The 142081-nt window shown below is 48.4% G+C and overlaps 3 protein-coding genes across 10 annotated transcripts; 1 reads left to right on the top strand and 2 right to left on the bottom strand.

Annotated features, from left to right (window-relative positions):
• Positions 1-2273: 2273 nt before the first annotated feature.
• On the bottom strand, positions 2274-49121 carry PKNOX1 (PBX/knotted 1 homeobox 1). 3 transcript variants are annotated; one of them, XM_025292338.2, is made up of 12 exons: positions 48967-49121; positions 28214-28282; positions 27188-27294; positions 24882-25009; positions 22709-22880; positions 20855-21025; positions 17219-17318; positions 16145-16242; positions 12470-12598; positions 8350-8426; positions 6122-6294; positions 2274-5396 (listed from the first exon to the last, which is right to left on the bottom strand). In XM_025292338.2, the coding sequence occupies exons 3-12, from the start codon at positions 27236-27238 to the stop codon at positions 5185-5187; spliced, it is 1311 nt and encodes a 436-aa protein (XP_025148123.1). In that variant the 5' UTR covers positions 27239-27294; positions 28214-28282; positions 48967-49121; the 3' UTR covers positions 2274-5184. The 3 variants fall into 3 exon arrangements, with proteins under 3 accessions (XP_025148123.1, XP_025148127.1, XP_044803391.1); XM_025292342.2 differs by having other exon boundaries at positions 17219-17315; XM_044947456.1 differs by lacking the exon at positions 20855-21025.
• A 31558-nt stretch (positions 49122-80679) lies between these two features.
• NDUFV3 (NADH:ubiquinone oxidoreductase subunit V3) lies at positions 80680-92148 on the bottom strand. Of its 2 annotated transcripts, XM_006063837.4 has the most exons (4): positions 91987-92148; positions 90032-90152; positions 83462-84559; positions 80680-81263 (listed from the first exon to the last, which is right to left on the bottom strand). In XM_006063837.4, the coding sequence occupies exons 1-4, from the start codon at positions 92032-92034 to the stop codon at positions 81103-81105; spliced, it is 1428 nt and encodes a 475-aa protein (XP_006063899.3). In that variant the 5' UTR covers positions 92035-92148; the 3' UTR covers positions 80680-81102. The 2 variants fall into 2 exon arrangements, with proteins under 2 accessions (XP_006063899.3, XP_006063900.1); XM_006063838.4 differs by lacking the exon at positions 83462-84559 and having other exon boundaries at positions 91987-92145.
• Positions 92149-112757: 20609 nt separating this feature from the next.
• On the top strand, positions 112758-131917 carry WDR4 (WD repeat domain 4). 5 transcript variants are annotated; one of them, XM_006063839.3, is made up of 11 exons: positions 112761-113393; positions 114941-115006; positions 116284-116427; positions 120073-120229; positions 120754-120866; positions 123387-123447; positions 127731-127829; positions 128536-128600; positions 129360-129543; positions 130295-130364; positions 130970-131917. In XM_006063839.3, the coding sequence occupies exons 1-11, from the start codon at positions 113140-113142 to the stop codon at positions 131164-131166; spliced, it is 1410 nt and encodes a 469-aa protein (XP_006063901.1). In that variant the 5' UTR covers positions 112761-113139; the 3' UTR covers positions 131167-131917. The 5 variants fall into 5 exon arrangements, with proteins under 5 accessions (XP_044803366.1, XP_044803369.1, XP_006063901.1 ...); XM_025292310.2 differs by lacking the exons at positions 112761-113393; positions 114941-115006; positions 116284-116427 and adding exons at positions 117215-117316; positions 118328-118410; positions 118692-118777; XM_044947431.1 differs by lacking the exon at positions 130295-130364 and having other exon boundaries at positions 112758-113393; positions 130970-131165.
• The last annotated feature ends 10164 nt before the right edge of the window (positions 131918-142081 follow it).

Raw genomic sequence — 142081 nt, 5'->3', positions numbered from 1 at the left:
ACACGACTGAAGTGACTTAGCAGCAGCAGCTATGATCAGCTCCCATGTTACCTTCTGCTGGCTTCACACCCCTACTCCAGGACCCCTGCATCTGGCTTGGCCCTGGCCCTGATACCGTGAGGCTGCTCTGATCAAAGCCGCCCTGGTTCCCATCCAGTATCCTCCACACTCAGCTCCTCCTCTAAACTCTCCCCTCTGGCTTCACTTTCTGCAACATTTCCTCCAGCTCTATGGCTGTCCTCCTGCCAACAGAACTCTCTGGCTAGAAAACTCAGGTCCACACTCACAGAGCATACGCTACTGAGGGCTTCACCTCTTATCTCTGACACGGACTGATCGTGGTGTTAATATCGGAAGGAAACTGAGTTAACGTGAAGCAAAATATGTTTAAAATATACCCGATTTTTTTCTACCAACCATTTTCTAAAAATGTATAAGCAACTAAAGCCACTAATTTCATTAAAATGTTCCTTTTCAGAGATACTGCAATCAAAGAATTCCTGCTTTATCCCTGTATATTAAACCCATCATTGGCTTTTACAGATTGCATTTTTTTAAAAGTGTCTCTTTTCTCCTCCATTTATTTAATTTTTTGGCTTCACCTGGTGTGGCTTGTGCGATTTCGGTTCCCTGACGGGGGACAGAATCTGGACCCTGGGCAGTGAAAGCACTGAATCCTAATCACCGGACCCCCAGGGATTCCCCCCAGGGCCCAGTTCTGGGTTGGTTCAACAGTGATATAAAAAGTGGGAGCACTTGTATGAGACAATGCCTCAATATCATTTGTATGTAAATTATTCACCAAATCATTTAGTTAAGAAACACTAACTAGTTATTTTTAGACCAATTAGAGATGAGACATACCGGGGCCCTGCTTTGCTGAGGCCGGCCCTGGGCCTGGGGGTCAGTGTGATGAGCAGAGTCGTCACTGGAAACTGGCCGTAGGTTGAGACGCCTGTCCCCTAAGCCGGCATTCATTGTCATTAAGCGATAGCTCTACTGTTTAACGAATTTTAGGTTAAAAATGGTACGGAGATCTTAGGTCTTAGTGAAAATAAGAGGGTCTGTCTGTAAAATGGCAAAAATAATTTGTGCAAAGAATTTCTTCTTAGAGGGTATAGAGCACAGCTCGTGGGCTAAACATAATGTACATTATTTAGGACATCTGCATAATACAACAGAATGCAAAACACTGAATATTTGGCCCAAGTACAGTTATTTTCAGGATTTGCCAGGTCACTGCTTTTTAAAAATGTTGTTTATTTTTGGCCATGCTGGGTCTTTGTTGCTGTGCTCGGGCTTTCTCTATTAACAGCTGTGGTGTGCAGGTTTCTCATTATAGTGGGTCCTGTCGCAGCATGGGCCCTGGGCACACGGGCTTAGCTGCTCCTCTCTACGCGCAATCTTCCTGAACCAGGGATCCATCCCAGGTCCCCTGCATTGGCAGGCGGATCCTTAACCACTGGACCACTGGGGCAACCCCCAGATTGTTATTTACTCATTTCTCTTTTCAGAGAATATTATTAGTCAAGTATTACTTTGAGCTACACTAAATCTTATAAACCAACTTCTTGATATGAAGGAAGCACTTAGGGGCTGAAGGCTGGGCCAAGGTCTCACTGGGTAAAATTTCACACCCACCCTCTCACCTCTGACCTGAAGGAGTTTGAGACAGAACAGAGGGACTGTCTTCTGTCAAATCCATGAGAAGCATGTCTTAAAACAACACACTTCACCACGGTCATTCCTCACTCCAGCCAAGTCCACAATTTTACATGCACTTAAAAAAAATACTTTAGCCTGCAGACTTAAGCCTCTACATACAAACATTAGCCTCTACGTATAAACAGTTTGGCAGTTAAAACTCTCTGACAGTGGTTTAATGGACTCTTTAGCGCAACCGGGAATTTACTGGCAGGAAATTTCACATTATGAACTACAAAAGGTAATACCTTACTGATGAATTGTTTTCTTCTCATTACTATCAGAATAATTAGATTTAGGGTGAACTACAATAAAAAACAAACTGAAGCTTTCCATTTTTTTTTTTTCATGGAAAACCAGTGACTACCTCAAGAAACTTAGAAAACATTTTTGAAGATGCAAATGGGCCTAAGTGCTCCAGAGTGGAGCAATCCTGATTTTTTAGAATCTGTGGGGGTCACAACAAACCCCAAGTGTCACCAGCAAACATGTCAACATCTGAATGTTGTCCTTAAAATGGAAAAGCATCTGTGGTGACATGAGTTTTAGAAAATAAAACGTCCATGAAGCATGTTTCTGTTTTTAATTTTTTTGCTTTGATAAATCAGTTGCTTCACAAAAATCCCTTTCAAAGACAACAATCCAAGAAAACATTGTTACAGCATTCACATTTAAAGATTGTCAGTTCACAGACCAGACAGAACTCAATTAGGGGAGGGTGGCGGGTTTTTTTTTCTGTCCCTAACTACCAGAGGCGGGCCGTTCTCACTTTCCCGGGATGTCTGAGCTTGTCTGAAAGAAAAGGTACTCCCCCACTTTCTCATCCCGGTCAGAGTCAGGTCAGGTCGTGGCCAGGTTATGTGGAGAAGACTCTGGGACTCGGGCCACGGCGGCTCCAGCATCAGGGCCCTGTGGTCTTTGAGCGAGCTGGGGCTGTGGCCCACCGTACGTTGCACGCTGGACAAACACTTACACTGTTTTATTTCTGGAATCAGAACACAAAAGCTGCATTACTGCGGCAGCTGGAGTGTGGCTGGACATGGCCCAGCCATCTGCTACCCGCTCAAGAGCTGAACAGCAGGTAACTCGACACGTTCAACCTGGGTTGCAAGACACAGTCAAAACCATCCTTCAGGGAAAAGAATTTAACAAGAGCAAATTCCTTTAAGATGAGAGCTCAGCAGGGTTGTGCTCTCACAGATGCTCTTAAAACCCCAGGGGCTGGAAAATGGGTCTTTATTAGGTGCCAGCTAACTACCAATGCCCCAGACAGTGCCTTATGAACCAAAACAGTCTGGCTGTTGGGTTAAGATTCCATTAGTTACTCATGGGAAGAGCTTGAAATGCCCCCTCTCGAATGATCTTTATCCTAGTCCTCTGAATGTAGCGACCAGGATGCAGACTGCAGCTGCAGGGAGCAGGGACTGCGACCCCAGGCACTGACTGCCGGACCCCAACATGGCCCTGATGTGGCCCCATGTCCACGCTGCTGCAGCCTGTGCAGCCCGAGCCCAGCACCCCGGCTCCAGGGAACAGGATTTCTGCTTGGGGAAACTGACCAGGAGTGACCACCAACCTGAACCTGAGGTCAGAGGGACAGAGGGAGGCGAGGGAGGGAGGAGGTGGCTGGCCAGCTTCCACAGGGTCTTGTCTTAAATCCTAACTTTGTTGGACTTAAAACAATCTTTCAAACTGGTATAGTTTAAAAGATGTGACTTAAAATATATAAAATTGTTTAAAAGGAACACAATAGCTGCTTAAAAATGTTATTCTCTCCCCCAAAAGAGAGTCAAGTTTTTCTTTTAAATCTCCTGAAATATTTTAAAAGAAATTCCTCTGTATTTCTTGCTTCCTTCTAAGTTATCCAGGAAGTACTCTCCTATGACTAATTTTAATTATTAATAATTTGGGAAGAAAAAGTCAGTTCCAGAAAAAAAATCTGTACTTGCTCAGAACACTCGTGGGTAGCCTTGGTCCACAACCAATTACTGTCGCTGCCTTTCAGGAACTGACGACCATTAGACTGTCCTTCAGGGCTTCCGGTGTCCCACCGATGGTGACGCAGAGACATCTTCTGTGAAACCAGGTCCTGTTTCCTCTCTGAGAAAAAGCCTCACTTGAAAGTAAACTGGCAGATGCAAATCCAAACCCAGGGAAACAAACCCAGTCTGCTCTGTGGTCCATCTGGTCACCAGGAGCCGAAGTCCCACCATTATCCAGATGTGATGTGATCAAGTCAGAGGATGAACCACCGACCGAGTGATGACGAGCCGCCGGCACCCCACCCCCAGGCCCTGCCGGTTCCTGTCCATCCTGCAGTGGACACGCACTAATCGTGTAACAAAGCCGAGGGTCTGCTCTTTGCCTGCTCTGAGCCAACAGGATGGACACTTGATAGAAGTTTATGACATACGTTCTATGCATAACATACGCTGACCGAAAGCTCCTAAGACAACACCCAGCTAACACGGCACATCCCCACTCAACCATGGTCAGACTTAAATCAGACGGAAACAGTCAGCAAAAGCTTTTAACTGACCACTGGCTACCACTTCTTAACTTAGCTAAGCCCTACTTAGCAAATACCTTGAGACGTACATTTAGATAAAGTGTAAATTGCAATCTGAGCAACATATTGACTAAAATTTGAAGATATCAAAATTTCATTAAATAGATGTTTCTTTTATAGTAGAAAATGTGAATTAATACCCTGGGAGAGCAGAGAACCAGAATACTAGCTAACTGGGGGCAGGTTCATCAAATTTGGCCAATTCAGAACATTCCAAATTGAGACAGTCAATAAGTGTGTACTGTTTCTCCTCTAGAATTTACCCTTGACATAGTCATAATCCAATTCATACGGAATTTATAAAAATAGCTTTTTATCCAATAATTCCAGCAAGGTAAAAATAGGAGTTTCTTTTCATATATAGCAAATGACACAGGCTCACGGAACATGAGAACGGAACCACATCTGAGTCGCCACACATCCACCACAGGTCACACGCGGTTTATTGTGCTGTCACCCGCCTCGCACGGGCGGTCTCCAGGTGCAGGGGCTTCTTCCTAATCCCAGGGCTGACAGGTGAGCCAGCCCCCTGAGACCTGCCTTAACCACAGGACGAAATTAAACTGTGTAATTGTTCAGAAAATGGCAGCGCTAGGCCTTCATCTAATTAGGGCTCATGGGGTGGGGGAAGGCGTTTGTCATTCATCACATTTTTAGCGTTAAACCTTTAAAGAATCCCCTTAAAAACTCACGCACACACGCACACACACACACGTGCACACACACACACGTGCACACACACACGCACACACACCTTGAAAGAAGTTGCTGCACCGGCAAAGACGCCCTGGAAGCTTACTATGAAATACAAAAGTGCACTCTTCTATGCCTACATATAAAACATATTAGAAATAAAACTGTGTAAAATGTTTGCTGTGCAAACTATAAAAAGGGGTGCCGGCGGCCAGGCCCTACTGCAGGGAGTCGCTGTTCTCCAGGACCAGCCCGCCCAGGTGGCCGGGCGCCAGCGCCGCCCCGCCGTCCCCCGTGCTGTCCACGGAGTCGTCCTCGCTCTGCTCGGCCATCATCACCTGCTGCACCGCCAGCGTGGCCCCGTCCGATGACAGGGACTGCAGGCTGTCCACGTTCATGCTCACGGGTGCGGTGATGGTCACGACGGCCCCTGTGGCACAAAGCGGCGTCACCATGCCATCGGGGTTCAGCCCGCTGGGCTGCGCATCCTGTCTTCCCCTGGCTGTGTTTCTGGGACCATCCACAGGGATTTAAGGAATGTCTCTACTAGGATCGTCCCAGACCCTGCAAAGCTAAGCTCTCTGTTTAGAGAGGGTCTGAGGGTCAGGATGGTAAAGGGGACAGATGCCTGGGGTGGAAAGCAAGCGTTACACAGAGGACAAGGGACCCAGGACACAGGGGAGAGGCCTCAGAGGACAGGCAGGGGTGGAGGGACTGAGGTCAGAGGACGGCAGGCCAGTCTGCGAGGGAAAGTGGACACCCGAGACACATGCTCCTGTGCTCCAGCCCAACATCGGGGAGTGGGAACCACCAGGTACCCTCGAGTGGGACGCGGACTAGAAATGCTGGGCCGTGAAGGCTCTGTGCCAGGAAACCACACAGCTGGATGAAGCCTGAGGGGACACAGGGTGAAATACCAGGCAGTGGGCGCATGACACACACACACACCCTGCACTGAAGCAGGAGGGGCAGAGAGAGACAGGAGCGGCCTTGGGCGTCTGGCCGTGCACTCCCCTCTCCTGGGCACACCTGTACTGCTGACGGGCGCCTGGACCAGCACTGTCCCCACGATCAGACGCAGTAAGACTGCTGCCTGCCCCTGGTTTACCGCCTCACCCGCACCCGCAAGACAGGGTCGCCCAGCCCGGTGCCCACCTTCAGACACAGTCAGCTCACTGGCGGCTGGCTGTGCTGCTCCCGAGGCAATGGAGTCAGGCCAAAACCTCTGGACGGGTCTGTTCTGAGCAGTTTTTTTCTTTGTTTTTGGAGTTTCTGAGCAACTAGAATCCAACATCGGCTGTAGGATTCGTCTTCTTGCGTTGATGAACCTGCGTGAAGGAAATACTCATGTCAAAATGGCCTTTCCAAGGCCCTGTGGCCTCAATGACAGGCCAGATGCTTCACAAACCACATGAATGTGACCACGTATTCCCTGCTGTAAGAAGTGCTTAAGAGTAACGCCAAGCATCTCATCTAAACTTCCAGAGAGTAGGGCTGTTTTTAGAGTAATTCACTTGAATAAAGACAGACTGTCCCACAGCGTCTTTTCTCCACTCTGATTTATCCACGTCTGTGAATTGGGTATTCACGATGACACAGAGGATGCTGTTCAAACTGTGGATGTGACATGCCCTTCTCTAAGGAAGTGGCAGGGTAGAGCAGCAGAACCAGGCACCCTGCAGCCTCCGACCCGAGGCCCGCAGGCGGTGCGTCTCTGAGCGCCCACCCGGTTAGGCCCTGAGTGTGGACAGATGTCCGGCTCTGAGGCTGCCTAATTGTGAAATACTAAGATTCAAAAAATCTCCAATTGCCCAAGGACATATTCTAATAATAGATATGAACAGGCTGACACTACAGAGCTTTGTTCAGAGACTGTCGCTGGTCCCTGCGGCTGAGTGTGAGCCGGACTGAAGGGTCACAACAGCCCCTCGGCACGCCACAGACCCCAGCATGACCTGGGAGGGAAGCCCGCTGCCATCTCTACGTCTGTCTGTCCTCCGTCAAAGCTTCTACAAGGCACAGGCGTGAGCTAATGATGGGTGTGTCCAAATTCACTCCAAAATACAATTTTTGCAAATATAAAAGGAAAGTCATAAAAGGTAAAAAATAGCCACTAGAAGACTTTAGAAATTTTAGAATTTATAAAAGACATGTATTAAATTGTTATTAATTTTAAAATGAAAAGCTGAGGTCAAACCTTCTAGAAAAGACAATTCTGTGAATAGCACAGAGGAGCAAGTTAGGAACAGCAGGGGCCCACAGGTGAAGAGGCTGACAAGCCGCCAACCATCAGCACATCCAGAGACATCGCTCTGTCCTCTGTCCGTGACCCATCTGTCAGTCACTGAACCAAAACACAGTTTCTGAATGGGATGCCATGAAGACAGTGGAGACTATGACAGAGAAAGACTCAAAACTCACAGCAACGAAACACTCAACGCCTTTCAACTCTTGTTAACGCTCTGTTTAAAAGATCCAACAGGAAATAATCCAGCACCATGGCTTATAGTTGCCACTTAAGTCAAAAATAATAGCTCAAAGGCAAGATAGGAGAAACACTTCATGCAGTGCCAAAGCATACCTCCCGCATGTATAACTGCACAAAATGGAAAATTTTTATTGTTTACACTGGAATCTACCTGATCTTCAAATTTAAATTTTAACAGTTAAAATGAAAATACAGCAATGTTTACAAGTGGTAGAAACTGTGTCTTCTTTTACACATGCCAATGCTATTAAGCTGAAATCATTTCCTACGTCTGAATGATGAGTAAAATAGTAAAAAAAGAGGCCAACGACTAAAAGCGGGATGCAAGTGCACGCTCAGAGGCCACCACCACTTTGTGACATCAGCGCCTCTAATTTAAGGGGAACACGTGGTCAGGGTCCAAGTGTCCACAGTGACACGTGACGCCAGAGCCACGACAGGTGCTCCCTGTATAAAGCACACGTTTCCTTCTCAGGACCCCTTAGGCCTGCTGGGGCAGGGCCACTGTGGCCGGCCAGCTCGGGGGCTGCCTCCCCACATCACCGTTGAACAAAGGATACAGGGTCTCAAAAGGGCGGGGTGGGGGCCACCAGTGATCAGGTGAACTCACCTCGGCTGTCCACAGCCCAGGGAAACTCGTCCACAAAACATCACGGTTTAAGGGGGGTGGGGGGAGGCCCTGGAGAAACGCGTTTCTGATTGAGCAAATACATCATAGTGAAAAGTCCTTGGGCATCGGTCACAAAACTTAGGTGAGTGTGTGCGATTTATGCTTAAGTGTCCTGCCGCCAATCCCAGACTCTGATAACAGAGGAATGCTCGTGTAATTCACCCAGACTGTACTATCACTGGTGTGCGGCTGACAGCAGAGTCTCAGAAAGTGGGCGCGTCTTACCAGTTGTTAACTTGGAGTAGTGTCAAGTTTGTCTGAGCAGCAATCTGTTTTTTTTCATCTTCTGTTGGGTATGGATGCTGAAAATAAAAAGGAGTGTCACCGTGAACTTTAGTGTTTAAAAAGGAATTCAAGCCCACCCGGGTGAAACAGAAGCACACAAATAATCGTTAGTAAAAACTGGTATGAACAGTGCTTTTAGCTAAAACTTTAGTCTTATATTTGTTTCCAGAAATGCCTAAAACATAATGAAGCCTTTCTCCCAGCTGCCCAAGAACACAGGTGTTGCAGCAGCTGGTGGAAGCCCAGGCAGAGGTGTTGTCCAGACGGGAGTCTGGCTCAAAGGCCACAGGGAAGGTAAGAGATGCAGGTAAGAGCACTGGAAGTGGAGGGACTCCGGGGGCTCTGCCAGGCGCTGTTCTAAGCACCCGATAAGAGCACTGGAAGTGGAGGGACTCTGGGGGCTCTGCCAGGCGCTGTTCTAAGCACCCGATAAGAGCACTGGAAGTGGAGGGACTCCGGGGGCTCTGCCAGGCGCTGTTCTAAGCACCCGATACAGCCCACGGTTCTTCTATCAGCTTCACAGCTGTCATTTCAGAACCATAAACTGAATCCATTTAAAGCAGATAAATGGCTGTGTTTTGACCCACAACACAACAAATAATGTGATCACCTGTGTACATCCTACATAGGAATCCACTGATTCTGCACACTCACAGACGAGGAACCCAAGCAGGGCAGGGCACACCCTCCCCATCCAGGGCTGGTGGAACAGGAGGCAGCAGGAAGAGGCCCGGACAGACTGCCCCAGGCCATCACGTCCAGGTGACACATTCTGTCACGGGAACTGTGAGCATGAAGTGGACCGGGATGCACTGCGGTCACCTCTGCTAGGCTAACGAGTGCTCTCGGCAGAGAGCTCAGCTCGGGGCTGGGGAAGGGGTGTCTGCTATTTCCTCTTTATTTCATGGATGACTGAGATATGTCGCTTAGAAAAAACAGAATTAAACCAGAAGTAAATACAGACACACCTAGGAAATACTGCAGGTTCAGTTCCACACTACCTCATTAAATCGAACATTGCAATAAAGTGGGCCACAAATTGTTCTGCTTCCAAAAATGTATATAAGTTGTGTTTACACTATACTGTAGTCCAGTAAGTGTGTAATAAGCATTTTTGTCCAAAAAAAAGTACACACCTTAATTAGAAGAAACTTTATTGATAAAAATCACTAACCATCATCTGATTCGTCAGCGAGTCATGATCTTTTCACAACTGCTAAGTCACTTCAGTCATGTCCGACTCTGTGTGACCCCATAGACATCAGCCCACCAGGCTCTCCAGCCCCTGGGATTCTCCAGGCAAGAACACTGGAGTGGGTTGCCATTTCCTTCTCCAGTGCATGAAAGTGAAAAAGTGAAAGTGAAGTCGCTCAGTCGTGTCCGACTCTTAGCGATCCCATGGACTGCAGCCTACCAGGCTCCTCCATCCATGGGATTTTCCAGGCAAGAGTACTGGAGTGGGGTGCCATTACCTTTTCACAACAGTCACATTAAAAATGACTGAGCACAGACCATCACAACAAATAAAATAATGATGAAAGAGTTTGAAGTAAATATTGCGAGAATTACCAAAACATGATCCAGAGACACAGAGTGACCACATGCTGTCAGGAACAGCACCAACAGATCTGATTCACGCTGAGCTGCCACAAACCTTCAATTCTCAGAAATCATGACATCTGAGAAGTGTGATATGCTTGTATCAAAATTCACAGAAGCACCAAAGGAAGGTAATTTCTATCTACAGGAATAACATGTCCAGAGGTGACTATCGTCTGCATGGGGGACCAGAGAGACACCTACTGTAAAACCTACATGCGCTCAAGTCCCTCATTTTGCACCGACCAGGACCTCAGAGAGTGGACAGTGCCAACAAAGAAGGAGGTGGGAGTGTGTTTCAGTTCTTAAGTGAGCATCCTGTGTTGGAAAAGTCACTGTGTATCCTGGGGACAACGGAACAGCAGCAGATTCATCTCAGCAGCACTCCATGCCTCACACTGAGTGACAGTAACTCACTTTCATTCCACAGGAGCACACATGGAGCCAACTGAGAGCTTCTGGGAACAGAAATATTGTTCTTGTCCTCTAAAAAGCTCATAAAATAAAAACGTGACAGGAAGCAAGTACACAAACCAGGAAAAAAAAAAAGTAACAACTTCTGCCTAGAGTGTGAGGAAAAACCACAAAGGGAGGATAATATTTACAGGAAACGAGGGAAATAAGACATAGAAAATGTTTACACGGGAAAAAAATTGGCATTTTAAAATGAACCTATGAGCAAGGTCTATTTTAGAAATGATTAATACATTAAAGGAAACAATAGGAAAAAACCCAATTCCATTATGTGTGTAATAGTCCAATCACTACATTACAGACATACTCACTAGCTCTAATAATCACAGTGTATTAGAAACATGTACGATCTGCTTTCTCACCAGGTACCTAAGCTTCTGGTGCTTTGGGCCCTCATTCACCGTGTTAACTAGCTGCACAACCTTCCATCAAATCCACGGGTCCTGATTCACATACCACCTCATTCCCCATTATTATAATGAACATCACTGTGACCCTCTAGCCATGAAATCTCCATTTCCTTCTGACTCTTTCTAAGACCAACTTCCCCATGAGGCTGTACTGCAGCAAACAGCAGTGTTCTCCTTCCACACGTGTGCGTGAGCTGTGCCCTCCCACTGGGGCCCAGCGCGCAGAGCCTGACCCAGGCAGAGGAAAGAGGCTTAGCAGGGAGCAGGGCCAAGCCCCAGGGGGACACAAGGCGACATCTGGGCGCTGGCCTTGGGGCTCCTGGTCGAGGGAGGACAAAGAAGATGCCAAGGAACAACCTTGGCCTTAGCCCAGGCGGCGGGCACCTCTGGGGGGTGAGGGGGACTATAGAGACCTGAGGGCACCAAGGTGCACTGGGCAGAGGCAAGGAGGCGGGGGCAGTAAGGATGCGGCTGCAGGGGGTAATGACTGTCGTGATGCCGAGGGGCAGGTCTGGGCCCACCGGCTCAGCTCAGGAGCAGCCCTGGGCAGGACCGTGGAAGGAAAACCTTGTGGACGGAAATGCCTGGTGGAGAGGGGCTTCCTGCCAGCCTTCCTGGCCTCCCGCCCCTCTGGATGCCAGAGGCAGCCTCCGCATCTGCCCACAAGCCCCCCTGCCCCACTCCTCCACCTGGACAGGCTGTAACTCAGTGAGTGAGCACTTTCCTACCCCAACCCCCTTCCACCTCCCCCGACCCCCTAAAGGTCAGCCTGTCCTTCCCGACCCAGCAGCTAGACCACTGTCATCCCTGAAAACTACTCGGGGTTACCCCCTCTCCTGAGTCAGGGGCGTGAGGACTGCAGCTTGGGTGGGTCATGAGCGAGTCTTCCTGTGAAATCAACAGACCAAGCTCCGCTTCACAGTCAATAGCCCATCTGCCAATCACTCTGCCCACAAGCTCAACTCCTCACCTCCCTTTCAAATCCAACATACATAAAGTGTTGAAAGTGTTAGTTGCTCAGTCGTGTCTGACTCTTTGTGACCCCCATGGACTGTAATTCTGCCCATGGAATTCTCCAGGCAGGAATACTGGAGTGGGTTGCCATTTTCTTCTCCAGCGGATCTTCCTAACCCAGGGATCAAACCTGGGTTTCCCACATTGCAGGCATTCTTTACAGTCTGAGCCACCAGGGAAGCCCATAACATACATAAAACATAACTATTTTGCAAGGTTTTGCCTAAGAGCACCATTTCTCTGCCTGCTTCTCTAATCAGTCTCACCTCCCCCAGGTATGTTCCCCAGGCAGTTCTCTCAGGCTCAGGCACTGTTAATGTCGGCTGAACTCAGGGATTCCCTCTCACTAGTGGTATCCCTGGTTGATTTCCATTTCCTGAAGCCTTTCCTCCAATTCTGGGTAGCTCCCCTTCTGTCTCATGGTCTATGCACTATGGGCAGTCAATAAAACACCGACTCTTAAAACCTGGCCTACCAGCCCACATAAGTCAATGTTTCCTGGACAATAAGCAGAAAGAAAGCATCTGAAGCCGTGCTCACGGGGCAGTCGCGTCTGTTCTCACCCCGATGTGCTGAAAGAGCCAGGACCGCATCACATTGGTGGCGTGCTTCGGCAGGACCCCCCTCTTGTTCTTAGATGAGCCGTCATCTTGATGCAAGATGCTGAGATCTTGGTTTAACTGTAACTGAAGCTTTTAAACAATTGAAAATAACGTTAGACAGCACAGAACGTGATGGCAAATCCAACTGGCTTATGACTATAGGTGGTGAGAACAGCCAAGGCTCTTCTGGGTAAACAACTTATTTATAGTACAGGCACAAACACTTGGGCTCCATATGGGTTAATTTTCTGAGGATTTGGTCCCCACATTGTAACTATTTATGCTCGTGTCTCAGCTATAGCGAGTGAGGCAGGTGGGACGGGCACTGAGAAGTCAACCGAGTCATCCGCTCTGAAGAGTCTCCCCCTCTGCAGACAGGTTAGCCTCTTCTTGTGCATACCTGTCCTCATCTCTCTGCCTCTAGCAACAGCCCATTTCCTAGCCTAAAAGCAACCAATGAGAAAGGACAGGGAAGCCAGAAGTGCCACTAACTAGAGGAGCCAGGCCAGGAGAACAGAAAGGAAGTGTGGACAGAGGGGCTGGAGGGCCCGGCAACCTCGGCCCAGACGGCTCCACAGCCATCTGAGACACGGCCTCCCTTACCCTGAGCTGAGTACGAGATGCCTGTTCATTCCATCTCGGAAGGAAGAGGATGCATGTGTAACACCCCTCAGATGGGGGTCCTGCCACATAAACACAGGGGGAGAGCTTGGGTCCCCGCGCCCGCGCCGGGTGGGACCTCACTCCCAGCTGCTGCAGAGACATGGGGCCATGGTGTTCACCATCCAGACCAGGGCCAAAACCATGGCCCATGTGGCGGCCTCCACACTGGCGCAGCAGGGCCTTGCCGCTGGGATCTGTGCTTTAACTTGGAACTTATGGATGAGGCAACCTTTATATGTAAAAAATATGCAGTAGCTTCTGCAGGTCAGTTTCAGTTCATATAGTCATTAACATAGTGTATAGGATTTGGAAGTTCATTTTGGAGAGTGAAATATATTTTCACTATATTACTTGTACTTCCTCCGGATTTATATTATTTTGGGTAAATGAAAGCCAACATTTAAACAGAAATTATGACTTAAAGGAGACATTACAACCATTAACTGTATCTAAAATTTCTGAAAACTCAAGATTACTACCGTGAGCATAACTATCTTCTGGGATGCATGTGTGCTTTTACTGAAGGACTGGGTAGTATGAAGCATTGCCTGTACACTCACGTGCGTGCGCACACGGAAAATGGACTTTTAAAACTAGTTCCACTGGGGCTGGAATGGAGCCTGAGATGTGTCTGCCTCATTTACGGCCTTCTTCATGAAATCTGACACGGGCTCCAGTTCGGTGTCGCTTTTCTTGTGCAGGGTAAAAGCATATGTGGCTTCATGAACAGGGAAAGTGACAGCTGGCTATGTCTCGACTTCACGGGCACCACCAAGAGGGTCTGGGGAGGCAACTAGGCTGAGGGCCTGCGAGGGGACCAGCACGCCCAGCCCGCTGCCCTCCAGCACTGCCTGGGCCTGCACGTGGCAGGGGGATTTATAAGCCTAGGAACCTGGGTGAAAACTTAAGCAGGAGTGAGACCCCGACCACCCGCATCAGTCTCAGTGGATGACCAATCGGCCCCAGCCCTTCAGGGACTTGGGGCATCTCCCCAAAGAAACAGAACAGAGGCTGCAGCCTGGGCACAGATGGAGGGCAGGAGTTGGGGGGGGCAAGGCTAGAAAGAGGGTGAGGAAGGTTTGCACGGAAGTGCAAGACCCCCACACAGTCCTGCCCCTCCCCCAAGCAAGAAATCTAAGTCTGCTCCAGCAAAACTGCAGAAGAAGGAGGGCAGAATTTGGAGGTCAGGCCACAGAAGAGCCAGCTGCCACGGCCCCCAACCTGGCAAGCAGCAGACAGCATTCACGTTTATACTGAGAAGAACACTCAACTCTCCCCAGACACCCAAAAGCCTCTATCACAAACCGCAAACACCAATGCAACGAACCAGGTGTGATGCAGAGGAAATGGACAGGGGAGCTTCACGGATGTGATTTCAAAAAAAAAACAAACCACAGAGGGCTATGAAAAGTCTTAGAAATTAAAGCTACACTTAGTATTTTAAACTTAATAGATGGGTGGGAAGATAAAAGGAAATTTCTCAGAATGTAGACAAAAAGTGGACAGTGGGAACACAAAGACAACAATACAGAAAAATCAGTAGACTCAGCTTAGCAGGTCGCGTGTCCAGTTAGTAAGGGCTCTGGAAGGAGAGGATGTGCATGGGGGTGGAGGTGTCAGAGAGTCCAGGGAAATGCCCCAGACTGAAGGATGCAAGGTCCCCGGCAGTGCCCGGCACAGAGCAGCCCAAATAGTTCTGATAGAACCATAAACGCAAATCTACAGGTTTTATTAATCCCAGCACACCCCACCAGGGCCCCCGTCAAATCTATTTACTCTTCTGTGAGAAAGCCCATGGGGCTTGTTTCTCTGCTCCTAGCCCTGATGCCCTGGCAGTGACAGACACCCGGGACATGGCAGGGAGGGGACAAGGGTGGGGGAGGGCCTGTGGGGCTGGCCAGGACTAGGGCAGAGGGGGCTCGCTCGTCAGCCATGCTGCATGTTAGAAGGGGCTCCACTGACCCCACCCACACTCTGCACGTCTGCTCTGTAAACCAGAGGAAAATTCATATTCTCCCTTAATTGACAGCACGAATGAACCTCTACAAAACAAATAAGCACGTGATTTAAGAGTGCTCTTCCTCTAATTCTTCGCTATGATGCTAGGAAATGCTCTGCAAGCCAGCTCTATGTTCAGAGCCGTTGTAAATGGAAAACTTCAGGGAAAGCAGGCTCGCGGCGGGGCAGTGGAGGAAGGGTGCCAGGGGGCCTAGGCCCACTCTCCCCACTGCTGGGCCTGGGCAGCCACCTCGTGTCGTGGGCCCATGGGCCCAGCAGGCCCCTTGCCCAGGCCTTCTCATACCTGCTTCTGAGTTAGGAAAACATTGACATGCCTAGGGCTGGGCCTCAAAGTGGCCAATAAGGATGTAGAAGACATCCGTGCAGGCCAAAGAGAACTAATGTAAACAATGGTCTGAAATAAGTACTGATAACAGAAACACTGCTTCTGATGTAAACCCAGCGAAGTGGGGGAAAAAAAAAACAACAACTGCGTGTGTGTCTAAAATAGAAAGGAGACTGGCCTTATTTCATCACAAAGGCACAGAGAGGGCAGGAGGACTTCAAGGTGGGCACACCACAGCATCTTAGCACCGCCACTACCGCAAGCCCAACCCCACGTCCTCAGCTAGAAGCCTGCAGTCTGCCATGAGCCTCCAGGGGTCTGGGAAGGATGCGTCTACACAGCCTCCACTCTCCAGCAGTGGAGACAGCTGCACAGCCCCACGTGGTGGGGAGGGGTCCTGAGCGACCTTTTCCTCCTTCCTTAGGCTTCTCTGAACTTTGCAACGCTAAGGCAGATGAAAAGTGAAAAAGACAGGCAACATGGACATTCAGATTAACTGGGAAGTACCTGAGGAAGCAGGTCTGGGACAATGACCTTCATGCAGAGGGCAGAGCTTGAGCCCAGCTCCACCTGTGCCCCCACACTGGAACACGCACTCACCCACAGCCCGCGCAGCCCCTTGCACGCACCTGGGAGTTCTGGATCCGGATGGTGCCAGGCGACAATGCCTGTGTCACCACTTGGCCTTGGGGAGTGACAACTGTGACAGGCTGATAGACTGCGCCCCCTGGAAAGGACAAGAGCAGTTAAATCGCCCCAAGCCTCAGCAGTGCGCACCGTGCTCAGCGTACCCATGGAAGAATGAAGTCGTAGCTTACGGGCTTTGAAAATCATTTCAGACGGTCACCAGCACCTTGCTAGTTGACCTGTCACTCCCAGGGTGGGGCGGAGCGCAGCCAGGGCTCCTCGTGACACAGTGTGGGGGGCGGCTGGGGGAGGTGGGGAGTCCGTGAGCCCCTTCCTTGGCGCGTCTCTATTTCCTGGCACGTCTTAAAGGACTCAGGCAAAGGTCTGAGATCACAGTTCTTTTTACTCTAGTTGTTTCTTTCATCCAATGTGCTTTCATCTTCCTGGGGAGGTTTCCTTTTGTGCAATTATGTGGGGGGTTCAGCATCAATTTCACTCCCTCCTTCAGCGTGCTTGCCCTTTTCATGATGGTTCTGATGTGCAATGTCTACTAAAAACCATCACAGGAAGGAGGACAGAGTCTACAGTTCCTTGGTGCATCAAGAACAGGTAATCCCAACATTAAGACTGCATTTTCACTCCTTGTCATCAATTAACAATACGACTTACAGAATTCCAGCTGAGATATTCCAAATCCTAAAAGATGATGCCATGAAAGTGTTGCACTCAATATGCCAGCAAATTTGGAAAACTCAACTTAAGATTTTCCAGGTGCTGCTAGGAGGACAATTAAAAACTGTGCTATTTAAAACTTTCAGGTGGTTTTGCTATATATTTTCAACTTCTACATAAAACCTTTCCTTCCCATATTTTTTGACAGGGAAACAGAGTTTGCATAATATATTTGTTACTGAGAATTAACAAGAACCAGACATTCAAAGAGATCTAGATGCTGGTGGTCCTGTACTGGGAATTGGCATTAATTAGAAACCTTGGTTATGTGCTGCTTCATTCTAATATGAAGGACTTGTTTCTGCAAAAGCTGAAGGAAAGTGTCTCTTTCTCTATCACCGTACCTGCCACTGTTGCCATGGTGACATTCCCCTGCTGCAAAGCGGATGCTGGCACCACGATTCCTTGGGGGCTAAGAGTGCCTGTGATGGCACTTTGAATCTGCTGCAAGTCAGAAACACACAGCGAAGAGGTTATCAGAAATCAGAAAACCCATGGTTAACACTTCACAGCAAGTGGCATAAAGGCATCATTAATAGAGGAAAGATGCTTGAGCAAAGAGCATCATCAGATGACAAGTCTTCACAAGGTAAGTGCTACATCCGTATCTGGAAACCAACAGATGCAAACCTGACTGTTAAATATGATGATCAATACTGAGACAGGACTTTCAATTTAGCTTCCAAAGATTATCTTTCACCTCATCAGCATACTACACACATCCTATGGCCCTGGAGATATAATTAGGAAGACAAAAATTACCTGATCTCATGACACACCTTTTCCATTCAACTTAGCTCAGAGTTTTCCAAGAACCAAAGCCTTCTGGACAAGATAAACTATTCAGAAGACGATGCCACAGGCTGGGGCTGTGGCGGGGGGTGGAGGGTGGGGGCGCACCCTGGGGCAGCAGAGTCTGTGCCTGCCCTTCCCACTGCGCAGAGCACATCAGAGCCCCCGGGGTTCAGGTGTGTGGGGCGCTGGGTCTGCACCTGGCCCACTGCAAGAGCCATGCAAATGTCTCTAACACCACACTGGAGGATCTACTCCTCTGAGGTCAGATCCAAATGGGCTAATTTATCCGTTTTCTGTGATGGCTTCCCTGGGAGTTGACAGAGGACAGGCTCTCTGCACCTGGCTTCCAGCGCTGGCTTGGCACAGAGCAGGCACCCAGACGTTTGCGGGGCTGAGCAGCCTCTGTGGGTGTCCTTCAGAGGCAATTCCTCTGTGCGCCATCGCATCGGCTTGAACATAAAAGCTCTGGTCAGTCCACATCAAGTTTTGCTACATAAATATAAAGCCATCTAAGTCAGTCATCTAAGCTCCCACATCAGGAACATAGAAAAAGAGGAGCCAAATGAGACCAAAGCAAGCAGAAGGAAGGAAACAATAAAGATGAAAACAGAAACAATGAAATTGAAAATAGAAAAACAGACAAAGCAGAGATAAGAGCTGGTTCTTTGCAAAGATCAATACACTGACAAATCCCTAGTAAGACTGACAGAAAAAAAAAAGAGAGAGAGAGAGAAAACAAATTACCAATATTGGGAATGAAACAGGGCCTAAAAAGACCCTAAAGACATCAAAAGATGAAAAAGGAATACTACTGTAAACAACTCAACACACATAAATTTGACATCTGCAAAGTGCAGCATGAAACAGATAATCTGAATAGCCCTATAACTAATGAAACTGAATTAGTAATTTTAAAGCTCCGCAAAAAGAAATCTCCAGGTCTAGGTAGTGTCACTGGAGAATTCTGTCAAGCATTTAAAGAAGAATTAACACCAGTTCTATATCTCTTCCAGAAAACAGAAGAGGAGGAAATACTCTCCAATTCATTTGATACCAAAGTTAGCCAAAGACTGTACCAAAAAAGATAACTAAAACTAAGATCATGGCTTCCTGTCCCATCACTTAATGACAAATAGAAGGGGGAAAAATGGAAGCAGTGACAGACTTTTCCTGGGCTCCAAAATCACTGCAGATGGTGACCGCAGCCACAAAATTAAAAGACACTTGCTCTGTCTAGTCAAAGCTACGGTTTTTCCAGTAGTTATGTATGGATGTGAGAGTTGGACCATAAAGAAACCTGAGCACTGAAGAATTGGTGCTTTTGAACTGTGGTGTTAGAGAGGACTCTTGAGAGTCCCTTGGATGGCAAGGAGATCAAACCAGCCAATCTTATAGGAAATCAACCCTGAATATTCACTGGAAGGTCTGACACTAAAGCTGAAGTTCCAACACTTTGGCCACCTGATGGGAAGAGTCAACTAACTAGAAAAGACCCTGATGTTGGGAAATACTGAGGGTAGGAGGAGAAGGGGGCAACAGAGGCTGGGGTGGCTGAATGGCATCATCGATTCAATGGACGAGTTTGAGCAAACCCCAGGAGATAGTGAAGAACAGGGAAGCCTCGAATACTGCAGTCCATAGGGTCGAAAAGAGTCAGACACGACTTAGCAATTGAACAACAATAATTATAAAGTTTATAAGGAAAGGCAAAGGAACTAGAATACCAAAAATAATTTTGAGAAAGAATAAACTAGGAGAAATCGACCTACCCAGTTTTGAGACACATATAGCAGCAGGAATCAAGACTAGACAGTCTAGATACATGTAACAGAGAACACAGAAATGGGCCCTACTAATATACCCTACTAATTTTTGACAATAGTGCACAGGTAATTCCATGGAGTAAGTATAGCCTTTTCAACAAATGGCGCTGGAGTGAATGGACAAACATCGGCATAAAAACAAACCTCAAAATGGGTCACAGGTTTAAATGTAAAATATAAAATTTTTAGTAAAAAAATGTAAGAGAAAAAAAATCTTTGGAATCTAGGGTTAGACAAAGAGTTTTTAGACTGGGCACTGAAAGTGTGACTCATAAAAGGAGATTTGATAAATAGGACTTTATCAAAATTTAAAAGGCTTGCTCTGCAAAAGACCCTATTAAAAGGATGCAAGATAAGCTACAGACTTGGAGAAAATATTGGCAAACAATATATCTAATGAAGGACTTGGATCTAGAACGTTCAAAGGTCAACAATTTTTAAAAAATCCAGTTGGAAAATAGGCAAAAGACGTGAGTAGACATTCTACCAAAGAGGATACACAGATGGAAATCAGCATATGAAAAGATGGCTAATGCGAAAGACAACCACAATGAAATGTTAGCACACCCTTTCAGCGGCTAAATACAACAGTGCCTCAACGTGGATGAACTCGAGGACATTATGGTAAGTAAAATACACAGAAGGAAACACGCGGCATGACTGCCCCCACACAAGGCACCTAGATCAGTCAAGTTCCTGGAGACATAAAGCTGGATGGAGGGGCCAGGGGCTGCGGGTGGGGAGGGCGAGGAGTCAGCTTCATGGGGATGGGGCTTCAGGCTGGGCGGGGACGGCGAGGGGTCAGTTTCACGGGGATGGGGCTTCAGGCTGGGAGGGGAGGGCGAGGGGTCAGTTTCATGGGGACGGGGCTTCAGGCTGGGAGGGGAGGGCGAGGGGTCTGTTTCACGGGGACAGGGCTTCAAGCTGGGAAGATGGCATGTTCTGGAGATGATGGTGAGGATGGCTGCAGAACCCTGTGAGGCTGCTTAACGCCCGAGCTGTGCACTCTAAAATGGTCAAGGCGGTCAATTCTGTGTTGTGTGCTTTACCACAATTTAATACATTCATTTACAAAAAGAGAAACAAAGAAATGACTGGTGCTCCACCTTGGGCTCTGGGGTAGGATGCAGTCAGGCCCACTTGGTTCACGGCGTGGAGCCCAGGCAGGAGGTCTCTCCGGCCTGAGGGGCCATGTGTGTTCCCAGCACAGGCCATGTTCAGAGACCTGCGGGCTCCTCAGAGCAGGACAGCCGAGTACAGCCCCCGCCCACCCCGATCTTGACAGGGCTGGTGGCCTTGGATATGCTTCACCCCTGCCGACACTGCAGTGACCCAACAGGCGTGCAGCCCTGACGTAAATACCTGGGACTGGACGGGGGAGTATGGGCTGCCGGGTTCCCCACTCAGGAGAGTCTCGCTGTTCATCTTCGTTTTTAGACAAGCAATATAGCGACTGCAGAAATCTTTGCAGAGTTCATTAACCTTTTCCAGCTCAAGAAGATGAATACGCAGAACCTGGATGGCTTTTACCATCTAGAGGCAAGAAAATCGAAACTTTCAGACAAGAACCAGGGAGCACGAGGGTAAGCGGCCATCATCACCACACAAGTCTCCTGTACAGACACGGCCGCCTGGGCTGCCAGGACCAGGGGGAGGAAGACATCAGAGCTGCCCCGCGGCTTGGTGTCGGGCTCAGCGTAGTGGGGGAGACGGCAGGCGCAGGCTGGGAGCTGCCGGGCTCAAACTCGGTCCCCTTGGTGACTCACCCTCAGTCTGCTCCTGTTCCTTCATCTGTAAACGAGGATGAACCTGTGCCCACCTCCCAGGCGCTTCTTAATTTTGAAGAAGTTCAACTTACCAACTCTGCTTGCAATGGATTCTGCTTTTGGTGTCAAGTCTAAGAACTCTCTGCCTGGCCCTAGATTAGCCCCAGATCCTAAAGATTCTCTCTTACAGTTTTCCTAAAAAATTCTTCAGTTTTATACAAAGGCACTAAATTTGGGAGTAATTTACCTCCCAGTAGTACATAACATGGACACTAGTGATGAACCAGTACCACAAACACCACTTCCTGTGAACCGACAACCTAAAACTCAGCTACATCCCCGTGACCTTGGTAGCAGCCGTTCAGGCATCTCCGAGGAATGAGCCAGCCAGCCAGCTGATGCCAAGAATGACCATGCGCCAGCCCCACTGGCCCTGTGTGGGGCATCTGGCAGGAGGGCCCCGGTCCCTGCCAGCCTGGCCCACACTGGCACTCCTGCTCCCTCCTCACTGATGGCAGCACATGGAGGGCCAGAGGCAGGGAGCGCACATGGCCTTTATCCCCAGAGGGCGGGTGCTGTTGGTTCCAAGATGAGGACTCAGACTCAAAGTCAGATACCTCATCTAGAAAATCTATCTAGCTGTAAGGGTGAATACATACTGAGAAGTTAAAAACAACACCTAAGACCAGGGCAGTTTATCCAGCGAAGTTTTCCAAAAGCCCTTCCCTGCTGATGAGGGCCCTCGGGCTGTGGTCTGAGAGCTGGCCGACTCCAGGGAGGATCTAGTGGAGGAACGCGTCCCAGACACAGGCTGCCAGAGCTGCCAGCGCTGGAGGGCACCGCTCCCCTGGGGCACCGCAGAGACGTCACCCCAAGGAACTCTCCGCGGCCTTCAGAAAGCACAGAGAACCCAGAGCTTGGGAGCACTGCACCTGGGAGGACGGCGCCCTCATGAGCCGGGCTGGCTCAGACAGAAAGGCCAAGGAGGCCGTGAGGGGCGCCAGAGGCTCTGTTAAGCCGGTCCCTGCTCTGTGCTCATGCCCCGGCCCACTGCGCCCCAGGTCTTCACACAGTCTGTCACCCACCACCAGTGCTGGCCTCCAGAGCAAAGCCAGGGTCCACGATGAGGGAAGAGCTGAGAGCTGAAGCTGGGCTCAGACACACTGCCTGGGAAGCAAGGCAGGGGGCATGACAATCCCAGAGGACCTTCCCAAACACTCGGGAGGGACTGAACTCCTGGCCCACTCAAGTCACAGGCTTAAGCCATCTGGCTGCATTACTACAGAAGGGGTCACCGGAGAATGCTCGAGACCTGGCTGATCTCAAGAAATAGAAAATTCCCCTCTTCAGCAAAACCAAAAACAATCCAAAGTTCTAATTAGAAATGTACATTTTATTGAACAGGTTAAATTTAGAAGAAATAAAAATGGAAACCACGAATTTCACTTACTAAATTGTCAGTTTCTGGATCTTCACAGAAGAAGGGCTTTCCCTCCTTCTCCTGCTTCCTCACGAAGTTCTCAATGTCCACATCGAAACTGGCAGAAGTCGTGCCTTCTGAGCCCTGTGTAGACTGTTCACATTTTTCAAACAACAAAGCTAATAATGGAAATAGTGGATGCCTGGGGGGGACAAATGTTAACATATGTGTTCTACATTTTCATGAAAACACTTTAGTATGTATATACGCACTGTTTTATATAAGAGCTCTGCTGAGATATAATTCACATGCCACACAATTCACCCACTTACAGTTTATAATTCAGTGGATTTTCATATATTCACAGAGCTGTGCAGCCACCACCATAGGCAATTTTATAATATGTTCACGCCCCAAGGAAACCCTGTAGCTGCTCATAGTCACTCTCCATTCTCCACAAAACCCCAGCCCCAGGTCAGCACTAATCTGCTGTCTTACAGATTTGCCAGTTCTAGACACTTTATACAAATGGAGTCATATATTATGTGACCTTCAGTGTCTGACTTCTTTCACTTAGCATGATGTTCTCAAGGCTTGTCAGTGTTGGAACATGTATCGGTCAGTACCTCGTTGTTTTTTCTGGCCACGTAATATTCCATTGTATGTTTAACACCAGTTAGCTAACTCCGGAGTTTACATTAGATCCATACTCCACTTTGAGTAGATTTTTTGTGTCAGATGTGAGCTTAGGGCAAGGGTCATCTCTCTGCTCATCGCTGTCCAGCTGCTCCAGCGCCATTTGTTGGAGAGTCTACCTCTCCTCCACTGAGAAAATCAAGTAGGCAAATTCTTCCAACTTCATTCTTCTTTCTCAAAATTGTTTCAGCAGGTCTAGTTCTTTGACTTCCATATAAAATTTACAATCAACTTGTCTATATGTATAGATACATCCTGCTAAGATTTTCATTGGAACTGCTGCAGAGCTAAAGATCAATTTTAGGACATCTTTACTATGTTGACTCTTCCAATCCATGACCACGGCATGCCCTTTTATTAAGGATTTCTCTGATTGCTTGCATGGGCGTTTTACAGTTTTCAGCATAAAGTTTCTATGTGTTTATCAGATTCACACCAAAAATTTTTCGGAGCTCTGGTAACGGTATTATCTTTTTGACTAGTTTCCAATTGTACACTATTGGTACAAAAATAGGACTGGTTTCTATGTGTTGCTGTTGCAACCTGTGACCTTATTAAACTCAATTGTTTCATTCTGGAAGTTCTTTGGTAAACTTTGGGATTTTCTATACATAGACAATCACGCCATTCTGTGCATAAAGCCAATTTAATTTCTGCCTTTCTAACTGGATATGTCTTTTCCTTGTCTTGCCTCACTGAACTGGCTAAACTTCTGTCACAGAGATGAACAGGAGGAGTCAGGGTGGACACCCCTGCCTTGTCCCCAGACTTGGGGAAAACATTCCATCGTCCACCATTATGTATGATGTGAGCTATAGGTTTTTTTGTAGTTTCCCTACATCAGGTTAAGAAGGCTCCCCTCTATGAGTGCTGCACTGATGGGTTTTAGTTATAACTGGCTGTTGACGTCCGTCAAATGCTTCTTGGCATCACTTGATACGATCATGTCATATGGCTCACTGGTTGATCTCTGAATGATGAACCAGTCTCGCTTCCTGGGATAAACTCCACCTGGTCACTAATATTCTTCTCTTTCCATGCTGCTCGATTTTGTTAATATTTTACTAATGATTTTTATGCCAAAGTTCATGAAGCATACTGACTGGTCTTCACTTTTCTTTTTCTGTATTGTCTGTGTCTGGCTTTGGTAGCAGAGTTGATTCTCCATTCATAAGGTGAGCTCAGAAGCACCCTGTCTTCTGTTTACTGGGAGAAACTGGGTAGACTTGCTGTTTTTCCTTCTTTGTGGCAGAAATCTCTAGCACAACCAGCTGGGCTTATAGACTGCTTTTTGTAAGGTTGACTAAAATGTAGACTTATATTCCAAAACTTTTTTTTTTAAAAGATATTAGCAATAATATGGTAACCTGAGAAAACTTTCACCCCAGCATTATCACATTCCAGCCCACTACTCTGCCCAGCCAACAGCTCACTTTCGGTTTAACCAGGCCTCCATCCTCATCACTCCTCTGAACGAACACCCACACACTTCACATCTCACCGCTACCTATAAATGGCCTGCTTGTCTGCATCCATCGGCGTCTGGGACCCCACTGGGGGAGGGCTCACTCCTTCCACATCTGGTTCAGAGCAGTTGGGGTCTTGCTCCGTTTTTAACTCTGTGACTACCTGCATCTGTGAGAGGAGGAAGAGTGTTTTTGTTACTAAAACAAAGGAAGTTGCAAGTATTCTCTCCTCAAAGCAGTGGGATGGCAAGCTGCCAGATGGTTATATAACAGCAGCAGTACCCAAGGAATACCACCAGCAAAGCCCCTTCGGATGCACTAATAATATGCTTTTAAATGGCTAAAAAAAAATAAAAGGGCAGATTTCCAAACCATTTAAAAATTGAGAGGACTGATGTGTGAAACACTTATTATTTTCAAAACCTCTGAAGGGAACTGGTGCACATGAGATCTGACCCGTCCGCCTCTGCTTGCTGTAAGATCTTCACGGTGGGTAATGCTGTGGTTGGAGAAGGACAAACAGTCCACGCTCTCTTATCTTGTCACAAAAACAACTCAAGCCCAAGACACTCCATATGTGTGATAGGGCTGGAATTCTCCCTTACCAGTCCTTAAACTCAGGAATACACAAGGTAAAAAACTTTCAGGAAAGTCACTACATCTAAAAAGCAAAGACCAGCTGTGTTTAAAGAAATAGTTTTAAACTGAAGAGGAAGTCTTCAAGCTATTATCATTGAAATTGCTTTGGCTGGCTGTGCTATTTGGAACTTAGGGGAAGAATATTTAAATCCCTAAACATAAAAGAAATCAATTTACAAATAAAACAAAACCACTCCATTAACTTCTCTTATCCCTGAGCAGATCAGTGCCCTGGCTTCTTCAGGGCTGGGGTGTCTGGGATGTACCTGCCCCGCCCCTAGCTGCTACCCCTTGCCCCTCAAGGAGGTAGACTCTTGGGGGAGCCTGGGTGGGGGGCTCATCCTCAGTCGATAGAAGAACCTGTGTCCTCCCAGGAGGGCAGCCTGGTGCTCGGGACCGCAGCCCTGCAGCCTGGCTCGGGCTTTGTTCTTGTCTCTCCGACAGAACAGAGCCAGCAGGTCACTCCATGATGCCTCTGGATCAAACAGCATACTTGGGAATAGCTTCTCTCTTAAAAAAAATAAACCAAAACCAAAAGCAACTGACTAAAAAAGCCCAATAAAACACAGTATTTCTGGAGAGAAGTCTGACAGGATTATTTTTAAAAAAGCTTAAGATTTATTTCAGGATTTTAAAAAATGATTGTGAAAAAAGAGCAATCTAACTGTTCGCCCTCAGAGGGCTGTCTAAGTAGACGTGGTCGGTCTATATTGTAGAAAATCAAATGCTCACTGGAAGGAACACTCACAACGGTTTTCCACATCCTGGGAGGAGCGGAGCTATGACAAGCACAGGCCCAGCCCTCCCTGGACTCACTGCCTCAGGGCGGGGGTCAGCTGCAGGGCAGCGGAGGTGAGAACACGTGAGGGTCCAGGGTCCCCAGGGCACAGAGCCCCAAGAAGCCGCCACAGGGACGCCACTAGATGTGCCTCTGAGAAGCAAGATCACTTGCAAACAGCAGAGGACTTCTGATGAAGAGAGCAGCCTGAAACAGAATTCCCTATCTCTGAGAAGTAAAAACACTTAATTTGAAAAGTCAACAAAAAACAAAATTGCTGCAATGGGAAATATCCCAGAAATGGCACAAAACTGTCCATCAAGGAAAGACCTAACTTGGAAAGGGAGGGGCACAGCCTCCAAATCTCACCACATGGGGAGTGACAGGTGGGTGAGGTGCCCCAGGCTTGGGCGCTCCCTAAACCCTCAAGCAGGGAGCCGGGTATCGTGACCGCCTCCTGCAGGGATAGGAAAAGTACAGACAGAACCCACGTGTCATCAGACGAGTCCCCTCCACCGCCCACATCCGGGGACAGAAACCAAGCAGATGGTCCAGCTCCACTCGGACCAGCAAGCGGGCAACACGGGAGTCTGCAATCATCACCACAACCAGCTTTTCTGTAAAACCGACATTTACTAACATTAAAAAGGTAAATTCCCAAGAAACTCTGATTTAGGGGGCTCAAAATTACTGAATCTTGGTGTTATTTAGGAAACAACTTGAACAATTCTACAGCTAATCCTTCGGGGCACCAAGATGAATAAATGCATCGAGCGTTTAACATTGAACCTGCCCGCAGGGAGGCGTGTGTGAACACACAGGCACTGCTGGTGCTCCACCAGGGAGGCGTGTGTGAACACACAGGCAGTGCTGATGCCCCAGCGCCGCTCGGTGGGCTGCTTAGGGTGCGGGGCAGGGTGCAGCACTCACTTGTTGCCCATCTGGATAGCTGTCTATGCTCAGTGTCTGTGTCGCCATCATGGTGAATGAATTCCTTATAAAACATCAGATCGTCTTGAGTCAAACGCAAATGGTGTCTGGGAAAACAAAAGCAGAGAAGCATCAGTCAGTAAGTCAGAGCGTTGCTGTCCCCTTACTCCACAGCGCCCATATACCTTTTAAAATACATTATTTCCACACGGAAAGTAAAAACCACCCTTCACTACGGTCCAAGACAAACACTACGCAGCGCTCCGCCCCTGCCTGGTAATCACACGTTAGTACCTGCCCGGCCAGATGCGTCAGCTCGTTTGCAGGCATTTGGGTCTCTTCCTCACTCACTGAGCAACACCTAGTAAAGTCTACATGTGCAGGACACTGTCCTGGGCCCTGGGGCTTTCCCAGGACCACAAACAGGAGGGACACCAGGCAGCACACGGGAGACTTGGGCAGGGTAACACGACAGAGGGCGAGCGTGCAGCTGGTGGGTCCCCGGGCCGTGTGACACAGCCTGCCAGGAGGCCAGTCTTAGGCAGGAAGGACACAGAAGGGCTTGGAGAGGCTGCGCCAGGCCTCGGCTCACATCTGCATGCAGTGCAGAGGTGGACACTGTCATCCACCTGTCAGTGTGCACTCAGGTAAACGAGATGAGGGACCCAGGTGGGGACGGGGGCAGGGGCAGCTGCCCATGCCACCCACAGGCAGTAGGACAGTGGTGCTGTGTGCAGAGGGACAGCGGGGCGGAGGGGGTGGGGCACCGTGGGGCACAGAGCAGGTCACACCGGCTCACGGTCCAGGTGAACATGGTGGTCTTCTTGGGGGGCAGGAAGTCCTGGGAAGGTGAGCAGGAGGGCAGAGGCTTCAGCTCAGGACAGGCCTTCTGATGGTGTGCAGGGCAGACTGAATGACTGTGGTGCCAAGGAGGGCAGGGGCGTGTGGGCAACAGCCTCGGGAGCACAGGGTGTGCAGAGGGTCTGGCTGGGCTTGGGAAGGGTCGGGAGAGTTGACGGTTCTCACCTGAGCAACCGGCCGAGCAGAGCCGCATGTCCTGAGGTGGAGCCGACTGTGGGGAGCAGGTTCTATGACCTGGGGGGAGAGAGCAAGAGACAGGACATTGCAAGCTTGAGACGCTTCTCAACATCCACAGGGGAACCTGAACAAGTAAGGCTGGGCCACAGGGACAAGCCCGGTAGCCATCATGGCATGGCCAGCACATGCAGAGGTCGGACGTGTCCTCCAGGAGGGCCCAGGTCCTACCCTGGGCCTGCACACGGGGCCTTATTTAGACACAGGGTCCTCACAGATGTCATCATGTTAGGGGTCTCGAGAGGGGTGTCCTGAAAAGGGGGCGGGGAGTGGAGAGGCTCTAAGGGGCAGCCAGGTGAACCCCTGTGAACTGGAGGCAGAGACTGGAGTGGCACTGTGACAAGCCAAGGACTCCTGGAGCCAGCCGGTCCTGAGGGGACCGAGCCGGGAGGGGCCTGAGCCGCTCACTGACTGGTGTCCCCCTGACACAGCTTCTGGGCAGGTCTGCCACGCTCCCTACAGCAGACCCGGACGAACACAGCAGAGGCCCTAGAGAGTTCCAGGCAGACGACCAAGGCCACAGCCACGTCGGTCTCGGCAGGAAGCCAATTCTCCAAGGTCTCTTTCGAGGACCCACCAGCGGGGTGGAACACACTGCAGCCAAGCCCACTGCTGCCTGATCCAGGTCGTGGGGGTCACGCTTCCACTCTTTCAACTTCAGGGGCTTTCAGAATGCCCGCAGTGAATACCGGGGACAAGTCAAAATTTTATCAACAAAATATATAGATGTATAGTCCTTCTCACTACCAAATCTGGTTAAACCTTCAATATGGGACCTAACTGGGTACAACTGTTCTAAAAGAGAATTTTGAAATTTGTGTCAAAAGTTTTGAAAATACGTGCACTGTCTACAATGGAAGAAACTGGAAGAAGTGGGGGGGGGGGGTGCGAAGCAACTCCATGTGACCAACATTTCATTGAGTAAAGATGGGGGAAAGACACAAATGTATAGAACAGTCTTTTGGACTCTGTGGGAGAAGGCGAGGGTGGGATGATCTGAGAGAATAGCATTGAAACATGTATATTACCATATGTGAAACAGATCGCCAGTCCAGGTTCGATGCATGAGCCAGGGTGCTAAGGGTTAGTGCACTGGGATGTCCCAGAGGGATGGGATGCGGGTTCAGGATGGAGAACACATGTACACCCATGGCTGATTCATGTCAATGTATGGCAAAAACCACCATAATATTGTAAAGTAATTAGCCTCCAATTAAAAAAAAAAAAAAAGGGGTAAAGAGTGCCAAGGGGACCGACACTGCCACAGGACACCCAGAAAGCCAGGAAGACCAGCCAGCAGATGGCGCTGTCCGCGCGAAAGGGCAGTCCAGGTCCAGGCCAGCCCGTGGCGGCACTGAGGCAGCAGCAGCAGAAGGATCCTCCACCTCGGCAGTAACACTGACGGGCACCTGCGGGCGGGCAGCGGAATTCACGGGGTTCACCCCAGCAGAGCTGCTTGGGCATGGGAGGAAGGGTCTGCTCTGGTCAAGGCCTCTGCCAAGCTGCTCAGCTACAGGCCCTCCCAGATCACAGATAGGCCCTCCCCTATTGCACAGAAAAGTAAGTTTCTATTATGTTCAAACTCAAACAACAGTGTCTTCACTTCTTTTTGGAAAATATCATACTCCATTTATAGTTACTTAAAAATATTGGCTATATTCCCTGTGCTGTGCAAGATATCCTTGAATCTTACTTTATTTTAAAAAAATATTCATCTATTGCTTATTTGGCTGTGCCAGGCCTCAGTTGCAGGATTCGGGATCTTTAGTAGTGGCACGCAAACTCTTAGTTGCAGCATGTGGGATCTTGTTCCCAGGCCAGGGATCAAACTTGGGCTCCCTGCAATGGGAAAGCAGAGTCTTAACGAAGACAGGGAAGTCCCTATCTTGCCCATTTTACACCTAGCAGTTTGTGTCTCTTAATCCCCTACCTCTGTTTGCCTTTCCCCTCTCCTTGCTGGTAACTACTAGTTTGATCTCTGTATCTGTGAATCTGCTTCTCTTTTGTTATATTCACTAGTTTATTTCTTAAATTCCACATATAAGGGAACCATGCAGAATTTGCCTCTTATTTCAGTAAGCATAATATCCCCCATGTCCACCCATATTGTCTCAAAAGGCAAGTTTTCAATTCTTATGGCTGAGTAATATTCCATTGTATACATGTACCACTTCTTTACCTACTCATCTGCTTACGGACGCTTAGCCTGCTTCCACATCTTTGCTACTGGAAATAGTGCTGCTATGAACATCTGAATCAGTGTTTTCGTTTTCTTCAGATACATGCCCAGGAGTGGGATTGCTGGATCACACGGTAGCTCTATTTTCTGTTTTCTAAGGAACCTCCATACTGTTCTCCACTGTGGCTGCACCAATCTATATTCCTACCAATACTTCCCACAGGTCCCCTTTCTTCCGAGGGTCCTCACTACTTACTGTCATGTGAGGCTCCAACTCATTTGAAAAGACCCTGATGCTGGGAAAGATTGAGGGCAGGAGGAGAAGGGGATGACAGAGGATGAGATGGTTGGATGGCATCACTGACTCAATGGACATGAGTCTGAGTGAACTCCGGGAGTTGGGAGTTGGTGATGGACAGGGAGGCCTGGCGTGCTGCGATTCATGGGGTTGCAAAGAGTCAGACACGACTGAGCGACTGAACTGAACTGAACTGAGGCTCCAACATACAAGTTGGAGAACCACCAGCCCAACAGACATACAACACCCTGGTGTTCAAGGGCAATATGACATGGGCTTTGTTTATTTTATTCTACAAGTTCCATCCAGTTAAAAAAGGACACATTAATGAAAACTGTCACTTTGATACCCTTTCAAGAGTCCAGCCAGACTAATACAACTGAAGAAAATGCAACTTTCCAAACTTCACGTACAGAAATCTTAAAACTAATTTAAAAAATACAAAATTTAAAACAATGCATCCTTTTTCAGCTGGCAATTATTAAATCTAAAAGAGTGGTGCGTTACTTTGCTAGCAAAGATGAAGTGAAACCTGCTGCTCTGAAGGAGTCCCAGGTCCCACTAGCAGCAATTTGTCAGAAAGCAATTTGACCATATGTATTTAAAGGGCACACTCAATCACTAATTCATGACCGACTCTTTGTGACCCAATGGACTGTAGCCCACTAGGCTCTTCTGCCCATGAAATTTCTCAGTAAGAATACTGGATGGGCTGGATGGGTTGCCATTTCCTTCTCCAGGGGATCTTCCTGAACCAGGGACTGAATCCATGTCTCCTGTATTGGCAGGCAGATTCTTTACCACTGAGCCACCAGAGAAGCCCCGACCACATGTATGCATACTAAATCACTTTAGTCATGTCCAACTCTTTGCAACACTATAGACTGTACCCCGCTATGGTCACCTATCAAAAAAAAGTTACAATCTTCTCAATGTCAGCTAAGAAGACAGCATTAGTGTTGTGACCTTGAAGGCTGACAAAAATATGAACTGTGAGCCAAATCTGACAGGCATTTTAACATTTCTGAGCATTCTAGTCCAGGACAACTGACAAATTAGGGAAGAACCAGAGGTAGACAGACTGGCCGAGTCCCACCAGGTGGACAAGACCTTCCTGCTCAGAGCAGATGGGAAGGTCTGAGCTGGCTCAGTCCACAGGGACCAGAAGAAGAGGTGCGGCATGTGGGTCAAAGGAGGCCCCGGCTTGGCAGCACCCCAGCTCCCCACATCCCAGCCCACATGATACCCCCCAGATGACAACCTCGACACGCCTGAGATGACTCCCCTATGGCCTCAGTGGTGTCTCTAAGCCCTCAGGGAGATTTAGATTTTGATATTATTGTGTTTAGCTTCACAGAATAATCTGTGTATTTGGCACTTAAGTTGTTGGCAGTATTTAAGAAAACTTGGCAACTTTATCTTAGACATCAGCTTTGGTTCCAATTTAAAAGGTGCAACTGAGTTCCTGAGTTTACACATTTCTTTTTTAGGGAAAAGGTATGAGAAATTTACTAAGATTGCAAACATTTCTTCCCTTATGCAAGTTTACTGACTGCCAGGGACGACTCTAGGTCCCAAGGGTACAGCAGTAAGCAAAATCAAGTTCCGCATCCCATGGAAGCCACTTCCTGGCAGAAGGCTTGGCAAGTGTGGTAACTTGAGACTTGCCACATGTGTGATTTTGAGTGACTACATCTACTTGAGAAAGTTTGATTTAGTCAAATAATTAAGATGCTTAAAATGAAAAAGGTCTCTACTAAAAACTAGGTTTTCAAGCTGCATAAGGAGATTAAAGTTGTATATGGGTGCACAGTACCTGTGAAAATGGCACATGCAGTCTGATCACCTTGAACTGACCAAAGGCTGTCTTATAGGTGAAAGATCAAAACTGACTCAACTGACAAGAGAATAATAAAAATTGTACATAAAAGCATAGAGAAAAAAACAGGCCTGTAGCCTCAGTAAACACTGATTTTATTTTTTTATTTTTAAAAACAATTTTCTTTGTTTGTTGGCTGTGATGTGCAGGCTGTGCAGGCTTTTCCCTAGTTGGAGCGAGTGGGGGCTCTCTCCAGCTGCGGTGTGCAGGCTTCGTGTTGCGGTGGCTCCTCCTGTTGTGGAGCACGGGCTCTGCGGCACTTGGGCTTCGGCAGCTGCCATCCTAGAGCACAGGCCCAGCAGCTGCGGCACACGGCTTAGCTGCTCCAAGGTATGTGGGTATCTTCCTGGATCAGGCACTGAATCTGTGTCTCCTGCACTGGCAGGTGGATTCTTTACCACTGAACCCCCGGGGAAGTCCATAAATGTTGATTTTTAAATACTGTCAAATAAACTCTTCTACGCTCTAAACTTCATTTTAAAGGGCATTAAAAACTCATGGAAATGTATCCCATTATTCATTGCAGCACTGTTTACAATAGCTAGAACATGGAAGCAACCTAGATATCCATTGACAGAGGAATGGATAAAGAAGTTGTGGTACATATACACAATGGAATATTACTCAGCCATAAAAAGGAACACAAATGTCAGTTCTAATGAGGTGGATGAACCTAGAGCCTATTATACAGAGTGAAGTAAGTCAGAAAGAGAAAGAGAAATACTGTATTCTAACACAGGCATACGGAATCTAGAAAAATGGTACTGAAGAATTTATTTACAGGGCAGCAGTGGAGAAACAGACATAGAGAATAGACTTATGGACATGGGGAGAGGGGAGGAGAGGGTGAGATGTATGGAAAGCGGAACATGGAAACTTACATTACCATATGCAAAATAGATAGCCAATGGGAATTTGCTGTATGGCTCAGGAAATTCAAACAGGGGCTCTGTATCAATCTAGAGGGGAGGGAGATGGGAGGGAGGTTAAAGAGGAAGGGATCATATGTATACCTATGGTTCATTCATGTTGAGGTTTGACAGGAAACAACAAAATTCTGTAAAAGCAATTACCCTTCAATTTAAAAAAAAAAAAAAAAAAAAACTCATGGCAAAAAAGCCAGATGGAAATGATGTGTTTTATCCACATTAATAAAAAATGGAAACAGAACCTACACACCAGCCACAGGACAGTGGGAGAATCCACAGTGGTCCCAACCATCAATCATGGACACGAAGGTTAATCATGGCAATAGGCTCATGGTGCTGTCAGGAGGAAAGGCAGGGCACCGAGTCTACTGGGCACATGGCTGGGCCTGATGCAGCCCACAAACACCTACTGAAAGTCTTCTCTGAGCCAAGCTCTGTTCTCAATGCTGGGGATGGGGCAGCAAACCAGACACAGTCCCTGCTGTCAAGAGACAACTTCACAACCATGTTGAAAAAGTGACCAGGATTAATTTGCGAAGAAGAGACATCTGTGAGCACCATGAGCATGTGGTTCTCTCCCACATCCTTTTATTAACTGATGTTCTTCTCTGTGGAGGTCTTCTGTACTCCTGGTTAATTAATCCTGAAACATTTTACCGTTTTTCTTGCTACTATCAAAAGTATCTCGTTGTCACTATACTTTCTGGTGGACTGCTGGGTAAGAAATGCCCCCAGTCCGCAGGCTAACCTCATGCCTACCAACATTTCTAATGGTTTACGAAAAATCTACTGGTTTTTCTCAGCACATGCAGATAAAATCCCAATCAACATTTCTGTTTTTTTCTTCTGTAGAGAAACTAAAAAAATGTCAAGCTATCCTGCAAGGCCACAGTAACAACAAAGAAGAGGTCATGGCCCAAGAGCAGGTAAACAGGCCGGTGGGGCAGCAGGAATGAGACATCAGACCTGCCAGGGCCGGAAGGAGAAGTACCAAAGATGCAAAGAGCTTTGGAATCTTGATGCGTTTACGAAAATCTCTCTGAACTCGATCACTGCCTGCAAAGTGCGAGTGAACCCGGGGTTCTGGTGCTGCTCCCCACAGGCACTGTGGTGGTCAACCACGTGCTCCCACTCAGCCTCGGGCATGTGGACTCTAGGGGACCTGGGCTGGCAGAGCAGAAGCCCCTCAAGGTCAGAGCTCCGTGTTGCCCTCCTGTTTATGTAACCCACACAACACAGAGACTCACGGAGCACTGGCCCCAGGAGGGAGCGTCTCCATTGTACCGCCAGAGCCACAATGGGGCCTGGTGAGGGTGGGAGCGAAGACAAGGCAGGCAGCCCCTACCCAGGGTCTACTTGTGTCCAGACCCATACAAGCTTTAGAACACATCCCCAAACTCTGACATGCCTTCCTCCCTAGAAGAGGGTCTTTGTCCCCGCCTCTTAAACCTGACCCTAGTGACTCACTGGGAACCACGCATGAGACAGCATCCAAAGTGAGGCTGCATGAGTCCAGGCCTGCGGCAGCTCTCACCATTCTCCCTGGGTCACTCAATCCTAGAGCCCTGAGTGTCCCCTCAACCCCTGCCAAGTAAGAAGTCTGACTAACCAGAACCCCACCTCCCGCCATGAGGAAGCCCAGGCCACAGGGAATGTCCACGCAGAGGTCCACAGCCCAGCTCATGCCCCTACTGACAGCCAGCACCAACTTTCCGATTTGAGAAAATCCCTCCCCAAGACTCCAGCCCTCAGACACCAAGCCACTCCCAGGCCTCCTGGTCCTCCCAGCTGAGGACCCCAACCTGTAGGGCAGAAACAGGTCATTCCCACCACACCCTTTCCAAACTCCTGGCCACAGACCCAGGAGCAGAATGAACGGGTCATCCTGTGCCCGCACCAGTAGGGACCAGGACGCTGTCCAGTCTCTGCAGCCCTGCCTGGCCTCCTGCTGCTCATGAGGCTGAGTGCCTCGGAAAGAGTCTGGCTGCCAGGCCCGGCCTTTCCCTCTACATGCTATTTCTGAGAACACAATAGACTTTGTTTTGTGAAAATGAGTAAACAGAAACCTCAATGAAACAGAGTCAGGAGGCCAGCAGTGGTAGTCTCATGTCCTGACAGTAGGGACAGCCAGACAAGAAATGGACAGACTCTTCTCCCCACTTCCCAGAGTGCAGCCAATGAGGCAGTGTCCCAACCCAGCAATGTGAAGCCACTAGAGGAACCCTGGATTCCTCCAGCGGACTCTGTTAACTCCAGCTCTCCCAACCTCCCCTTCTCCTTTTAAAGAGAGTTCTCCTCTCCTGGCCAGCCAGGGACTTGCCCGGGCTCCATGTGGTTGCAGACCTGAAATTGCAATTCTTTGTTGATCTAGAATAAACCCAGTTTTGCTGGCAAGGTAACTGGCAGTCTATCTGTGTTAGAGCAACTGTTTCTAAGATAACTATAGAACTCCCAAGGAAATCAAGAGAGTATTTGACAATCTGACAACTTTGATGCCTACAAATATCAATTTTCATCAATTCAATCTATGAATTACTGTGTCATTCAAAATGGGAAACGCTAAGAGAATGGATGAAGAAGGTACACAGCACGACCTTCAGTCATGTGATGCTCAATACTGCACAAATGTAACTCTGCACACACTAGTGAGTCTAAAGAAAGCGCCGACCTGGTTCCAAGTGGCATCTCCCAGCAGCAGTCAAGGTGTGCAGTCATACATTTCCAGAATAACCCACCACACATTCCTGAAAACGAAAGAGACTCTTCCTGCTCATCAACACCTATAGGAAATACATACTGGAGCCATGTTAACAGCACATGAAGGACTCTGGACACTACCTGTGAGCATCTAAGTTAAAACACTGGGCCACAAAGACCCTGGGGCTTCCCAGATGGCTCCTAGGCAGTAAAGAATTTGCTTGCCAACGCCAGAGATGTGGGTTCGATCCCTGAGTTGGGAGGACCCCCTGGAGGAGGAAATGGCAACCCACTCCAGTATTCTTGCTTGGGAAATCCCATGAACAGAGGAGCCTTGTGGGCTGTAGTCCAGGGGATCACAAAGAGTCAGACATGACTGAGCGACAAAACAACATGCCCCACTGCCATCACAATGTCTGGTACACAGCAGGTGCACAATAAGTTTGTGTAGTGAATGGTTGCTCCATTTAACACAGGAATTATCTGTTTCATGAAAGTTTGCTGTAATTCACCCCAGTGTCTCTTTAAAAAAAAAATCTTTTTTATTTAAATTTTATTTATGAACTGGCTGGCTCTTTGTTGCTATGCATGCACTTTCTCTGGCTGTGGCGAGCAGGGGCTACTTTCCAGTTATGGTGTGCAGGCTTCTTCTTGTAGTGGCGTCTCTTGTTGTGGAGCACAGGCTCTAGGGTGCAGACTTAGTAGCTACGGCGCACGGGCTTAGTTGTTTTGCCACATGTGGGACCTTCCCAGACCAGGGACGATCCTGAGTCCCCTGCACTGGCAGGCAGATTCTTAACCACTGGACCACCAGAGAAGTCCAAAAAGATAAACCTTGACTTCCCTCTCCATCTCATCTAAAGTTGCTGGTATGTGCAAGTTTTCTACCTCCAAGGTCAATTCTGGTCATTTATGCCTTCTTTACGGAGAAGGCAATGGTACCCCACTCCAGTACTCTTGCCTGGCAAATCCCATGGACCGAGGAGCCTGGTAGGCTGCAGTCCATTGGTCGATAAGAGTTGGACACGACTGAGCGACTTCACTTTCACTTTTCACTTTCATGCATTGGAGAGGGAAATGGCAACCCACTCCAGTGTTCTTGCCTGGAGAATCCCAGGGACAGCGGAGCCTGGTGGGCTGCCGTCTATGGGGTTGCACAGAGTCGGACACGACTGAAGCGACTTAGCATGCCTTCTTTATAATCCACTCACATCAGCTACTTGGTCTTTTTATCACGCTCTGGAGAAGGAAATGGCACCCCACTCCAGTACTCTTGCCTGGAAAATCCCATGGACAGAGGAACCTGGTAGGCTACAGTCCATGGGGTCCCAAAGAGTTGGACACGACTGAGTGACTTCACTTCAAATTTACCACCATCAAATTGTACATGCATGTTATTATTTGTAAAATTTTCATATCCATAGCCACATCTCTTTTAAAATACTGTGTTCTCATTTCCTCATAATCAGATTTGCAAAAAGCAAAAATAGATTTGCCTTAACTTTATTTTCCTGGTTTCTTGAGTTAAAAGCTGAATTCATCTCTTTTTCTTGTTCTCTAATAAATGGGTAAGTCTACGCACTTTGTCCCTCCTGAGAGCTGGTTTCACCTCATCCCGTGGGTAGTGTTCGGCAGTCTTCTTTCATTCACAGAATGAATGCTGATCTCCTCTTCAACCAGCGTTATGAAGAACAGGGCCCTAGCGTTTTCTGGTGGATATTTTTAGCTGTCTTTTCACTCTTAGGTTCTGTCCAGGTTGCACTGTGATCTGAGAATCTGGTCTATAGAATTAACTTTTCGAAACTTGGGATTTTTCTTTGTGGCCTAATACGTGGCCAGTTTTTGTTCAATGTTCTGTGTAATTGAGAATCAATACTTTAGGTTTGTTGGGCACAAATTTCTGTACATCCATCAGTTCTAGCGTTTAAGTCCTTTCTATCAGCGGTTCTCTACTGGGGGCAATTCTGGCCCCCAAGGGACGTTTGGCAACTTCAATTAACATTCTGCTTGCCACAGTGGGTAGCGGCTGGGGGCGCTGCTCACCCTGCCACAGTGCACAGGACAGCGCCCACGAACAACCACGCGGCACCAGGTGCCAGTGGCGCTGAGTGAAGAAGCCCTCCACACTTCTTCTCTCTGGGCTAACCTGCTTTGTGGCTTGCTGAGGGCCCCTCTGTCAACTCCCACTTGGATCAACCTTCCTATTTTTCTACATTTTGATACATTGTTGATACATTGCTACATTTCTGATACATGAGCTTATGATAGAAAGAACTGCTCTTATGCTTTTGCCATGAGTTCAGTTGACACTGGTATTGCTAAACCCTTCTTTCTGTAGGACTGACAACTTTTCTATCCCTTGTTTCCCACCTTCTTGTTTTAGCTTTAGATAAAACAAGGTCTCTTGTTTAGGTTGCTTACATACCGCATCAGCTAGATTTCATTTTCTACTAAATCTGGGGTTTTTAATCACTTGGGAGAGCTAACCCTTATACATTATTTGGTGTCTCTGGGCTTGTTCATGCCATCTTACATCGTTTGCTTTTTAACATACCAAGCAAACCTCATTCTCCTCTTTTTTCTGAATTCCTTTTTGTTGAGATGACGAAACTCTTCTTTGCTCCACTCTCCCCTCGGGTACCTGGGAGTCACATATTCTACCTTCAGTCTCCTACTGGTTACCTTACACCACCTCAACACTAACACCTACATCCCAATCTGCTTCTAGAACAAGCCTTGTTCCATCGACAAAACATCAACCTGCATTATCATTCCACACTTGAATCTGTGCTCCTTAGCAGCAGGGACTCAGCGCTGGCAGTGAGCACACAGCAATCTGCGAAGGCAAATGTGTCTAGGACCATCTCAGGATTTTTTTTTAAACCTTTAAAATGAATTTCAGGGCATTTAAAGGTTACACTTATATTCTGGGGTTTACCTGACTATAATGCTAGTAAAGTAATGCTCAAAATTCTCCAAGCCAGGCTTCAGCAATACGTGAACTGTGAACTTCCAGATGTTCAAGCTGGTTTTAGAAAAGGCAGAGGAACCGCAGACCAAATGGCCAACATCCGCTGGATCATGGAAAAAGCAAGAGAGTTCCAGAAAAACATCTATTTCTGCTTTATTGACTATGCCAAAGCCTTTGACTGTGTGGATCACAATAAACTGTGGAAAATTCTGAAAGAGATGGGAATACCAGACCACCTGACCCGCCTCTTGAGAAACCTATATGCAGGTCAGGAAGCAACAGTTAGAACTGGACATGGAACAACAGACTGGTTCCAAATAGGAAAAGGAGTATGTCAAGGCTGTATATTGTCACCCTGTTTATTTAACTTCTATGCAGAGTACATCATGAGAAATGCTGGACTGGAAGAAACACAAGCTGGAATCAAGATTGCCGGGAGAAATATCAATAACCTCAGATATGCAGATGACACCACTCTTATGGCAGAAAGTGAAGAGGAACTAAAAAGCCTCTTGAAAGTGGAGAGTGAAAAAGTTGGCTTAAAGCTCAACATTCAGAAGACAAAGATCATGGCATCTGGTCCCATCACTTCATGGGAAATAGATGGGGAAACAGTGTCAGGCTTTATTTTGGGGGGGCTCCAAAATCACTGCAGATGGTGACTGCAGCCATGAAATTAAAAGACGCTTACTCCTTGGAAGGAAAGTTATGACCAACCTAGACAGCATATTGAAAAGCAGAGACATTACTTTGCCAACAAAAGTCTGTGTAGTCAAAGCTATGGTTTTTCCAGTGGTCATGTATGGATGTGAGAGTTGGACTGTGAAGAAAGCTGAGCGCTGAAGAATTGATGCTTTTGAACTGTGGTGTTGGAGAAGACTCTTGAGAGTCCCTTGGACTGCAAGGAGATCCAACCAGTCCATTCTGAAGGAGATCAGCCCTGGGATTTCTTTGGAAGGACTGATGTTGAAGCTGAAACTCCAGTACTTTGGCCACCTCATGCGAAGAGTTAACTCATTGGAAAAGACTCTGATGCTGGGAGGGATTGGGGGCAGGAGGAGAAGGGGATGACAGAGGATGAGATGGCTGGATGGCATCACCAACTCGATGGACGTGAGTCTGAGTGAACTCTGGGAGTTGGTGATGGACAGGGAGGCCTGGCGTGCTACAATTCATGGACTGAACTAAACTGAATGCTTCATTCTCATGAATGACATGTATGTAACCTAATATCATTTATACCCATGCACATGTATATTTGACATTCTATTTGTTCAGCAACACAGAGCTAACAACATTGCCTCCTTCTAATGGGGGACCAAGTCAAACTTAGCAAAGCATCTTACAGTAACTAGTTTTGAACAGTGGGTTATTCTGACTTGTCTAGACAAGAATTCAGATTATTTTAATGACATTCTAGCTAAAAGGAGAAAATATTTAAATGTTTTGTCTGCATTATAATCACCACCTTCAATATTATTTATTTTATGAGAAAATTACATTAGAAAAGCATTCCTTTAAGTTTTGATGGCAGAAATACTGGGAATATTCCATAATATGTATTTCACTCCATGTATCAAATTGAACAGTTGAATTCTCCACTTGATATTCACACAGAAAATCTTAAAAAAAAAAAAATAGGAAAAATAACATACATAAAGATGGAGAGATTTTTAAAGTTTAAAACAGTTACAGGTTATAGTCTTGGGATATACTGGAAAGTGAAAGTGTTAGTTGCTCAGCTGTCTGACTCTTTGCGACCCCATGGACTGTAGCCCGGCAGGCTCCTCTGTACACAGAATTCTCCAAGCAAGAATACTGGAGTGGGTAGCCATTCCCTTCTCCAGGGATGTCCCCAACCCAGAGATCCAACCTGGATCTCCTGCACTGCAGGCAGATTCTTTACCAGATTCTTTACCATCTGAGCCACCAAGAAAGTCCCAGGATATACTGGACTAACATTAAAATTGAAACTGAGAAATAGGGACTTCCCAGGTGGTCCAGGGGTTAAGAATCTGCCTTGCAATGCAGGGGATGCAGGTCCAACCCGTCTGGGAACTAATAACCCACATGCCCTGGAGCAACTTAAGCCCAGTTCCTCAACTAGAGAGTCCGTGCAACAAAGATTCCCCCATGCTACAACAAAGACCCAATGCAACTAAATAAGCTTAAAACAAAAAGGAAAAAGAGAAATAAACATCTAAATAAACAATAGGTAAAGTATGTCCTCAGGCAAGTTAACTAAACATTAAGTCCCCACGAGGGGACCTCCCTGGCGGTCCAGTGGTTAAGACTTCGAACTTTCACTGCAGGGGCGTGGGGTTTCATCTCTGGTCTGGGAACTAAGATCCCAAATGCCACGCAGCATGGCCAAAAAATAAAAAAATAAACATTATCAAGTCAAAAGGGTCCATAAGAAAGCAAATCTCAGAAAAGTACTCAAAAAGAGTTGAGAATTACTCCATCTCCTGTTTTCATTCCTTTCACATAAGAATCACCCAAAGAGATATGAAGATCAAGGAAAAAAAAAAAAAAAAGATTCTAGAAAGAAAAAAAGAGGCCATGAATGAGGCTCCGGTCCTTTCCCCAGCCTGGGTTCCAGGCACTCAGGGGCTTGGCTGGCCTGCTCTCCAGCCAGGAGCTCCAGAGCTGGTGATGTAGAGCCCTCTGGCATCTGGGGTCTCAGAACAGGGGGTTCTGGGCAAGGCAGGGGCACCCATGAGAGAGAATTCGACACTCTACACTGACTCCATTGGACAGCATGGATTTTTGGAGTTCAGATGACAGAAAAATCAAAGAGCAAGGAGGCATTGGGAACTACCCACTGGAACAGAAGTTTCTAGATTTAGGCTTCCAGCATTTATTCCCATGGATCCCTTTAGATTCTAAAAGAGCTATTTACATAGGCTGTGTTGATACCCATCACACTACATACTGGTCATCACAACTGGACATGGAACAACAGACTGGTTCCAAATAGGAAAAGGAGTACGTCAAGGCTGTATATTGTCACCCTGTTCATTTAACTTATATGCAGAGTACATCATGAGAAATGCTGGACTGGAAGAAACACAAGCTGGAATCAAGATTGCCGGGAGAAATATCAATAACCTCCGATATGCAGATGACACCACCTTTACGGTAGAAAGTGAAGAGGAACTAAAAAGCCTCTTGATGAAAGTGAAAGTGGAGAGTGAAAAAGTTGGCTTAAAGCTCAACATTCAGAAAACGAAGATCATGGCATCTGGTCCCATCACTTCATGGGAAATAGATGGGGAAACAGTGGAAACAGTGTCAGACTTTATTTTTTGGGGCTCCAAAATCACTGCAGATGGTGACTGCAGCCATGAAATTAAAAGACGCTTACTCCTTGGAAGGAAAGTTATGACCAATCTAGATAGCATATTCAAAAGCAGAGACATTACTTTGCCAACAAAGGTCCGTCTAGTCAAGGCTATGGTTTTTTCAGTGGTCATGTATGGATGTGAGAGTTGGACTGTGAAGAAGGCTGAGCACCAAAGAATTGATACTTTTGAACTGTGGTGTTGGAGAAGACTCTTGAGAGTCCCTTGGACTGCAAGGAGATCCAACCAGTCCATTCTGAAGATCAGCCCTGGGATTTCTTTGGAAGGACTGATGCTAAAGCTGAAACTCCAGTACTTAGGCCACCTCATGCGAAGAGTTGACTCACTGGAAAAGTCTCTGATGCTGGGAGGGATTGGGGGCAGGAGAAGGGGATGACAGAGGATGAGATGGCTGGATGGCATCACCGACTCGATGGACGTGAGTCTGAGTGAACTCTGGGGGTTGGTGATGGACAGGGAGGCCTGGCGTGCTGTGATTCATGGGGTCACAGAGTCAGACACAACTGAGCAACTGAATTGAGAGAAAATACCCTCCCGTTCCCCTTTTATTAGTCATATTTCCCCAGCAGTTACACTGTTTGATCAATCTGGATCCAGACCTACTGGTTTCCAGGGAGCGCCGAGTCGGCCAGCACTCCTCCTGAAGAGGGCCCTCTGGTCACCGTGTGCAGCTTTGTGGCCACACACAGCGTCTATCACGTCTTCTTTTCCTCTGCAGTATACCAAGGATGGTTCCAGGACTGTACAAAAAGGGCCACAGTGGGACGCGGCACACAGGCCTGTCGCTTACCAGCCCCTGGCCTAGAGTTTAGCTGTCCCAAGAGACACATTATACTATAACCCCAGCTACAACGTGCTCTAACTCAGCCTCAGTGACGCAGTCTCTTGCATTTTTCATTTAATCCACACACATGCTGAGGTGTCCGGCAGCTCCCTCCCTTCCCAGTTGCCAGGCCCACCCAGCAGGGGCTCAGGTTTCCCAGCAGGGAGGGTCCTCAGCCACTCTCAGAAGCTGCTCTATGAGCAGGATCAATTCCATCCATACAGAAATGCAGGAAATTCTGGGGTAATTTCAGTTTTAGTGGCTGTGAGAGCTGGTAATGAAGCCAGAAGAGGATGGAGAGACAGTACAAACTACACCTTTAGACTGGCGGTGGGGGGATGTGGAATTGATGATCCTCCTCTAAACCAAACCGGTGCCTTAATAAAGCTGAGAGAGCTGTTAAGGACCCCAAGAAAACTGTCAAAATTCTATATTCAAAACAAGAGACCTTTTCCAATGCCCTTGGAGGATAGCAGCTGTACGTCACTACAGCGCCATCAGTCTTCATTCCTGTATGGAAAGGGCTGTGACTGTGGCCAGAGAACCAGCCACCTGCCCCCATCCCACCCCACCGGGCGCCCCCTCCTCCCTCGCCTTCCATCCGCCTTTACGTCCCTCTCCAGAGAGATGGTCAGTCAAGAACTCATTCTGAGGAGAAATATTTGTCAAGAGATCACTTTATTTTTCAAGCAAGGTTTTGAGAGGCACCACTTGAAGTTTAACATAATACTCAAATAAAATCACAGATGTTAAATCCTGTCAAAACAAAATCTAGCCCCCAAAAGCCAACCACGTATGTTCAAGAGAGACACAGCAAAATTCCAACAACAAAGGTGTTTAATAGTTTCAGAATCCGTTTCAGTAAATTCTGAGCTGAAAGGCCTATCACAGCTGGTAGAATTTAAACTCAAATCACAGCTTTGTTTTTAAAATCATGACTACCACTCCCATAATTAAAAACTGACATTCGAAACTTTCATGATATACTTGTTATTAATGGTCAATGCGTATGTTTTAGGTTCAATAGGAACCCCAACCCTTCAAGGCAAGGGTTATGTCATGGTACCATCTTTCTCCCGAGGGCACCGTCTGAGCTCAGGGACAGAGCACTGTGGACATGGGCCTGGCAGCCTCGTCCCTGCCCTGATCCGGCTGGCACTCAGCTTGGCCGGCCAGAGGATGATCAAATAAACACAGGAAACAACAAGACCCACGTGCTTGAAAGGCTCCATCTACACCAGCAGGGACAGCCACACACATGCGAAACCAGAATCACAGAACTGTATTAAGACCGTAGATAAACGCTGAAAATGTGAAACATGTCAATTACGTAAAACATGAAACTACACATAACACTGACTAAAAATACAAATCAAAATAGCTGCACTGATGAATATGTAAAAACTTACGCCTATCCCATTAAACCTGGGTTCCACACAAGGTGGTTTAGAAAATGCTGTTCCAGGGCATTACTTCTCAACCAGGGGGAATTTTTGTCCCCCAGCAAACGCTTGGCACTATCTGAAGACATTTTTGGTTGTTACACTTGTTGGTGGGGGTCCCGCTGGCATCTGCTAAAATCCCACAATGCACAAGACAAGAAGTACCCAGCCCCAAAAGTCAACAGGGGCCCAGCTTTGAACCCCTGCCCCAGAGGGTCACAGGGGTGTTTCATTTATACAGCAATAAACTGTTATCTTGTTTTTAAAAAGATACTTTGCATAAACACATTACTGAATTTATAATAACACAAAATTAAATTCCTGATTTTTTAAAGCAAAAAAAAAAATAAAAATAAAAACCTTGATAAACTGTCTCAGCTATAGTATGGCATATATTGAGGGCTTTACCAAGCTCTCATGAAGGTACTTTCTGCAAATCCAACAAGACTGGTCAGGAAACTGCAATCACAATTCCTACCACCTACAGTCCCTTCCAAGTGACCCACCCCACTGCAGGCCCTGTGGAAAGGGAGTGGCTGTGAGCTGGCAAAAGCACACCCCTCCTTGGGGAGAGCTTGGGGACCAGGTGGGCACCTGGGGGACATGGTGGAGGGCGAGACAATTGTCACCCTGTCTCTGTGGTGGGCAGGGTGTGTGAGGAGAACAGAAGAGGATAAGGCAGGCAGAGCTGAGGAGCCGAGTGTGCAGGAGCAGCAGACGGTCAAGATCAACAAGGGAAGAGCAAGCCAGGAAGGTCAAGGCCGGGGTGGCAGCAAGATCCCGCCAGGCCCCAAGCTGCAACTCCACCCACCCCCAGGCCCAGCACTACCTGGGTCATTGGACTCCACTAGGTTCCTTTCTCCCTTATTCCTGTGTGACCTGCCGGTGAAGTCAGCCTGCTGCCTGCCACCCCGGGGCCTGAGTACTGCAGCCGGGCGTTAAAGACGCAAACACCAGAGGCATTTAAATGACAGACACCTGTGGGGTGGCAGGGTCGCCCTGAGTAGAATAATCCCCAGACAGGAGTGCATGACCCCACACTGGGCAGGCCACCCTGAGGGGAAGGGACGGCTGGGGGGCTGCTGGCTGGACCTGTCCTGACGAGTGCATCCTAATACTGAAGGGAAGGCTCAAGACAATGGGAACTGAAAACGTTCACCAATGCACAGGCCCTCAGTCTCAAAGCCTGACTGATCAGCGCTTTTCAAGATTCTAGAAGAGCTGGAGGACTTTCCCCCAAAGAAGCTGAGATGGAATGAAGCAGCCACTCTGTCCCCTCCGCAGGTCCCCAGAAGTGACCTCAGAGCCATAGAGCTTCCACATCCAGAGTCTGAAACCACCTCGTCACAAAAAAAGTTGGCTGGGCCAGCATCCAGCACAGTCTGCAAACCTCCCAGAAACAGTGAGTAGACCAGTGAGGCTGACACATCAAGACGAGGACAGCTGCCGGCCAAGGGCACCCAGCAGCCAGGTACCCTGACCATTCGCTGGCCAGGTGTGCAATACAGCCAGAGGGGCCCTATTTGACAGTCTCTACAGCCAGGTCTTTCCAACCAAATGCCTCTGCCTTCCAGTCCCTGAATGTTGATTTCAACAATTTCTCAACTGAACCCTTTCAACACTATACTCCACTTTCCTAAACAACTTGTACAAGACAGAACTGTAAGCCATCCCACGTGTGAGTCATCACTACTGGTGTCAGACAGTTACTCCAGTGGCTCACCCTGCTATGACCCCAGACAGTTCAGCTCTGGGTTCCCTGAGCTGTGCTGTTTCTACTTCCTCATCGCCCTTGCCCTCAGCACAAGCATTATGAAAGAAAAAGGAGGGCACATACATATTCCTAGTAAGGGATGCACTGGGAGTAAATCGACTGCTAGTGCAGAGGCTCTTAGTCTCTGTGAACCTGAATGAGAAAAAAATCGTATCTTTATAAAGTGTGGCTGAAATTTAGCACTCATTCAATTCCACAGGTAGTCACAAAATCCTGGAATTTGCACAGCACCTGTGACTTCTTCACCAACAGAAACCACAGACATTTTCACAAAACATGAGCACTGTACAAAAATCCCAAACTGACGCTTATACTCATCAATACTCAAAAAGAATTAGATCTGGTGTTCCATCTGTTACTACATGAGCTAATAAAAAGCAGGTCAGGAAATTCATCACAAGTTTAGTTCAATATTTTTGATAACTGTATTTCAGTATAACAGGTTCTCTTCCTGATCCTATTTTATTTTTTTAACACGTTTGTGCCAGGAGGAGGAGGAAACCAGAGATCTGGGGAGGGCAGGAAAGGCCCCCTGGGGCGCATGATGAGCGACTGAACTGAACTGAGAGGTTTCAAAGTGTTCTTCTGAACAGTTTCAATTAGTTTGCAACAAAAGTGGAAGAGTTACGCTAGAATGTTACTATTTGCCCAGTACCTTTCATTGATCCTAAGTGGTACTTTCCTAAAGTTACAACACACTGAAACAGACACGTAAATATGTGTGCCCTAGAGGACAGCGTTAGCACCCAGCATCATTAGTGTCCGCACTTAGACTGCCAGCACGGGCTGTTCGCCTTTCCAGTCCTACCTCATACGATATTTCACCAACTCTAATCCCCACTTGTAAATCTCTGAAGTAGGAAGGGTCCTTCGGAAAGCCCTATATCCTACAACTCTATTCCACAACCGTGCTGAACGAAACGCACGACTCTGTCCACGCTGGGTAAGTGAGGGGAAAAACCGATGAAAGGCAAATTGGAGTCAGTGGGCCACCTTCCAAATCCACGTACACCTAGATTTGAGAGCATCACCAGCAACTGTACTGGCAGAATTTTCACATTTCACTTCGATCTTTCCACACAGTATTCAGAAAACACTGCATAAAACATTATGCAAGTACATAAGCCCTTTCTTAATATGTCAGGAGAAATCATACAAGTATATCCAACGAAAGCTGAGGGTTCCATTTAGCATAAAGCGGGAAGTATCCCTACCAGTAGCTTCTACTGAAAACTAAGTCTTAGGATCAAAATTGTTAATCACAACCTCCTTACAAACGGCAAATCTACCCTGGATGGTGCAGGTCTGCGATCAAAGTTACCGAATGCACATTCGCGTCAGTACAGGTTCTCCCCTCCCCCTCCCCAGCATCCGCCTTCCGCCCTCACCCCGGGACTCCGACCCGGGCAGCACGCACTAAGACGGATTCAGGAGTCATGCATGACAAAGGAAAGCCTAACGGGCCCAGCCTCTGAACCACTAACGACGCCGCGTCCCAGCAGCCTCTGCGCTGAAATAAAGCAGACTCCTCTTTCCCTGCCTCTCCTGAGGTGACTCACGACCTCTCCCTCAAGGAATGTGGGAGCCAGCGGGCGGCCGGGCCGGGCCCCACACCGCCGTCCTCTAGTTCTAGTCGGCCGTTTACCACCCGCGACGCCTGTATCACTCGTTCCAGACACCGCGCACCCCAGGCTCCCTAACAACCCGGGACCCGCCGGCCACCGCCCGGCCTCTGGCACCCCGGAAGCCCGGGGAGCGCGACACCCCCGCCTCACGGCCGCCGAGCACCCGCGCCTCCGCCTCGCGAACGTCCGCCCCGCGCGCCCCCGCGCGGCCCCGCCCCCGCGCCCCGGACGCCGGCCCCGCCCCCCCACCCCGCCCCCGCGCGCCCCCTTAGCCCGGCCCCCGCCCCCGCCGCGCGCCCCCGCGCCCCCCGCCCCGCCCGCGCAGGGGCGCGCGCCGCGCTCCGAGAGGGACGGTTAGGAGCGCGCGCTTCGCCGCGGGCCCCGCGCGGCGGCGGCGGCGGAGCCTTCCAGAAATTTCCGCGTCCCTAAGCCCACACCGAAAAACAAGCAGGGCGCGCCCCCGCGCCGGCCCGGCCCTCAGCGCCCCTCCCCGCGGCCGCTGCTCCCCTCCCCCACCCGCGCCCCCTCCCCGCCCCCTGCCCCGGGCGGCAGGTCCGGCGCGGCCCTCCCGGGCGGCGGCGGCCCGCGGAGACCCGGCTGGCGGCGGCGGGGCGGCGGCCGCGGCGCCGGCGGGCCGGCGTGATTGATAGGGACGGGGCGGCGGAGCGGCGGCGGCGGCGGAGCGGTTGAGTGACAGCTTACCTGGGTGCCAATCTTCATCACACTGACAAGCGGCTGCAGCAATCGGGACCCGCAGTGCCGCGCCCGCGTCCAACCGTCACGCCGACGCTGGGCCACGCGACACAGTCTCGCTCAATGGGAGGAGGGCGACGCCGACGCGCGCTGCATCAATATTCACAGTGAGGGCGGGGCCTGAGGGTCCCGGGCCCCGCCCCGTCCTTGCGCTGCGGCGGCTGGAGGCGGGGCCTGGGCGCCGGGGGCGGAGAGTGAGCCGGGGGCGGGCGGCGGCCAGCCCCGCCCCCGCCTAGCAGTCGGGACCCGCCCCCAGCCGCTGCGCCGCGGCGCGAAGAGCGTCCCGCCCCGCAGGCCGCGAGCCCCGCCTCACTAGTATGCAGCTGAGGGCGTGGCCTACTAGCGTCACGCCCCCTCCGCTCTTTCCTCAGAGACCGGGGGAAGTGTGTGGAGCGGGCTTGGGTGGGCGAAACCACCCGCGACGGTGAGGCGGGGAGGGCGGGCTGTACCATCCGCGGGAGGAGTCCTGAATGCGCGCCCGGGAGATGCAGGGCAGGCCAGCCCCGAGCTGTCCTCGGAGGCCGGGCCGTGCGGGCGTCTGGCGCCCAGGCCCCTACTCTGCGCGGCGCCCCCTTGGTGTGCAGGTCCGAGGCAGTCCCCTGCTTTCTTCCCGGAGGTTGCACACGTGCGCCCCGAGAGCGGCGGCAGTGGCCAGCCACCAACCTGACCCCCGGCGCTCTCAGCCGCGGTCTGGGCTCCAGCCACCGCTGCAGGCTCGCCTCTGGTACCGCGCTCTGCCGTCAGGCACCTGTCCCCCGGTGGCCCACGCAGGCCCCATCTGCCAGTGAAGTGGCACCCCTTAGGAAGACGCGGAAAGTATGGTGTATCTCAGGGTGGACTTTCAGACACGGTGCTGCAGCAGGCCTGCGGGTCCCTCCGGTGGCCTTGCCCTCCAGGACGTTAAGGAAAAAGCAAGGCCTTTCCTACCGCAGAGGCATGGGGCCCGAACGGCTGTCCATTTCTACAGAAACGTTCCTCGGTGGGATCTCTGTCTGGAGAAGGGCTCGCGCGCTGCCCCGGGACCCAGGACTGGAACTCGTGGAGGATGCCTGGTGATTCAGGAGGGAGTCAGTCAGGAGCCACTGGGAAGGACCTCCCTGCTAAGTCTTCAGGACTCCACCAGCACCATGAAGCTGCAGGCACTCTTCGTGGTCCTGCAGAAGTGCTCCATTTTCCAGAGAGAAGGCTGTGATAGCAGCTCCTGGGCTGGGGTGCACTGAGCCACTGACCAGTGGAGAGTTGGAGGGAAGGGACCCCCACAATTCAGTGGTGCAGGCCAGCTACCTGTGTTTGCAAGGCCCAGTGCAAAGTTAGAATGGACGGTCCCTTGTTCAAGAGTCGCTAAGAATTTTAAGGCAGGGACAGGAGGTTATTATACCCGGCTGGGGTCCCAACTGATGGCACTGCTCACAGGCACCCTGAAGCAGCCCTGGCCTGGCTGGCCTCACCCTCTCCCCACCTGGGACTGAAGCTTTCACCCGGTTCCCATCAAGTGTGTGAGGCGACAGAGGTCTCTGTCCAGGAGAACCTGGGAGTGTGCTGTCCCCTGATGACCCGAAACAAATCCCAAGGCAGTTGAGACCCAGGCCCTGCACCCCTGTCTGCCCTCTGCGCCTGGCCTCCTCTACCCGGGCCCCCCATGATCTGCCTGCCCTTCCTTTCCTTCTCTTCATGGGGCCAGCTCCAGAGGAGAAAGGGCTGGAAGCATCATCAGTGACACTGGCCCAGAGGCTCACACATCTGGGAGCCCTCTTTAGGAAAAGTAAATGAAAATGAGGTAGAAGTGGGGCCTTTGCTTTCCTCTGCCTCCACCCATGGCCTGCCCCCAGTGGTGGCACGAGGGTGGTTTATGAACAATAAAGAAAGGTTTGTGTACAACGGGTGCGTCTGCCTACACTCTTCCCAATTTCTTTGTTAAAGACTTGCTGCTATTTCCCCAAGGACCACATTTAGGTGTATGAAGTAAAAAGCCATGTATAATTGTTCATAGAACTGCCTGGATGACAGCAGGTGCTGTGAAGCCAGGAGGGGAGGAGGGAAGGTGGGAGCAGGCAGGCAGGTGAAGGAGCTTTGCAGGACCAGTGGGGAAGGGTAGAAAGAACTCTGCTGAGGTGCCAGTGGGACAGACAGAGCCCCACTCCGTGCAGCCCTGTCTCAAGCTGGAGAAGGTGGGGAAGAATGTAAGGGGAAGGTAAGCCTTGAACCCTGCCTGGCAGAGCATATGAGACAGTGCGCAAAGCCTGTGGCAGCCAGGATGGGGTGCAAGGTGCTGTACTCCCAGGGGAGATTGCAAGGTGAAAGCTAGAGGAGGTGCGGGGAGGCAGGATTGGGGCCATCTTTAGAGGATGGCTGGGATCTGGGGTTTTGGTAAGAAAAATGAGTGAGAAAAAAAACCCTACAAATAGGGGTGAATCTCTTGGCTTGTCAAGGCAGCCAGCATGGCGGAGAATAAGCCACTTCGGTTTGCACAGGTGAACAGGAGGTCACCAGTGATGAGTCAGACCACATTACTGCTATGCTCAACCCCTCCAAGAGTTCCCCATCTCATTTAGAGCAAAAGCAAAGTCCATGCAGTGCCTGTGAGGTCTCTACCATCCCTCTCCCCTCCACACCTCTGACCTCAGCTCCTGCCACCCTTCCCCTCCCCTGCTCTGTTCCAGCCAGCCTCCTAGCTACTCCTAGCTCACTCCAAGTGTGATTCAGCCTCAGGGCCTTTGCACTGCTGATTTCCTGTGCTTAAATCCCTCTTCTCAAAGGTATCTCCATGGCTCTCTCTCACTCCATGAAGTCTTTCTCAACTTCACTTTCTCAAAAGAGGTTTAAAATTGTAAACTCCCAACCTATTCCCTACCCTGCTTCCTCCTCCTATGGTACTTCTGTAGATACATGTAGCTTGCAATGTAGCTGTATAACCATGTAACTTATTTACATGTAACATATGATATAACTGTATAACCATGTAGCTTACTTACATGTAAGGTACAATGTAACTGTATAACCATGTAGCTTATTTACATGTAATGTACAATGCAACCACTTAACCATGTAACTTTTACTGTGTCTATCCTCCAATACCCCTGCCCCCTGTACACACACATAAATAATAGAATCTAAACTCCAGAAGACCAAGAATTTTACTCTGTTTTGTTCACTGATGTATGCCAAGCACCCATGCTAGTACCTGGCAAATAATTGTTGAATGCATGAACCAGTGCTTCTAATACATGGTGTATTGGCTATCTATTGCTTTGTAACAAACTATCCCAAACTTAGTGTCTGAAAACAACATACATTATCTCACAGTCTCTGTGGGTTGGAAATCTGAGCATAACTTGACTGGGTTCTCTGCCTCAGGGTGGGTCATGAGGGGCCTCCAGGGCTGTGGTCTCACTTGATGGCTTGACTGGGGAAGGATCCATTTCCAACCTCACATGTTTGTGGGCAGATGGACTGAGGGCCTCAGGTCCTTGCTGGTTCTTGGCTGGAGGCCTGTTCAGTTTCTTTGCCACATGGACCTCTCCAGAGAGGAGATGGAGAGAAGAACCAGCAGCTTGCTTCATCAAAGCCAGCAAGGAACAGAGTCAGCGTGGAAGACAGAAGTTGCAGTGTTGTATAAAGTAATCCCAGAAGCATCTTCCAAGCACCCTTGTCTATTCTGTTGGTTAGAAGCATGTCTCAGGTCCTGCCCAAATACAAGGGGAGGGGGAACCAGGAAGACACAAACAGCAGGGAGAGAGAATCCCCCAGGACCATCTTAGAGCCTGCCCTCATGACATTTCTTTTTCTGTGTAAAAGAGACACTGGTGTCTCTTTTACAAGAGACCTGGGCTTGCAGTCTACAGTCCTGAGTGTGGACAAGTGGCTTTGCCACTTGTCACGTGAATGTGGATGAGATCCAGTTCCCTGCTTTCCATGGGGATGGTCATGAATCTCTCAGGGAATTCTGCAGAGGAGACAGTGAGCTGTGTAGGAAGGCCTCCAGCATACATGTGGATGTCCATGGTTCTTCAGGCTTGAGCTCCCATTTTCTCCAGGAGACAGTTCAACAATGAAGTCCCTAAAAGATGAGGGCAGGAGACACTGCCCTCACCTGTGACACAGCCTCCTTGAGGACCCCAGCCCAATGCAGCAGGAAAATGGCAGCCATGGCAGTGTTAAAGCATGATGTTGGCCCAAGACAGAATCATGACTCTCAGGCAGACATGCAATCAATGGGTGGCAAACAGCATCCTGAGCTCATTGATTGATTGAGGGAACAGTAAGATGTCACAGCCTGTTCAAAGGAAAATGCGAAGAACAAACACTTCTATAGGCTGGAATATTGGCATGAACTCACAATTTGTGCAAAACTGGCTTTGAGTGGAAGGATTTGAAAGCCATGGGGTGAGAGTTGTCCCTTCATCACATAGTCGACAACGGAGGGACATCTGCATCATCACCGATTCCTGACAACTTAGACTGTAGAGTAGCTCAAAGACAATGAAAAACTGGAATCAGAAAACCCAGAAGGTTGAGCTCTAAAGAGAGCAGTTTCCCACTGGAGATGCCCAGCAAACGTTTCACTTGTTCCAGGTCTCCTTATACTAGTAATACCCTAGTGTATTACTTTCCTGGGGCCGCTGTAACAAAGTGCCACAGACTGCGTGTGAGTGCCTGTGCTTAAATAATTTCATATATGTTTGTATTTATTGGCTGTGTGGGGTCTCTTTTGCTGCTTCGGCTTTTCTCTAGTTGGGGTGAGCAGGGACTACTCTCTAGTTGCGGTACACGGGCTTCTCATTGGGGTGGCTTCTCTCGTTACTGAGCACGGGCACATGGGCTTCAGTAGTTGCAACACACGGGCTTAGTTGCCCCGCAGCACATGGAATCTTCCCAGACCAGATCGAGCCAGTGTTTCCTGCGTTGGCAGGTGGTTTCTTTACCACTCAGCCACCAGGGAAGCTCCAGACTGCATGGTTAAACAACAGAGTTATTCTCTTAAGTCTGGAGGCCAGGAGTCCAAGATCAAGGTGTGGACAGAGCTGGTTCCTTCTGAGGCTGGAAGGGAAAACGTGTCCCAGACTCTCCCTTAGCTTCTGGTGGTTTACTGGCCACCTTCGGTGTTCCTTGGCTTATAGAAGTATCACCCAGATTCCTGCCTTTGTGGTGTTTTCACTGTGTACCTCTATGGGCCCAGTCTTCCCCTTTTTGTAATGATCCGACTTACTTGGGTAACTCACTGTCAATAACTTAAAATCTGATCATCAGGAAAATGCTTACTGAGGAAGCATTCTGGGGGTGGGGGTGGGGTTGGGGGAGTGGCGGGAACACCATGGTGGACCTTGTCTCCCAGGCTTGCATGCTGGCCAGGCATGCTCCCCTGAGATGAAGCTGAGACTATGAAACATGAGTCAAAATATTTTTGGTTGTTGTTCAGTCACTACGTCATTGCCGACTCTGTGTGACCCCATACGCTGCAGCACACCAAGCTTCCCTGTCCTTCACTATGTCGTGGAGTTTGCTCAAATTAGTGTACACTGAATCAGTGATGCTACCTAACCTTTTCATCCTCTGCCACCCTCTTCTCCTTTTGCCTTCAATCTTTCCCAGCATCAGGGTCTTTTCCAATGTGTCAGCTCTTTGTGTCAGGTGGCCAAAGTATTGGAGCTTCAGCATCAGTCCTTCCAATGAATATTCAGGGTTGATTTCCTTTAGGACTGACTGGTTTGATCTCCTTGCTGCCTAAGAGACTCTCAAGAGTCTTCTCTAGTACCACGATTCAAAAGTATCAGTTCAGTGCTCAGCTTTCTTTATAAGCCAACTCTCATATCTGTACATGACTACTGGAGAAAACATAGCTTTGACTATACGAACTTTTATCAACAAAGCAATATCTCTCCTTTTTAATATGCTATCTAGGTTTGTCATAGCTTTCCTTCCAAGGAGCAAGTGTCTTTTAATTTCATGGCTGCAGTCATTGTCCATAGTGATTTTGGAGCCTAAGAAAATAAAATCTGTCATATATATATATATATATATATATATATACACACACACACACACACACACACACACACATATATATCAGCTGCTACTACAAAAAGCTGACTTTCTCCCAGTTTTATCCTGGCCTTTTATTAACCAAGTTTTTAAATTAAGTCTTCTTTATATAAATAAGTTCCCTGATACAAACTCATGTTTTTAGGCTGTGAAACCAATTTTCTTCTTATCATTTTCAGGCACCCAGAGTCTTAACTGTAATACCAGATCTTCACCTAGATTTTTGCTATGTGAACTATATTGTTCAGTTTAAAAAAAAGAAAGAAAGAACACGAGGATGGCAGTAGCGGTTCCCGGCTTTTCCCTGTGTGCACAGCCTTTGACAACTTTGCCAGTGAAAGAGCTTTGTCCCAGCCATGCCCCAGAACAGCTGTGCCCGTGGCACAAAGCTTTGCCTGCGGCTCCTATTTCACAGCGATCATCTCTCCCTGGTCTCGTCGCAGTCACACCACCACGACTGCCCACCTCTCAGACCAACCACGAGTTTCGGAAATTGGCTGCTCCCGATGAAAGCTGGCTGGTGACCTTTACAGCGGGACCCCATCAGACCTCCTTGGGCCACTCGGCTGCCAGTGACACAGTGACCTGGCCTCTTGTCGGCAACCAGCAACTTTCCCAACCCAGCTGCTGCCTCAGCTTCCTTTGCGATCGGGCCAGTTTCTAAATTAGGTTCACAGTCAAGAGGCATGGTCTGTGATGTCATGCATGTGAAAATCTGTTTCTCCTTGAAGTACAAAAGTAATACCAACAAAAGCTTTTACAGGGCTGAGCTCACTTTGTTCTAGTCTTGGCCACCGGTGTTGGGGGTCCAGGGAGGTGGATGGACAAAACCCACCTCTGCCCAAAGCATTCAACCAGGCTGTGCACCCACTTCCTGGTCTGAGAAACAGAACCAATAAGTAAAATTCAACTTCTCTTTGTTGTTTGCTATGAAGAGTGATCCAATTTAAACATTACTCGAAGGTCCCTGGCTTATTTCACTGAGCTCAGTATCTTCAGCATTCCTCCATGTTGTAGATCGTGACAGGATTTCCTTCTTTTTTAAGGTGGACTAATATTTCATAGTCAGAATAGAGCTCATCTTGTTTATCCACTCACCTGTCAATGACACTTGGACTGAGTCCACCCTGTGGCTACTGTGAATAGTGCTGGTGTGAACACAGTGTACAGATACTTGTTTCACAAGTGGAATTGCTGGATCATATAGTAATTTTATTTTTAATTGCTTGAGGTATCGCCGTACCATTTTCTACAGTGGCCATGTAATTTGACATTCCCATCAGCAAGGCCCAAGGACTGCAATTTGTCCACATCCTTGGCAAAAGTTATTATTTTCTGGTTTTTGATAGTGGCCATTCTCATGGGTGTGAGGTGCTAGCAATGATTTTTAAGACTCCTTTGCTTTCAAATTTCTTTTGCTGTCTTTCCCTCCCCTCCTACCTTCTGAAATACTTAAGAGGTTATATATATATATATATATATCATAAAAAGAAATTCCTAAAATGAGGAATTGGGAAGTTTAAAGTTAAATTTCCCAGAGGGGTTGGAATGAATGACTTTATACCACCCTGAACTCTCCCGGCCAGAGCCTGCCCTGTCATACTTTACAGCTGGATTTGGGGCTCATGGAAACATACAGTATTATGAATTAAAACTAAGAGACTGCTTTAAACTCATTTTATTAATTTATTTAAATGTACAATAAGAAACTGATTCCCTGTTCCTTGATGATAAATAGCATTCTATGAAAAATCATTATTTTAAAAACATGATTAGTGAGAACAGTGGCATGCTTCATATTTCTGCAAATCTTTTTAACGTCTAGCTTAACAGAATACAGCTGGATTCTCGTGTCTGCTTCTGTGTTCAGTCTGTTGTAATGTGATGTTTCAGTTGATGTCTGTGAAGATAGTCTGGCCTTGCAGAGATGAGTAGCAGGATAATGGAGGAGGGTTTACATGGATTCTCCACCTGGGATGAGGACGTTTCTTTCAGGTTCGTTGCCACGTGGACTCCAGCACCACAGCAATGAACCTTTCCTAGTGTTAGACCAAACCCCACCGGTCCCTCTGGCTGGTTGGATGGATCTGTTTCTCACACATGATTTTGTAACATGGCCATTTAGTCATTTGGAAAATATTAATTCCCTGAGTTATGCACTTATTCCAAATGTTGACCCATTTCAGTGTGTCTGTGCTCACTTACTCAGTCATGTCTGACTCTTTGCAGCCCCATGGACTGTAGCCTGCCAGACTTCTCTGTCCATGGAATTTTCCAGGCAAGAATACTGGAGTGGGTTGCCATTTCTGCCTGCAGGGGATCTTCCCTACCCAGGGATCAAACCTGCGTCTCTTGCGGCTCCTGCATTAGCAGGCAGATTCTTTACCACTGAGCCACCTGGGAAGCTTGACCCATTTCACTAGACAATATAAAAATCATGAGTTGTAGGGAATGTAAATTGATGCAGACACTATGGATAACAGAAAAGAGATTCCTCAAAAAATAAAAATAGAACTACCATGCTGCTGCTGCTGCTGAGTCACTTCAGTTGTGTCCGACTCTGTGCGACCCCATAGACAGCAGCCCATCAGGCTCCCCCATCCCTGGGATTCTCAGGCAAGAACACTGGAGTGGGTTGCCATTTCCTTCTCCAATGCATGAAAGTGAAAAGTGAAAGTGAGGTCGCTCAGTCATGTCTGACCCTCAGCGACTCCATGGACTGCAGCCCACCAGGCTCCTCCATCCATGGGATTTTCCAGGCAAGAGTACTGGAGTGGGGTGCCACTGCCTTCTCTGTAGAACTACCATATGATCCAGCTATTCCATTTCTGGGTAGTTATCCAAAGACTATAAAAACACTAATTCAAAAGATATATGCATTCAGCGTTCACAGCAGCATTATTTACAACAGCCAAGACATGCAAACAACCCAGGTGTCCCTCAGCAGATGAATGGATAAACAAGGTGATTTATATAAGGGACGTTCGTAGTGACACTGTCCTTCCTTTGTGGTGAGAGTGTGGCAATGAGCTGCCCGGGGACAAACAAGCAGGGGCTGCTGCCAGGTCTTCACCGGGGGCCCAGAAAAATGCAAGGACCGTCTTAGTATTATCAGATAAGTACTTTTTTGTATCATTTATTTTTCAATTGAAGTATAGTTTATTTACAATGTTGTGTTAGTTGTAAGTGTACAGCAAAGTGATTCAGTTATAAATATATATATGTATATATGGGGTTTTTTTTTTCAGATTTTTTTCCCATTATAGGTTACTTATAATTCCCTGTGCTATACAATAGGTCCTTGTCGTTTACCTCTTTTATGTATAGTAGTGTGTATCTGTTAATCCCAGACTGCTAATTTTTAAAAGGAGTGTTGACCATGCTGATCCCTGAATGGGTCTGGACACCCTCGCTTTGAGAAAAGCTGGTTGGGCATGCGTGTCCCACGGGAGAATGCTGTCCTTGGAATGGTTTCTAGTTAGTTACCTGCCAGATCTCTCCAATATTGTCTTCTCCTTTCCATCTTTTCCCTGCTTATTGTCCTGTCGCTGGGAGCCAGCACAGTGCGAGGTCCCAAGCGGGTGTTCAGTGGTCCGTGTGACCCTTCCTCTTTTTCTTTGGAGCAGAACCCTCATTTCACACACTCCCCCTGGCCATCTCACTCTGCAGGAACCGTGCAAATATCATCTGTGCCAATCATTGCAAATCGCTCTGTTCTGTAATCCCGTAAGAGATCCTTTGCGAGGAGGTCGCCAAGCAGTGGACATGTGACAACAGCAGCAGGAGGGAGCAGCCAGCACGTGCGCCCGGGTGTCCAGGAATTTAACAGGATTCAAGTTGTACAAAGCACATTCTCACACCGCGGTGAAACTTACCACGAATCAGTAACAGAGGTGACAGGAACCTTGCTACCACCACCCCAGTATTTGGACCCTGTATCACACGCCCTTGGGGCAGAGTACACAGAATACAATATTTGCCCTTCTGATTATCTGCAGGCATCCAGGTCACGGTCTTGAGTGCAGGTAGCCCCACAATCCCCTTCCATCTGCAGTGCTGCAACATCTTGCAGAGCTGAGGCTCTGGGCCTGGGATGGTAGCTTCCCGCCCCTGGGGGAGGGCGGCGAGGGGGTCACAGTTCTGCCTTCTGTCTCTGCCTCATTGGAGAGCAGTTGGGCAATGTTTGTCTTTCGGTGATTGGTTTATGGCACTGGGCACGGTGTCCTCAGGGGTTCATCCATGTGGTGGTGTGGGGCCGAATTTCCTTCCCTTATAAGGCTGAATGATAATCGTGCTGTATTCTGAAAGAGAGAAAGAGAGGATTTCTTGACTAGGTCAATGAACAGTCAAAACATGATAATCAGCCAGAGGGTGGAGTGAGGCAGAACAGACCACACAGCAGGAAGGAGAAGGCTCGGGGTTCTGGGCGGACGGGGGACTGGGCTGGAGCCAGCACCCAGGTCCTGTTTTAAGGGAGGTGCCCACTCTGACAGGCTGGAGGAGACACGAGGCCAGAGCTGTGAGGTGACCCAGGGTGTGTGGCTGTCACTCGGCATGGTCTCAGCCACCCTGGGTCTGGACGGGATTCCTGGGGCTTTGGGATGGTTAGTTTCATGCGTCTGCGGGGCTGGGCTGGGGTGTCCAGTTGTGTGGTCAAACATCAGTCTAGGTGCTAACACAGTCCAGATGCTGATGTTTGACTCAGACTTTGAGTATAGCAGGTCACCCTCTGCAATGCAGGTGGGCCTCACCCAGCAGGTTGAAGGACTTAAGAGGAAGGATAGACTTTCCCTGGGGAAGGAGTTTTCCTAGCAGACTGCTTACCTGAACTTCCAGCCTGCTAACCTGCTTGCACGCTTTAGGCTTGCCAGCACCCACACGGCACGAGCCAGTTCCTTAAAAACAGTCTCTGTCTCTGTGTCTATGTGTGTGTAGTGGTCACATCAGTCCCTCAGTCGTGTCTGACTCTTTGTGATCCCCCTGAACTGTAGTCTGCCGGGCTCCTCTGTCCATGGGATTCTCCAGGCAAGAATACTGGAGTGGATTGTCATTCCCTTCTCCAGCAGATCTTCCTGACCCAGGGATCAAAACCCAGTCTCCTGCATTGCAGATGGATTCTTTACCATCTGAGCCACCAGGGAAGCCCCATGTGTATGTACATATATCTATGTATCTTTCGTCCTTTTATACAGGACATGGACATGAACTTGGACAAACTTTGGGAGATGGTGAGGGACAGAGAGTCCATGGGGTTGCAAAGAGTCAGACACGACTGGGTGACTGAACAACAAAAGCAACAACAATCTGTCTATCTATCTATCTCTCCATCCTGCTGGTTCTGATTCTCTGGAGACCTCTAAGACAGGACCCCTTTCTGTCTCTATGTAGGTCCTTATACACTGAGGCCACAAGGAAAGCAGCGGGTTTCATTTTTTTACTGCACCATTCCTTCCTTTCCTACTGTGGCCAGCAAGGTCCCTGTGAGAGGACCCTGGAGGGCTCGTGTCTGGGTTCTTCCTAGAGGGATGATACAGTTGGGGGTTCAGCCTCACAAGACATGCTTTTGAGTCCCGCTTCCTCTCTGCCCACAGCCATCGGGGTCCTTGGGAAGGGTGTCCTGCCTGGAAGGGCTCACCTGCCTGGCTGAGGAAGAGTGAGTAAGGAGAGGGATCAGGGAGGACGCGCAGACAGGCGGATGGCTGCCAGCCTCTCTCTCAACCCTGCCCAGCGGCTGGCCATGCTGACATTTGCAGGGCCTGGGGTCTCTGTGGCTTGCCGGGTAAGGCTGACAATGGAGGTCCGGGGGAGAGGGAGAAGGAGCTGGCACGCTGTCCTCCTGCCCTCGAGATGGCTCAAAATTAGCACAAAAAGGAGCATTAAAACAAAATATTTTTTTCTTTTCTTCTTGCCCCCTCATTCTTGGCTCTTTCCCGAATCTTGCTGAAATGAATGTTTACCCTCTCTTGAGAAATCAGGGAACAGAGCTGCTGTTTCTACAATGTATTTTCAGTGAGAAGGAAAGAGAGAACCATGTCTGGGTGGGTGGCGGGCTGGCTGGCAGTTGGCCGTCCTGCGGGCTGCACCACCCTCTCTCTGCCCATCCGACTGGGTGGCCTCTCGCGTATTTGCATTTGCACATATTACTTGATCCAAATGCAGTTTTAGATAATGCAGATCAATATACCTCTCTTAGGTGCAAATACTAGGGCCAGTAGAAAGATTAAAGAATACATTTATTACAGGAAAACAGTATTCATGCAATTAGAGACCTGGAAGAAAACTCCGGGTCCCTTTATATGGGGAGAAAACTGTCCAGACAAGTTGAAGGCTCTTGGCAGCCCCGAGGGGCCATGACGACAGGCTGGGCCCTCATCCTGCTGAGGCTCTTCAGGCTTAACTACCTCTCCAGGGCACCCTCTGTGACTGCCTTCAATGTGAACAAAGAACACAGACGCTTTCCTGGTCAGGATTCAGACGTCTTGTTTAACAATGAGATGGAACCCTGTATAATTAGCTAAGCATTTGCCAGTTACATATAAAAGTTTTCAAAGCCTTTTAAAAAGCATTTCTCATTTATTCAGATTCCCCTGTAAGCTTATTTATCTCACATCTTATTATCTCACAGCCGGAGTGTTTGCTGACAAAGATGTTTGCACTCCTGTCTTGTTCTAACCCTCAGCTGTCCTGAATTCCTGAAGACACGTTTGCCGGTCCTTATTGCCAAATTCAGACTTAAATTGAAGAAAGTAGGGAAAACCACTAGACCATTCAGGTATGACCTAAATCAAATCCCTTATGATTATACAGTGGAAGTGAGAAATAGATTTAAGGGCCTAGATCTGATAGATAGAGTGCCTGATGAACTATGGAATGAGGTTCGTGACATTGTACAGGAGACAGGGATCAAGACCATCCCCATGGAAAACAAATGCAAAAGAGCGGGATGGCTGTCTGGGAGGCCTTACAAATAGCTGTGAAAAGAAGAGAAGCGAAAAGCAAAGGAGAAAAGGAAAGATATAAACATCTGAATGCAGAGTTCCAAAGAATAGCAAGAAGAGACAAGAAAGCCTTCTTCAGCGATCAATGCAAAGAAAGAGAGGAAAACAACAGAATGGGAAAGACTAGAGATCTCTTCAAGAAAATCAGAGATACCAAAGGAACATTTCATGCAAAGATGGGCTCGATAAAGGACAGAAATGGTATGGACCTAACAGAAGCAGAAGATATTAAGAAGAGATGGCAAGAATACACAGAAGAACTGTACAAAAAAGATCTTCACGACCCAGATAATCACGATGGTGTGATCACTGACTTGGAGCCAGACATCCTGGAATGTGAAGTCAAGTGGGCCTTAGAAAGCATCACTACGAACAAAGCTAGTGGAGGTGATGGAATTCCAGTTGAGCTATTCCAAATCCTGAAAGATGATGCTGTGAAAGTGCTGCACTCAATATGCCAGCAAATTTGGAAAACTCAGCAGTGGGCACAGGACTGGAAAAGGTCAGTTTTCATTCCAATCCCAAAGAAAGGCAATGCCAAAGAATGCTCAAACTACCGCACAGTCGCACTCATCTCACATGCTAGTAAAGTGATGCTCAAAATTCTCCAAGCCAGGCTTCAGCAATATGTGAACCGTGAACTTCCTGATGTTCAAGCTGGTTTTAGAAAAGGCAGAGGAACCAGAGATCAAATTTCCAACATCTGCTGGATCATGGAAAAAGCAAGAGAGTTCCAGAAAAACATCTATTTCTGCTTTATTGACAATGCCAAAGTCTTTGACTGTGTGGATCACAATAAACTGTGGGAAACTCTGAAAGAGATGGGAATACCAGACCACCTGACCTGCCTCTTGAGAAATCTGTATGCAGGTCAGGAAGCAACAGTTAGAACTGGACATGGAACAACAGACTGGTTCCAAATAGGAAAAGGAGTACGTCAAGGCTGTATATTGTCACCCTGTTTATTTAACTTCTATGCAGAGTACATCATGAGAAATGCTGGACTGGAAGAAACACAAGCTGGAATCAAGATTGCCAGGAGAAATATCAATAACCTCAGATATGCAGATGACACCACCCTTATGGCAGAAAGTGAAGAGGAACTCAAAAGCCTCTTGATGAAAGTGAAAGTGGAGAGTGAAAAAGTTGGCTTAAAGCTCAACATTCAGAGAACGAAGATCATGGCATCTGGTCCCATCACTTCATGGGAAATAGATGGGGAAACAGTGGAAACAGTGTCAGACTTTATTTTTCTGGGCTCCAAAATCACTGCAGATGATGACTGCAGCCATGAAATTAAAAGACACTTACTCCTTGGAAGACAAGTTATGACCAACCTAGATAGCATATTCAAAAGCAGAGACATTACTTTGCCAACAAAGGTCAGTCTAGTCAAGGCTATGGTTTTTCCTGTGGTCATGTATAGATGTGAGAGTTGGACTGTGAAGAAGGCTGAGTGCCGAAGAATTGATGCTTTTCAACAGTGGTGTTGTGGAGAAGTGGAGAAGCTTTTCAACAGTGGAGAAGACTCTTGAGAGTCCCTTGGACTGCAAGGAGATCCAACCAGTCCATTCTGAAGGAGATCAGCCCTGGGATTTCTTTGGAAGGACTGATGCTAAAGCTGAAACTCCAGTACTTTGGCCACCTCATGTGAAGAGTTGACTCATTGGAAAAGACTCTGATGCTGGGAGGGATTGGGGGCAGGAGGAGCAGGGGACGACAGAGGATGAGATGGCTGGATGGCATCACTGACTCGATGGACGTGAGTCTGAGTGAACTCCGAGAGTTGGTGATGGACAGGGAGGCCTGGTGTGCTGCGATTCATGGGGTTGCAAAGAGTCGGACATGACTGAGCGACTGATCTGATCTGATCTGAGCTACAGAGTAGTTTGGGGTACATTTTTGGTTTGTTTTTAGCAAGGTGTGCATTGGCTTTCTCCACGATTATCGTTTCTTGAAACAGCTGTGGGGCCCTGTTTCTGAGGCTGGGAAGAGTTCCTGCTTTCCCCTCCTCTATCAGTCACTTCAGCGGCTCAGGCGGAGGAACACACACCCTCACCTGGCAGGGATGTTCTTCTTTTTTTTAATAATTATTATTATTTTTTTTAAACTTACTTCTTTTTGGCTGCACTGGGCCTTCTTTGCTGCCCGAGGGCTTTCTCTAGTTGCAGTGAGCGGAGGCTACTCTTCCAAATGAGGGCTTCTCGGTGCCATCGCTTCTCTTGCTGTGAAGCATGGGCTCAGTAGTTGAGGTGTGGCAGCTTAGTTGCTCTACAGCATGTGGGATCTTAGTTCCCTGACCAGGGATGGAACCCACACCCCCTGCATCAGAAGGCAGTTTCTGAACCACTGGACCACCAGGGAAGTCCCTGGGAGGGATGCTGTTGATAAAACCCTGAGGCATTCTTTTCCTTTCGGAAGGTTTTTTTTTTTTTTGGCACCAGTCTTTAGCTGATGCATTTTGTCTTATCACAGGAAGCTCAGGGGTTTGTAAGAAGCCCACAATGTAGTCTCAAGCAGGGGCAGGTTTGCTGGTCTGCAACAATGCAGCATGAACTCTGATGCTTCCCTGGTGGCTCAGGAAAGAATCCACTTGCAATGCAGGAGACCTGGCTTTGATCCCTGGATTGGGAAGATCCCCTGGAGAAGGGCATAGCAACCACTCCAGTATTCTTGCCTGGAGAATTCCGTGAACAGAGGAGCTTGGCGGGCTACAGGACCCAAAGAAAAGGACACGACTGAGAGACTCTTACTGTTTTTCAAGTCACTAAGCACACTTCTTCCAACATAGCCCCAGTGTTATGATGGGCACAGCTTTCCTGGATGAATCAGCCCCTCCTGTCGGCTCACAAATTCCCCACACTCGGGGCATCCCCTCATGTCAACATGAGTTGGGTTGGTGGGAATTAACCAGCTCTGCACCTCCTTTTTTTTTTTGGAAAGTGAAAGTGAAGTCACTCAGTCGTGTCTGACTCTTTGTGATCCCCCTGAACTATAGTCTGACAAGCTCCTCTGTCCATGGGATTCTCCAGGCAAGAATACTGGAGTGGGTTGCCATTTCCTTCTCCAGGGGATCTTCTCGACCCAAGGATTGAACCCAGGGATCGAACCCAGAGGTCTCCCACATTGAAGGCAGATGCTTTAACCTCTGAGCCTCCAGGGCAGCCTTTTTTTTTTTTGGCGGAGTGGGGGGTGATATAATTGCTTTACAATGTTGAGTTAGTTTCTGCTGTACAACAGAGTGAATCAGCTATACGTATATATATATATACATCCCCTCCCTCTTAAGCCTTCCTCCCACCCCCCCATCCCACCCACCTAGGTCATCACACAGCACCGAGCTGAGCTCCCTGGGCTACACAGCAGCTCCCACCAGGTGTCTATTTTACACGCAGCGGTGTGTACATGTCAGTGCCCTCTCCCCATTCGCCCCACCCTCCCCTTCTCCCTCAGTTCTCTTTGTATGCACCTTTATTCCCTGCATCTTGTTTTTATTCACTGTGCTCATCTGCCTTTGGAAACCAGTGATTTATAAATAAATGTTTATTATTGATCATTGACAAGATGGGAAATGTTATGCATGTGGAACTCCAGAAATAAATCATCAGTGACTGGGCAACCCATTTTTTATCTATTGCAAATATATTTCCTGCATCAACAGTTTGCCCAAATGGTCTTCCAGTTTGTCATATGAAGATGAGATCTTCCCGTGGAGCAGATGATGCTTTGAAAGTTTAACCTTCTTCTTTCGTGGCCTTGCTTCCCCTGGGTTCTAGTCGACTTTCTGTCTCCTTGTCAACAATCCCTCAAGGTGTGATGCAATCATTTGAGGGCTATGGAGTCAAACTTGGTCTTGTGTTGTTTACAAGCCATCCTTCTCCACGGGACGAAATGTGCTCTAAGGACAGGTCACGTGTGGTACACAGGGGCAGGTGTTACTGTTATCTTTTCAACCTTTTTATTTTGGAAATTTTTGTTTGCACAAAAGTAGAAGGAAGGGGCTTCCCTGTGGTCCAGTGGCTAAGACTCCAAGCTCCCAATGTGCAGGGGGCCCGGGTTCTGACTCCAAGCTCCCAATGTGCAGGGGGCCCGGGTTCTGACTCCAAGCCCCAATGTGCAGGGGGCCCGGGTTCTGACTCCAAGCTCCCAATGTGCAGGGGGCCCGGTTTCCATCCCTTGTCAGAGGACTAGATCCCACACACCACAACTAAGACCTGGAGCAGCCAAATAAATAAAAAAATATATATATTTTTTAAAAAGTAGAGGGGAGAGTATCATGAACCTGTGTGACCCATCATTCGGCTATAAGATTATCAACATTTTGCCAATTTTTTATGACTTTTTTTCCTCAGCTTTTTATTATTAGAGTAATAGCTGATTTACAATGTTGTGTTAGGTTCTGACATACAACAGAAAGATAATATACATTATCTGACTTCTTTTTTTGGATTCTTTTCCATTACAGACACTAAATACAGTTCCCTGTGCCATACAGCAGGTCCTTGTTTATTTTATATACAGTTGTGTGAATATGTGTATTAGTCACTCAGTCATATCTGACTCTTTGTGATCCCATGGACTGTAGCCCAGCAGGCTCCTCTGTCCATGGGATTCTCCAGGCAAGAATACTGGAGTGGGCTGTCTTTCCCTCCTCCAGGTGAATATATTAACCCCAAACTCCTAATATATCCCTTCCCCACCCTTTCCCCTTTGGTAACCATAAGTTTGTCTTCTATGTCTGTGAATCTCTTTCTGTTTTGCAATAAATTCATTTGTATCTTTTTGGATCCCACATAGAAATGATATCATATGATGTATGTGTCTTTCTCTGACATACTTCACTTAGTATGATAATCTCTGGGTCCATCCATATTGCTGCAAATGACAATATTTCACTTTTTTTGGTAGTTGAGTAATATTCCATTATATATATGTACCACACCTTCTTTATCCAGTCCTCTGTCAACGTTTTGCCAATCTTGTTTCATCTATTTCCCATCCTTTTCTCTCCTCATACAGTGAGTGAAAGTCGCTCAGTCATGTCCAACTATTTGTGACCCCATGGACAGTAGCCTACCAGGTCTCTCTCTCCATGGGATTCTCCAGGCAAGAATACTGGAGTGTGTTGCCATGCCCTCTTCCAGGGGATCTTCCCCACCCAGGGATTGGACCTGGATCTCTGGCATTGCAGGCAGGCTCTATACCATCTCGTCACATAATTTAAAACAAATCCCAGACATTGTACTGTTTCTCTACAGTAGAATGCATGTATTAAAAATTCCACTTTATGGGAAAATGGAGGCACTGACAAGTGAAGACTCTCACCCAAAATGAAACACCGAGACTTTGGGGAAGATTGGTACCAGAAGCCACTTGCCCTCCATCCTAACAATACTGCTGCCAGCTGAAGCTCCCTTCTGCACACGGGCTGACTTAGTCGTGCACCGAGCGCCTCACCCACGACACAACGCCGGAGGCATTCAAACAGATTCATCACAGAGAGTTATGTCAGCCCACAAGTATTTAAATTAAGAGCGCACTCCCTGAAAGTAAAAAATCAAAGCTGCTCTAAAGAATAACTAGGAAGCTAAATGCCCAAATTACAGTTACTCAGAAGAATGTTATGGAAAATCCAAACATATGGAGGCATAAAGAGTAAATATGTGAACTTTTGTTCAACTGCAACCCTGAAAATACTTGTTTTTGTTGTTTCGTTGGCAGCACCAACATTCCTGCGAGGAGAGTGACGGCAAACACCACCTCCTGCCAAGACATCCTGAGTTTCTGGGGTTTTCTGTTGAGTTTGGGTGCTGGGGCCTCAAGGGAACATTGCCAGACATCTGCGCCCCGTGCCGCCCTCCCCACAGAGGGCTGTGTCTTCCTTGGCAGCTCCCAGAGGCTTGTGGGCTGACTTGGGAATTTCCTTTTGTCCCTTGAGGTGCCCCCTGGCAGATGTTGTATAACAGTATGTTTGGCCATCTTCCTTCCTGGGAGGGGGCCTTCACCCCTGAGACCACACCCAAGTTTATGCTAATGAGGTGACTGTGTCCTGGAGGCACAGCTTGCCAGAAAGACCTCCCATGGGTTTAGAGAGTGAGGACTTTGAGCTGCGTGACCTCCAGAGAGGGGAGGGGGGCTGAGATTGGATTCAGTCACGTGACCAGTTGTTCAAGCATGTGTTTATAACAAATCCCTAATAAGAACTCCAGACACTGGAGACTCAGATGAGCTTCCAAGTTGGCGACTCACATGGCTGGGTGCAGGGGGTCCAACACTTGCCCTCCCAGACCTCACTCTGTGGTCATCAGCACAGCACTTTTGGAGGGGGTGGTGGGAACCCCAGAATATGTAGCCAGTTGGTCAGAAGCACGAGAGGCCTGGAACCCCCAAAGTGCAGCTGGTGTCCAGAGTGAGGGTGGTCTTCTGGGGGGGTGCTGCACTGCCCCCGGGGTTGGTGTCAGAGTCCCACGGCCCACTCACCCAGGACCCAGGGACCCATCCAGGGCAGTGCTGTGACCACCCCCAAGTCTCTGCACAGCACTTCAGGGGCCTGGGGGCTACACCCTGAGTGGGGGCATGACCTCCAGCCCAACTTCTAGCCAGGGGCAGGTGAGGGCTGGGCCAGCCGCCCTAGTATCTCTCCTGTCACTGCTTCACATTTATATGTCACATGTCATATTAGATTTATTTTTTATTTGTTTGTGGTCACATGTGGGATATTAGTTCCCTGACCAAGGATCGAACCCAAACTTCCTGCAGTGGAAGCACAGAGTCTTAACCACTGGACCGCCAGAGAAGTCCCTGTATTAGATTTTATCAAGTAGCACACGTCATTAGGAGCTCAAATATAGAAGCAAACATAAAAATGTAGTTGCTGATAAATGAAAACCTCTCATGTCTCCAGGAGCCCTCCCTGTCCTCTGGAAGAGGTGCTCTTCTCAGGGAGCTCCCACATTTATGGGCGAGGAGGAAGCCAGACTGGTTCTCATAGTGAAGCCGGGGATGCTACCCACTCCTCCAATCCAACCAGGAGTCCACCTCCACCCGCTCCTGCCCTGCGCCCTAAGGGGCCACCGCACCGGCTGCCCCCGAGCTCCTCCTCTGGTGCCCAGGTGGGCTGATCAATGCAGGTACCATCTAAAGTCAGAGAACAGCTGGAAAGCAAGGGGTCATGCCCGGGTCACCATGGGCACCGGGTCCCCCACCCACTGCCAAAGCCTTCTTTGGGGCTCCAAAAACGCCCCCTCCTTGCTCTCTCTTGAGGGCTCTCAGCTCTTGATAACCACATGTGGGGAACATCCTCGACCACAGCTGGCAGCCAGGACAGAAGAGTCCTGAAATGACCGGGTCTGTGTGTGCAGGGCCCAATCAGCGTGGGGATGGCACTGGGGGAGACAGAGGGGCAGCAGGAAGCAGCCTGTGCCCTTTGGGAGCAGCTGCCACCTGCCCAGCACTGACGCTCATTGCGGGGGAGCCCAAGTGCTTCTTGCCAAACCAAGATGGGGTGAGAGGGGAAGACTAGCAGAGGTCACTAAGGACAGAGGGCAGAGGGCACGAGTCCTCAGCTGGCAGGCCAGGCTGTCCACACCTAGAGTCTCCATGGGGCAGAGACAGTGAGGCCCCTCTTCCATTGTGGGCCTGGGGTCCCCCGAGTGTCAGCGGTGAGAGACCCACCTCAAGGGCAGATAGCAGCAAACTCCAGAGATACCAGCCGACCTGCAGACTGGCGTCTCAGGTCATCTCATGACCAGGAAACGCCAGGGGTGTTGCCAGGGCAACATGGACCCTCCAGCATCACTCTGATGCCCCAGAGTGGAGTTTCTCCATGTCTGGCCCAGTCCCACTTGCCTCTCAGTCACTGACCGTTTGTCTAAAGTGCACGTTGTTGGTGCTGAGCCCCAGGAAACCCCTGCACTGCAACTTGGGTAAGACAGGCTATCTGTGAATTCTCAAGCCTCCCACAGGGCTCACAGAAGATGTTCTTTACACACAGACCCTCTAGTGTCCTGTTCTTTGTCTCGGGCACAGTGAGCAGACTTTCGTCCCTGTGAAACCAGATAGACACAAAGACAAGCATTTCCATCCAGTGAACCGAGATCTCCCTCTCTGACCCTGTCTATCCAGCCCAGAACCACTCTGCTGGGATGCTCTGATCTCTGGGTGGGGAAGATACCCTGGAGGAGGGCATGGCAATTCACTCCACTATTCTTGCCTGGAGAATCCCGTGGACAGAGGAGCCTGGTAGCTACAGTCCATGGGGTCACAAAGAGTCAGACTTGACCAAGTGACTCGTACTTTCACCTTTTGGATCACAGCCTCCCTTGACTGCAACAGCCTGAATAAAAACAGTCTCCTCTCTTGTTTGTCCTGTCCTCACAGCTCCCGTCCTAGGCCCAGAAATCAGGGTTCTCTCTGCCACCCTTGGGCGATTCCTATGAGGTCTAGTTTAAGCGGCTTGGCCCGGGAGGCAGGGGCCTGGGGACTTCTCCAGGGCTGCACACTCCGACCTCAGACAGATACCGCACCGAGCAGGTGGGGGCATGCGGGCGGCCTGCTGGGGGAATCCGCTTTCCCAGTGCAGTTCTGTCTCCTGGGGCTTGTGTTCACAGGCTGCTCTGATTTGCCCCGGGGAGGGGGAGGGGAAACAGACCTCATGAATAGAAACAGATTGAAGTAAATCAATGGTAGGAGTTTTGAGGTCGAAGCAGCCTTCTTACACACTCCTGGGACCCGGGTTTCTCTCCTTGCTAGTCCTCCCCACGCAGCCTTTTACTCTTTTGTCATCATCACCCCCGCTGACAATGAGTGATTCCCCTCCCTGGGAATATATCAAGGACTACGGCGCTGCCAGGTTCCTTGGCACGGAATTCCTCTCTGAGTCACAGCCCGAGGCCATTAGCGAGGGGGGAACAGCTGCGAGGGCCACACAGCTGCGAGTCATTTGAAAATTTTATGATGAATAGAAACGTTCCATTACACAGACTTATGCATTATATATTAACCTAATACCTCTGCAATTGCACCATCAGCAGTCTTTTGTTGTCCACACATTTTCCTAAGGACCCTCCCACTCCCCAAACAAAACGTTGACCATCTAGCGACACTACAGAAAATTTCCTTCTCGCTGTGTTGTCAGATCCTTAAGAACAAATCTAACATTCCGTGAAAGGAGGAAAGAGAAGAGGAAGCCCCCGGAATGCTAACAGTGTGGAAAAGAGGAAGATGCGTTTTAGATTGAATAGCCAAAAGATTCAGCAAAAATACAGGGACCATCAAAAGATGCTGAAAAAGAAGCCCTAAATGTGGTTCAAACCCCCACGAGCTCTCTAAGCTGTCCCCTACATTCTGGTGAGCTTGGTTTGCAACGGGACACCTGGTGCTGCCCTCACAATGCTGTAACGGACCCGATGGCACAGTGAGAAGGGGAGAGGGGCCCTCACAATGCCGTAACGGACTCGATGGCACAGTGAGAAGGGGGAGAGGTGCCCTCACAATGCTGTAACGGACCCGATGGCACAGTGAGAAGGGGAGAGGGGCCCTCACAATGCCGTAACGGACCCGATGGCACAGTGAGAAGGGGAGAGGGGCCCTCACAATGCCGTAACGGACCCGATGGCACAGTGAGAAGGGGAGAGGGGCCCTCACAATGCCGTAACGGACTCGATGGCACAGTGAGAAGGGGAGAGGGGCCCTCACAATGCCGTAATGGACTCGATGGCACAGTGAGAAGGGGGAAAGGTGGGAACTGAAAGCCGTGAGCAAGAAAAGGACCTGCTAACTGTTATATAAAGGGACTTCCCTGGTGGTCCAGTGGTTAGGACTCTGCGTGTCCACTGCAGGGGGTGTGGGTTCCATCCCTGGCCAGGAACTAAGATCTCAAACACTGAGTGGGCAAAAAAAAAAAAAAAAAATATATATATATATATATATACACACACACACACACACATATACTCTATAGAGAATGGATAAACCAGGTCATACTATATATCACAAATAAAGTGATATATATATATCAAATATATATGTATTTCAAATATATATTCAATATCCCAGGATAAACCGTTATGAAAAACAATGTATAAACATAACACAATCACTTTGCTGTACAGCAGAAATTAACACAACATCATAAATCAAATGTGTGTGTGTATTAAGTCACTTCAGTCATACCTGACTCTGTGTGACCCCATGGACTATAGCCCACTAGGCCCCTCTGTCCATGAGATTCTCCAGGCAAGAATACTGGAGTGGGTTACCATGCCCTCCTCCTCGGGATCTTCCTGACCCAGGGATCAAACCCGCATCCCTTATATCTCCTGCACTGGCAGGTCGGTTGTTTACCACTAGCCACCTGGGAAGCCCAAATCAACTATACTTCAGTAAAATCAATTTTAAAAATAATAAAGAAAAAGAGCTGCCTAGAGGAACGCAAGGCCCAGGCTGGAGCTCATCCCACACACGAGCCTGGCTGCACTGCAGGTCCCGCCACCGCCGCCCTAAGTCTGTCTCCCTCCTTTCCTGGTCAGCATCTCGGGTCCCCAGCACCTCTGTCAGGCTTCAGCAAGCCTTTCCCCCTTTCCTTTGTTTTCATCAGCTCTGTCCTTTCACAATTCTGTGGCGTGAAGCTCTATTTCAGTGCCATAAACCCACATTTTTATTTGGCACCAGAGCATCGTTTCTTTTCTGATTTCTCCCGATTCCAGCAGCAGCGACTTGCCATATGCTCCTAGGGAGACGGTGTTCTCCTTGGGCTTCTCCCAGCTGGCTTGGAGCAGAGGATGATATATTTTAAGGCTCACTCTTTAAAAACCCTGGCAAAGCTTCTGATGAACTAAAAACATCAAGATCGACTTGTAACCTGGGCTCTGATTCGTTTGGATTTTGTGAGATTTTAACACCAGTGCTTGAAAGAAAGAACAAATGACTTGGGAAGCCAAGGTGGCAGGTGGGACTCCATCCACTGAGGGCTGGTCCTGCTCTGGAGCAGGGCTGGGTGTCCCAGGACAGAGGGAGTCGCTCTGTGGTCCTGGAGCCTGGAGGCGGCTCTTGCCAAGAGGGTGCAGGTGGTCGGTCAGGTCTCCACCACCTAAGAAAGCACAAAGAAGCTTCTTCCTGGCCTCCCCAAGCTTTCCCTTTAATGTGCTTGCCTGGTTGCCCGTTTTAGATGCGAGACTGTGCTGTCCCTGGGCATAGTCTGCCCTGACTTATCCTACCTGCTACATCCCACATTCAGCAGATGGGATCAACAGAAGAGACATCTTCAACCTCATTTGCAAAAAAAGAGTCATTTGCTTTTTTCTTTCTTTAAAATTGTTTTCAAAGATTTAAAATTCTATTTTTGAGTAACGAATTCACACACTTCAAAGATCCAAATGGATAAAAGAAGACGCACAGGGAATTTGTGCTCACGTCCCCATCTGTCATGGCATAACTCTAACACATCTTTAATCATTCTTGCAGCCCTACTATCCACATCTTTGTGGAATCCCCTCCTTGAGTGTGGGCAGAATTTGCTTAACTGGATCCCGAGCAGCCCACTTTCTGGGGCACCCGTTTCTGTCTTCACTCTCTGCCTGGCAGAAGAGGCGACTCAGGTTTACTGTTCTATTACCAGCGTTACTTGGCTAATCCTTGGTTTTTAAGTGTCAAGCCCATCAGTGTAAGGGGGAGGTATTTTCATATGTGCAGTGCTGCAGGAGTGCTGGCAAGAGGCTCAGGTGGTTTGGAGGGAGGAAGTGGGCACCCCTTGCCTTCCCCTGGCTCTTGCTGCACCCCAGTGTCTAGAGAGGCTTGAGGTGGGTCCCTGCCCTGGTCCACTCCCCTTTCACCAGCATCCTGTCCCCCTGGTAGAAGAAAGCCTGGCTTCTCACCCTTCTGGAAGCCTCCTCCTATACACCATCCCAGGGATGTAAAAAAAAAAAAATCTCCCATAAGGAAACAACTCACAGTGTCAGAGGACACCCCCACCGGTCAAGGCCCTGGGACCCCACGGTTGGACTCCCATCTCCCCGGTGTTGTATGTGTGTTTCTGTGAGGAACATGGTGTAGCGTTAGACATAGGAGTTTTGGCTGCTAGGATGTTGAGCATTTGGGAGAGGGGATGTGAAAACAGTGGTCACAGGGAGCTCGACCCTTCCACGTCTGAGTGAGGAAGAAGCACTGGTGTCCTCTGTCAGCAGAGCAGACTCAGAGTCAGACCCCCTCCCCCGGCTGAGGGGAAGGCTCCCGGCTTCATCCAGGAAATAACCTTTGGCAGGTCTGAGACCCCCACTCAGCTGTCCGCCCATCACAGAGCTGCAGTAGTCAGTGCCTGCGGGACGCATGTGGGCCTCCGATCCCGGGCATCTTCCGTATTTTCCCTAGAGGAAGCGTGTGGTGAGCGCGTGGCTCAGCTGCAGTTTTCCTGACTTCAGGGAGACTTGAGAAGCCCTCTCTTACCTCTGACAGATCAAGGCAACAACCTCAAATAAGAGAAACAAATACTGGAGAAAACTGAACGTTTCATGTGTTCTCCAGACTTGTGGGGAAAACAGTCATTGATTTTTGCCAAAAGATAATTGGATACTATAAATGCATGCTTTTTTTTTTTTTTTTTAAGAGGGGAGAGGGGCAATCTTGCCTGATGTCACTCATTCCTGCCCACACGTACATGTTATACTTAGATGAGCTTAACGGGAAGTGCTAAGGCTTGTGTGGAGATGTACTTGGCCATCATCACAGCACAGGTGCAAGCTGGACATTGATCCCAGCCCCAGAGGTGGCCCCCACTCCCAGCCCACTTTTGTAACCAAGGAGGGGCCTCAGGCCCTTCCTGGGGGGATTGGGGGACCAGCCAAGGCTTCACACAGTCAAGTGGGTATATCAAGTCATTGATCAAAATATCATGTTATTTTTCTGGATTTTGTGAGGCTTATGGCATCTACCAACTTAAAAAATGTATAAGCTATGTTTTCTGATTTAAATAATTTTCACTTTCATACTTGATTTTGAATTCATAAATTCTTCATTGTCTTTGTTTAAAAGAGCTCTCCAGGGACTTTCCTGGTGGTCCAGTGGTTAAGACTCGACACTCCCAATATAGGAGGCCTGAGTTCGATCCCTGATCAGGAAACTAGACCCCACGTTCCCCTAGGCATTTGAATGCTGAAACTAAGACCTGCTGCAGTCGACATTAAAAGAAAAAAAAGAGAGAGAGTTCTCCAAATTCTGTAAGACTCAGGCCCCGGAAAACCTGAAATCATCCTTGGTAGGGTCTATATTTTCCTCTCTCTCTTTTTTTTTTTTGCTGTTAATTTTTACTGAACCTCTTCTAGGCTTAAGTACTAGTCATTCACAGATATAGGAACTAACTGGAAAAAGTAGTTGCAATACAAGTCACTAAGAAAGACATATCCAGTAAAAATTTACTTTTTAAATTTAGATGTGTTTGTTAAAATTGGACTTCATAAGTAGGTTAGTAAGATTTGTAAAAAAATGCTTTAAGAAAAATTAGGTTTTTATTAAGATTGAATACTGTTTTTAAAAAGCTTTTTTTCAAAAACTAAAAAAATTAAATTTTAAAATTTTTAAATATTAATTTTTAAATGTCTCTTCTGTATAAGAATCCATCAGATGTAAAAGAACTCACCTGACACTTTAAAAAATAAAAAGCATTTAATTATTAACTGTTAACTGATGGAGAGAAATTGAAGTTAAAAAGAAGGAATTGCTAAACCTCAGAAACACGCTTTTTTCAAGAGACACTGGTTCCTAAAAACCCCACTAAATCGAGAAACAGCCCATGTGAGCCATGCAGAGCCTAGTGGCGTTCTTGGAGTTTCTATTTTAGGCCCCGACTAACTTGCTCTGATGGAGAAGGTAATGGCACCCCACTCCAGTGTTCTTGCCTGGAGAATCCCAGGGACGGGGGAGCCCGGTGGGCTGTCGTCTATGGGGTCGAGCAGAGTCGGACACGACTGAAGCGACTTAGCAGCAGCAGCAACTTGCTCTGAAAGTCGAGTCATTCAGCCTCCAGGCTGCCTCCCCCTGCCTGCTGCCTCCCCTGGGCTTGATGGACTCATCCTTAGTCAGGGTTTGTGACAGTTTCATTGTTCTGTGCTAGTTACAGGCAGAGGGACTGTGTGGTCAGCCCGGCCCCCACCACACTCCCCAGTCCTGGGTCATAGTGAGCTCACTGGGTCTCCGAGTGGCCGGATTTCACTGCCTCTGCCTCGTTCTTCTCCCACCAAGCAACATGGTGATGCACGCTTGGAAGAAAGGAGCTAGAAGATGGTGTAGGTGGGGGTCAGGCAGAAATGACACAGTATCACTGAAGGTTAGAGGTCCAAATGCATAGAAAAGAAATAGAAAAGGAAATGTGTTAGAGAGATGTGTGTGGTCACTCAGTCATGTCCGACTTTTTGTGACCTCATGGACTGCAGCCCTCAGGGTTCCTCTGTCCTTGGGATTCTCCAGGCAAGAATACTGGAGTGGGTTGCCATGACCTACTCCAGGGGATCTTCCCGACCCAGGGATTGAACCCATGTCTTCTGCATTTCACTGAGCCACCTGGGAAGCCCCATTTAGAGATATATTGCAGGAAAATTTCCTCAAAGTGAAGAATTGTGTCAAGTAATGGAAAACACAGATAAAACAAGAGAGATGTGTGATTACTATCACAGGAACTTACTTCTTTTTAAAAAAAAAATCATGAAGTTTATTAATTTGGGTTTTTTTTCTGGGGGAGGGGGCCACACCCTGTGGCATACGAGATCTCAGGTCACTGAGCACGGAAGGAACCCATGCCCTCTGCACTAGGAGTACAGAGTCCCAATCACTGGACCACCAGGGAAGTCCACAACATGCTTCTTAATGCTTCTGAGCCTGAAGAAAACATGTACTCACCCACGCTTAGGGGAGTGGGTTATTTATGAGTGTACACTGCGGACTACAGATAGCTATGTTCACAAACCACTGGACTGGGTCCTTCAGGGTGCCAGGTGGTTGTGGTCATCAAGGTCTCCCAGAGTCACCTGGCCATCCCACAGAGAGGCGCTGGGCTGGAGAGCAGGACACCTCCCCTCTGCCTGGAGGCACTGCCGTGACCTGTCTCTTCTCTGCCTCAAGTGTCTCCCTTTTCAATTTTACTATCCACGTAACTAGTAGGATTTGTAAAAGTGAAAGTTCCCAGGGACTTAACAAATTGTGGAGAACAGAATAGTGAACTTGCCGGTGCCCATCACCCAGCCTCAGCAATCATCAACATTTTCCTGTTCTTTCTCATCTCTGCAGCTCAGCTCTTCCCCTAATTTTTGTCAGAATATTTCAAACACATTACCAGTTTTTCTACTTTTTTTTAAAGAGTAAAACCAGGTATCTCATTTCTTCTCCTGCAGGACAGAGCCTGTTATATGGACTGGATGTCTGTATCCCCAAGTTCATATGTTGAAGCCCTGACCCCATGTGGAGGTATCTGGAGGTGGGGCCTTCTGGGAAGGAATTAGGGTTAGAGGGGCCATGAGGGTGGTGCTCCCAAGAGCGGATTAGTGTCCTTCTATAAAGAGACACCAGGAAGCTTGCTCTCCAACTCTCTGCCACGAGAGGACACAGGACAAGGGAGCTTGTGTGCAAGCCAGAAGGGTGGCTCTCCTCAGGCACTGGATCAGCCGGCACCTTGTTCTTGGACGTCAGACTCCCAGCGTGGAAGTTACTCCCAAAGGAGCGCCACTTTGGCTGTTAAATGTTTTACCTCTTGGTCTTTGTTTCAGATCCCTTCTAGAAGAAAGCCCACAGGAGGGCAGAGGGAAGGCGGCAAGGGGAGAAGGCAGTAGAACCGGGTGCCAAGCACCCAAAGCAAACTAGTTTAGCCCACCCTTCACTGAATTAAATGGCCTGTGGCTGCCCCATAACACTGGGGTATTAAAACTTAAAACTGTGGCTCTGACAAACCCGCTCTCTGCCTCTTTTTGTAAGGCCCACACCAAGAATGGTTTGTTTTTTTAACATCTTCAAAGAGTTGAAGAAAAATGACAGCCACACTGATGGTATGTGGCAAAGTCGAAAATATTTACTATCTGGCCCATTTATGGAAAAACTCTTCCCACGCTCCCCATAAGGTTTAGGAGCGATTTGGTCTGCGTGGTTTCTACCTCACACAGCCTTCCTGCAGGCTGTAGCGCACTGTCGTGTTAGCAGTCATTTTACAAGCCTTTGACTGCCTTCTACACCCAAGGTACAGGACCATGGTCAGACAGCGCTGGGGGCCAGCCACTCTCAACAACCTTGGGTTGGAGGAGAACAGAAACCATCGAAACACAGAGCCCAGGCTTGGAAGCAGGATCAGGAAAGCCACACGATCATCTGCTGGGTTTCTGTTATTAACCAGCTGCCAGTGAGCATCAGAGCCAGAACCCACAGTGAGTAGGTCTCTGTACAGCCTCCCGCAGTCCTGGGGTGTGTGTCCTAACAGGTTTAAGAGAACCAGCGTCCAGGAAGATGCCCGTGTTCAGGTGACATGGCACGAAAGCCACAAAAAAGAGGTAAACCTTGTTGAACTCAAACGTATTAAGCCAACTTAAAAATCTCACAGAAATGAAAGCAATACACGTTTGTGAATCACTTGTAATTCATTAGCTCAGTTTCTGGAAATTCCTCTTCAGAAAACAGAAAATAAATAGTGAGTTACATGCACACAGACGTTCTGGCAGCACTCTTTTTAAAAACAGAACATGGGAAATTACACAAACTCAGCGAGCTGCACTCGGTGGGTACCTGGGGCCGTAGCGCCCAGATGGAGGTTCTGGGGTCTGAATGCAGAGCTGGGCCTGGTGCTATTTATCGTGGCTCCAGAGACTTTCCGGAGGGTTAGAGCCAGGGGGAAACATTATGCAGATTGAAATATATCGACTTGTTTTGATGCAAACAGAACTACAACTGAGAGGGTAACAGGCGGGAAGGCTATGCATCCCCAAGTGCAGGAAACAGACTGCAAGTGTCAGACTTTTTTTTCCTTCTGTATACAAAATTAAAAGGTTTCTTTTAAAATTCTATTGCCATGATGACAACCGGTTCCATCAGAACTTTTCTCAAACCTTGAGCTAACCAGTGCATTTTTCTTACGGAAATGTTTTTCTTAAGCTATGTTAATGAACTCTGTATTTACCTTAGACTGTCTTTCTTCAGGTTGGTTCTGCCTCAGACTCAGAACCGATAATGGCTCAACAAACCAGTATGTTTTACTCATGGAAATGTTCTTAGGCTGTATTAATGAGACTATGTACTTGCTTAGAAATTTGCCTTTCTTCAAGATTCACGTCAATTGTTTTATGGCCTGGGATGACTCACCTTGTGCCAGTGTTATCTCGAAATGCAGGTTGTGGGTGAGGGGCCTGGTGCCACTCTGAGTTTTGAGTTATTTCCTTTCTCCAATCAGCAGCCTGCTGATAGATATATAGCTTCTTGCTGAAAACCAGCAGGAGGGCACTCTTTCTGCCCCTTCTGATGTCTATGTCAGAAGCTTTCTCTATATCTCTTTTATATCTTAATAAAACTTTATTACACAAAAACGCTGAGTGATCAAGCCTCGTCACTGGTCCCAGATTGAATTTCTCTCCTCTGGAGGCCAAGAATCCCAGCATCTTTCATGGCTCAGCAGCAACCTTTCACAACTCTCTGTGGTACTAACAGCCCAGGGAAGTGCACTCTGGCATCAGAGACCACGGCCCTTCACACGCTCCCACGCATCACAGGGGCTCCATGGGCCACAGTGTAAGAAGCTGTTAAATGAAAAAAAAAAAAAACCACCCAGGATAGAAAGCTGTATGTACATCATGTGGTCAGAGCACTGGGAAACCTGTTCTGTGTTAACCATGGTCGGGTGAGCAGAGATTTCAGGTAATCTACGTTCCATTTGCTTTCTTTTGGTAATGGGTCTTAGTACTCTTATAATGAAAAATGTGATTAGAGAACTTTGTTGAGTCGCTAAGCCTCAGGGGCGGTAATGAAATCTGAGAGATCATCACAATACTAGCTTTTCAACCCCATGTTTTCAGTCTTGGTATCCTTACTTGGACTCATTTTAAGAAAAGCAGGATTATAGAAATGTGAGTCAGAAGTTATAACACACTGTACTGTTTGTTGTAAACTGACTAGAGGCCAAGAACCAGAACTGAAATGAACTAAGGCCACAAGCTTGGGCACAGAAGCAAGCAAGGAAGGATGAGAACAGGCAAACCAGGAAACGTCCCGGTGTGGGGACAGGCGTTCTGCTGCAGGGGGACGCGTGGCCCAGGCAGGCGGACACAGCCTCTTCTCTCAGCAACGATCTCAGCTGGATCTGTTACTTCTCAGAGTCCCACGGGGCCTGGGGACGCACAGAGGGACACACAGACACCGAGGGACACACAGAGCCTGCTCCCACTTGCACGCCCCCTGGCCTGGGTAGCGTTACCCTGAGGGAATGGGAAATCACTGGGCCATCCCAGAAACCCTCCATGGATAAATAAGCTTATTTTGCCGGGCCACCCAGAACAAAGCTGCTGGACCTCGTGTACCACTTTCGCCTGTCTGTAATCCCACTGCTCTGCAACTCCCCAAGTCTACATCACATACCTAATCCAATGGAACAAAAGAATTCAGATCCATCTGATCATAAAATGCCATAATTTATTATAATTTCTCTGCAGTGCAGTAGTTAGTTAAAATGTAGACAACTCCTATATCTGATTCATCAAGAACTAGATCTTATCAGAAGGCCCGCTACACTCATCGACTCCACACTGGTGAACCAGAGAACACCGAGCTGACCGGGGCTCAGCACAGTGGAACCACACAGACGGAAGGCACCTCCGACTCTCTAATTGCATGGATCTGTCCACTGAGCCATACTCTATCGTTAGAGAGAAATCCCCGCACCAGATGTCTCTGAACACATGGAGACTGAACCATCAGAGGAGTGCTGCTAACTCACTATTCGCTAGGATTCTACATGCCGGGTCTTGTGACTGCCGAGAGGATTGCAGGCAAGAATGCAGACAGACACAGAAAGGGTAATCTTTAAACTGGGCTCTCAGTGGCGGGGGGACTCCCGTCCTGAAGAGGGCTGGGGCATCCTGAACTTGGAGAGGTCCAGGTTTAGGTCTAAGAAGGTGTATGTGCTGTAGTCATGATGCTGAAGGTTCTTGTAGGTGGTGTTGTCAAACGGCTCTGTGGGAGCGGCCGACGCAGGCTCTGCGGGGAAAACACAACACGGTGTAAGTGGGGAGCTTCTGAATGGGTCAGCTCTCTCTCTCTCTCACACATCAAGCATTCTTCATAAATCCCACATGTAATAAATACACTGTCTACTTAGAAAAGCCCAGAAAGCAACAGTATCTTCAAAAGCAAAATAAAGAAACTCGATGAAAATTTACACTAAGCATGTAGGAGGTGGAATAGCTTTTATAATGCTTTTCCATCTTTGTGTAGACCCTGGACTTCTCAGAATTTTGAAAATGCCATGAAGTTATGGAGGGATGTGCAGGTCATTTAAAGATGCAGAAAAAAAGCAGATCCATTAAAATCTAACAGCAATAAAACATTTACAGAAGGAAAATTTTAAAGTGGCAACTAAGTAAGACTTCTAAGTCTCCAAATACAAGAAAATCAGATAAAGTCCAATGTTTTTAATGATAACACAGTTAAGGGGAACTGGAAATGAGATGTGGAACTTTTGCTGTTTAACTTTTTCAAAAAGAAACTGTTGGTAAACTTTAGATTCAGACTAAAAAGTACTTAGCCTTCACTCTCTATGTGGAAGAAAGAAGAATTAGAACCCACACACCTACACAATTGCTGATCTTAATACCATGTGTGTGGATGAAGCAAAAGACACCCCACTTCCCTGTGATGTGCCCTGAGACATGAGGAAGGCACGAGGGAGTGGGTGTGGGTGATGCCTGATGCCGGACGGGGTCTCACGGCCTGAAATTAACTGTTGTCCAGACGCCGTTCACGTCTACTCATGCTGCAAAAGAGTAACTGCAGTTTCCCACTATTTGAATTCACACCAAAATTCTCATTTTCATACCAAAATGTTTTTCATTTTCTTAGTTGTGTTAAAACAAACGATGTCTTATTTAGAGAACTGATCTCTTTCCCATCTCTTCTCATGGGGACAGCTCAGGCAGGCGAGTCCTCACAGTCCGTGTGTGTGTGGGGGGGGTTGCTGACAGAGGGAATCGAATCCCCCACGTCTCCCCGGCAGGACAGGAGCCCGGTGGCTGAGTTGGGCGAGCTACAGTCACCCCCTGCAGACATGCCCTGAAAGTCAGCTGCACTCCGGCAGCGTCTTCAGCCTCCAGAGGGCAAAGAGAATGTTGGAAAAATAACACAATCATCAAAAATTAGTCAAATTGTTTTCAAAAAGATCTGCCATCTGAAAACTCCCAATTCTGTGTTACCCTGAAGGTTTGGCAAGTCTAGAGCAGAGTGACTACAGCAGCAGGAGGAAAGCGGTTTTGGGTCAGGAGGAGGCTGGCAGGCGCTGGTTGCAGCTTCGGGTGTTCATGAAAGAGGGAGAAAGGGGAGGGAAGAAACACACAATGGTGTAACAGAGTGAGGCGACACAACAGTTACAGGTAACGTACACTAGCCTGGGAGAGGCTTTAAACAGAAATGAGCACAGACAGGAAGAAGCGGGCTCTGTTAGCGATGGGTGCATTTCAAGAGCCAGATCCTGAGACTGGAGACCTGCTTTCCCATTTTGCTGTGGTCCCCCTAAAGCACACAGAAGTTAGATGCACAAGAAAGTGGTAAAATAAGAGGAATAAACAGTTTTCCTTTAAAAATTTAGGGGAGCAAAAAAGCCATTCATAAAAACTCAGTACAGAAAAACAAAGCAGCCTGCTGTGCTCTCCAGGTGGATCAGAGGACAATCCAGGGTAAACTAGACTCCGGCAGTTCAGGGCTGCCTTAAGGTCCAGCTTCAATCCCTAAAGTGAGCTTTTTTTCCCCTTAGGCATAAAGATGCTAAACACAAAGGCCTGTTCAGCTCACCTGAAGGCCATTTCTCCAAGTGTAAGCACCGCACTTCACCTGGGGAGTTTAACAGAACCCTCCCACCACCCCTCACTCAATGAGGTGCCCTGCAGGTTCAACACCCTCCAAAATTAAGAATGAAGATGTTCAAATGCCTGTTCTACTGGTTAAGAAACACTCAGAAGCGCCAAGGGCAAACTTTTTCATTGTGAAATAAATCTGAAATGTTTCAGGAATTTCTACCCATAATTAACATACACCCTCCAGCTTATCTGAGACGGTGCTACAGGCCACAGGCCTACTAGGGAACCTGATGGAGCGTGACACTTCTTTTCATCGCACCATTCTTCACAGCCTGACCTCCCCACCCAAAGGACAGAAAGAGCGCTGAACCCCAAGGCAAGGTGTACCCTGTGTGTGGTCCTGGCCTTCCACTTGAGCGGCAGAGTCCTCCATGATCCCGCCCTTCTCCTCAAGCTTCAGGACTGTGGGCTTTTCGTCCAGAACATCTTTATTCTGAATAGGGGCTGGCTTCAAATTTTGCATGGGTAGCTGATCTTCCAAAATCTCTTCCTCAGCCTTTAAGATTCCTTCTGCTGCCTGCTTTTCCAATTTTTCTGTTTTGAACAGGGGAAGAGCCAGCTCCCCATCTGCTTCTGGTACTTGTTTCTCCAAAAGGCTCCCTCTGGCCTCAGGAGGAGGGGCTGGCGGCTGACCTCCAGCTCTGGTTCCCGTTGATGGGGTGGGCGCCGGGCCACCAGCAGGATGTGTGGACAATCCCCACGTTGTACGGTCAGACAAGACTTTTTTAACTTCAAGTGGCTTTTGGCTTTCTTTGTCTATTTTGTTTGATCTAGATATCTTCTGTGATTGTTTCTCCTTTACATTTTGCTTCATAGACTCCACCGCAGCATGTGACTTGGCCGCTGCAGTTTTGGGTTTGGGGCCCTTTCTGTCCTCCAGGTGCTGACTGGAGGCCCCTTTTTTCTCTGCCTGGCGGGGCCTCCCTGCAGGGGTGAGGTCCAGGTGTGGCTGCTGCAACACTGTCTTTTCTTTGGCTGATATCTCAGTTTTGGGGGTTCTATCTGCAGAGGAACGTGAGGCCTCTGCTACGGGAGACCCTCCCCTGCGTTTGCTCTTCACCTGAGGACCTGCTCCTGAGCGGTCGCCCTCCTCGTCAGACTCTGAATCGGAGGAGCTGGATGAAGATGAAGATGAAGAAGAATCATCCGTCCCTCTCCTGCCCCACTGGGCTGCTTCTGAATCTGAACCCTGTTTTCTGAATGGAGACACGACTTTCTGAGGAAACTCTACCAAAGTCTTTCTTGACAAAAGCTTCGGAAGCCCTTGGTCTGTGTGCAGCACACTGGCATCGGGGTTAGGGCTCGCTAGCGTCCTGCTTTGGCTTACAACTGATGGGGAGGAAGTGGGTGCAGATAAGGTTTTGGACACCGCATCTGCTGTTGGGGGGGTGAGCTGCTGGCCCCTCTCCTTTGGTTCCACTACATCTAGGAAATGGCATAAAGAGGAATATTATTTTTAATATTGAGTAAAACAGTATGAATTCATCAAGGTCACAGACATTTCATTACATATCACCTTGTTACTGACAGTATCTTCAACATCATCATCTTATGAACTGCTCCATGGAAACCTACTTTTAAGGGAAAGCCAAGCCACACAGGAGAACAATTAAAAAAAAAATCGCAGATGTCTTTCTTGATAGCTGAAGATTTTTTAAGATGGGATTTTTTTTAACAATAGAAGAAGTAACAATCTTATCTCCATTTTCCACAGTGAGAGCTTCCTGATGATAATTATTTTTTAAACTACTATTTCATCTCAATTTAAGATAAATTATAAAGATATTTTCAGATGATGAAGTTTTAGAAATGCCTCATTTCTCAAATCCCTAAAAACACTGATGCCTCTCAAATATTTAAAAAATGACCCATATTGCATGAACTTGACCTTTTAAACAAAAGAACAAAGCAAAAGTAGAGAAGAGAGTCTGGTTTGGGTCTGGGGAAGCACATGCATGAGTTTAAGAGTGGGGGATGGGAGGCAGGGGATCCCGGGAGGCAAACGAAGGTGCCCTGAGAGGAACAAGAGTCCTACAAAATCATGTCCTTCAAGGGTTTCTTCTGCCAAGCAAAACTGTTTCAAGACCAAAAAGGTCTAAAATAACTTAGTGTCAGATGTGTCATTAGAAACAGTGAGTCTTAAACTGTTACAGTAAGTGGTACTGTAAGTCTTAGATGTTGTAGAGTCAATTGGGAAAGAAAACGAAACCCCACAGAACTATCATTAGTTCTATTTTCACTCAATTGTCTCTGGTGATAAATCTTTTTTAACCATACAGATAAGAAGAAAAATACAGAACAAGTTTTTACAAATTAAAATTACTTTTCAAGTCTAAAGCAAAATTTTAAAAAAATATATCACAGATGAGCAAACTCTAAATGCATTTATTTTTCAAGTCTAGACTATTTTATACTAAAAAGTATACCACTTCTTTAAAGTGGAAAAAAATCTATTTCTAACTTTACCATTTTACTGGTATCCAAAAAAAATCTCTTAATTGTTTTCTGAGATCAGGGACTATATAAACACACACACACATACACAGACTATATATATACGTATATATACATACACACAGACACACATATATACATATACACACACATATGTATATGCATATATATACATCAGAATGACATAAAATGATCAAAGAAAACTGAGAAATAATCAGAAATGGGCCAGAGAGAGGTCAATGGGGAGTGTAAGAGGATACGACTGAACAGCCAGAGACGCAGGTGAGTTTAAACCCCTCCATGCCCTGTCTGAATCTGCAGCCATGCACCATCCCAGAACCTGCATTCTGACTGCAGGAACAGAACAAGCACAGAGCCCCAGGATCACATTAAACATAAAATCAAGGTAAATGCATGCACATGCACTCGAACCCTCTCATTCTGTCTTTCTAAACCATACCTGAAACAGCACAAAGGCTCTGACAAGGCATGTGTAACATACATTGGCTCCAAACCCTGCTAGCCTGCTCACCTCTATCACTGATCCACTTTTATGCTGAGCATGCATTTTCCAAGTGTGAAAAAATTAACTTCTAATAAGGCTTATTTTAGATAGGCTACTATCTAATTATAATACCTCACTCTTTCAAAATTTATTATGAAGATTTTTTTAATGTAAGTAAGTTATTAAAACATTAGACTTATCACCTATTGAAAGTAAAAAAGAAAATCTCAAATGAAATAGTTTATTTTGTTTGAAAAAGGAAACTTTGGTCTACCATATGAAATAAGAATGCTTTAAAATATCTTCTATTCAGGCTTAGTTACTGGCAGAACCCCACAGACAGGCTAATAGACTAAACCACAGTAACACAGCTGCCTTTCATCTGACCCTCTGCAGCGCAGGCCCAGCATCCTCTGTGACTAGGAGGGAAGCCTGCTGCGATGACTATAGCTGCCACCAGTGACCCCTGTCCAGTGCCGGCGGGGACACCACGTCTGCTCTCGGCAGTGTGGGATCCTGGCGCCTGGAGACAGAGCCATGTGTGCACAACAGTGGGCTCGCTCTAAACATAAGCATGACTTTACCTGCTTGTTTTCATGAACCTCTTGCGTTTCTAGAGGCGGACACCTGCATACTCTGACTGCGTTCTAGTTTGAGTGTGACTTTCCTTGAAAGACAAATATGCGAGACACAAAGCACCTAAAATAAGACCAGTCCCAGAGCCACCCCTCCCAGCACGAGAGGTGGACTTTCGGGGACGGGTTCTAATCCTCAGAGACTGTCACAGCCCCAATAAATAAAGGTCTACAGACACAAGTCACAGCGCAGAGACAGCACTCTCCTATGGCTTCTGTCTCCTCTCCACTTGAATCTCCTCAGTATCTTTTCTCATTGAACAACAGGAGAGCTCGACTTTCAGCTTTTTAGTAGCACCCTAACTGAAAACGAAGGTGACTTAGGTGTTCAAAACAGATGAGATGAGCTGCTCCACATCTTGTCAGTGGGTCACAAAACTAATTTCAGAAACAAAGGTACATTTCAACAGGATGCGAAACAGTTTTTTGTTATACGGTAACGAAAACTTCTTTTCACATGATTTTTACTATTAAAGAAAATAGTAAAGGGCTTTTTTTTTTGGCTTTAATGAATACACAAGAATTGATTTTTTTCCACAGGCAAGACAACACACTGCTTATAAATACAGACTGGGGATCTTACTGCCGGGGCTCACATCAGGCTCCACTACTGACCCGGTGTGACCCTCGGTGGCTCAGGAGCCTCTCCCCTCCTCTCCCCTCCTCCACTTTCTCATCTATAACACGGGGATGTTGGCAGTACCTATTCACAGGGCTGCAGACCACGAGGAACACATGGAGCACTTAAACAGCGCCAGCGATGCTGGCCAGAATTAAGCATACCAAATCCCCACTTCCAGATTCCTCCCTTTTCAGACTGAAATAGGGACTTGAAGCAGGGAATTAACTTTGGCTTCTCAACAGATTCTTTAAAAGGTGACACAGGAGTTATGCAGTTGATGGTCTATTACTGTTGTTGCCAAATTCAGCCTAGAGATGGAATTTACCAGAACATTGAAGCTGGCGAGCCTGGTGGTTATGCAGGGGAGCATCCACCGGCAGACCCCAGGTTCTGATGTCTGTGTTCACCATGCTGGCTGCTCTCCCAGGAAGGAAGCCTGTGCTCCGAAGGGCTGGTGTCCCAGGTGAGAGAGAGCAGAGTGTATTTACCCTGGACACAGACCCTGGACTAGACGTGACCCCAAGGCTGAGCGCTCAGGACCCCGTCAGCATTGCAGCAAGCCCCACACAAGTTTCCAAAGCTGGCCCCAGTGCACAGGCTTTGACCTAGCCATGTGCCACTGGCGGGCCAAGGCACTTCTGTATGTCAAGTCACCGATCCCTGACACCTCAGGAGAAATACTAAGGACTGCACATGCTGACTTAGAAGCAGCATTTCTTTTCCTTCATGCAGGGATTGGAATTACTTTTTAAGTTCTGAAATACAAGTGTAAAGAGCATTAAAGACAGCACAGCTCTAAAAGCTGTCTTCCCACCTGACCGCACACACACATCACACAGGTCATCAGTCTCACACTGACCTAGCAAGACTGGCCCGCTGACCCTGCTCAGCACGGAGGGACTCAGAGGCCTGCAGCGCTTGCCGTGGCCAGAGGCAGAAGCTACGTGAGCCCAAGGCCAACCCCCAGCTCGGTATGCCTTTCTCACAACTGCACCCAAAACCATCACAAGATGAAGCATTCCATTTCTATTCACATACAGAAGCACATTTCTAAAAAAGGGGATCTTTGGGGAAAAAAAGACTTCATGTTGAAGACTGTTGCTGTTTAGTCACTAAGTCATGTCCAACTCTTTTGTGGCCCCATGGATTGTGGCCTGCCATGCTCCTCTGTCCATGGGATTTCCCAGACAAGAATACTGGAGTGGGCTGCCATTTCTGTCTCCAGGGGGTCTTCCTGAGCCAGGGATTGACTCCACAGTCAAACCCGCATCTCCTGCATTGCAGGCGGATTCTTTACCACTGAGCCACCAGGGAAGCCCTACGTTTAAGATGGCTATTTTAAAATGTGTAGATGAAAATTGAAAAAGAACATGGGCTTTAAAAATGTGGCAGGTGCAGGACAGCAAACAACAATCTTCCTGTTGAATTTGCGCCTCCAGTAGATGAGCGCGCAGACACACAGGGAGGGTATGTGTCCTTAGCCAAGCTGGATGGCATGTGAAAGGCAGCTGAAGGCTCTCTCAACAACACGCCAATATTTTATAACCTACCTGTGTTTTTGTGTGCAGATGAAGAGGGGACAATAGCATCTACACACTTTCAAACACTCAAACTAAGGAAATAATATTTTGATGAAAATAAGACAAACTCAAACTATCATTCTAAACCCCACATAGTCAAAGATTTACAAAGAGACTGTACATTGTATATGTATACTAAGAGTTAACTGAGGTTTCATCAGTTAAGACTAAACGCAATGGGCCTCTTAAATAGTCCCCTGGACAGCAAGGATCAAACCAGTCAATCCTGAGGGAAATCAACCCTGACTATTCATTGGAAGGACTGATGCTGAAGTTGAAGCGCCAGTATTTTGGCCACCTGATGTGAAGAGCCGACTCACTGGAAAATACCCTGATGCTGGGAAAGACTGAGGGCAGGAGGAGAAGGGGGTGGCAGATGATGAGATGGTTGGATGGCATCACCGACTCAATGGAGGTGAGTTTGAGCAAACTCCAGGAGACAGAGGAGGACAGGGAAGCCTGGTATGCTGCAGTCCATGGGGTCAGAGAGAGTCGGACTCGACTGAGTAACTGAACAACAATGCTTCGTTTCCTATTTCCCCCCATGAGCACGTACTACACTGGATTCAGGGGAAAGTCAAAACTGGCGGTAAAGTAAAAATGACTATGGAAAGGGCTACAAGCAGATAACCACACTTCGTTAAGGGAGTCTTGATGGAATTGGAGCCTACTCCTAACTCCCTTTCCATAGTCATAAAAAGATGCCTGCGGTCCCTGGCTATGACCAAGCAAAGCCTGGGAGACCACTGACGAGTTTCAAAGACACGGAAAAAAGTCAGTCAGGGAGGAAAAACAGGCTGGGAGGTTCACAGCCACCCCACAGGAGCACGTGAGCACAGCAATCAAATACCACAAAGCCTGCATACTCTGTATCCCACTGCTACCCGTGGAGTCTGACGTTTAGAAAATACAGAGAACCAGTTCAGGGCTACACACTGAGTCAAAGGCTATGATGTTACTGCCGTGTTTGGTCTAAAATTAGTCACACATCTTCTGTCTGATTGTAATCTGGACACTCTTTAAAAATGAAGCATCATTTTTAGGAAGCTGACTTATTCACTCTGCCTTCTCTCTCACTTATGACGACCATGAAAACCTTACTCTTTGGTGGGCTCTGCTTCTTGGGGTTCGGTGGTAATCCCTTTTCATTCTTTCCTGATTCTGCAGAGACAGAAACTGCAGGAGCAACTCCTCGAAACACGCCTGCTTCCAGAAGCACAGTCTGACAAAAGAATGGCACAACAACAGAAATTTTAGAGTAACAGCATTTATAACCTCTATTACGGCATGAATACTATGTATTATTACAACATATAAATGCTGTGAATTCATATGGCATATTTCTAACGGTTATTATAATTTTCAGCATCTACATATATTATGGAAAGTTTGGAAAATACAAAAAACCTGTGAGCAAAAAACACCTGAATTCAAGGACAGTCACTACTAACATTCGAGTATTTCTTCCAAATTGACTTTCTCCTAAGCATACTTTTTTGTAGTCTCCAATTACCCATCAATATACAAAATACTTGATTCTTTTCACAAAATGTTTTCCTGTGTTTAGAATATAAAGCAGAAGCACAATGTAGCCATTAAAAATGCTACTGAAGATGAAAAATAGTTGCTTCAAAACTGTCTACCATATACTGTAAGTGAACACGTCACAGAGTGTTCATTCACTCAGTATATACTCACTAAGCCTACTATGTGCTGGACACAGAACACAGGCACCTACAGTACCCACATGAAGGTGAACCTTGGCTTTTTCTGGTTATGACATCAGTTCAGTTCACTTCAGTCGCTCAATCATGTCTGACTCTTTGAGACCCCATGAACCGCAGCACGCCAGGGCTCCCCGTCCATCACCAACTCCCAGAGTCTACCTAAACCCATGTCCATTGAGTCAGTGATGCCATCCAACCATCTCATCCTCTGTCGTCCCCTTCTCCTCCTGCCTTCAATCTTTCCCAGCATCAGGGTCTTTTTCAATGAGTCAGCTCTTCGTATCAGGTGGCCAAAGGATTGGAGCTTCAGCTTCAATATCAGTCCTTCCAATGAACACCCAGGACTGATGTCCTTTAGAATGGACTGGTTGGATCTCCTTGCAGTCCAAGGGACTCTCAAGAGTCTTCTCCAACACCACAGTTCAAAAGCATCAATTCTTCGGCACTCAGCTTTCTTTATAGTCCAACTCTCACATCCATACATGACTACTGGAAAAACCATAGCCTTGACTAGATGGACCTTTGTTGACAAAGTAATGTCTCTGTTTTTTAATATGCTGTCTAGGTTGGTCATAACTTTCCTTCCAAGGAGTAAGCGTTTTAATTTCATGGCTGCAATCACCATCTGCAGTAATTTTGGAGTCCCCGAAAATAAAGTCTGACACTGTGTATATGTATACATGAAAGCTTGAAAAATGAACTGGGCCAAGATATGAAAAGGAAAATAGCGGCCTCTCTCACAACAGATGCCCCCTCCATTATCTGTATTTTTGCGGCGATTACAATAGTTATTGCTTTTGTCATAAGAGTCATTTTTAATTTTAAATAGTGAAGTGGACTTAGCTTTGTCCAGATGGAGAAAGTTCTTTCTCCTTTTCATTTCACAGATGAGGTAACCTAAGCTGGCTTCTTAGTGACTGCCTAGTTACCAGGTCAACCAGGTTCTTGAAAGTTCCCTCATTTCCTCTAGGGTTAAATAACAGTTAGTGACACTGTCCTCAAGGCTTCTGGAGGGGCTCCGCGCGGGACACCTGCGGCCTCTACACCTGTCCGTGGCCTGGCCGCACACCGGAGGCTCCTGGGGATCGGGGTCCAGAGGGGACGGTGGCCGGGGTCGCCGGGACCCTCGTCGCTCCTAGGCCTGGCTCCTGATCCTCCCTGGCCAGGTTCCCGAACCCCCACCCCAGGCCCAACCCCCGACTCCGGAAGCGGAGTCAGCTGCATCCCCGGACGGCTGGAGGTGACCGTCAGGGCCGCAGCCCTTGCCCCGCCCTCCATGGTCTGCCGGCGCTCCGCGAGCTCCCGGCCGCCGGTCTGGCCCCTCTTTACCTTCAGCGCCCCGGCTCGTCCTTGCCGCAGCAGAAGCGAGGCCGCCATGGCTGTGACTCGAGTGCAGACAGGACGACCCTCCCGGCGGGCAGAGGTCGCACCAGACTGACGCGACGCGGTACCAGCACTGCCGCCTGAGGGCCCGCCCCTTCATATGAAGGCGCCAATCACAGGCAGGGAAGGGGCGGGGGTGCGACAATGGCTGCTGCGCGCGCACCACCGCCGAGGACCTGCGCGCGCATCAGCGCAGCCTCCAGGTTCCCGGCGGAGCAGCTCGAGGGCGCGCTCCCCCGAGGAGCAGCCAATCACTGGCGGAGGGTTTCCGCTGACCGCGACCGCGCTTCGGGATGGGTGCTGGGACGCCTAAGTGGTCATTGTGGGTGTCATTTCCTGTCCTCAGACAGGTGTGGTCACCCTGCAGGGCAGCATCAGGTTGGATCGTGAACACTCTGACCTGTGAGCGCTGTAGTTCCAGAGCCAAGGGGACGAGAAATGCAAGCATTAGTTTACCTGTTTATAGCCTGCGGGGCGGAGCAGGCAATGGCACCCCACTCCAGTACTCTTGCCTGGAAAATCCCATGGACGGAGGAGCCTGGTAGGCTGCAGTCCATGGGGTCGCTAAGAGTCGGACACGACTGAGCGACTTCACTTTCAATTTTCACTTTCATGCATTGGAGAGGGAAATGGCAACCCACTCCAGTGTTCTTGCCTGGAGAATCCCAGCGGCAGCAGAGCCTGGTGGGCTGCCGTCTGTGGGGTCGCGCAGAGTTGGACACGACTGAAGCGACTTAGCAGCAGCAGCAGCCTGTGGGGCAAAGACTCTCCCCTTCCAACCCTCCCCTCTTAGGCATAAACTTGGGTGAAAGGTGAAAGTGAAGCCGCTCAGTCGTGTCCGACTCTTTGCGACCCCCGTGGACTGTAGCTCACCAGGCTCCTCCGTCCATGGGTTGCCATTTCCTTCTCCAGGGGATCTTCCCGACCCAGGGATCGAACACAGGTCTCCCCCATTGCAGGCAGACACTTTAACCTCTGAGCCACCAGGGAAGCTCTAAAGTTGGGTAGGGGTAGTTAGTTATTGACCTCCTTCTCACCCTGTCGATCGTGCCTTCACGCGTCTCTGCGGCATGCCTGGTCACTGGAAGTATCCCGTTCAAGAGGAGCGGACCCTTACCTCAGCTCCACCAGGAGAAGAGGCCCTCCACTTGGCTAAGGCTGGAGACTCATTCGGGTGGCAAGATAAATGGGTAAAACAGGTCCAACAGGAAACCCTGCCCCATTTGGTTAAAAAAAAAAAAAAAGCAACCACATAGGATTAACAGAAACTGGTGACTAACAAGATTCTTGAGCTTGTCAGAGTAGCAGCTAAAGGAGGGACTTCCTTGGCTGTCCAGTGGTTAGGACTGTGCCCTTCCAATGCAGGGGGTGCAAGCAAGTTCCATCTTTGGTCAGAGAACTTAGATCCCACATGTTGTGGGCATGCCCCACCCCCACACCCCCCCATTCCCGCCCCCACCCCCCGCAAAAAAAAAGCTAGCTCAAGGAACAGCTTGCTGAAAGTTCTGCTTTTAACCTGCCTTCATTGACCAAGCTCACCTTAATTACTTTTGACTCCTTTTTGTTGTTTTTCGGTCACTAAGTTGTGTCCGACTCTTTGTGACCCCATGGACTGCAGCACTCCAGGCTTCACTGTCCTTCACTATCTCTGAAAGTTTGCTCAAATGCATGTTCACTGTCAGTGATACTATCTAACCGTCTCATCCTCTGCCACCTGCTTCTCCTTTTGCCCTCAATCTAGTGGCTCAGATGGTAAAAAAAATCTGCCTGCAGTGCAGGAGACCTGGGTTCGATTCCTGGGTCTAGAAAATCCCCTGGAGAAGTGAATGGCCACCCAAATACTGAAGGTGATAAACCACAGGGTCTGAAATTGCAAAGTCCTCATCACCTTCATTCTTGGGATCCTGAGACCTCAGTTCTCTCTCACCAGCATTGGGGTAGACATCTGGCTTGGTTTCCAAGTGGCTTAGTGGTAAAGAATCCACCTGCCAATGCAGGAGACTCAGAAGACCTGGGTTCAGTCCCTGGGTTGGGAAGATCCCCTGGAGGAGGAAATGGCAACCTAGTCCAGTAATCTTGCCTGGAGAATCCCATGACAGAGGGCCTGGCTGGCTACAGTCTGTGGGGTCGCAAAAGAGTTGGACAGGACAACAGCAGGTGTCTTGCTAGAGTCCTAAGACTCAATAACAAAGAAAGCAAAAAGACCTCCTGCAGTTAACGAGGTGGGGTCATCAGCCAGAGTGGCTTGAGGAGGTGGTACTTTGAGGATAACCGTGGGAGGAAGTGACCCAGTGAGTCGGGGGGGTGCATGTTGATGGTTTTTCAAAGAAGCGATATGATTATGGGTGTGAAGGTGACTATAGCAACTGTGTATAAGATCAGTGCCGACTGGAAAGTGAAAATGTATGTGAGAGTTGGGAGTTAAACTTTATTTGGGGAAAATGAGTGTAGCCTGGGAGACGGCCTCTCAGATAACTTAGGAAGTGCTCCGAAGAGGTGGGGGAGGTCAGTGTTATATATGAATTTAGTGAAGGGAGTTCAAGCACAGATTTCAGCAGAGGCTCGCTGCTAGGGGCAGATGTCACTGTTAATGATTCTAGCACTTTTCTAGATACAAGGAGATGGAAGAATTGGGCTCATAAATTCTTCTCCTGAAAATATCTACCTACCCGAAGGCCCGTTCTGCCAGTTTTTCCTGGAGCACAGAGTGCCTTGTTCCTGATCTGCACCCTGAACTACTTTCAGGGGGTATTGTGGCCCGTGACTTCATCCGTGTAGAGGTCGACGTCAAGTGACGATCTGTAGTGGGCACCGGTGCCTAAGCCTGGGGGCAGCAGGGCCTCATTGGAAGCTGCTGCAGTCAGGTGAGGAGGCTACTACATTTGGCCAAAAGGAACAGAAACCGCAGGATCGAGTGCAAGAGGCAAATAGAAAAATCAAGCGGAAGCCAGAGAAAGCACCAGTGGTTTCACAGGGATTTGTGAAGACGGGATTATATCCTATTTAAAGGCCAGCTGGAAAACTGTAGACTAGATTTTGCTGACAGTGGGGGCTCTTGCTCAATTGTTAATTCTCTACCCAGAGTCTTTCTGCAGGCACCAGTCACCTCTGCCTGAAGCTCTAGCAAGTGCTGACCCAGCATTTTTAGGCAAAACCTCAAAAATTGTGTTTGTCAATATTCCTTAATTAATCACATACATTTATTTCTAAACTACTAGAAATCCCACCCACCCATCTTAAAAACCATCAACATGCCCACCCGACCCCCTAATCACTGGGTCACTTCCTCCCATGGTTACCCTCAACATACCTCCACTTCGGCTGATGACCCCAACTCATCAACTGCAGTTTTGTTTTGTTTTAAAACTTAAGATAAACTAAATAACTGGAACATCAGTTGGACCAGTGATGGGTCCTGAACTCAAAAAGGTGTTTGGGCCAAAGAGGAAAATAAAAACACTCAGCTATCACACCTTCCGCATGCATGACCTCACTCTGCATTCTGAGTTTAGATATAGATGCTTGGTAAGCCCCAAAGGAAATGTAATTTTTTAAGTTTAAGTGTAGTTGATTTACAATGGTGTTAATTCCCATTATACAGCAAAGTGATTCATATATATATGTATATATATATTCTTTTAAAAACATTCTTTTCCATTATGGCAAAGGAAATATATTATGAATTATCCTATGTAAATAAATACAATTTAATTATGTGTCTTAGATGAAGATTATTTTGAAAAAGCTTTCAGTAGCTGTGTAGTTTTTCTTATTTATTTATTTTGATTGGAGTAGAGCTGATTTGGCACCCCACTCCTGTACTCTTGCCTGGAAAATCCTATGGATGGAGGAGCCTGGTAGGCTGCAGTCCATGGGGTCGCTAAGAGTCAGACACAACTGAGCGATTTCACTTTGACTTTTCACTTTCATGCATTGGAGAAGGAAATGGCAACCCACTCCAGTGTTCTTGCGTGGAGAATCCCAGGGATGGGGGAGCCTGGTGGGCTGCCGTCTATGGGGTCACACAGAGTCGAACACGACTGAAGCGACTTAGCAGCAGCAGCAGCAGAGTTGATTTACAGTGTTGTGTTAGTTTCAGGTACGCAGCAAAGTGATTCAGCTTTATATGTGTGTACATTATAATAATATAGGTATATTCTTTTTCAGATGCTTTTCCCATATAGGTTAATACAAAATATTGAGTATAGTTCCCTGTGTTACACAGTAGGTCCTTGTTGCTTATCTGTTTTATATTAGTAGTGTGTTTATAATAACTGTCATTTGAAACTATTGTTTACAATGATCACACATAATATGCCTTACTAAGTAAGGTAATTTTCTTATTTTATTTATTTTTTGGTTCTGCTGGGTCTTCGTTGCTGCGCGTGGGCTTTCTCTTGTAGAAAGTGGGGGTTACTCTCTGGTTGTGTGGGGGGGCCTCTCTTTGCAGTGGTTTCTCTTGTTGCAGAGCACAGGCTCGAGGCACACAGGCTTCAGGAGCTGCGGCTTATGGGCTCAGTAGTTGTGGCTTGTGGGCTCTAGAGTGCAGGCTCAGTAGTAATGGCACGTGGGCTTGGTTGCTCTGCAGCATGTGGAATCCTCCTGTACCAGGGATCAATCCTGTGTCCTCTGCATTGGCAGGCGTATTCTTATCCACTGTTAACACCAGGGAAGTCTGATAATTTTCTTTTTAATAAAAGAATTTTTAAAAAACAGGCTGCTCAGCAAACAGGAAAAGTAAATTGAAAAGCTTTTATATAAAGAGAAAAGAAAATAAGAAAAGCTCCTGTACCAGGAATTGATCCTGTGTCCTCTGCATTGGCAGGCATATTCTTATCCACTGTTAACACCAGGGAAGTCTGATAATTTTCTTTTTAATAAAAGAATTTTAAAAAAGTAGGCTGCTCAGCAAACAGGAAAAGTAAATTGAAAAGCTTTTATATAAAGAGAAAAGAAAATAAGAAAAGTTGAAGTTAAAGTGCGTGTGAGCTCAGAGTCCGACTCTTTGAAACCCTAGGCCTTGCAACACCAGGCTCCTCTGCCCATGGAATTCTCAGGCAAGAATACTGGAGTGAGTTGCCATTTCCTCTTCCAGGGGATCTTCCCAATCCAGGGATCGAACCTGGGTCTGCCACACTGCGGGCAGACTCATTTCCATCTGAGTTACAGGGGAAGATTATTGTAAATAATGCTGCATTGAGTAGGAGGATGCAGTCATTTCTTCAACACAGTGATTTCTTTTCCTTTGGGTTTATTTGCATAAGTGGGATGGCTGGGTCCTGTGACAGTTCTGCTTTTTATTCTTTGAGGAACTGTGCCAGTTTATTATGTTCCCACCAACAGTGTACAGGGGTTCCCTTTTGTCCACATCGTCAACAGCATTTGTTATTTCTTTTCTTCTTGATATTAGCCATTTTAACAGGTGTGAGGTGCTGTCTCACTGTGGTTTTGATTTGCATTTTCCTGGTGATTAGTAACGCTGAGCACCTTTTGGTGTACCTGTTGGCCTTTTGAATGTCTTCCTTGGAAAAACGTCTTTTCAGGTCTTTTAAATATCTTTTAACTGGATTTTTCCCCTGCTATTGAGTTGTATGAGTTCTTTATATATTTTGGATATTAACCCTTTATCAAATGTATGATTTGCAAATATTTTGTCCCATTCAGTCAGTTACCTTTTCCTTTTGTTGATTGTTTCTTTGCTGTGCAGATGAGTTTTAGTTTGATGTGGTTTGACTTGCCTTTTTTTTGTTTTTCTTCAAATTGCCTGTGCTTTTGGTGTGAGCCAATTAATCCCTTCCCAGACCAATGTCAAGGAGCTTCTTCCTTGGATGGATATGTATTAGATTCATCTGGTCTAAAATATATTTCAAGACCTATGTTTGTTTATTCGTTTTCTGTCTGGATCACCTATCCATTGTTGAAACGGGGTATTGAAGTTCTATATTGTTATTGTATTGCTGTCCACTTCTCCCTTCAGATCTGTTAATACTTGCTTAATATACTTAGATGCTCCAATACTGGATGGATCCAAATTATATCTTTATTTCTACCTATATCTATAACATGTGTTTGTGTTGTATCTTCTTGATGAACTGACCCCTTTATAATCATGTAATGATCTTCTTTGTATCTTGTCACTTTCCTTTGTGACCTTGTGGGCTGAGATGTTCTCTCAGCTGTGCTGCCTTAGGGCAGGAGTGATGCAGGTCATGTCAAACTGCTTCTGTTACCTTGTCCATGTCTTTGAAACATACATTTATTCACTCTAATTATGTGCTAGAACTCATCCACTGGAAACCTGGAGTCCTACAAAAGCTGTTTTTCATGGGTGATTATTTAAGACTGTTTTCCATGGCTCCCAGACCATGGTCAAGAGGCCACAGGCTACTGCAGATACCATAGCTGAGACTGAGGTCTGAATGTCTATTACCTGAGACCTGGGTGGACAAGACTTGCCTGGTTCCATGGCATATAGTACTGGATCCCAGTTTTTACGACAGCACTTCTGTCTCTGAAAGTGAAGTCGCTCAGTCATGCCCGACTCTTTGTGACCCCATGGACAGTAGCCTGCACCAAGCTCCTCCATCCATGGGATTTTCCAGGCAAGAGTACTGGAGTGGGTTGCCATTTCCTTCTCCAGGGAATCTTCCTGACCCAGGGAACCCAGGTCTCCCGCATTATAGACAGATGCTTTACCGTCTGAGCCACCAGGGAAGTCCTGAATGGATTTGTCTCTGAATGGATACTAAATTTTTGTTGTTGGGGGACATGGTGAAAGATACTTTATTCAGCCCCATTGCTGACATCCCCAGCAATGGGGAGTGGAAATGGCAACCCACTTTTTAGGGAGTGGAAATGGCAACTCACTCCAGTATTCTTGCCTGGAGAATCCCATGGACAGAGCCTGGTGGGCTACAGTCCATGAGGTCGCAAAGAGTTGCACATGACTGAGCAACTGAAGAAGATGGAATAGCTCAGTTGGTAAAGAATCTGCCTGCAATGCAGGAGACCCTGGTTCAATTCCTGGGGTAGGAAGATCCACTGGAGAAGGGATAGGCTGCCCACTCCAGTATTCTTGGGCTTCCCTTGTGGCTCAGCTGGTAAAGAATCTGCCTGTGATGTGGGAGACCTGGATTCGATCCCTGGGTTGGGAAGATTCTCTGGAGAAGGGAAAGGCTACCCACTCCAGTATTTAGGCCTGGAGAATTCCATGGACTGTACAGTACATGGGATCGAAAGAGTGGAACACGACTAAGCAACTTTCACTTTCATTGGAACAAAGCACCACCTGCTGGCCTAAGGGAAGTGGACAGTTTAAAGGGGAAAAAGGCCTCTGGACTCCCAACTTGCTAAAGGCAGGCATAGTTTAAGACAGCTGCTCAAAGGGCACATTTTCCAAAGTGACCAAAAATATGCTGGAAAAGGAGGGATATCCAGGAGGGCAGATATGAAAGTCTTGTTGGGTTACAGCTTGGGGAACCCTCCCAGTAAGTGGAACTTGCTGACTCAGGGAACACTTCCTGTCTCTGTGTGCCCTGTGGTCATTTTCCTGGTGATTTCAGAATTGCTGCAGACCAGCGATTGCTCTGTGCATCCCTTTCCTCCCCTTGTCAAATGGAAGCATTTATCCTGGTTAGCCTTCCTCCTTTTGCTGCTATATGTTGGGCGTGGGGGACAGACCACTCCTGTTTGTAGTCTGCAGGTCTCTGGACCAAGAGGAGCCACACCTAAGGACCAGCATCCAACCTAGTATAGATCACGATACCCTGGATTTTAAACCTAGTGCTGGGACCCAGATGAGACCTTGGGGGATCTTGGGAGGAGATGAGATTTCTTCAGTTGCAGGGATGTGAACAATTGAGGCCATAGAGTGGACTGTGGCAGATTTGACTGAAAACCGGCCTTGGTTCTCCACTCTTCCCTCTGTCCAGGCTCTTGTGATGTGACTTTGCAGCCCCTCTCATCAGGAGGGGGATTCATCCCTCCCACCCCTTGGATCTTGCTGCCCTTGTGACTCGCTTTGTCCAACAGAGTATCAGAAGTAACAGTGTCGCAGCTTCAGCTCTGGGCCTTGGGAGGCTCTATGGCCTTTTCTCCATTGTACCTGCCACATAGAAAGCCCCAGTGTTCTTCTGGTGGATAAGAGGCCAGGTAGAGTAGAGATGAGCCACCCAGGCCATCCTAGACCACCCAGTTCTGTCTTCCGACCAGGAGGCAGGCCACAGACACATGAACCAAGGTGTAAACACCAGAAGAATCTCCCAACAAAGGGCAGCCCAAATGGCAAACCTACAGAATCATGACCTAAATAAATGCTTATTGTTGTAGGCTGTCCAATTTTGTGTTTGTTATGTATTATGGTAATGGATAATGGATTTGTTGTTGTTCAGTTGCTAAGTTGTGTCTGACTCTTTGCAACCCCATGAACTACAGCATGCCAGGCTCTCCTGTCCATCACTGTCTCCCAGAGTTTGCTGAAATGCTTGTCTATTCAGTCAGTGATGCTATCTAGCCATCTCATCCTCTGCTGCCCTCTTCTCCTGCCCTCAGTCTTTCTCAGCATCAGGGTCTTTTTCAGTGAGTCAGCTCTTTGCGTCAGGTGGCCAAAGGATTGGCGCTTCAGCTTCAGCATCAGTCCTTGCAATGAATATTCAGGACTGATTTCCTTTAGGATCTCCTTGAATCAAGGGACACTCAAGAGTCATCTCCAGCATCACAGTTTGAATACAGTTGCTAATAACACTGCTAACTGCTTTGAGAGAATTACCACACGAGATGGTAGAAAATGAAATGACACTCCATTTTTATCCATATGGTAAATGATCAATATGCTCTCATTGTTTTATAAATTTCAGAGAAGTAAAACTTGGTTATAATGTAGCCACATTAAGAAATTAATTTAAAAAAAAGCCAAATTGTCCAGAAGTGAAATTTGAGTAGTGAGTTTTGGGTAATATGCTAGAAAAATTAGATAGTAAAATATCCAGGCATCATATTAATGCTGAAAATTATAGTTTACTTAAATATAACAGCAATAATGACAAAAGCCACTTAAAACAGTACCCTTATAGACACACATTAACATCAGATGGCATACAACAAAATAAATACAAGAAGCACCATCAGTTCAGTTCTGTTCAGTCTCTCAGTCGTGTCCCACTCTTTGCAACCCCGTGGACTGTAACCCGCCAGGCTCCTCTGTCCATGGGATTCTCCAGGCAAGAATACTGGAGTGGGTTGCCATTTCCTTCTCCAGGGGATCTTCCCGACCCAGGGATCAAACCCAGGTCTCCTGCATTGCAGGCAGATGCTTTAACCTCTGAGCCACCAGGGAAGCCCAAGTAGCACCATAAGAGATGAAAAAGAAAAGAGTGTGAAAATAAAAATAAGCTGAAAAACATCTCAATTTAGACTTGATTAAAATTAAAAAGTATGGACCTAATAGAAGCAGAAGATATTAAGAAGAGGTGGCAAGAATGCACAGAAGAACTATACAAAAAAGATCTTAATAACCCACATAACCAAGATGATGTGATCTGTCACCTAGAGCCAGACATCCTGGAGTGTGAAGTCAAGTGAGCCTTAGGAAGCATCATTATGAACAAAGCTATTGGAGGTGATGGAATTCCAGTGGAGCTATTTCAAATCCTAAAAGATGATGCTGTGAAAGTGCTGCACTCAATATGCCAGCAAATTTGGAAAACTCAGCAGTGGCCACGGGACTGGGGAAGGTAAGTTTTCATTCCAATCCCAAAGAAAGGCAGTGCTGAAGAATATTCAAACTACTGCACAATTGCATTCATCTCACACACTAGTAAAGTCATGCTCAAAATTCTCCAAGTGAGGCTTCAACTTTCAGATGTCCTGAATTTAGAAAAGGCAGAGGAACCAGAGATCAAATTGCCAACATCCGCTGGATCATAGAAAAAGCCAGAGAATTCCAGAAAAATATCTACCTCTGCTTCATTGACTATGCCAAAGTTTTTGACTGTGTGAATCATAACAAACTGTGGAAAATGCTTCAAGAGATGGGAATACCTGACCACCTTACCTGCCTCCTGAGAAACCTGTATGTAGGTCAAGAAACAACAGAAGTGGACATGGAACAACAGACTGTTTCCAAATTGGGAAAGGAGTACATCAAGGCTGTATATTGTCACCTTGCTTATTTAACATATATAGAGTACATCATGCAAAATGCCAGAGTGGATGAAGCACAAGCTGGAATCAAGATTGCCAGGAGAAATATCAATAACCTCAGATATGCAGATGACACAACCCTTATGGCAGAAAGTGAAGAGGAACGAGGAACTGAAGAGCCTCTTGATGAAAGTGAAAGAGGAGAGTGAAAAAACTGGCTTAAAACTACATTCAAGAAACTAAGATCATGTCATCGGGTCCCATCACTTCATGACAAATAGATGGGGAAACAGTGAGACTTTATTTTCTTGGGCTCCAAAATCACTGCAGCCATGAAATTAATAGACACTTGCTCCTTGGAAGAAAAGCTATGACAAACCTAGACAGCATATTAAAAAGCAGACATTACTTTGCTGACAAAGGTCCATAGAGTCAAAGCTATGGTTTTTCCAGTAGTCATGTGTGGATGTGGGAATTGGACCATAAAGAAAGCTGAGTGCTGAAGAATTGATGCTTTTGAACTGGTGTTGAAGAAGACTCTTGCTTGTCCCTTGAACATCAAGGAGACCAAACTAATCAATCCTAAGGGAAATCAGTCCTTTATATTCATTGGAAGGACTGATGCTGAAGCTGAAGCTTCAATCCTTTGGCCAGCTGATGCAAATAACTGACTCATTAGAAAAGACCCTGATGCTGGGAAAGACTGAAGGCAGGAGGAGAAGGGGACGACAGAGGATGATGAAAGGTGGTTGTTGAATCATGCGAATACACCGGGATTCTTGGCCCCCGGAGGAGAAGAATTCAATCCAGGGCCAGAGACGAGGCTTGATCGCTCAGAGCTTTTGTGTAATAAAGTTTTATTAAAGTATAAAGGAAATAGAGAAAGCTTCTGACATAGGCATCAGAAGGGGGCAGAAAAGAGTACCCCCTTGCTAGTGTTAACAATGAGGTTATATAATCCAAAGACTGTCTGGAGGTTGCAAAGACCTCATCAGACCCACTCCCATAATTTACATCTTAAGGTAACACTGTCCTCAGGTAAGATGCATCCTTGTAAAGACCAGGTCTACTCCCATAATTAACATTTTAAGATAACAAAAGGTTGAATCCAAAGACTGTCCTTAGGCAGGATACATTATTGTTATATAATCCTAAGGAATGTAGAGAAAGACAAAAAAGTTTGTCCTTTCTTCCTCCTTGAGAATTCCAGACCCCTCTCTCCTTGGGGACCCCTAGACTCCCTATCAACCTGCCTAGGAAATGACTCTCTCATTCCCCCCTTTTCTTTTAGGAGAATTATGTTGCCTAGGGAAAAGGGGCGTCATTCTCATTCCATAACTACTTCTGAGCTGACAAGGGGCGTTGTCCCTAAATTGGTGAGGCAACATATTCTCCTAATCCTCATATTGAGGATATCTGATCCAGGGGCCCCAAATAGTAGTTGGAGGAAGCTACAGCAGTAGCAGGAGTTTGAGCAACCATTTGTAACTGAAAAGCTTTCATGCGGCTAGAAACAAATCCAGTTATACAATTACAGATGCAGGGAGCAAACAGCAAGAACAAAACAACCAGAATTATTGTAATTAAGATAGTTGTCCACCATGGGGAACTAGTTAACGTCTCCCAAAGTGAGGCAATTGAGGCTTCAGGAGTATCCATGGCCCTAATCATCTTGTTCATGTGGTTAGTAAAATGAGTAACATTCGTGCTCATATCAGGTATATATGTACAGCATTGGGAATGAATAATGGCACAAGTTCCTCCTTGTGCAGCTGTCAGAATATCTAGAGCCAATCTGTTTTGTAAAACCACCTTTCTAATTTGTGCTTGTTCAGCATTAAGAGCTGAAATAGCCTTTTGAGAATCCTGTTTACCTTATATGTAGCAAAATAGTCATTGAACCGAGACAATGTATAATCAAAATTAAAAGTCACATTATGTCCATGGTTAGAGTACAAAGTATTGCACCAGTCCATGTTAGGGTTGGTAGATGTCATCAGATGAAGAAGAGGCATCGCATGTGATTGTTATCGAAGGTATTCACAGACTTGGAGAAAGTCTTTTCCTTGAAGTGGGGATGTCCACCACAGGAAGCCTTCCACTGATGAAGAGGGGAGCGCTCCACAGACCCAGCAGTTAGACCGATTGTGGAATGCAGCATAGGAGTGAGCCCAGGACAGGAAGACATTGTCTTGAGGATCCAATGGCAGACTCAGGATATTTGGAGTCAGCAGAAGTAAGCTCACATAGGCTATCAGGTACATCTAAAAGGTACAAAGTCAGAGCATAGAAAGTAAAGACATAAAATGAGGTTACTTAATTTTGGTCAGGGTGCCACCTCTTAACTCAAGTATGATGTACCCACGAATCAATTCCTGGCACTTTGACAGCTGTGGGAGAAGAAAGAATAACCTGGTAAGGACCTTCCCAGAGAGGCTCGAGGGATGGGCCCCCAGATCCCAATGTTTTTATGAGGACCTCGGTTCCTGGCTCAAATAGAGGCTTGCTTGTCTCGGAGGCTGGGTCAGGAGTCGTCTCCCAGAGTTCTGTTAATGCCTGTTGAAAAGCTGAGAGCTGAGTTACATATTTAGTTAATTCCAAGGCTTCAGGATCTATAACAATGTCTGTGCGTAAGAAAGGCCTTCCATAAATACATTCAAAGGGGGACAGTCCCTTCTTTTTGGGGGTAGTTCGAGCCCTCATTAAAGCTATGGGTAGGACTTTAATCCATTTGTCCTGCGTCTCTTGAGTTAATTTGCGCAGATGTCTTTTGATAATGTCATTAGCTTTTTCAACCTTCCCTGAGGATTGGGGTCTCCAGGAACAGTGTAAGTGATATTCTATTCCTAGAGCTTTAGACACCCCCTGAGTTACAGCAGCTTTAAAGGCGGAGCCATTGTCACTCTGAAGGCTCCGTGGCAGCCCAAACCTGGGGATAATTTCATGGATTAAAATCTTTATAACCTCCTTAGCCTGTTCACTACCACTGGGAAAAGCCTCAATCCATCCAGTAAAGGTATCTACCCAAACTTGTAAGCAAGAATATCCATTAGCTTTTGGCATGTGAGTAAAATCAATTTCCCTCTCCTTCCCACTTCGTTGTAATCCAGATTTTGCTAGCTTTTCAGTCTTTGGGTTATTTTTTTTACAAATCTCACACCTTTTGATAATATTCTTTAAAGTTTTCATTACATTTTTACCTTCAAACAAACGAGAAACCATTTGGTAAGTACTCTCAGCACCCAAATGAAAACTCTGAGGTAAACCCTTAAGAATTTTCCACTGAGCATTTTCAGGAATTATTAATCGTCCATCCTTAGACTGTAACCATCCTTTATCAGTAATCTTTGCTCCTCGTTTCTCATATCTTTCTAATTCTTCCTCAGTATATTGTGGTCTTTCCTGTTCCATAGGACCTGTCCAGATCAAAGGCGTCTGTAGTGAAGGGGTTTCGTAAAGTGCCGCTTTTCTGGCTTGACAGTCAGCCAGATGATTACCTTCGGCTATTTTACTCCCATCCCTGCTGTGCCCTTTGCAGTGCATAACAGCTACTTCTTTAGGACAATATATAGCAGTTAAAAGTCTCTCAGTCTCTCTGAAATGCTTAATAGGTTCTCCTGTTGCTGTTTTAAAGTGTCTCTCTTTCCATATTGCAGCATGAGTGTGTAAAGTCAAATAAGCATACCTAGAATCTGTGTAGATATTTACCCGCTGCCTTTTGCTTAACTCTAGAGCTCGGGTCAGGGCCACAAGCTCCGCTAACTGAGCACTGGTTCCCTGGGTGAGAGATTTTGCTTCCAAAACCTGTTCAGCAGTCACCACGGCGTAACCTGCTTTACACTTTCCATCCTGAACAAAAGAACTGCCATCTGTAAATATTTCCATGTCAGGATTGTCTAATGGGGTGTCCTTTTAGATCCTCCCGAGCTGCATAGTTTAAAGTTAGGAATTGAGAACAATCGTGATCAGGTGTTTCATTTTCCTTCTCAGGAAGGAAAGTGGCAGGATTTAGATTTCCACAAACTTTAAGCTTAGTTACTGGTCCTTCTAACAACAATGACTGATACTTAAGAAGCCTACTGTCTGTCCTCCAAATATTAACCTTAGAATTTAAGATTCCACTCACATCGTGAGAAGTCAGGACAGTAAGGTTTCATCCATTAATTATTTTTAAAGCTTCAGGTGCTAATAAAGCCGCTGCCCCAATTACTCTTAGGCGGTGGGGCCACCCACGTGAAACTACATCTAATTCTCTGCTTAGATAAGCAATAGGTTGCTGGTGAGGCCCTCGGGGTTGTGTCAAAACTCCCAATGCCACACCTTTTCTTTCAGTGACAAACAAATTAAATTCTGACCCTGTGGGCAAGCTCAGAGCTGGAGCTTGCAGGAGAGCAGTCTGAAGAACCTTAAAAGCCTTTTGAGTTTCTGGAGACCAAACCAGTTTGTCGGTTTGGGCCTGCTGAGTTTCAGCTATAAGTTTATATAAAGGCCGGGCAAGTTCCCCGTAACCCGGAATCCAAATGCGACAGTAACCTGTGATTCCCTAAAATCCTCTCAATTGTCTTAAAGTCATAGGTAGGGGGTGATTTAGTATAGGTTTAATTCTCTCAGGGCCTATGGCCCTAGTCCCTTCTGATATGATTAGGCCCAGATATCTAACTGATTGTTGACAAAGCTGAGCCTTTTCTCTTGATGCCTTGTAACCACAGTCTGCCAGAAAGTTTAAGAAATCTTCTGAGGCTCGCGAACAAGCTTCCTCTGTCTCAGCACAGAGCAAAATATCATCTACATATTGTAACACCACTGCTTCAGAGCTATTAAAGTTTTGTAGATCCCGTGACAAACTTTGTCCGAATAAGTGAGGACTGTCACGAAATCCCTGAGGCAAAACTGTCCAGGTTAACTGAGAAGCTGGCTGTGTAGGGTCTTCAAAGGCAAATAGAAATTGACTTTCTTCTGCCAAAGGCACTGAATAGAAGGCATCCTTTAAATCAATTACTGAGAAATATTTGGCCCGTTCAGGAATTTCAGACAATAGAGTAAATCTATCCTTTAAGATCACTTTTCCCTCTTCACTTTCGGGATCAATCTCAGTGAATCTGCGAAGGCCTTCTCTCAGTCTATCTAGGAATTTACCAGGAGCTTCTTTTCCCTCCTGTTCTATATCTGCCAATTTGCCATAGTTTAAAGGCTTAGAACGTGCCTGCCTAAGTCCTTCAAGAATACATCTAACAAAATGACTCTGATCCCATCTTCCTTTAGCTGTGTTGTAGTCCCAGTCTGGTTCTATAGTTGGGACCGCCTGATTCCCAGTGGGGAGGGCCACTATCTCATTCTCCCTCTTCCCTACTGATTCATTACCAAGCCATTCATCTCCATAAGCAACTGCTTTTCCCAAAACTCGAGTCTTTGACTCGGGAGTCAGTGTTTATCCCAAGATATACACCACATCCTTCCAAGTGAGGTCATAAAGCAGAGTAACACCTTTAAAAGCTCTAATATATTTTTCTGGGTCATCTAAATAGTCTCCCAGATCCTCCTTGATTCTTTGTATTTCTTGATAAGAAAAAGGCTTATTAACTCTCACAGACTGATTATTTCTCCCGGTGGGTGTTTCATAAAGAGGCAACAGCTTGTGTGGCTGTTCCTCAGTCTCTTTGGCTGCTCTGAGCATATGATTCCAGGGATAGATTGGAGAAACCTGTTTTTCCTCTTCTCTTTGTCTCCTGTCCTCCATCTCATCTCTTACTTCGATGGTCTGAGTTTCTACTGAAACCAGAGTAGTCTGAGGTCGTACTGAGACAGGAGTTGTTTGGACCTCCATGTGGGCAGTTTGAATCCCAGTTTGGAGTCCCCAGCACGGAGGCAGAGTAAGAGGACAGGAGGGAGCTGAAGGTTTCACGCCCAAATCTATACCCTTAGGACATAAGTCTGGCATATTTCGCAGAGAGAAAAAGGGCAACACATATGCTACTTCTACCCATTTCCCTTGTTTCTTACAGAACCGGTCTAATTGTAGAACAGTATTATACCTAAGAGACCCTCCAATTGGCCACTGTTTGCCGTCCTCCAATGGATACCCTGGCCATGCAGTATCACATAGGAAGACCAGGTGTGTCTTCTTTAAGCCCTGGGGATCAAATCTATCCCAGTTTTTCAGGATACAGTTCAAAGGAGTGAGGCTGGAATTGTTAGCTCCCATCTGTAAGAGAGAAAAAAAGCGACCAGCGCCATTTTTCTACCGGAGGCATCACTCCCTGCTCCAGATGGGGGTGTAGACAGACGTTACACCAAAAGCTTTTCCTTCCTGGTCGGACTTAGTCTGTCCCTTACCCACGCAGGCGCCGTACTCGTCCCTCCCGGTTCTACCACCGAGATGGGGTGGGGATGAACCAGGGGTAGACTTGATAGCATCCCTACTTGACGTCCAGCTCTTCACCCTTAACCTTGCTTGCCTCTGATGTCACCCGGGGTGAATCAGAGTAACCTTCCGGAATGCCTCCCAAGCTAAAACCGCTGTGGGAAACATTCGTCACCTGAGTGCCTGTGCACGACCCTGAATATTTCCTGACCACAATAAGACTGACGCGAACATAAAACTGAGATGTTCTTTCCAAGCATCACCACACCAGTATAACAGCCTCCTCTGATCCACTAAGAGCCGGCATTACCAAAGGAAAAAACCCATCACGGTCCCAATCTGAGTAACCTTTAACCTCAGAGATGTTCTGGGAGCTAGAGCTCCATCTAGCTTCTGAACTTTTGATTCCTAGTGAGGCTAGACACTTTCTTGACTACCTATCCAAGTTTGGGACCTAAGCCACAGTATACAGTAACAGTATAGATCACAAGTCCCTTGAAAGTCTATGATCCGATAGATTAGGTTAGTACTTCTAATTCCCAAAGAGTTATGAAATGGTCAAAGAGACCGAAAAGTTTGACTGAGAAAGGTGAGTTCGGTCCACACACTTTGCCCATTTCTGGTCGGTTCCCAAAGGAGACACTGGATGCCTCTTGGCATTGGCAGGTCAGTATAACGCCCCGACAGGTTTCTGCCATAAGCCGTATGAGATCACTGTGGAACCGCAGAGCAGGGCCCCTTACTTGCTTTACTCAGGGCCTGCCATTCATTCACACAAGCACACGGTAGAGTTAGTAAAGCACAGCAGAAAACGTGTTCGCTAAGAGAACAAAGAACTAAAGCTCCAAGCATCCTTACCTTGTCCTGAAGGATCCCGGACGAGCCCCCAAGATGAAAGGTTGTTGTTGAATCACGCGAATACACCGGGATTCTTGGCCCCCGGAGGAGAAGAATTCAATCCGGGGCCAGAGACGAGGCTTGATCGCTCAGAGCTTTTGTGTAATAAAGTTTTATTAAAGTATAAAGGAGATAGAGAAAGCTTCTGACATAGGCTTCAGAAGGGGGCAGAAAAGAGTACCCCCTTGCTAGTGTTAACAATGAGGTTATATAATCCAAAGAATGTCTGGAGGTTGCAAAGACCTCATCAGACCCACTCCCATAATTTACATCTTAAGGTAACACTGTCCTCAGGCAAGATGCATCCTTGTAAAGACCTTACTCCCATAATTAACATTTTAAGATAACAAAAGGTTGAATCCAAAGACTGTCCTTAGGCAGGATACATTACTGTTATATAATCCTAAGCAATGTAGAGAAAGACAAAAAAGTTTGTCCTTTCTTCCTCCTTGAGAATTCCAGACCCCTCTCTCCTTGGGGACCACTAGACTCCCTATCAACCTGCCTAGGAAATGACTCTCTCAATGAGATGGTTGGATGGCATCACCAACTCAATGGACATGAGTTTAAGCAAGCCCTGGGGGTGGTGATGGACAGGGAAGCCTGGCATGCTGCAGTCCATGGGGTCGCAAAGTGTTGTACATGACTGAGCAACTGAACTGAACTGAAAATGAAAAAGTAGGGTATAGTTTATGAAATTTGACTTAGAAAATCTTGAGAAAAATAAGTCTTATTGGCACAAGTATTGATACTATTCAAATTCAAAGTGTGATGCAAGTGATTTATCATCTCAAAAAGATCATAATGATTAAGTTTTGTTCACATCTGATGGTCAAGCACAGATCCTTAAGTTTTCATTTATACATGCTCTGAATCTTCTGATATAATGCAGAATTCCTCTTAAACTTTGGTCTCCAGTTATACTGTAGCTCCATAAAACTGTAATAATTTCTAATTTCTATAGATTGTAGCCTATATCATGAAGATAATGAAGCTTCACTATCAGTTTAAGTATGCAAATGACATTTAATTGTATTTTTAAGAATATGTGTTATAGAACATTTAGGAAGATGTAAGCCATAGTTGTAAGAAAAGTTTAATTTGCTTGTGAGCCTGGTGATGACTGGCTGGCCGTCTCTGGTCTTGGTATTGTTATCCCACCCAGAAGAGAAACTGTAAATTCACTTGCATGCCTGAAAAATACCCCAGGCCATGGACTTTCACTGTGAAGCCTAGGTTAGCTGAATAGAAAGGATGTTTATAGCAGATTCATTTTCAGAAACACTGTGAAGTCTCTTGCTTCCTGTGGTTACTGTCTAGTGTCAACCCCTCACTGAAACTCCCTTGCAATGGTCCCTTTATCGCTCTCTGGTTTGTTCCTGCCTCTCCTTCTCTTCCCTTCCTCCAGCCTTTGTGTTCTCTGTTCTGTGATACACAGACTCTCTTCCATCTTCTGCCTCCATGAAAGCCCCCTCCCCTTTTATAAAATATTTTATTTTGTAAAACTTTTAATTTTATATTGAAGTATAGTTGCTTAACAGTGTTGTTTTACTTTCAGGTGTACAGCAAAGTGATTCTGTGATAACCTGTATGTATTCTTTTTCAAATTCCTTTCCCATTTAGGTTGTTGTATAATATTGAGCAGAGTTCCCAGTGCTATACAGTAGATTATTGTTGGTTATCCATTTTAAATGTAGCAGTGTGTACACATCAACCCCAAACTCCCTAACTTTCCCTCTCCCCACCCTCCCCGCCTGGTAACCATAAGTTCATTCTCTAAGTCTAGAAGTTTGGTTTTGTTTTGTATAAGTTCATTTGTATTATTTTTTAAGGATTCCACATATAAGTGATATCATAATATATTATCTTTCTCTGACTTACTTCACTCATCTCTAGATCCATCCATGTTGCTTCAAATGGCATTATTTTGTTCTTTTTAATGGCTTAATAATATTCCATTGTGTATAGGTACCACATCTTGTCTATCCATTCTTCTGTTGATGGACATTTAAGGTGCTTCCATGTCTAGGCTATTGTAAACATTGCTGCAGTGAACACTGGGGTGTGAGAACAGTACAGAGGTTCCTTAAAAAACTAAAAACAGAGCTACCATAGCATCCTGCAATTCTACTCTTGTACATATAACCAGAGAAAAACATGGTCTGAAAGGGTACAAGCTCCTTTTACCATACTGCCTTTCAGGAAGACTGGCTTTCCTCAAGCGTTTTGCTTTGTCAACAACAGCCACCTTTAAGTCTGGGTGTAAATTCAAACTTGAATCAATCCAGAGGTGGGATTTGAATCAGTCATAGTTTTCTATGCCTCATGCCTATCATGATTCCTTCACTTAATGCAGAAATAGCTGATCCTTTAAGAAAACTGGGCTTCCCTGGTGGCTCAGTGGTAAAGAATCTGCCTGCAACGAAGGAGATGTGGGTTCAATCCCTGGGTCCGGAAGATCTCTGGAGAAGGAAATGTCAACCCACTCCAGTATTCTTGCCTGGGAAATCCCATGGACAGAGGAACCTCTCTGGCTACAGTCCATGGCATCAGAAAGAGTCAGACACAACTTAGCACACATAAGACAATTAGTTGTTCCATTTATTTACTTAGCAAATATTGATCGAGCACTGACTTCATGCCAGATTTTGTGGTGCAAGCTGGTGCACTGGCAACCTGCCAATTGAGTCAGCATCAGTCCCTGCCTTCATGGCATTTGTAGTCTAGAGACAAGATATTTAAGCAGATTATCATGGGTGTAGTGCATATAAACAATGAAAGGCTTCCTTGATTAAGTGTTAACTCCACTGGAGTGAAACTGGGTGTCTGGAATTAACTAGGAGCATAGAGATGGGGTGTGGAGAGAATGTTTCAGGTGAAAAGACTAGCGTGTGCTAAGGTCCTGTGGTTGCTATTATCACTGTGCCAACGAACCTGAACGACAGTCATGTTTAGAGCACTGAGAATGAAGCAGACCTGGTAGGGAATGAGCCTGCAGGGTAGGTTGGAGCCAGACAACATGCAGTCTCATAGTGCAAGATCAGGATTTGTTTTCGGTACCGAGAACAATGAGAAGCCACTTGTTGATTTTAAGCAGGAGGATGAGGTGATTGAAACTGTGCTCTGAAATGTCTCTCTGTCTTTAGTATGCAGTGTGGATCTGCGGGGATGGGGGTGGGGGCAAGCGCGGACGTGAGAACAGAGAGCAGAAGGGTTGCTCTGGTCTGTGTCGCGGCGGAGGCCATGGACACGGGGAGGAGGAGCGTCTAGGGGAATTTCCGCGATCAGATGACCAATGTGGATGATGGGGGTGGAGAGTCCCAAGAAAGCATCCAGCAAACTGGTGCTGGTGGTGCCACTCGTGAGCATTAAGAACATTGGAAAAGAGCCCTATCTTGTGTTGAAAAATAGCAGTTTTGCTCTTCGGGTGTGTCTGGCTCAGCTTCCATCCGGCGGCTTCAGCTCTGCGCCCTCCTCAGACACCACGTTCGGGACCTAGATGCGAACTCAGATCCTCTCAGTTCTTGAAGGACCAAGTAGGTACCAGACCGGCCAAGTCGCCTAGCCACAGCGCGAGAAAGATCCAGAACTGGCTCTCTGCACTCTGGAGGAAGAAACGAACACTAAACAAGCAAGCGGATTCCCTTCGGACAAAACTGATCACCAACCAACCCCAAAAGGCGCGAACGCCGAATTGCCGAATGCAGGGAGAGAACACTTTCTGCGCATGCCCGCCGCCGGCTCGCGCGCGGGGGCGATTTCCAGATGACGTCACCTCGCGGCGTCTACGCCTGACGTCACTCTCTAGCGCGGGCCGGAAGAGGCGCTGGACGGCGCACGTGGGTGGAGGCGCGTTGGGCGGGCACATGGCGAGTTCTGCGGGGTTGGCTCTGTGCGGGCATGCGCTGGTGGTTCGGGGCGGCAGCCGGTTGCTGGCTACCTCCACTTCGAGCAGGTGAGGGGTCGTTCTGGAGCAGAAGGCCAGGTTGCGGTCGTGCGCCAGGGCCTTGAAATTCCTGTTCTCCCGTCCCGCCAGGGCTGCACCTGCCGTGGGGTGACCCTAGGGAGCCCCGCTGCTGCCCGTGAGCTCTCCGGTGCCACCTGAGCCCGGCTGCGTGCCTGCGCCGCGGAATGTCCGCTCTCCCTGCCCTTCTCCCAACACCTGCCCAGGGCCCCGCGCCCTCAGCGGCGGGCCTGAGGCATTCTTTGCCGGTTCCGCTCCAGACACTTCCGGGCTCTGCGGGGTCCGGGGGACACACTTCTCTGGGGCGTGGGAGGAAGACAGCTCTTGGCCTCTCTTGGGGAGAAGGGTTTACTCCCGGGGACCACGTTTATCGTGCTCCTGCCCTCGCTTCCCTCTCTGCGTCGCTGCCTTTTTCCTCATCCCCGCCCACATCCCCTGACGCCGCTTTGCTTGCCTTTCGGGGCAAGGGTCTTACCTGACACCTCCTTGCTGGAGGGTATCCCCAGAATCACAGCCGTTTTCTCTCTAGTGGCCCTTTATAAGGTCGTCCTTTTGCTTTCTGTAATTTCACGCCCCTTATCGTCCCGGAATTTTTATGTTTGTTGGTCGACTAGTCTTGATCCAGAAACCTCTTGAATATTAGCAGTGGCCGGTTTCGGCCCCGTATTTCCTTTCCCGGGGTAGTTTTGATTCTCCCAAACTTGAGACAGACAGTGTGTCTGTTAAATGTAAATGTGCGCTGTGTTCTTTGTTCAGAGTTTGGTTTCAGAGATTCAAAAAGATGTTAAGTCTAGATTTCACAAATTCACAAACCTGTTGTCCCAGGTCATTTTATTTTAGAGCCTTATGAAATCTAGCACTTGACACAGTGAGAGATGAGAAAATTAGACTCCATCTGGTTGATTCAGTTCACACCTTCTGAGGAAGCCTAGTGGCTGGCTGGCAAGGTTTCTGACTTGGACGACTGCTGCTCATCCTACACTGCAGTGCTCCATATGAGAAAGAGTCTGGCTGCAGTCACTTTAAAGGCTGTAAATTTGTTTGGGATGTCTTTGTGCCAGGCATTGGAGCAGGGGGGCTTAGGGCCTGGTAGGGAAAGTGGGTGGCTTCTATACTGGTAAGCGCTTGGCAGGCACTGGAGCTTTTCTGGGGGCAGATAAGACATTTTTCTAAACAAGTACCCCAAGTTTTAAACTTGGGTACATAAGGCTCACTGAAAACTGAGTAACATAGCCATCATGCGCTGATTTTCTAGTTGTTAAAGAATGGTATGTTCCTGTTGAGTTTTTGTCCTCATTTATTTCACTTAACTGATTTTTATGGACAGACCATGACAGTTATGTGTAGTAGATACAAGTAAGTTCAGCAAATTAAAGCTCCTTAGCTGTTCCCTGAAATACGTTATGGAGACAAGTTCTTGTGGAGAAAATCCTTACTGAGGATGCAAATATTTTTTTGATTCAGGTTTTTTTTTTTAAAAGTGAGCATTGTAATGAACAAAGTACTTCATTTAAAATATTGCTGTTATTTTTCTTTAGTGATGACGACAGCCTCTTCATATATGATTGCAGCGCTGCAGAAAAGAAGTCACAAGAAAATAAAGGGTGAGATGGTGGGGAAGCCTCATCAGGGCTGACCGACAGTTTGAATAATGGGACTGTTTAGTCTAAGAAGTAAATTGTTGTTTTGTTTGCTGAATTCTTCATTTCTGTTACCCAGCTGTGTGGATAAACCAGAGACCACCTCCAGAGAGAAATGTGCTATTGACTTTCAGACTAGGCATTAAGAATATGAGAACTTTAAAAAATACTTTAGTTTCTGTCAGTAATTAACTGTTTTATCGGTACTTTGAAATAACAGGGAATTTTAAATGCATTGAAAGCAGGTGTATCAAATAGCTAATTGAAAAAAGAAAAGTATAGTCTTTAAAAAATTTTTTTAATTGGAGTATAGTTGATTTATAACGCTGTGTTTTGGGTGTACAACAAAGTGAATCAGTTATATGTGTGTGTGTGTATATATATAAAATCTCCACTCGTTTTTAGATTCTTTTCCCATACAGGTCATCACAGAGTATTGAGTAGAGTTCCCTACACTATATAATAGGTCCTTATTAGTTATGTTTTATATATCAGTTCAGTTCAGTCTCTCAGTCGTGTCCAACTCTTTGCGACCCCATGAATTGCAGCACACCAGGCCTCCCTGTCCATCACCAACTCCTGGAGTTCACCCAAACTCATGTCCATAGAGTCAGTGATGCCATCCAGCCATCTCATCCTCTGTCGTCCCCTTCTCCTCCTGCCCCCAATCCCTTCCAGCATCAGGGTCTTTTCCAATGAGTCAGCTCTTCGAATGAGGTGGCCAAAGTATTGGAGTTTCAGCTTCAGCATCAGTCCTTCCAATGAACACCCAGGACTGATCTCCTATAGTAGTGTATATATGTCAGTCCCAATCTCCCAGTATATCCCTTTCTCACCCCTTTTCCCCTCTGGTAACCATAGGTTTGTTTGGTCATTCTGTATGGTGATTTTCTTTAGAAGAATTGGACTTGGGATCCACTTTTTTTATGATTTGACCCCTGCCTCTAGTTGTGGATTAGTGCATGTCCTTGAGGGACTGGTCCATAGGATCTCTGAGGATCTTTCCAGCTTAGCCCATGGAATCCTGTTGTGTATGCTGAGAGACTTTTCTGTATTAGCTCTACTCCTTAAAATTAGTGTGGTCTTGATGTTCTCCATGTCCCTCCATATGTCTTGTATCCAGACTACACGAACCTCTTTGCACTTCTTACATCTGATCGTATTATAATCACACAGGACCAGCCTGAATGGCACAGCTTCAGTAGCTCAGTAAGGCCTGACCTGTCTCCTCTCTTCCTCAGGGAGGACGGACAGCCCGTGGATCAGGGGAGTGACACCGTTCTGGCGTCCACCTTCTCCAAGTCTGGCAGCTATTTTGTTTTAACTGATGACAGTAAGCGTCTGATTCTTTTCCGTACAAACCCATGGCAATGTCTGAGTGTCAGGTATGAAATGCTAACGTTGAACTGTTAACGATGTTGAACGCACAGCTTACACTTGCATGCCAGTAACAGTCGTGATAGCAGCCGTAGTGCCAGTAGTTAACACGCTGTACCAGCCCTGTGGCAGGCGCTGTTCTGAGTGCTGGGCTGGTATTAGCTGATTTAAGTCTCATAGCAGGCCGGTGAGTGGGGCGGGGGCATTGTTCTCACCCACCCTCCAAGGCCAGCAGTCACTCAGCTCAGCTGGGCCCTGTCCTCGTCTAACTACAGAGTTTGTGCTCCTGGCCACAGAGCCATTCTGCTTCCAAACAGTGTTGTTTCTCCAGCCCTGGAGAGTGTTGGGGGCTTTGTGTAAGGTAAGGCCCCTGGGCCACAGTTTTAACTTGGTGAGTTTTTTAAGACGGTGCACTTGCTTGAGTCTCTGAAAGGCTGGGGCTCAGTGTAAATGGGAGAGGATGTCACCTGCCTTTCCCTGGCAACAGTTTCCTCACCGTCTGTTTCTGCCCATGGAACTTGGAGTCCCCCTAAGATCACCTCCTGAGGCCGTGAGGCTACAGGCCCTGCCTCTCTATGGACGAGGGTGAGTCTTCACCACAGGGGCTGTGCCCACTCTTTGGGCTCTTGACCCTTGGGTCCCTCGTTGGAACACTGACCACTTGGGGAGGTGTGGGGCCACATACAGGGCCTGCTTCTCGAGAAGAGAGCGAGTTGGAGGCGAGCTTGCGCTCGCTCTGTAGGCAGCAGTTCTGGACTTGCTAGAAGGTGAGCGCATGAGGAACTGTCCCTTCTGTGTGCTGTCCGCGGGTAGCGACTCACTCTGGACGTGGGCACAGGAGTGTCCACGCAACCTGCCACAGTCCTGGGTCCTGTGGAGCTCCTACCCCTCGAGAGGGTGAGTGTCCTGGCTCATGGGTGCCCTGGCTGTTCTGCAAGAGTCTGAGGAGGGAGGGAGGAGGGGTACGTGTGGCACTGGGCTTGTTACTGAGGGATTTTAGGTGAGACCCCTTGAGTGCAGGGCAGGGTGGGGGTTCTTGGTCGCTGTGAGCACGCCCGGGTCTCTCCCCGAGGGTGTGGGCTGAGGGGAAGGTCCCATGTCGCGGTTCTCTCCATAGGAGACCTGAATAACATGGGCTGTAGACCTTAGTGGTCTCGGTACCTGGTGCTTTTCTTGTATGTTTGCTTCTGGCTTTGAAGTTGATATCAGCAGAGAAACTTTGTGTAGGAGGTGCTTGCAGTAGGTGGTTGAGAAGACAGGTGATGTAACTTTATGATGTTAAGGAACCAGATTACAAACTCCAGGGCCTCTGTCCTATTGATTGCTGGGTAAGGGGTGGGGTCAGGGGCGGGGCCAGGGTGAACTTCAGCTCTTTCCATGCATTTCCCTGGAGCTCGGAGCCTTCCCTTTGTTACTGGTGAAGAAGCATTTGGAGAAAGGGAGCAGGGTTAGCGAGGACAGTCCCCCACCCCGCCATGTCCAGCAGACATCATCCTGGAGGGGGCGCTTTACCTTTGGGGCACAAGCCCCTTTGGGATCTGATGGACCCCTCAGAACAACACCCACCCTTGGTACATCTGACATCCAGTTCATCCACATTTGACCAGCCAGGGCCTTTGAAGCTCAGAGCTGGCTCCAGTGGGCCCTTCTCTGGCCCTGGCAAGGAAGAGGGGCCCAGGTTGCCTGGGGGGGACCTGAGAAGATGGTCCTGGGCTATGAACCCAGTGACTTTGTGGAGGCAGGAAAAGTGCTGAGACTGCAGTCCCCACAGAGACTGAAAATGGTGCCCCCAAGATTCCTCCTGTTGGGGTGGCATGGCCAGCCCGCCGGACAGTCCTATCTGATGACCTGTCCCCCGCCTGCGAGCTGACGCCCTTGAACCTTAACTTCCAAACCCCTTCTGTGCAGCTCAGCTGCATCCTGGAATTAGTGTCAGGATGCGTTTAGCCTGAAAAGCTGGAAGCCCCTGGCTGGCAAAGGACCCGGAGGAGGTATGGTGTCCCACAGCTGTGCGGATGGGGGGCTGCCATGGGGAGTGGACCAGCTTTGGAAGGGTCACTTCCTCCCTGGGCGGATGAGCTTCTTGGGACTCAAGCCCGTTACTGCTGGAGGCTGTCCCGGCCGGTGCCCCCTAGGGTGCTGTGCCATGTGTCTCCCCCCAACCCCCTCTGGGGCTGTGCCTGGGCTCCTTGAAGCTGCTTATCAGCTCTTCGGATTCTGATTAATCCTGCCTGGAGTCTAATTACCTTCTTCTGTCCTTGTTTTCCCCAAGTTGATTCCATTATGTCTCCTGCACTGGCACCGAGGAGCGGAGATGGTCCAGCGGCTGCCAAGCCCCTGGCAGCACCCCTGGGCCAGGTGGGGCCTCCTGCTCAATTCTCGGCCCCCTCATCCTTCTCCCAAGAGGCAGGCAGGGGTCTGATGGTTCCTTTTGGGGGATTGTAGTTCCTTTAAGCTTCAGTTTATGTCTCAAGCTGACACTTGGTGTCCTAGCTGCTGTGAGCCAGGATAGATGCCAGCTGTTTTTCTTTTGCTTAAAAAAATTTTTTTATTTGGCTGAGTTGGGTCTTCATTGCTGCACGCGGGCTTTCTCTAGTTTTGGTGGGCAGGGGCTACTCTACTCGCAGTGCGTGAGCTTCTCACTGCAGGGGCTTTTCTTGTTGCAGAACATGAGCTCCAGAGGCATTTGGGTTTCAGCAATTTGTGGTGCTCAGGCTCAGTTGCTCTGAGACATTTGGGATCTTCCTGGACCAGGGATGGAACCCATGTCCCGTTGCAAGGCAGATTCTTAACCAGCAGACCACCAGGGAAGCCCAGATATCAGCTCTTTATGGGGACAGCGGGTCCCTGGCAGCCCTCGGTGATGACAGAGCCGGGGCCGGCTCTTCTGTGATGAAGCCTCATGTATAGGTAGATGGCAAGTGTTTGTGTGTGAAGCGGTGGCATGGCTCCTGTCTCATGTAAGATACCTCTCAGTAGAAACAGTGGAAAATGACAGCAGGAAGGAATACCATGACCCCCAGCCCAGGACAGGCAGTGGGCGGTCGGCCTGTGTTGGCACAGCTCTTGTTTTCTTCCTGAACCAGCTTGTGGGCGTGACACACCTCATGGCTCTCGAGGATCAGGGGTTTGGATCTGGGATGCGCCCCCAGGGGAGGGTCGCTCTTGTGTTGGACTCTCCTGTCCTCGGGTGCTGTGCACAAGCAGCGCTTGTAGGATCCTGGTCCAGGCGACAACGCCAGCAGAGGGTGGGTGGGAAGCCAGAGGGCAGGGGCGTCCTCCGTGGTTTGGATTGCTGCCCGGAGCATGTTCAGTGTTTAGGAAACTGGCCTTGTCACCTCCACATGTACAAAGAGGCCAGGGAGCATTCTACCAGGACAGTCTTTAAACACAAGGCCAATTGAGAGGGTTGGACACTTAGATACTCACCACCCAGATCTTACGATTAGTACATTTTGAGAAGAAACAGCATCATAAAAGTAGATTTGTCTGAGGCACTGGCTCTGTTTCCATCCTCACAGTTGCTGTATGTTTTTGGCACTGTTTTTGGTAACTGCCACGTGGCAGGAGCCGCTGGTCAGGTGGCTTGCAGGTCAGCAGTGGCCCTGGTGCCGACCCCTGTAGGCCGACCGCGGGCGTCTCTGGCCTTGTAGGACCGTGGTGAGGAGGTGCACGGCCCTGACCTTCACGGCCTCTGAGGAGAAGATCCTGGTGGCGGACAAGTCTGGCGATGTGTATTCCTTCTCGGTGCTGGAGCCGCACGGGGGCGGCAGGCTTGAACTCGGACACCTGTCGATGCTGCTGGATGTGGTGCGTGCACAGTGGGTTCACTGGCTATGGTTGGGATCAGGGTGAGGAGCGGGCAGATGTGGGCTCTGCCGTGGCAGGGGCAGCCCTGCAGACCTGGGCATAGGGGCTGCAGGGGCGAGGTTTCGGAAGGTGAAGCAGGGTGAAGGAGGGCAATCAAGTTAGGGGGCGTCTGGGTGGTCTAGTCGAGGAGGAGGGGTGTGGGGAGAGCAGATGTCCTCCAGTCCCCCAGCCAGGAGCTGCCCCCCACCCCACAGGCAGTGAGAGGCCCGTGAGGGCTGGGCTGCAGTGGGGTGGCGACTGGGCTGGCGTGGGGCCCTGTAGGGGAGGGGGGGCGGACCTGGTGACTGGCTGGACATGCGGACACACGAAGGAGAGAAAAGTGACCGGGTGGGAAGACGGGAGTGGACGAGGCCGGGCATCCAGATACAGCCGAGGCCCTTGGACACCTGAGCTCAGACCTGGGGACGTAGGGTGGGAGCCGGCGTGCTGACCACTGGGTCTGCCCCTCCTTACCTCGTGCACAGGCTGTGAGTCCCGACGACCGCTTTGTCCTCACCGCTGACCGGGATGAGAAGATCCGGGTGAGCTGGGCCGCAGCTCCGCACAGCATCGAGTCCTTCTGCCTTGGGCACACCGAGTGAGTCCCCCGCGCCCCGCAGAGGGAGGCGCTGGCTCTCGGCTGGGGAGTGAGTGAGTCCCCCGCGCCCCGCAGAGGGAGGCTCTGGCTCTCGGCTGGGGAGAGAGTGAGTCCCCCGTGCCTTGCTGAGGGAGGCTCTGGCTCTCGGCTGGGGAGAGAGTGAGTCCCCCGTGCCTTGCTGAGGGAGGCTCTGGCTCTCGGCTGGGGAGAGAGTGAGTCCCCCGTGCCTTGCTGAGGGAGGCTCTGGCTCTCGGCTGGGGAGAGAGTGAGTCCCCCGCGCCCCGCAGAGGGAGGCTCTGGCTCTCAGCTGGGGAGAGAGTGAGTCCCCCGCGCCCCGCAGAGGGAGGCTCTGGCTCTCGGCTGGGGAGAGAGTGAGTCCCCCGTGCCTTGCTGAGGGAGGCTCTGGCTCTCAGCTGGGGAGAGAGTGAGTCCCCCGCACCCCGCAGAGGGAGGCGCTGGCTCTCAGCTGGCGAGGCTGGTGGTGAAGCAGGAGGCACCCACCCCGGGAGAAGGCGACTGGCCTTAGCGCCTGGCCTGCCGCCTGACAGACCCTAGTCCAGCTCACCCTCTGGTACCAGGGCCTTCGGAACTTTCAGAACCTCCTTGCCCATTCAGAACCTGTTTGCTGGAGGTTTTCTGGGTAGCATCCAGCCCTCTGTCCCCAGCTCGCCGTCACTGCAGGCTGTCTGACCTTGCTGCCTGCAGGAGGCCCTTCCCCTGACAGCCACTCTGGTCAGTTAGGGTCACCCGTGGTTTCCACATGGCTCAGGGCTTGTTTCTGGAAGGCACGTCCTTCCTCAGGGTCGACGGTCCGACAGCCCCAGGCAGTGGCCCACGGTCAGTGGGGGTGGGTGTCAGGGGCGAGGAACACGCGTCAGTCGTTTCCCTCGTCCGGGCAGGTGTCTTCCAGCCTCCGCGCGCCCGTTCAGGGAGTGGGCTTTGATGCTGACCTGTGGGAGGCGTTTCTGCAGACTGTTGACCTTCTCAGGCACGTGGCTGATGGCAGTCTGCGGGCAGGAACAGCAGTAGAGTTGGCCCAAGCATTGTAACGAGGCGGAGGAGGGACTGGTGGGTGCTTCGGTTCTCAGCTTGCTCCTGTCTCCTTGGTTTTGAATGGCCTTGAAGAAGGTCGCTGCTTGCTGGGTTTGTGAGTGTATTCTGTCGTGTAGTCATCCTCAGAGCAGAGTCACTCCTATGACCCGCCACCCCCACCCCCCTCCCCTGCCCCCACTCTCTGCTGTGCCCCGCCTGCCCCAGCGGGCACACTCTGCCTCAGGGCCTTTATCCTTGGTCTTCTCGCCTCTGGGCATGTTCTTCCTGTGGCTCAGCCCCTCTTCATTCCTCTGCTCTCTCAGGACCCCCCTCGAGAATGCCCGCCCCCCACCCGCTGCTGTTCCTTTTTCTCAGCCTTTGCTGTCAAGTTCAGAGCCAGGAGCCACCCAAGTGTGAAGTGAGGTGTGCCATTAGTGTGAACAGGGGATTCCAAATGAAAGAGCAGTGTAAAAACAGCTTGTCATTAATTTGTTACATTGATGTGGTGGACATGTAACACTTTGGGAATGCTGAGTTAAGGCAAAAACCTAGTGTTAGAATTAATCTCACCTGAGTCTGTTTATTAAAAGTGGGGTTACCGGCAAAGGTAGGGTGCCCTTGGTGGCTCGCATTGGGGCTGGATGGGCCGTTCCGAGCTGGTGCTGACCCCCAGGGGCTCCTTATGGCCTGGGCCTGTCTCTCCCCACCCCACCCAGCCCCCTGCCTCCTGGGGGCGGGGTCTTCGTCAGGTCTGCGCCTTGCTGTCTGCAGCCCTTGGCACGGTGCCTGGCACACAGTACGTGCTCAGTGGGTGTTTCAGTGAGTAAATGACCAGTTGTCGCTCTTGGTTAAGGCCCTGGAAACTGCAGTTTTCGCCTGTTTCCTATTGAGATGTTGAGGCAGCCCATACCCGATGTCATGGTCACGCTGTTGCAATAAACACAGGCCAAGTTCAGCATGTACTTTTGTTCCTTTTGGAGGGCCTTTGGGGAAGGCGGTCCTGGGGAGGAGGACTGGCCCAGGCCAGGGTGAGGCTCCAGGTGGCTGGGAGGGAGACTGGTGGATGTAGGGAGCCATGGGGGTCCCTCCTTGTCCAGGGGTCCCCGGGTGCCCGAGTGCTAGATCATGTTAGAGATGGGAACACAGCAGGCAGCTTCGCCCCTACCGGGCTGGGGGCTGGTCTCTGGGGGAGTGGGCTGCTCGGGTGCGGCGCAGTGGGTGCGACTGGCTGGTGGTCAGTGGTGCCGCTCCCCCTTAGCCCTGCTGGCATGTCACCCTGGTGTCTCGGACCCCACTGGAGTGTGTGCCCTGGGGCAGCTTCCGAGCAGGCGGGCCCTCTGGGGCCTTCCTAGCAAGCCTACCGGAGTGATACGCATGCTCCGCACACAGTCATGTTGCTCCTCGTGGTTTCTCTTGGGGTCCAGGTCCAAGGATACGGGCTGGACGGAGTCACAGCAGCCCAGCTCACCCTCTGCTTCTCCCCTATAGGTTCGTGAGCCGCATCTTCGTGGTGCCCAACCACCCCGAGCTGCTCTTGTCGTCCTCCGGGGTAAGTGCTCCGCTCCCCCCGTGCACCCCTGGTGTCTGGGGGCGAGGTGTGGGTACCCCGGGTGGGGTGGGCCCGCTGTGAGCAGCCTGTCTTTGGCTCCCAGCTGTGGTGTGAGGTCGGCGTGTGCTTTTCTTGAGTGGCCGTCCACTAGGTGGTGCTTGTGGCTCCCTGTAGAGCTGACTGGCTTGCTCCCTGCTTTAGGCTGTGTGTGCGTGTGCATGTGTGTGTGCGCTGTGCTGGAACAGCAGTGCGTGGATTCTGGTCCGAGGGGTCCTTCTAGCATTGTGATCTCAGTTAACGAGTTTGGTGGACGGTCCTTTCTGAATCCTAGAAGGACCTGGTTCTGTCCCGCTGCGGATGCACTTGGCCCTTCTCCCTGACCCTTCTGTGGCGTGTGAGCGCGTGGAGAGGCTGTGCACTTGGCCGGCTGCCTGGTCCCGTCAGCTGGGGCCTGAAGGCTTAACAGCAGGGTGACGGGGCACCTTCCTCTCGGGATCGCTAAGCAGCACTTGGCTGAGGTGCAGGTCTGAGTCTTGCTTTCTCTTCAGAAGCTCTGCCCACAGCCTTTCATCTTTGCCTCTCCACCCTTTAGCGTTTTCTGCACCTTGGGGGCCTGGGGAGGACTCGGGGCGCCTCGTGGACCCCTGACGGGCAGGCCTTCTGGGTGGCGACCAAGTCCTGTTTCCTTCTCCACACGTGGTTTCTCTCAGGTTTTTACTTTTCTGTTCTCTTGTCCTGTTCTTAAAAGCTATGCATGGTCCTGTGAGAGTAAAGAGGAAAATAAATGTGCCAGAGTTCCCACTGGTAGCCAGCTTCTGGGGGTTTTGTTGTGAGCCTCTTATAATAAAGGAAAGTACTCACATGCACGGAGACGTGTACTGATCGCCTTTGGTCTGGTTGCTCAGCTTTACCACGTCCAGCATCGTGCTTCTTCTCCTTTTCAAAGAGACACAGGCGTTCTGGCACTGGCCATCCTGGGGCCTGCCCGCCCCCAGCTCTCAGTGGTCGGGCGGGTGGATGGGTCTCCGTGCAGTGTTTCCCTGCAGGTCAGGTGGTCGAGCTCCAGGGTTTTCTCCCTCTGGTGTTCAGCTTGCTTGGTTTTTGCCCAGCTGCTTGTTTTCTGAAGTCCCAGGCCGTTGAGTCTGGGTCCCCTGTGTGGGGTCTGATCGCCCTTCTCTCTGGATGCGTTTGGGGGCCTTCTCACCCCATAGTGTGAAGAATGAAGGAGCGGGGTGAGGGGGGCTTGCAGGGCCCCTGAAAATGGCTGCACAGTCCGTGGCCCTTTTCCTTCTGAATCTCAGGTCTGCACACCTGGGGGTTTTGGGTTCCTGCCTCTGGAGCCACCCTCACCCCGCTTTTCCTGGAAGCTGTATCAGGCGGGCACTGGCCCGTTGTCTCGTCCTCCCTTTCCTTTTGCGTTTCTTTTCATGTGTTCCTGCTCCCCGTTCTACTGTCTCCCTGCGGGAGTGTTAGTTTCTGCTCTCGTCCTCGGATCATTCTTTCTTCACAGCCCTGTTCTTGCATCCTGCATGCAGACCTTTGCACTCCCTGAGGTGGTGTGACGTGTGGGGTTTTTAAGGGATTTTCCGGTGTGTGTCCTTCAACCCCCACCGGTGTGTTGCTCATCTTTCAAGTTTTCCTCGATGTCTGGTGCCCGGGTGTCAGAGTTGGGCACCAGGCCTCGTCGGATGCCAGCGTGCACCCAGCTCCATCTCACTCACCGTCTGGCCCTTCTCCATAGATGTTTGAATCTGTGTCCTGCCGTCTTATGATGGGTGTTGTAGCAGATGTTTATTAACATTACCCTCTCTTTTTTACTTTATTGAGGTAATAGTTTATAACACCTACGTTTCACGTGCACAGCGTTGTATTTTGGCTTCTGCACACTCTACAGTGTGCTCACACCAGCAGTTTAGTTTCCATGCATTGCAGTACAAGCCAGTTGACCCCCTTCACTCATCGTGCCTTCCCCTCTGGTCACCACTACTCTGTTTGTTGTATATCTGTGTGTGTGTTTTTGTTTGGTTTATTTTTTATATCCTACTTAATGAGTGAAATCATATGGCATTTGTCTTTCTCTACCAGACTTATTTTACTTGACATGATACCCTCTAGGTCTATCCATGGTTTCGTTGCAAATGGCAAGACTTCATTCCTTTTTTATGGTTGGGTGATGTTCGTGTGTGCGCGCGTGCGTGCCACTTTCGTCTGTTGATGGGCTTTTAGCTTCTATGCCTTGGCTATTGTAAATAATGCAGCAGTGAACATAAGGGTGCGTACGTCTTTTCAAAGTAGTGTTTTTGTTTTCTCCTCAGGAGTGAAATCGCTGGATCATTTGGTAGCTCTGATTTCTTGAGAGACCTCCATAGGGTTTTCCACAGCGGCTGCACCAATTTACATTCCCGCCATCGGTGTACGGGGCCCCTTCTCTCTACATCTTCACCAACATTTGACATTTGTTGTCTTTTCGACTGCAGCCCTTCTGGCAGATGTGGGTGCTGTCTCACTGTGGTTTTGATCTGCATTTCCCTTACAATTGAGGATGCTGGGTGTCTTTTCCTGTGCATGTTGGCCGTTCATATGTCCTTATTTAGCAGGATGTCTGTTCGTATCCTCTTCCTGTCTGTAAAGGTTGTAAAGGTTGAAAGGTGGTGGTTGTTGAGTTGTATGAGTTCCTTGTTGACTTTGGACATTAACCACTTATCAGATGTATGAATTGCAAATATCTTCTCCCGTTTGTTTGGTGGTGGTTCTGTTGGTCGTTTCTTTTGCTGTGCAGAAGCTTTTTTGACGTCATTTCATTTATTTTTGCTTCTGTTTCCTTTACCTGAGGAATTTTATCTGGAAAGATCTTGCCGAGACCAGTGTCAGAGAGCGTACTGCCTGTGTTTTCTTATGGCTTCGGGTCTTACATTTGTCTGTAATCCATTTTAAGTTCGTTTTTCTGCATGGTGTGAGATTGTGGTGCGGTTTTTTCCTTTTGCGCATGCCTGTTTTCTCCACACTGTTTATCGAAGAGACTGTCCTTTCTCTGTTGTCTGTTCTTTGCTTCTTTGTTGTAGATTGTTCACATGTGCCTGGGTTTGTTTCTGGGCTTTCAGTTCTGTTCCATTGATATGTGTGCCTGCCTTTCTGCCATTACCATACTGTTTTGATCATTGTAGTTTTACAGTGTAGCTCAAAATCAGGGAGTGTGACACCCTTCCCCTTTATTATTCTTCCTCAAGATTACTTTGGCTCTTCAGGTTTTTTGTGATTTTCATATACATTTTAGGATTTGTTGTTGTTGTTGTTTAATGTCTGTGGAAAATGTCATTGGGATTTTGATAGGGGTTGGATTAAATCTTCAGCTGTTTTAGTTAATGATGGACATTTTCACAATGTTAACTCTTCCAGTCTATGAGCACAAATATCTTTCCATTGGTTCATGTCTTTGGTTTCTTTGTCTTATACTTTTCTGAGTACAGGCCTTATACCTCCCTGGTTAAATTTATTCCTGGGTATTTTATTCTTGATACAATTGTGTGTGGGGTTGTTTTCTTAATTTTTCTCTTTTACTTTGTTGTTTCAAAACTCAGCAGAGTTTTGAGCATTGATTTTGTACCCTGAAACTTTATTCATTTATTATTTCTGGTAGTTTTCTGCTGGAGTCTTTAGGGTTTTCTGTAAATAAAACCACGTCATCTGCAAGCAGGAGCAGTTTTACTTCTTTCCAGTTGGAGTCCTTGTTTTTTCTTGTCTGATTGCTCTGGCTAGGGCTTCCAGTACTGTGGTGACTAGAAATGGGCACGCTTGTCTTGTTCCTGGTAAACGCTTTTTTTGCATTTATATTATTTTTGGAGCTCACATCAGGCTGTACCAGTTGACACTCTCATGGGTAACAAGTGGACGCCCTCTTTGCACCCATTCCTGAGCAGTAACATGGACAGTTCTCAGTGCTCATGAGCCTCACATGTTTCTCCCTGTGTGGATGCATGCTCATTGATGGAACCATGTGTGTGCACATGTGTGTGCATGCGTGTGTGCACCGCAGTCCCAGCCTGAGCGCAGAAGGCCTCGTCTGTGACCCCCAGCACGACAGGGTGCCTCGTGTCCTTGCCCATTTAGCTGTGTGAGGTCCCCCGTGTGTTCTTACTGGTCTGTGTGGTGCTTTGCTCAGTTGTCACTAAGCAAAAAGCCTTTAAGGGGGAGAGGTGCGCTGGCCACTGCCTCCGTGTTATCGTCCCCATGACCTGGTGAAGCCTGGGTGCCCCACGGGGCGCTAACGTCCCTGGTGTCTGCAGGACTGCACTCTGAGGCTCTGGGAGTACCGAAGTGGCCGCGAGTTACACTGTTGTCCCCTGACCAGCCTGCAGGAGCCCACGGAGCCCTGGAGTGACAAGGTAACCCCACACGTTTGTCTCAGGGCCTCTCTAGCTGCTGGGATCCTGTGGAAAGAATTCCTTTTACGTTGAAGAAGTTTCTTGCTGTCAGTGCAGACTCCCCCTTGGGTTTCTGCTGCCATGGTGCCCCCACTGGAGCCGTGGCAAACAGAGGCTTGTGTGTTCTGCTGCCTCATTCACATCCATGCCCTCTTCAACCTCCTGACACCCCCGGATGGTGAGGAGAGAGGCCGGGCACAGAGGTGACTGGAGTGAGCGGTTCCCGATGCCAGGCCTGGCTGCACCTGCATGAGCCCAGGGCCGCCCCCCAGCCTGCCCTGAGAGCTGTGTGTGGCCTGCCACATCCCTTCTGCTCCTCCTGGCTCTGACCCTGGGTGCTTCCTCTGCCAGGACCTGTGGATGCTCACGTACATACTGTCTGTGGTTATAGTCCCCTCTTTTCTTCCCTGTGTGCTCTCTGCCCTCCTTTTTGACCAATTCCGTTGGCCTTAGAGATGCTGCACAGGCTCCGTGAGGCCCATGTGTCAGAGCTGCCTGTGAACTGTGCCCTCCCTGGGGTCTGGAGAGTCCTGCAGGGTCTTCTCTTGCTGTGGTGGACCACACATGGGGACTGTCCGTCCTGCAGTGATGCCCGAAGTTAGAGCAGGGCAGCTGGAGTCCAGTCCTGGCCAGCTGATGTCACTGAGGCTGCTGCTTTTCCTTCCAGAGGTTTGCCGTGTCCAGGATCACTTACTGGAGCCAGGAGGACTGCGTGGCGCTCTCATGTGACGGGTGAGCCCACGTGGACAGGGCGTCGCTCTTGGTTCCTGCAGGCCCGTGAGGGTGGGAGGAGGCTGGGGGATGACAAAGGGGTCTCTGGCTTGGCCTTGCCCTGCAGTGACCTCGACTCTCCGAGCCCCTCTGCTGCAGCAGGGGCGGGTTCCTTCCTGTATGCCAGCATCTCACTCGCTGCTGGTACCTGCCAACGTGAAGGCAGCCCTGGCCTCTGGCTGGCCTGTTGTGCAGGTGGAACCCCGGCTAATGGTCAGCTGTGGTAGGGCCCAGCTCAGCACAGGAGACCCCGGGGGCTGCTGTGCAGACGAGGCAGGCGTGGGGAGCACGATCGCCCAGCTGTGCCCTCCTGAGCATTGTCCACGTGCTGGGAAGGGGGTTGGGGGGCCTCCCACATTCTCACCTGTCCTGACGAGCACCCTGGGGTCAGCATCTGAGCTCATGTTAGAAAGGAAGACGCAGGATTAGAGGGTAAAATGCTGCCTGGGCTGCGGGTGGGAGGCTAAGCTCACCACTCAGGGTCCATGCATTGTTCAGTGGGTGGAGCGGCTGTCTCCTCTCTGTGGTTTCGTCTTGGCTGTGTAATTAGCTGTTCCAGGACTTAAGGACGGGAACTTTGGTGAGGTCACAGCTCCTGGGGGCAGGGATGCAGGAGTGGCTGGGTGCTCGGGGAGTCATGAGGTGGCAGCTGAGACATTGGTGGGCCGAGCACCCCTTGGGCCACGGGCACTGTCCTCACCATCCCATCTCTCCTGGCAGGCTGCCTGTGGTCTACATCTTCCAGCTGGATGCTGCCCAGCAACAGCTGGTTCCAAGGCAGCTGCTGACTTTCCAGCACCGGGTGTGGGACGCCGCCTTTGAGGAGGGCCGCGGGCTGTGGGTCCTGCAAGACTGCCGGGAGGACCCTCTTGTCCTCTACAGGCCTGTGAGCGGCCAGTGGCAGGTAAGGGGGCTGGACCCTGCTACGCCCCAAGCCGGGAAGAGGGGAGACAGCTGCAACCCCTTTCAGCCTGATTACATCCATGCTAGAGGCTGTGTCCCGGGGTTCGGGGGGAACAGGAAGCTGGGGTGCCTGCCAGGTTCTCCAGTGTCCTGTCTACACTGGCGTTTTGGGGGCTGTTGCTATCGTTGGTACCCTTTCCCTGTGACTGTCCTGGTCACACGTCTCTTTAGGAGAAGAGCCCACAGCTGGGGGGTCCTGGGTGGGTACCTTTCACACTTGCGGCCTTAGCACAGTCTTGCACCTTGGGTCCACTGGACGCCGAGGGGCCCCGTCCTCGCAGGTGGCTGGGGTGGGCCTGTGGGTCACCCCCGGCTGGCCTGTGGCTCACTGGGCACCATGGTGAGGGGCAGGGGATGCTCACAGAGCTCTCTGCACACTTGCATGTCCTTGTCGAGCACTCAGGGCCGCCCAGCGGCTCGTTCAGGTGTTTTTATCTGAACGGTAGGGGTGAGCCAGTGCCCCTGGCCTGTGCCTGCCAGGCTCCAGGCGCCTTTAGAGTCCCCCTTGATGAGGCGGCAGTGTGTGTCCCCGGCTCTGTGTGATGAGCTGCGGTCACTGCTGTGCTGAACGGGCTGGGTGGACGGCCTCGCTGCCTCCTGGGGGTGTGGAGGGCAGGGCTTTCCCGTGCCTGTGCAGCAGCCTGGAGGTTTCTGTCCTCTCTCTGATGAAAGTTTTCTGTTCATCTCCTCAGTCTGTTCCTGAAAGTGCCGAGTTAAAGAGGGTCTGTGCTCACGTTCGCATGAACTGGGCCATGTTGGAAGGTGAGCACTTGTCCTTGGTCTGCTTTTCCAGGGTCACATTCCGCTGTGGCCACAGCAGGTCCTAGAGCGCAGTACCCAGCAGGGGTCCGCTGCTTGGGGTGAGGACGTGGGGCCTGTGGGGTGTGTGTCCCTTGCAGGGCAGGCGAGTGCTGTGAGGCAGGGCTGGTCAGTCCCTTTAGAGAAGTGCTGCCTTGGTCTCAAGTTAACCTCAGTGGGGCCTACATCCGGGCCACTTGGTTGGCAGGGTTCAGGTCCCTGCAGGTTGCTGAACTGGGACCGCATGTCTCCCCTTTCCTTTGGCCAGAGGACACCCCGGGTTGGGTGCCAACAAGATGCAGCCACAGCCCCTGCACCTGGTCTCCCAGGGACCCCGTGTCCTGTGAGAAGCGAGTCCTTGGTGCAGCCAGGCGTGGCCGTCAGGAGGTGGGCGTTCTGGGGGCAGTGCTCGAGGAGGCTCCAAGGTCCACAAGACCTGGGTGGTCGCTGAGTTCATTCCCTGCTACAGGAGGGTCCACCAGATCCCCCTTAGAGGCAGAGCCCTGAGTCCCCATCCGCACTCACGCCTGGCGTCACCCCTGGCACCTGGTTTCATCCCTCCTGCACAGGCTGTGCCGGTGTGGACAGTGGCTTCAGCAGCCTCTACAAGGCCACCTGTGACAACATGACCCCTTACCTGAAGAAGAAGGAGGAGCGGCTGCAGCAGCAGCTGGAGAAGAAGCGGCGCCAGGCCCCGCCGCCCGGGCCCAACGGGCCGACCAAGAAGATGAGGGCAGGGGAGTCGGCGCAGGGCTGCTCGTCCTAGCACTCGGGGTGCCCCTCGGGGAGGCACAGTGCTGCCCTCTCCCCTCCCACTCGCAGCTCCCTGACTTGGGCTGGGCGGCGGCGAGGTCCATCCCGGCTCAGCGGACCCCTGGGGCCGTGCCAGACAGCTGGACGGGACCATGGACCCTAGAACTTTCTGTCCCCAAAGCTGTGCCGCGGGGTCAGCGTCACTGGAGATGCTGTGTGAGAGTAGTAAGTACACCCAGCACCTCCCTTCCCCTTGGAGGGTGACCGCTGTGGGCCTGGCGCTCGTCCTTCCTGCTCGTCCCGCAGCACAGCAGGCTTCCTGTCCAGATCCTGGAGGCCGACGTCTTTCCAGCAGTGCAGTGGATACCCACGCTGTTCTCCGCTTGCCTTCTGGACGGTCTGCCGTGCTCCCCGGCAGGCAGACGTGTGCCCCATGGGCTGTTAGCCCAAGAGGAGTAAATACTGGCTGCCGGTGCTCAGGCCCCGTGGAGCGAGGAGAGCTCGTTGCCAATGTTGGTGGAGACAGACCCGTTCACGGACGTGTGAGAACTGGGGTGCCCTGGATGGACACTCACTCACTCCGCAGGGAGGTGACTAGTGACGTGTATGTTTGATTTTGATCTGGACTTTGTGCACGTGCAGCAGAGCAGGAAAGCCAGCTGTGTGCTAATTCCTGATCAATAAAGATGAGTTTTTCTGCAGCTTCTGGAAAATTGAGCAGCAACACATGGAACTGATTTCAAAATATATTGAGCAGAACCGTGTACGATGAGTGTGCTCTTTGTGATTGAAACGTTTACCTTTTGGTTTGAAGAAAGACATTTTTGTGGTGTGGGGTGTTTCATGGGCGTTGGACACAGGTCGTTTCGTGTATCAAAACCTGAAAGGCGTCAGATTGTTCCTTAGTGCCTTGTTTTAATTTAAACGCTGATCTGGAAACAATACTGTTTGTAAACCTCTCAGGGTTGCTTCCCACAGGGGACATCACGCATGCGCACACACTCACTCACCCTGTACCCCCTGGTCCCCCATCCGACTCGGGCAGGGTAGTGGGTTGGCGGAGAGAGGGTGTACCTGCAGGGGTGGTGGGGTTCCATGGCTGTGGTCCTGATATGGAGTGTTCATTCCTAATATGTTCTGAATTCTTGGTTTTAGGAGAAATTTGTTTGTTCTTGTTGGTGTCTTTATTTTTGACTATGCTGCTTTTGGGATCTTCATTCCCTGACCAGGGATTGAACTTGAGACCTCAGCAGTGAAACTCAGGGTCCTAACCGCTGGGCTGCTGGCAAGTCCCTCTTCTTGGTGTCTTGGGCTAACTAAGATGGGGCCAGCAGACTGGCCTGCAGGCCACAACCTGCCCGTTGCCCAGTTTTCTGTGGTCTGGGAGGTAAGCACAGTTGTTAGGTTTTTAAGTGGTTGAAAAAAGTCAAAAGAAAAATGTTTCAATCTATGGGTGTCCATCAGTAAAATCTCACAGGCCACAACCACACCTGCTCGATTAGGGGTGCTCAGCGCCAGCTCCAGGGCTGCAGCAGCTGAGTTGTGGGGTTGCCTGCACAGTCTGAAATACTTAGGCTCCGGCCCTTCACAGAGAGGTGGTCTGTCTCCCCTTAAGGTCCCTGTTAAACTTGTGCTGTGTTATCAGTGAGCTGGTTGAGTTCACCATGTTCCTTGTGGTCCCTGAGGACTGATAGTTGGTGGTGTGGGCCTCTCTGAAACCCCGGTGCCCCAGCTCGGATGTACGCCAGCAGGTGCGCCAGGGGCTGCGGAAACCTGAGTTTCCCAGGACTGCTGTGAAGTTACTTACGTTCTTATCAGAGCCATACACACATACGTTTGTATTTAAAGTGGTTTTTTTTTTTTTTGTTGGTAGACAATGCTTTTTTATCCTCCAAATACTGAATTTCAGTGCAAGTCCAACTGAGCCACATTTGTGATTTAGAAGTTTATCTGTTTAAACACAGATAAAATTAATTTTGAGAATCAGATCAGATCAGTTGCTCAGTCGTGTCTGACTCTTTGCGACCCCATGAATTGCAGCACACCAGGCCTCCCTGTCCATCACCAACTCCCGGAGTTCACTCAGACTCACGTCCATCGAGTCAGTGATGCCATCCAGCCATCTCGTCCTCTGTCGTCCCCTTCTCCTCCTGCCCCCAATCCCTCCCAGCATCAGAGTCTTGTCTAATGAGTCAACTCTTCGCATGAAGTGGCCAAAGTACTGGAGTTTCAGCTTTAGCATCATTCCTTCCAAAGAAATCCCAGGGCTGATCTCCTTCAGAATGGACTGGTTGGATCTTCTTGCAGTCCAAGGGACTCTCAAGTGTCTTCTCCAACACCACTGTTGAAAAGCATCAATTCTTTGGCGCTCAGCCTTGTTCACAGTCCAACTCTCACATCCATACATGACCACAGGAAAAACCATAGCCTTGACTAGACGAACCTTTGTTGGCAAAGTAATGTCTCTGCTTTTGAATATGCTATCTAGGTTGGTCATAACTTTCCTTCCAAGGAGTAAGCATCTTTTAATTTCATGGCTGCAGTCACCATCTGTAGTGATTTTGGAGCCCAGAAAAATAAAGTCTGACACTGTTTCCACTGTTTCCCTATCTATTTCCCATGAAGTGGTGGGACCGGATGCCATGATCTTCGTTTTCTGAATGTTGAGCTTTAAGCCAACTTTTTCACTCTCCACTTTCACTTTCATCAAGAGGCTTTTGAGTTCCTCTTCACTTTCTGCCATAAGGGTGGTGTCATCTGCATATCTGAGGTTATTGATATTTCTCCCGGCAATCTTGATTCCAGCTTGTGCTTCTTCCAGCCCAGCGTTTCTCATGATGTACTCTGCATATAAGTTAAATAAATAGGGTGACAATATACAGCTTTGACGAACTCCTTTTCCTATTTGGAACCAGTCTGTTGTTCCATGTCCAGTTCTAACTGTTGCTGCCTGACCTGCATACAGATTTCTCAAGAGGCAGATCAGGTGATCTGGTATTCCCATCTCTTTCAGAATTTTCCACAGTTTATTGTGATCCACACAGTCAAAGGCTTTGGCATAGTCAATAAAGCAGAAATGGATGTTTTTCTGGAACTCTCTTGCTTTTTCTATGATCCAGCGGATGTTGGTAATTGATCTGTGGTTCCTTTGCCTTTTCTAAAACCAGCTTGAACATCTGGAAGTTCATGGTTCATGTACTGCTGAAGCCTGGCCTGGAGAATTTTGAGCATTACTTTACTAGCGTGTGAGATGAGTGCAATTGTGCGGTAGTTTGAGCATTCTTTGGCATTGCCTTTCTTTGGGATTGGAATGAAAACTGACCTTTTCCAGTCCTGTGCCCACTGCTGAGTTTTCCAAATTTGCTGGCATATTGAGTGTAGCACTTTCACAGCATCATCTTTCAGGATTTGGAATAGCTCAACTGGAATTCCATCACCTCCCCTAGCTTTGTTCGTAGTGATGCTTTCCAAGGCCCACTTAACTTCACATTCCAGGATGTCTGGCTCTAGGTCAGTGATCACACCATCGTGATTATCTGGGTCGTGAAGATCTTTTTTGTACATAGAGTCCATTTAATCAAATTCAGCAGAAATAGTGTTTCCACGTATACTCTTTATAAAACCTATTTATGAGCAATTATACATTCTACTTTTAATCCTAATTGTTAAAAATCTAATGTGTACATTACATAGGGCTTCTGTTTCAGAAAGAAAGCCTTAGGTAGCCCAGGTAAACTGCGTGAATGACTTGCTCTGCCCTTCCCACACCCCAGTTCCCTCTCTTAAGCCTCAGGTCAGAGAGTCAAGAGTGAACCCTTGAAACCCTAGGCAGCTTCAACCCCAATAAAGGCAGCACCCCAGGCCCATGTGTTTGCATGCTGCTCTCCTTTTGGCCTCGTTGGGTGGCCCACGTGTACTCCAGGACTGCAAATAATAAACCTCCTTCCTCAGAATTCCCCGTTGTTTTTTATTTTCTTTGGCCATGCTGTGTGGCTTGTGGGATCTTAGTTCATAGACCAGGTATTGAACCTGGGCCCTTGGCAGTGAAAACTTGGACTCCTAACCACTGGCCCACAGGGGAATTCCCTCTCTGATGGCTTTTTTGCTGAAGTGCGTCCAGGGACCACAGAAACCAGAAGTGCTGGTCCAGCCACAGCATTGGCCCTGGTGGGGGTCTGGGGGTTGATCTGAGTAATTCGGGTTATATGACGCCTGCGTGCAGTGATGTAAGAAAGCTCCGTACCATGTTCCGGAATGGCTGTGTCACTTTACATCCTGTGAGTGCACGGTTGACCTGGTTTCTGCATCCTCGTCAGCATTTGGTGGTGTCACAGTTTTATCTTGAGTGAGTCTTGAGAGTTCTTTATTGAGTTCTTTAAAGAGTTCTTTATTCCTTGCAGATACGGTCTGCAGACATATTCTCCCAGCGTGCGATTCCTCTTTTCATCCTTCAAACATGGGGTGTGTCGCACAGCGAACAGTTACTATTGATGGGATCCAGTTTATCAGGTTTTTCCTTTGATGGACTTTTGGTGGCCAGAACCCTTTTCCCTGGCCCTAGCCCCTAAGGATTTTCTCCTGTTGTGTTATAGATGTTTCATAGTTTGATGTTTTACACTTCAGCCCCTGGTCCATTGTGAGTGAGTTTGTATGTAAGGTGTGAGGTCGTGGTCTCTGACTGTGAACACGTGCCTGCCCCAGCACCCCTTGTTGGAAAAGCCGTGAACTCCGGTGAACTGCTGTGTGACCTTTATTGTGGAAGGGTGTTTTCATGGGACGTAGTTCTGGGTGCACATCTTAGTCCTTTCATTTTTGTTTCTTTGGAGATGGCCCTGCCTCATCTCCGTGGTACCTGTTTTCCTCTGTTCTGGTGGCCTTGGTGTCCATGTACAAAGTCTGTGCTTGGCTTCATGCCCTGGCAGCAGGTGTGGTCACTGGAGGGTGCTGCAGGAGGATGGGGCTGCTGGAGCCCAGAGTCCTGCCTTCCTGGGCTCTGATGTGCCTGCCAGAAGCACAGGCTGCTCTGGCACCCCACTGTGGCTGCCAGTGAGCGTCCACAGCACCCTACCCGGAAGTGTCCTGGCATGTGCCCGGTACCATGCCCAGCTCCCAGGGAACCTTTGTTCCCCTGCCCAAGTGACGTGCTGAAACCCTGGCAGGGGCTCTCTGCTCACCAGCCCTGGCCTGCAGAACCCTGGCAGCTCCATCAGCAGGTGCATCACAGCTGAGCCCCTGCAAACGAGGTCTGAATTCCTCCGCCCCACTGCTTCCCTGCAGGATGCTGCCATCCCCCAAGGTCCATGATGCTACGCTTCTCCCAGCTCGTTCCTTTTCGGGCCCTCTGCCTCAAGCCTCCCATTCCCCTGTTTTTTAAAGTTCATTACACTTCAGTGCTTGCTTAGGCAGCACATATACTAAAGTCCTTTACACTTTAGTGGGCAGTCTTCTGTAACTGTAATTTCTTATATTGGAATTTTCCTCCTGTTATTGTGTGGTTTCTATTTCTTGACTGATACACCTTATTTCCCCCACTGGACGCAATGCACCTTCCTTTCCTAGCTTCTGAAGTTCTCTTCATCACTGGTTTTCTGTAACTTGAACATGATGTGCTTGGCAGGGGAGGTGTATGTTTACCCTGTTGAGGGTTTGTTGAGTTTCTCTGATTTGTGGATTTATCATTTTTTTAAAATCAAATTAGGAAGTTTCCAAGTATTGTTTCTTCAAATATCTTTTTTCCCTTCCTCTGCTCTCCTTGCCTTCCTGCAACTCCAGTAATGGTATTTCAGAACTTTTGATGTGGGCGCCAGGTCAGCGAGGCCGTGTGATCTCCCTTCAGCCTTTTTCCGTGTGTGCTTCATTGTGGACAGTTTCTATTTCTCATCTTCAGTTCCCTGATCTCTTCTGTGGCATCTAAGCTGCTGTCCACTGAGGCTGAGTGTTTTCTGTATCAGATTTTGTATTCTTCATCTCTGTAATCTTGACTGAATTTTTAAAATCTTCCATTTCTCTTGTCATACTCTAAAAAAATACCCTCACACATGCGGTGCACAGATAGAACCACTGTCTTTTGATTCCATCTTGTCTGTCGTTTCCGGTCTTCCTGCTGACTTACTTCCTGTTCACTGCGTCTGTTTCCCTGGTACTGCGCATGTGCAGGAAGTTTTTCATTGGGCGCCTGATACTGTCGTGTTTTCATGGTTGGATGCTGAGCTTTATCGTCTTCCTTTAAAGGATGTTTCTCTCCTGGCCATCAATTAAGCTCCTGTGGATGAAGCTGACCCTTTTGGGGTCTGTTTCTGAGCCCATTGGGGCGGGTCTGGAGCAGCCTTTAGAGGGAGAGTGTCCCCCCTCTCTCCTGAGGTCTACCCTCCGGGACATCCCTGTTTAACGCTGTGTTCATGAAGTTTCTCCACGCTGGGCTGGCTGGAGGGGCCTCAAGTGACTCTGGGTCTGCAAATTGTTCTGTCCTCAGAAGTGCTTACGTGAGCCTCGAGGACATCACCCACGTTTGAGCAGGTTGGTGTTGGAGCACAGACACCAGAGGGACACCCCTCCTGCCCCCCGGCAACTTTCCCTCCCCTGGATATCTCTTCTTCTGTAGCACCCTGCCCTCAACTCAGCTGCCCCACCTCTGAATTCCCCTCCATCTGAATCTCCCTCCCTTTGCTGCTGTGGCTGGAGAATTACTTTGGGTGCAAAGTCTTCAGGCCCCCAGAGCCTTCAGGCCCCCAGGACCAGGCTCCCAGTCAGTCCTGGGGGAGGGTATCTGGGCCCTCGTGCTCCTCGGGGTCTGCAGTCGGGTCACATTTGTCTTGTGATGAGCGAGGTCTCTCATCTCTGACCTGCCCATGAAAGTCCTGTGCCCTGTTGAGAGGCAGTGTTCCCTGGGGGAGGGAGATAACTTGAAAGACATCTTTCTAGCCTATTCTCTGTTATGTGAATTGCGCGTGTTTTCCAGTTTGACTTCCAGCTTTCTAGATGCTTTCTTTTTAATATGGCCTTTTTTTGGTAGTCAGATTTATCAATCTTTTTACGATTTTTGGGTATCATACTGTATTTGGTTTGTTGTTTAGTTGCTGAGTCCTGTCCGACTCTTTGGCGACCCCATGGACTGTAGCCCACCAGGCTCCTCTCTCCGTGGGATTCTCCAGGCAAGAATACTGGAGTGGGTTGCCATTTCTGTCTCCTGGGGTTCTTTCTGACCCAGGGACTGAACCTGTGTCTCCTGCGTTGTGGGCAAATTCTTTACCACTGAGCCACCAGGGAAGCCCTTCTCCACCCTATGTACCTTTGACATGGCTGGTTTAGAAAGAAGAGGCAGAAGCGTGGGACCAGGGACATGCCCAGTTCACCTGATGTGGGGACGGAGGAGTGGGAAGACTGTGACTCCCCATGAAAAGCCTTTTAGTTTTTTTCCCCCCAAGCCTGGCTTTTTCAGTTGTGAAATGGAAGCAAAGTGGTGCTAAGACTCACAGTGGGATTTGCCAGTTTTTGAAGCAGAAAATCAACAGCCTGACATTTGATGTTCTGTTTCACTGATTCCAATTCCATGACAAAGAAATGAAAGAACTAAAATAATAAAGCTGTGTTCATGGCTCCTCGGGGTGTTTTGTTTTCTGATTTTTGCTGGCCTGACGTGGTGGGAGGTGTCTGGAGGGAGAAGAGCATGTGAGTGGCCAGGATGGATAGGGGCGCAACAGAGGAGGTCAGGGCTCCTGGAAGCTGTGGTTCCTGACTCAGCATCTCTTAGGTCGCTGTTCTTTGAGGTTACGAGCTCAGACCGTCAGCCAGAGAAGTCAAAAGGCTACAAGACATGTTACAGCATCCTGGCTTGCAATGTCTGCTTCGCTTATAAAATCTTCCAATGACAGTGAGTTTTCCAGTGAAGTGGTTCTGGGACCACTGCAAACGTGCTTCCTCATGCTTTTTTGCCATGAGTGGCTTGTTCACACAGCAGACACGGCAGACAGTGCCCTTGACCTAGTTTTACGTGACGATTTACCTCAACTCTCCAGTTTTCTCCATCTAACCCCAAGAGCAGACTTAGCAGGCCCTGCAGCCATGAATCCAGCCAGGTTGAGTCTGGCTGTGCTGTGCCATGTGGTCAGGGCCCCTCTGCAGCTGAGCCTTGGTGTGAAGCTTGCTCTGAGCCTTAACAGAGTTCAGTATTCAAAAGACCCTGAAGCCAGTGGCACAGGTGGGAGCAGGTTTGTCTAGTGGGTGCTCATTGGACAGCTCTTCATATGTGGTTAAATGAGAATAGGATGTTCGTAAGACTCTTGAGATTCCCTTGGACAGCAAGGAGATCAAACCAGTCAATCTAAAGGAGATCAACCCTGAATATTTATTGGAAGGACTGATGCTGAACCTGAAGCTCCGATACTTTGGCCACCTGATGCAAACAGCTGACTCATTGGAAAAGACCATGATGCTGGGAAAGATTGAGGGCAGAAGGAGAAGGGGACAACAGAGGGTGAGATGGTTGGATGGCATCATTTACTCAATGGACATGAGTTTGAGCAAGCTCTGGGAGATAATTGAGGGACGGGGAGGCCTGGTGTGCTGCAGTCCATGGGGTCACAGAGTTGAGCACTACTTAGCAACTGAATAACAACAATGTTCATCAGAAGGTTACCAACAAACTACCCCAGAAAAGTCTTAGGCATTCACAGGGGAGTTCTACCAAGCTTCAAAGACCAGATAGTCCCAGAACACCATAAGTGTTCAGAGAGTAGAAAAGGAAGCTTCCTAATTCCTTTTATGACATTACCAATACGATAATATCAGGGACTTAAAACAGATAAAGACAATATAAAGGGGAAAACTTGCATACCAGTGTCACGACAGTGCAGAAGTACTAAGTGTCAGCAGTAGCTGGCATCCAGCACAAAAGTAATACATCGTAACGGGGGTTTATTTTAAGAATGTAAAGTTTGTTCATTATTAGGGAATCCATTACTATCATATATCACATTAACAACTCTAAGTAAAAAATTCATAGTTTTCTCCATGGATAGGTCTTGTATAGGAGAAGGCAACAGCACCCCACTCCAGTACTCTTGCCTGGAAACTCCCGTGGATGGAGGAGCCTGGTGGGCTGCAGTCCATGGGGTTGCACAGAGTCGGGCACAACTGAGCGACTTCACTTCCACTTTTCACTTTCATGCATTAGAGAAGGAAATGGCAACCCACTCCAGTGTCCTTGCCTGGAGAATCCCAGGGACAGGGGAGCCTGGTGGGCTGCCGTCTATGAGGTCGCACAGAGTTGGACACGACTGAAGTGACTTAGCAGCAGCAGGTCTTGTATAAAATTCAGTATCATGATAGAATATTAATTGAGGAAACTATCTTTTTTTAAAAAATGGTAAAATATACACGCAATAAGCCATTGTAGCCATTTTTAGGTGCACAGTTCAGTGGCAGTGAGCACGTTCACGCTGTTTACAGGCATCTGACATGATGCACCTCAGTCCTGAAGCCGATCGGTTACTTTATGGAGAGGCTAGAGGCATTTCCTCCAAGATCACGAACAAGGCACAAATGCCCACCACCTCCCCTACCATCTGCATGTCTCAGACAAGAGGTATAACAATTGGTAAAAAAAACAAGTAAAGTCATCTGTATTGCAGATGACATGACAGTGTATCTGGAAAATCCTAGGGGATCCATGATTTAAAGGGAAGGCAGTGAGGTAGCTGTACCCCAAGTTAACATTAAAAAGTCAGTAGCCTTCCTAGATATGAACAATAAACGTGAGACAGTCGAGAAAAATTTCATTTCCAGTTGGAGCAAACTACTCAGGAATAAATTTAGCCAGCAATGTACAAACCTCCACAATGACCATTTTAAAGCACTCTTGAAAGATGCAGAAGTAGACTTGAACAGATGTAAAGACATCTCTTTGGACGGAAAGACTCAGCTTTACAAAGACGTTTCACAACTTTACACATTCAAAGCAATTCCAGTAAAAATATTAGCTGTTTCATGGATTCAGGCAAGTTGATCCTGAAATTGATGTGGAAAAACAAAAATAGCCAGAAAACCATGGAAAAACAATGAGGGAGACTGACCTAACCAGTATTAATGCCCCCCATCAAGCCTCTGTAGAAAAGGCTGGGGCAGGCACATTGCAGAACAGGGAAGAAAATGCAGAACCAGCCCCAAGTCTATGTGGAAACTGTGACAAGGGAATGACTCCAACTATGGTGTAAAGGTGAGCCTTTTAGAGAACCTGCTGGGACAGTTGTCATTTGGAAGTCATTTGGAAGAAGATAAAATTATTTCCATACTGCAAGGAGATTAAACCAGCCAATCCTAAAGGATATCAACCCTGAATATTCACCAGGATTGATGCTGAAGCTCCAATACTTTGGCCACCTGATGCAAGAGCCGACTCATTGGAAAAGACCCTGATGCTGGGAAAGACTGAGGGCATGAGGATAAGGAGGTGGACAGAGGACAAGATGGTTGGATGGCATCACCGACTCAATGGACATGAGTTTGAGCAAACTCCGGGAGAGTTTGGTATGCACGAGCCTGGCATACTGCAGTCCATGGCATCGCAAAGAGCCAGACATGACTTAGTGACTGAACAACAGCATAACTCTATACACAAGAATAAAATCCAAGTAGATTAGGAAGTAAAAAATGAGTCCACACAAGGAATGGAAGAAAAGAGAGGTGGATTTGTTGTTAACTATGGTGTAGGGAGGGCCTCTGACGCAAAATCCAGAGGCAATAAAGGAAAAGGTTTGATACATTTGACTACATACAAATAAGAAATATTTGCATGACAGAAAACACCATAAACGATAAAAACTGAACTGAAAAAACTCAGAGAAAATGTTTACAACATAGACTACAAAGAGTTGTCTCTGTCTGTCCCTTTGTAGTACACTTAATGTATCAAGAGCTCTTTAAAAAAATTG

This window comes from Bubalus bubalis, chromosome 1 (assembly GCF_019923935.1).
Source record: "Bubalus bubalis isolate 160015118507 breed Murrah chromosome 1, NDDB_SH_1, whole genome shotgun sequence".
Taxonomy (NCBI): domain Eukaryota; kingdom Metazoa; phylum Chordata; class Mammalia; order Artiodactyla; family Bovidae; genus Bubalus; species Bubalus bubalis.
This window is presented reverse-complemented; position numbering and strand designations above follow the sequence as displayed.

What these genes read in the sequence shown, in the direction of transcription:
- PKNOX1 (XM_025292338.2), bottom strand. Translation starts at nt 27,238, where the DNA reads ATGATGGCGACACAGACACTGAGCATAGACAGCTATCCAGATGGGCAA. An exon ending in GGCTCTTTCAGCACATCGGG is followed by an intron (nt 8,427 to 12,469) that starts GTGAGAACAGAC and finishes TTTTATTTTCAG; the next exon opens with CATCCATACCCAACAGAAGA. An exon ending in TGAGCTGACTGTGTCTGAAG is followed by an intron (nt 5,397 to 6,121) that starts GTGGGCACCGGG and finishes TTTGTGCCACAG; the next exon opens with GGGCCGTCGTGACCATCACC.
- NDUFV3 (XM_006063837.4), bottom strand. Translation starts at nt 92,034, where the DNA reads ATGGCGGCCTCGCTTCTGCTGCGGCAAGGACGAGCCGGGGCGCTGAAG. An exon ending in GACGAGCCGGGGCGCTGAAG is followed by an intron (nt 90,153 to 91,986) that starts GTAAAGAGGGGC and finishes TTCTTTTGTCAG; the next exon opens with ACTGTGCTTCTGGAAGCAGG. An exon ending in GAAGCAGAGCCCACCAAAGA is followed by an intron (nt 84,560 to 90,031) that starts GTAAGGTTTTCA and finishes GCCATTTCCTAG; the next exon opens with ATGTAGTGGAACCAAAGGAG.
- WDR4 (XM_006063839.3), top strand. Translation starts at nt 113,140, where the DNA reads ATGCAGGGAGAGAACACTTTCTGCGCATGCCCGCCGCCGGCTCGCGCG. An exon ending in TGGCAATGTCTGAGTGTCAG is followed by an intron (nt 116,428 to 120,072) that starts GTATGAAATGCT and finishes CTGGCCTTGTAG; the next exon opens with GACCGTGGTGAGGAGGTGCA. An exon ending in CGGAGCCCTGGAGTGACAAG is followed by an intron (nt 127,830 to 128,535) that starts GTAACCCCACAC and finishes TTTTCCTTCCAG; the next exon opens with AGGTTTGCCGTGTCCAGGAT.